At 41.9% G+C, this 144,179-nt stretch overlaps 2 protein-coding genes and 1 pseudogene across 2 annotated transcripts; 1 reads left to right on the top strand and 2 right to left on the bottom strand.

Annotated features, from left to right (window-relative positions):
- Window positions 1-12,796: 12,796 nt before the first annotated feature.
- On the bottom strand, window positions 12,797-62,892 carry PANX1 (pannexin 1). The gene is made up of 5 exons (XM_037065341.1): window positions 62,004-62,892; window positions 36,961-37,100; window positions 19,797-20,020; window positions 18,044-18,717; window positions 12,797-17,481 (listed from the first exon to the last, which is right to left on the bottom strand). The coding sequence occupies exons 1-5, from the start codon at window positions 62,182-62,184 to the stop codon at window positions 17,402-17,404; spliced, it is 1,299 nt and encodes a 432-aa protein (XP_036921236.1). The 5' UTR covers window positions 62,185-62,892; the 3' UTR covers window positions 12,797-17,401.
- On the top strand, window positions 47,126-47,863 carry LOC119000409 (40S ribosomal protein S2-like; annotated as a pseudogene).
- Window positions 62,893-69,010: 6,118 nt separating the features above from the next.
- Window positions 69,011-138,538, bottom strand: HEPHL1 (hephaestin like 1). The gene is made up of 20 exons (XM_037065340.1): window positions 138,369-138,538; window positions 126,979-127,223; window positions 116,324-116,536; window positions 115,488-115,667; window positions 114,279-114,533; window positions 107,977-108,145; window positions 105,507-105,646; window positions 105,229-105,360; window positions 103,249-103,460; window positions 99,885-100,035; window positions 97,642-97,854; window positions 92,708-92,921; window positions 88,261-88,400; window positions 85,648-85,788; window positions 81,740-81,846; window positions 76,661-76,883; window positions 75,301-75,440; window positions 69,993-70,155; window positions 69,434-69,505; window positions 69,011-69,338 (listed from the first exon to the last, which is right to left on the bottom strand). The coding sequence occupies exons 1-20, from the start codon at window positions 138,536-138,538 to the stop codon at window positions 69,136-69,138; spliced, it is 3,483 nt and encodes a 1,160-aa protein (XP_036921235.1). The 3' UTR covers window positions 69,011-69,135.
- Between the last annotated feature and the right edge of the window lie 5,641 nt (window positions 138,539-144,179).

Here is a 144,179-nt window from a genome sequence, read left to right as displayed (position 1 = left end):
GAAAACAGGGGCCCCTTCTTAGGATGATATACTAATAGGTATTCAGCTTGTCTGTCCACCACCAATTGGAAAGACATCTGTCAATGCCAGAGATTCTTGAAAAGGAAAGGGAAGGTTTATTTACAGCTATACACAGACTTAAATTAGTTACCCAATGTCCCCATTAATATATCAAAATCATTAAAGTAACCACATATCCCCACAGCGCTTCCTTCTCCCCCTGCCCTAATTTGGGGTACCGTATCTCAGGAAAAGCAGCGCACATGTGTGTTTCGGGTTGCTGCCATTGTCCGGTGTGTCGCAGTCTAGGCAGGATCTGTAATTAGTCCAAAGCTATGTGGCAACTTCTCACGGTCCACTGGCAGAGTTCTTTCACTCTTCTTTCAAGGAAAGTCTCTTCTGTTTCCCAGGTCACACAGCCAGGGTTCCACCCTGAATCTGCTTGAGCCTCTTCTACCAAAGCTGCCGGGGTCAGCACTGTGACAAAAAAATGCATAGTAGTCCTCTTCAGTAGAGGTGGGGAGAGAAGAGGGTCGCTACTCTGGCAGAGCCCAGTGTTACTCCTTCTCATATGGCTGTGGAAGTCCTCACTCTGCCAAAAATGCCTGGCTCTCTCTTTAATGGCTGCCACGTCTGCGTTTAAATCCCTGCGCCAACCCTTCTTTCCAGCCCTATTTCCCACAATTGGTTTCACCTGCCAGGACTCTTATATCCTTTCAACTTTACTGGGCTGCGATAGTGTGTCTGACCAGGTGTTGCCCCTTGGCAAGGAGCCAATCAACTCCAAGCTCTCACACAGGTGTTGTAACTTGTGGACTCAGCCGCTAGTTACATCCTGGGTAGAAGTCACTCCCTTGTTTTTGGCTCAAAGCATTACCACATCTATTTTAACATATCTTTGAAACCAGTTAAGGTTTATGGATATGTTAAATGACCATTCCAGAGGTTATCTGTGAAACTGTTGCTATGCAAAACAGCTCTCAATGGCTCTCTCCATTTGTCTCCTCCCCCGACTGACATTTGTGTGTGTTTGTGGGCGGGTGGGGGGTTGTAAGAGGTGGGGACATCTTAATGTTTCCTGGACACCCTGAGTTCTGGACCTCATTCCAAATCATTGTTTGGGCCCCCCCCTCTTGGCTGCACCTTGTTCTCCTTATGTCCGAACTGGGTGGTCTCCATCAGCACCCACAGAGGCTGCACAGGTCCTGGGGAATGGGGTTCTTGGGGTAGCTTCCCAGCCTCCACTGCAAATGCTTCCATGTTCCCTGCCACATGGCCCATCTGGTTTATCTGTGGGGATTCTCTGTGTCAGGGATATTCCTGAGTAGTTTTAAAAATGCCGGTAACTCTGACAACCTACCCATGTCTTTTTTTGCCACTTGCTTGGGGCCCAGAGACAAAACTGTCTACTCTGGGAAAAGTGGAGGATTTCCTGTCCTAGAAATGACCTTTCCACAATACTTATCTAGTGTGATACTCCACACTGTGTTCTATAAAGACAGTGTAAATGACTTCCCTTGCACTTAGCTGTAGTGAGTTTTTATTTGAGAATGAGATAATAACTATATTTGTTGAGTTCCTTGGTTCCTGACTCCAGGAGCATTATCCCACTGAATATTCACAACAGTCTGGAGAGCCAGACATGGTACAGAAAAATGTATTTTGAATGACTTCCCCACAGTCCACTTGAAATTATTAAAGCTAAGGCACCAAACCAGATTTTCTGATCAAAACCCAAACTGAAGTTTAATATATGAAACTGCCTTTTTAATTTTGCTCTAAAAGTTTGGTTGGAACTTTTTAGTTTTTAAATGTGGTATAGTTTGTGAACAAAGGTAATACTGTTAGACTTTTTACATTTTTAAAGCATTGAGAGTTCTCTATGTGCTGGCACTCTGTTTAGTGTCTTATTTAGACAATCTAATTTAATCTTCTCCCAAAGCCTGTGACTCCTATGTTACAGATGAGGAAACCAGGGCCCAGCATCTAACAGCGGTCAGCTGGGCAACCCTGGGGCAGAACTCTGGCAGTTTGTCTTGAGCACCCTTCCCCTTAACCAGTTGACTATGACCCTCACTCCAAAACTACAGGAACACTCTCACTGACTTGTGAAGATTTAGTGAGGTAATGTGTACTGAAGGCTGTTTAATCAGAGCCTTTTGCTGGGCAGACAGCTCAGAAAAGAAATAGTTGGAAACAAAGCCCAAGTCTTTCTCAGCCTTCCCCTCCCTTTCGGCCACCGCCCTTCCCAGGAAACTCCATGAAGCCAAGGGCCTATTGGTTTATTCAATTTTATGCTCCCATTTTTGGTCGCAGAAGAAGTTTGAAAAGCCTTTGTTGAATGAATGAATGCCACCTTATCTTGCTGCTGAGCAGAACTTGGTTATAAATACTCCTCACTGGAGCTTTGTATTGAATATCTAGGGAAAACCTGATCATCTTTGGTTCCCTGCCCCAACTCTATCAATGCTCAAATGGAACTCACCAGCTTAGTGAGAAGACCAGTTCCCCAGCTGATGTGCTGAACAATGACTGCCCTGGACCAAATGGGGATTAACCCCCTGGCACAGACTGCAAGCCTGAAAGCAGGTGCAGTAGAGTGGAAAGAGCTCTGGGCCAGGAATCCATGATCTGAGGTCTTATACTCTTGGCCTCCTCCCCTCTCTGAGACTACTAATCCTTGGCTTTAAAAGGAAAGAGTGGACAAATGAGCTTTGACCACAGGGCTTTACTTAGCGGAAAGATAGACTGAGCGAGAGTATGAATTCACGGCCAGGTTAAATCGCTGCTCCAAACTGGTGTCTGTCTTCAGCATGAACTCAGAAGCAGAGCCACCAGGTATTGGGAACTGCTCTGCCTGGTTTCAGGAATTGCAACTGTTTAAAGCTGAGTGTGAGACCTCTGGAATTGGAGCCACTGAGGAGACAAGGCTTGTCTCTGGCAGCAGATGATGCACCTGCTTCATCCCTCTGTCCCCAAAGCATGATCAGAAGTCAGTGTCAGGTAAGAACCCCTGGGGAGGGGGCAACCTAAGCCAGACTGGAACACTTGGGAGGCCATAATGGCAGGACTCGGGGAGAGGGGGCAGGCTGTGACAAGGAGAGAGTGATAGTCCCTCACCGCGCACCCCCTGTGCCACCGCCCTCTGGCCCTGCTATTCAAACATAGCAGTCCCCGAGCCCTCTTGGAGAAGCACTTCCTGGCTCTAATCCACTTAAGCCTGAAGACCTGTGATGAGGAAGACCGTGCAACTTTTCACCAGCTAGCGCAGGGCCTGGGTAATCTGGCAAGATAAAGAATTCTTTTTTTTTTTTAAGATTTATTTATTTATTTATTTATTTATTTATCTATTTATCTTTAGAGGGGAAAGGAAGGAGAGAAGGAGAGAAACATCAATGTATGGTTGCCTCTCCTGAGTCCCCTGCTGGGAATTGGCCTGCAACCCAGGCATGTGCCCTGACTGGGAATCGAACCGCGCTCATGTGGTTCACAGGCCCGCGCTCAATCCACTGAGCTACACCAGCCAGGGCAAGATAAAGAATTCTTAACAAACCAGTGAGATCTGCTCTGCTAAGAATGCTTTTAGTTAAATGTTTATATTTTCCCATAGTTTTATAGCCTTTTAGTCAATAGACCTCGATTTAAGGACAAGCCCTAATGGTTTTTTGTATACTATCCGCTGTTCACTGTCTACCCATGATTAATAAGCTTGTAAATGAACTCCTGCACAAAAGAACCAATAAAAGCCTGTCAAGGCAAAAGGTACACGGCACTCTCCCCTAGAGAGAGTGTCCCGCCCTTTTTTCTCCACAGGATTCGAAAGTCCGTGTGAATTTGTCTTGATCATCCATAACTATGCGGGCACTGCTGGTCAGTGCACTCATTAACCAGGAAAGAAGACCTAGCATTTATTGAGCACTGTGCAAGTGGCTTGCCTTTATGCTATTGTGTGGGATCCTCAAAACAAGCTTGTTGTAGAACACTCTTCAGCAATTGAAAGGAACAAATTATTGATACATGCAACAACTTGGGTTACTCTCTAGGGCATTATGCTGAGATAAAAAGTTGTATGCTGTATGATTCCAGTTGTAGAGCATTCTAGAAATGACAAAACTATAGAAATGGAGAAGAGATTTTGGTTGCAAGGGAGTGGGGATGAGTGGGTGAGGGCCTGACTATATCTCGGTAGAATTCTTTTTTGTTTATGGAATGGTTCTGTATTTTGATTGTGGTTGTGGTCACACAAACCTATGCATGTGATGAAGTTGCATAGAACTAGAGAGGAGGGGGAAGGGAGCTAACAGGGGAAAGGAGGGGAAGGGTCAAGTCAAGGAACATGTATAACGACCATGCACAAAGACAACGGGGGCAGGGGGGAGGATTGATAGTGAAAGGTGTGGGGTGGGTAGGGCAGGGGAGAGTAATGGAAAGAAAATGGGGACAACTGTAATTGAACAATAAAAAATTTTAAAAGAAAATTAAAATAAAGGACTATGCACAGACACACAATGAGTGCATGTAAAACTGGTGAAATCTGAATAAAGTGTATGGATTGCACCAGTGTCAATGTCCTGGTTTTGATACTGTCTGTGCTCTAATTATGTAAGATGTTAATGATTGAGGAAAGCTGAGTGAAGGGTAGAGGGGGCCTCTCTGTATTGCCGTTTCCTGTGTGTCTCTATTTTCATCTACAGATGAAAGACCTGAGGCTCATGGAGGTAACACACCTCTGAAAAGGAAAATGAAGATTCTATCCCATTTTCCTCCTTTGACCCTAGAGTTGCAAACTTCTCTCTCCACCACAGGCCTTGGGTATAGAAAGGGAACTGCCAAAAGTAAGTCCATACAACCCTGTTATTCTCCATTCCAAGTGAGTGTGGGGAGTATTCTTTTTTTTCTTTTCACCTGGGCAGTGAGACTGTATGTCTTAGTCAACCCATTGGTGGGAAACCCTTTTTGGAGAGTCTAAACCATGCACTCTTATTACAATTCTTTACCTAGCCTTCATCAAGGCTTTGATTGAAGGAGGAGTGACCCCGAACACCTGTAGTTTGATTGTTCTTGAAGGAGTGAAACACATTTCTTTACCTTTATCTTACTTTCTCTCAGCTCCTTTTCACCTCCCTTCATCTTTCTCTGTGTTTGGCACTTGCTAGATTGAGGTTGGGGTGGAGAGATCTACTACAAAGGCACCAAGATGAGAATTGGACAAGGACTTAACAGAGCCTATAGCCTGTTTGAGGAAAACAAATAAAAACAAACAAACAAACAATGCCAGCAATTAAGACAAGAGAGTATGTGGGTTGGAGAAGCAGCCACCAGCTCTCACTCCAGGTTAAAGCCACTTCAAAGGGAGGAGGTATTTAACATGTATCTTGTGAGCGGGAGGTATGTACCCACAGACTTGTTGAGTTTCAAGATAGCAGAGAATATACATCCATTGTTTCTGATGGGAGGGACAGGTAATCTTTCAGAAAGAAGTTAGTTAGACTTCAAGGGAAGAGAACCCCAGGCCAAAAGAAAGAGATCACCAAAGACACAAATACATTGAAGTGTGTGGGAGGAGCAGCCAAGGGTAACCCATTGATTTGACCTGTTCTGTCCTATATGGTAACCCCTGACAACATGTGACTACTGAGCACTTTATTTAATTTTTTAAAATTCCCATACTCACCCCTTCCTCCTTAGCAACCATCAGCTTATTCTCTATATCTATGGGTTGTTTCTGTTTTGTTTAGTTATTTATTTTATGGTTTTAGATTCCACCTATGAGATCTTACAGTATTTGTCTTTCTCTGTACGACTCTGTTAGCATCATACTATCTATGTCCATCTATGTTGCCACAAATGGCAAGATTTTACTCTTTTTTTTTTTTTGCAGGTATACTAATTTATTTATTTATTTATTTATTTTAATATATTTTATTGATTATACCATTACAGTTGTTCTATTCCCCCCCTTCATTCCCCTCCACCCGAACACTCCCTCCCCCACCCTTCTCCCCCCTTAGTTTATAACCACGTGTCTCAAGTTCTTTAGGTTCTATATTTCCCCCACTATTCTCGCCCTCCCCCCTATCTATTTTCTACCTACCATCTATGCTATTTTCTGTGCCTTCTCCCCCCTTCTCCTCCTCCCACCCCCCTGTTTCTAACCCTCCATGTGTTCTTCATTTCTATGGTTCCACTCCTGATCTAGCTGTCCTCTTGGTTTGCTTTTGTTTTAGGTGTGGTTGTTAATAACTGTATGTTTGATGTCCTTTCTCTGTTCATATTTTTCATCATCTCTTTCTTATATAAGTCCCTTTAGCATTTCATATAATAAGGGCTTGGTGATGATGAACTCCTTGAACTTGACCTTATTTGAGAAGCACTTTATCTGTCCTTCCATTCTAAATGAAAGTTTTGCTGGATAAAGCAATCTTGGCTGTAGGTCTTTGGATTTCATGACTTGGAATACTTCTTTCCAGCCCCTTCTTGCCTGTAAGGTCTCTTTTGAGAAATCCGCTGACAGTCTGATGGGTACTCCTTTGTAGGTGACTGTCCCCTTATCCCTTGCTGCTTCTAGGATTCTCTCCTTCATTGTAGTCTTGGCTAATGTAATTATGATGTGCCTTGGTGTGTTCCTTCTTGGGTCCACCTTCTTTGGCACTCTCTGAGCTTCCTGGATTTCCTGGAAGTCTATTTCCTTTGCCAGACTGGGGAAGTTCTCCTTTATTATTTGTTCAAATACATTTTCCACTCGTGGCTGTTTCCTTCCCCCTTCTGGTACCCCTATAATCCGGATGTTGGAACGTTTAAAGATGTCCTGGGGTTCCTAAGCCTCTCCTCATTTTTTTGAATTCTCATTTCTTCATTCCTTTCTGGTCGGATGTTTCGTTCTTCCTTCTGGTCCATTCCATTGATTTGAGTCCCAGTTTCCTTTCCATCGCTATTGGTTTCCTGGACATCTCCCTTCATTTCAATTAGTTTAGCCTTCATATGTTCCTCTAATTTGTGACTGTAACCTACCAATTCTGTGAGCATCCTGATAAATAGTGTTTTAAATTGGGCTTCTGAGAGCCTGGCAATCTGTTGGTCGCTGAGAGTTATTGGCTCTGGGACTTTGAGTTCTTGAGCCATCCTTTGGGCTGTTTGTGCGTGTTAAGTAGGAGGAACGGAGCCCTAGGTTTTCTCCATGGCAGGGCAACTCAGTCGCTGGGTTGTGACGTCGTATGTGGGGGCGGGGTCAAAGAGGGACAATGGCTTCCCTCCGGCGCCCGCCGCTGCTGCTGCTGCTGCTGCCGCCGCCGCCGCCGCCGCGCTGCCGCCGGGACCCCCACCAGCACCGCAGCCACCACCGTCACCAGGGCCACGCGCCCCGCTCCTCGGCATGCGAGTGTGCCACTGCTGTCAGCCCTCCACCACTGGGTTCGCCCCCTGGGGCCTGCGTGGTCCATCTCACTGCACGCGAATGTGCGACCTTGGTCAGTCTGTTCCGCACCCTGACTAGTTCCCAGGCTGCCTGTGCTCCTAGGTCTGCCCAGCCTGACCCAGCTCCACTGCTGGCTCCACCTCTTACCGTCCTCGTTGAACGGTTCATAGGTGTCGGACTTCCATATAATTCAGTTTTCTGGCTTCTGGGTGTGTGTTAGTTCTCCAAAACTTTTGTTGTATCCAAACTTGGTTGTGGGAGAAGGCACAGTGTTTCCACCTATGCCTCCATCTTGGCGGAAGTCCGATTTTACTCTTTTTTATGCTGAGTAATATTCCATTTTATATAAGTACCATATCTTTATTCATTTATCTGTCATTGAATATCTAGATGCTTCCATATCTTGTGTATTGCTACTAATGCTCCAGTGAAATGGGGATGCATATATCTTTTCAAATTAGTGTCTTTGTTTTATTTGGACAAATACCCAGATAGATAGTACTATTTTTAATTTTTGAGGAAACTATGTACCATTTTCCATAGTGGCTGCGCCAGTCTGCATTCCCATTAACAATGCACAAGGGTTCCCTTTTCTTCACATCCTTACCAACACTTGTTTGTTGATTTATTGATGATAGCCATTCTGCCAAGTGTGAGGTGATACCTCAACTCTGGTTTTGATTTGCATTTTCTGATGATTAATGAAGTTGAGCATCTTTTCATATGTCTATTGGCCATCTGTGTGTCCTCTTTGGAGAAACATGCATTTAGGTTCTCTGCCCACTTTTTAATTGGCTTGTCTGGGGGTGGAGGGGGCAGCCGATGTTAGGTTGTATGAGTTCCTTATGTATTTTGGATATTAACCTCTTATCAGATGTATCATTTTTAAATTTCTTCTCCCATTCAGTAGGTTGTCTTTTCATTTTGGTTTCTTTGGCTGAGCAAAAGCTTTTTAGTCTGATGTAGTCTCATTTATCTGTTCTCTTGTTTCCCTTGCTTAAAGAGAAAGATGTTAAGAATGATGTCAAAGAGTCTACTACCTATGTTTTCTTCTAAAAGTTTTATGGTTTCAGGCCTAACATTTAAATCTGTAATCCATTTTGAGTGTATTTTTGTATATGGTATAAGAAAGTGGTCTAATTTCATTTTTTGCATTATCTGTCTAGTTTTTCCAACAGCACTTATTGAAGAGACTGTCTTTACCCCATTGTATATCCTTGCCTCCTTTGTCATAGTTCTGAGCACTTTAAATTAGGCTAGTCTGAAATGAGATATGCTGTAAGTGTAAAATCCATGCTGGATCAAAGGCTTAGCATAAAAAAAATGTAAAACTCCCAATGCTTTTTATATTGGTTACATGTTCAAATAATGATATTTCTGATGTATTAGGTTAGTTAAAATAATTACATATATTAACAGTAATTTTACCTGTTTCATTTTTTTTATGGCTACCAGAAAATTTAAAATTACTTATGTGGCTCTCACCCTGCCCTGGCCAGGTGGCTCAGTTGGTTGGAGTATCATCCCGTACACCAGAAACGTTGCAGATTCGGTCCCCAGTCAGGGCACATACCTAGGTAGTGGGTTTGATCTCCAGTCTGGGCATGCACAGGAGGCAACTGGTCAATGTTTCTCTCTCTTCCTCTCTCTTCCTCTCTCTTCCTCTCTCTTCCTCTCTCTTCCTCTCTCTTTCTCTCTCTCTCTCTCTCTCTCTCTCTCTCTCTCTCTCCCTCTCGCTCTAAAAATCAACAAGTGGCCCTGGCTGGTGTAGCTCAGTGGATTGAGCCCGGGCCTGCAAACCAGAGGATCGCGGTTTGTTTCCCAGTCAGGGCACATGCCTGGGTTGCAAGCCAGTTCCCTGCAGGCCAACTCCCAGCAGAGGACACATGAAAGGCAACCATACACTGAGGTTTCTCTCCCTCTCCTTCCCCTCTAAAGATAAATAAATAAATAAAATCTTAAAAAAAATAAAAAATAAAAATCAACAAGTGTATTCTTGGGTGAGGACTAAACATAACTACTTATGTGGCTCTCATCATAGGCTATTGGTATGTAGCCTGCCTAGACCACCCTTTTTCTAATGCTTGCTTTTGTTTTCACTCATTTTTGAAGCAGTCATAGTTTGGAGCAATTTCTTTTCTTTTTGCTTAAATGAAGCCTACCTTCTCTCAAGGGATGATATTTACAAGCTACTTTAAAAGGTGGTAAAGAGCCTCAAGGGCCACTATACTGAACAATACTGCCTTTGTAACAGGCAGTTTTGATATTTAAATGAATAAATGCATTAAATATTAAAATCCTTGGGTCTCTTTACTTCTGAAATTACCACCAGAATATTTCGTTTTACATTCCATAGGTTTCCATGGAAGCTTGGGTTCTATTGGCCTCTTCATTTCTTGAGGTAATGCAAATTATTATTTCTGGGGACTTGGAAGTGATTTTTGATAGCACTTTAGTTCCTCTTGTTTTCCTTTTCTTTGTGTCTGAGAAAAGAAACATGGAAACAATGGAACAGCGCTCTTGAAAAATGAGTTTTGATTTTCCTTCATCCTCCACACCTGACTTGCTTCTCTGTTCCTTGAGCCATCTGCAGTCTCTAGTGTACCACAAAGAAACACATATTTGTTTGTTCCTTCTCTTTGTTCATCTCACATTCAAGAAGGAGAATATAGAACTGCAGGCCCAGGCCAGCAACCTGCAGCTGGGGTGTCCCTGCCTAACCTGTACTCCCCCTGGGTGGTGGTGGTGGTCCTGTGATGGGAAGCATTGTAGACTGAGCCTCTTTCCTGACCAGGCACAAGCTATGAACAAATCATTCTCCTTTTACTACAATGGTATCAGTATTTCAAATCAATACTAGGCCCAGCTCCTGGGTTCAGATAAGGTGGTGTATGTTAGTACCTTTAGGAAACAATGCGAGGCTGCTCAGATATCAGTTAGCATGAGTGCAGGTGGAGAGACCACCAGCCAGGAAAGCTCCTTAGAAGTGCTTCAGAAAGGCCCCTAGAGAAGCCTGCAATCACTACAATGAGAGGATGGAGGATGCCTTGTGCTTGGCCACCTTGAATTGGGCAAAATGAAGGGAGCAGTAGTGAAGACTGATGATCAGCCTGAGGACAGTTCCCTTCCAATCTGGTGCTCCTTTCCACTAGGCATCCTCAGGAGACATTCATGTGGGGCACAAAGGCATAAATAATTCCTTAGTGTCTGGGTGGGTATCAGGCCGTGGGCCAGGTGCTGGGGACACAGGGACAAGGAAGGCACCACCCTGGCCTTCAAGGGCATCCCAATCTGGTGGAGACAGCAGGAACACAGAGCAGTACTTCACAGCACCAAGCACAACGTGTGCCACCACCACTGGCACAGGAGCAACCTGAATCACGGCAAAGGGAGGGGAGAGGTCCCACAGAGCATCTTGCAGGAGATGGCAGTGTTGTTTTTCTATTGTGGTGAAATACACACAGCATAAAATTGACCATCTTAACTATTGTGAAGTGTACAGTTCAGTAGTGTTAAGTAAGTACTCAACAGCCATGCAACCCATCTCCAGGACTCTGGCAAAACTGAATGGTATGTCCATTAAACAACAACACTCTGTTCTGTCTCTCCCTAGCTCCTAGAAACTACCATTCTCCTTTCTGTGTACACTTCACTGTCCTAGGGACCTAAAATAAGTGGAATCATATGTATGGTTTTTTTTCTCCTTTTTGTGTGTATGTGTGTAAGACAGGCTTATTTCAGTGAGCATGTCCTCAAGGTCTGTCCATGTGTAGTATGTGTCAAATTTCCTTCCTTTTAAAGGATATTATGCATGTACCATATTTTCTCTAGCTAATCATCCACCAGTGGACATTTGGGTTGACTTTACCATTGAGCTATTGTGAATAATGCTTCTATGAACATGGGTATATAAATACCTCTTCAAGACGGTGCTTTCAGTTCTCTTGGGTATATATACCCTGCTGTGGACTGAACTGTGTCCCCCTGCAAAAATCACATATTGAAGCCCTAACCCCACAATGTGACTGTATTGTCAGACAGGGTCTTTAGCGGGTAATCAAGGTTAAATGAAGTCATAAGGGTAGGGTCCTAATCCTATAGGGGATAAACTCGAAGAAGTGGGCAGGTGGGCCTTCTGTGGCCTCAGTCACAAGTTTGTTCTTTATCCTGAAGTCCATGAAGAGTCCTGAGGTATTTAAAATGGTGGTGGAGGGGTGGTGGAGAGGGTTGATACAACCCTCAGATTTAATTCTAACAGATCCAGTGACAAGAATGTGGAAAATGGGTCAGAAATGATGAGATCTCTAGAGGAATTCAGGAAAGAAATGACCAGAGCCTGAAAGATATCTTGGGAATAGAGAGAGGCCTCAGAAAGATGCTGAGGACACACTACAGGCTCAGACAGAGAGGTTGGGATTTAGGAAAACTTTCATGGCAGGCAGAGCCTAAGGGGCCCTCACGATTCCTCTGATGTTCAGGCCCCATACAATCTCTACCCCATCCCCACACCCACGTGTAGGTGGATCCTGTGCCTTGCTTCTAGGCAACAGAATATGGCATAGCTGAAGGGATTTCATAGATCTTAAATTCACACAACTTAAGTTCCCAAAGCAGGTAATTTTGAATTAACCAAAAGGGAGAGTATTTTGAGTGGCCTGACTTAATCGGGTAAAAACTGTTAAAAGAGGCCCCAGACCCTACCTGAGGTGAGAGACAATACTAGGGGCTTGATGACATAAGCAGTCATGTTAGAGAAACCCCCATGGCAAGGAAATGTGGGCTGCCTCCAGTGAACACTCAGTAAAAGGAAGACAGTCAGAAGGAAGTGAATTGTGCCAACAACCTGAGGGAGCCTCTGAGGAGAGTAACCCATCCACACCTTGACTGCAGCCCTGTCAGACCCTAAGCAGAGGACTCAGCTCAGCCACGTCCAGACTCTGGACCCAGGGCACTGAGATAATGTTATTTGTTTAAGCTGCTAAGGTAGCAGTAATTGGTTACAGAATAATGGAAAATGAATACAACTTCCAAGGTTCCTGGAGCGCCATCCTAGGAAACAGCTGGGGAGCAGGAGGAAGCAATGAGCAAATGGGCATGCCAACAACGTCTTGAAGCATGTAGTCTGTACACTTTCCTCTCCAAGGCAAACAATCCCCAATTGGAAAATGCACGTGATTTCTGCTTTAGAAATGCCAGAATCTGTGGGCCCTTAATCAAAGCTTTCTTCCTTTAATTACTGCCAGCTGGACTTCAGAAAGCACCACGAAGCCTACTGAATCTGATGTAGTCAACAGACAGGAATGAGCCTCAGGACATTTCAGGATGCACCTTCTGTTATATCTTCTCTGAAGAGAAGGCAAGGAATATTAAGACACATTTTTCAGTACTCAGAGAAGTTTTATTTAGGTGGACACAATAATGTGGAACCAAAACAGTTTTGCCTTTATGTATGAACAACAGCACGGCCTTGTCTTTGGCCTTTCATACCTCCTTAAATGAAGTCAGCACGATCAGAATGCAGGCTTGGCCAACTGGCTCACATGGAATATAATAGTGAAATATAATAGTGATAACCACCAAAATGCAGAGCTTTCAAAGTGCTTGTGCTGCTTTTAAGGATCACTTTCTAAACCATGACATGTTCTCATCTTTTGATTTTTTTGTGTGTGGAATAGAAGCCACCCTTCTTATCAAATGACACAGTACCAAGAACGTACATGTTTTTCCTTAAAAGTTTTGAAGAAATTTAGTCATTAAAGACAGTTTTGATTATACCTAGAAGCACTATTAAACTGTAATTATGATGCTTTTAAAGCCAACTTGTCAAAGAGGAGCTGATGGCTTCATTTTTGTAGAGAACACGTGACCTCGTAGAACTCTACAAGACTTTTCCTCCTGTGGTGGGCAGGGGGCATGCACTCAAGGCATGAGAAGCTTTTATAACTTTCAGGAACTTGAATAGCAATTACTGATCAAACCGCATGCTTTAAGTGACAAAGTATTTTTACCACTAAGAAGAGAACCAAGAACAAAACACTTCATTTAAAGCAGGCAAGACAAACCAAGCACAGATTAACATTTATGCCATTCTACAAATAACACAACACCATCTTTGACAACCTGTTTTTTAAAGGTTTCACCTTATTTGTGAAAAATAGAGCCAAAAGCCAATGACTGCCCAGAAGGAGCTAGTTTATCGCAATGCCCTGAGAGATGAAACCTTGAGTACTGATAATTGCACATTTCAATGAGCAATCCTCTCCATGAGATTATTCTGAAAAATTACAGAGACCAAGACCTTTAAAACCTCAATTTCTCTAATCATTGCAAGGCAACATTGAACTTGTTTTGAATTTGGAAAGTGATCATGACTAACTCCACAATAAAAAGCTACGAACTGTCACTATTTATATGTGGAAACCTATTCATCTGCAGAAATAGTTTCCTCTCCACCAAGAAGCTAAATGAGCCTCCCTTCCTCTCTTCTTCAGAGAACCATCTGCCTTTTAAAATCAAAACACGGTTGTCAAAAAACTAGGACTTATCATAACAGTGTGTTCGTGCATACAACACATATTTGAGGATGCCCATTATACAACATTGTTTTAGGAGCTTGATGTATAGCACTGGATAAAAACTCCCACCCCCATGGATCTGCCATTTACCCTGAACTGACAATAGCAAAACAAACCAAACATGAGTGCATTTAAAAAGGTGTGTATCCATCTGCCTCTAAGAGCTGAACTAATTCTCCCAGGAACAAGCTTCCAGTGCCCCACTGCCCCACCTCTGCTCATTCTTGGATGGGAGAAGATACTTACTCAGTGAACATGTTTCCACAAGTGAAACAAGAACATCAACACCCACCATACAAATGGAAGTTTCTAGCTTTGTGACAGAACCACTATGTAGTAGGGCAAAGCACTTTACAAGTGTTAAGCCACCCTCCTCACACTCCAGTGAGGCTGTACAGGGACAGTGATTTGGATCTGCAATAAGATAACACCTGGTAGCCAGAGAACAGTGGTTATGGCCAACTGCCCCATCATTCCAGGCTACCTCTTCCAACTCACTCTCACAACTGTTTCAAGTCTGACTCTGGAAAATGAAGTCAGTTACTCAAAACGTGCACTTCATTAAAAAATAAGCATGTAGCTTAGACTTAGTGTTTCCACAAAGGCAGCAGGGGCTGCCATTCTCTCCTGTGCGGGCTGGCCTTCAGCCAGTAAAGCACAGCTTAACCTTGGGTGTGTGGACTATGACTCCTGAAGGTTTCTTTAATGTTTGTGTATATCTGAAGAGAAGGTCAATCGCTTTTAAAAAAATCTTCAAGGGAGTTCATAACTTTCCAAATGTTTAAGAACCTCTGCATTGGGGGTCTCTGCCTGACCCTTGGTAAAATTATACATGTGGCTGGTCACTGCATTCAGAATGATGGGTCCCAGTCCCAGCTGCAACACGAGTGTTGTTATGAGTCTGGTTTAGAAGCCCCCTGGTGGTTTACTAGGCAGACCTGGCCCAGGAACAAGCCCTGCTGGGGGTGACCATTTAGAATGTTTATCTCCTTTCACAGAGTAATGAATGACTCCTCACCCTCAGGAGTCTGGCTCCTGAAAAGCGAACCACTAGGCCAGCAACTCACCATGGATAGATGGGTTAATTTCCCTAATAGCACTTTTTGTCCAAAGCCAAAATACATGCCCAGACATCCACATCAGTCTCCTGGCACCATGACTGTTGTTCATGGGCAGCTAGCTCCATCGGCTTGTGCCCCCCACTCCCTGCCAGGTAAGGCATGAAAGGTGGGGTGACTGGAGCACTCACTGTTCAAAATCCCCATCTCTGATATGGTTTTGTCCAAGCTGCGGTCTGGGGAACATGTAACCAGAGCCTCTGGGAAAACTGTAAGTAGAGTCTCAAAAGCACCAGAAACAGAAACTATGAGAAAGAAAAAAACAGCATGGTATTTCCCAGGAACACAGAGCACTGGCTGAGTTTTCTGGAAGGGTCTTTATGGTGGTTACTCTTCTTGGTTCCTGCCTCTGTCTTCACTGCCTTTTACTGGACTCCAAACTCCTCAAAGATGAGGACCTGTCTCATTCATACCGGTGTAGTCAGTGACTAGTGTGATGTCTGGGACATCACAGACCCTATTGGAGCTCAGAATGTAGGAATAAGGAAATGAACAGAGGCAACTTATAACTCTAATGAAAGGAAGAGAGGTGACAGGACTTAGTTCCTGATCTCCTAAATAATGTGCCCACTTTTATGCCTTCGAAATACAAATTTGGGGCAGTCCATACAAAAGATGAAAATTTTTGAAAAAAACCATATCATAAAAATATATACGTCAGAAATCTTTTCAAATTATAAAAAGTTATGAATGTAGAGAATTGTGATTAAACAGCTCAGATACAGTGATATAAATATGTAACAAAATTGGTTATTTAGGTTACTGCCATTTCCATTACAATTTAATGGTAATAAATATCAAGAAATAAGAATAATTTAAAGCACTGATTGCATTCTTGGTTATTTATCATTAGCTACCCATTTCAGAAACCACCACAGAAGCACATACACACACAAATCTGCTTTGTGAGTTCCTGAAAGATAAAGAGCAGCTTATATAACTTTTGTTTTTCACTAAGCAGTCATGAGTTCAGGTCAATAACTGCCCCTAAAGCCATATGTAAGCTCTGAGGCACCTGAGGATTACTCACTTCAGCAATGTGTTAACTTGTTAAGAATGAAAATGAGCAGGTCCACAGATGTCATTTTAAAGAATTTTGTATAAAATATAAATATAATGATGACGCATTTACATGGTCAGAATTGGTTAAAGTTTTTATCTATTCTGAATCTGCCTTAACTGTTTATGAAATGACACCTGCATTTATATCATATACCCATTTGTCATTTATTCCATAACTGTCCACCAGTGATAGAACACGTTTCCCAAATGGCCTCAATTCTGACACCATATGATTCTAAGTCAAAATAAAATTAAACACATTTTAAAGGATGTGTTTAATTATAAATAAAGTAAACTGTTAAGTTGTTCTGGCTCCAGGCACACCATACGGCAGATGTCATTTATACGTTCTGATCAGAGGCAAAATGTCCCTCACTTGACGCATTCTGCATTCGGTGAATTTGTTTAAGTAACATCCTGTTTCAAATGCTTTTGCTAACAGAAGAACGCACTGAAGAACAGCCTTGAAAAGTGACTGAATTAACCTGTTCTGTATGTTCTGATTTTCCCACCGGCTCTTTTGGAAGCATTCTTTCCTATATAGAAGTCACAAGTAAATGTCCTTTAGATTCTATCTGATACAGTTTTCAGTCAGAGGAGTGCTTGGGCCTGGGCCCTTCATAATGGATAGCAACAAAAACTGGTAGAGAATTTCAGTTCGCCAAGGCTCACAGCAGCAGTGTAAAGACAGCCGGGGCCTGTAAGACCAAGGCACCGGCATTTCTCCCAGGTTAGGAAGAGGCCAAGAGCAGGTGTACCTCTGGGTCCACAGCCAGTGAGTGCTTTTCTTGCCCAACAGTCATTAGGGTTTGTAGGAGATCCATATTAAACTGGATCCTCCCATGCTTATTATTACTTCATAAAACAAAACAAAAATCTCCCTAAGTCCTTACTTTCCAGTAGCTCTGAGTCTCATCGTACTGTCTACACAGAAAAGTGTTTATCTGAGACACCAAAAGGGCTACTGCTCTTACTTTGATTAGACTTTCCACTTTTCATCTGATGAGAACTTGCTGTGGTTTACTTGTCTCTGCATTTCTTCTCAAAGGAAGTTCACGAACGGTTCTCCCACAACATTTTGCTCACCGTCGTTTTCATTAGGGACTCACTAAGTCGTGCTCTCCCACTACCAAGAACCATTGGCTGCCAACCAACTGAAACCTGACAGGCACTTTAGCCTAAATGAATCCCATGTCACAGAAGTCATGGATCTAAGGTTGACAAAAAATTCATCAGCAAGAAGAATCCAGAAGTCTCTGTCGAGCATTCCCCTCTCCATTAGTTGCTTTAGTTCCACCGTGTACATTCAAATCTGTCAAAACGGAAAACAAATATTCAGGACAGGAGGCACAGAGCAGGAACCATGAGTATGAAGTAACTTCCATTCTGCTATAATCTTTCATGTTCTTTGCCTTACCAGGTATTGCTTCTTAGCCACACTTCACTGCACAGTGAAGTTAGGTCAGGGCAACAATTAAACCAATAAACTTTCATCCCCTTTTAAAAGAGACAGAGAACAAAAGACAAGCAGATTAAAGATACAGGGAGAAAAGCCAGTAAAACAAGAGAAAAAATAAGCAAGAATGACAGCAAGGAGGAATGCTTGTGCAAGAGGCAGAGTATGAAACAGAAAGAATGAGGAGAAGAAAGAACAGTCTAGGGAAAGCACAGACGCTTTCCTTCTTTGGAAATCTGGGGATGCCCCAATTCTTTCCCTCTCTCTCCTAGTACAGGAGGGTTTTACCTAAGACCGTACTAGGAGAATGGTTTAATGCCCAATGGTGGGCATGGCAAAGACTGTCAATCACTCATAAAAGACAGCTGCAAAGGTTCTCTGTGGGTCCCCTCAGCCAATCCTTGAAAGCTAACCTTACCTTTGAGGTCCGCCATCTGGTTCCCTTGCTCCTCTCCCATCATCTCATCCTTCTTGTGATTTTTGTCATCAACAACTTTGCCATCGAAAACATCCACCTTGATCGTACCAAGGTTAATCAGGAGAACCAATGGGTCGATGCCCTGACAACTGCTTTTAATATTCTCCAGTACCTTAAGACATTTGTATGACTTGAGTTCACTTATATTCTCCTCCAAGAAAAGGTTGTAGAGGCTCAAGTCATTGTACCCTTGAGACTTGAAATGTAGAACATCAAAAGTTGGCAGGATTTCATACACTTTCAGAACTTCTGTCTTCTGCCTCAGTGGAACAAACAGCGTGTAGACAACTATGGGAACCAGTAGACCATAAACCACGAGGTTAATGAAACTGAGCAACTGGAAGATGCCGGCGGCAATGAGTTTACACTGAAACTGATCGGGGACAGTGCTATCATTTCTCAGGATCCCTGACTTGATGCTGCAGACAAACTCATCTGAGAGGGAGGAGAGGCTAACATAATAGCCCAGGTAGACACATGCTAATAGTATAATGCTGAGTGTTAGCACCCGGCCACTGATGTACTTGACAATTAAAGTATTTGAGTTTTTCTTTGTCTTCAAGTACTGTTCCACAATTGGGTACTTAAAGTGGTTTTCAGATATCTCCCACAAACTAAAAAGAAAAAGAAACAAATAAAAAAATTAAAGCCTTACCAAGACCATCCAATATTAAAGAAATGATCACATTCAATAACAGCACACTAAAAATCTCAAACACCTTCCCTCCTGTACTCCTCTGCTTGTAACTTCACTTAAGTACAGGAGGAAAAAAATCAGTATTTTTAAGAAAAGTGAAAAGCAATAATAAAACACCTTTCCCCTTAACATTTAAAAAAAGGTCTAGTTTGTTAAATGAGTTATTTGTAAATTCTTAGAACACCTGGTACCTAGTAAATGTACATGTTTGTTAAGTAAATTTGATAGTTCTTGTCCTGCTGCTTTTAACTATAATTTTCTGCTCAAGTGTGCAGAATAAAGCAAAAAAGAATCTTCCAGCCCAACCAGAACACAGGTGCTTCCTATTGGCAAAGGGTGAGAAGCAGGGTTGTGGGCTCAGGTTGCGGGCCCAACAGACCTGGCTCAGGTCCCACCGCACCCACTGGTTGCTATAGGGCAGTGTTTTTATCTGAAAATGGAGGGAGAGGGAAACAAATAAATGCACTGAGTTGAAAATGATGCTCTGAGGATTAAATGAAATAGTGTACTTAGAGAACTCAATATGGTGTCTGGGATATATTAAGTATTTTAAAAATAAGAGCCGTTATTATTATTACTGTTGCTAACCACAAGAATCAGAGGAAGATGTGAAAAAGGCAAGGCACTGCCTACTCATTCCCTACTTCTCTCACACCTGCTCAGTGGCCTCATAATCCTCTGGGCTTCCCCATTAAGGTGGAGGTGAAAGCAAGCAAGCCACACCTAGTACCATAACCTGTTATGTCTACTACAACTGCATTTTAGAATAGGAGATGCTGATGCTTCACTCAACAAGGGGAGGACCTAGTGCTGGGGCATGCAGGCGGGGTCAAAATTTAGGGAGGGCGAGCCTGCCTGGCTCCCACAAACTGTCACCAGGTGGATGATGGCCCCCATCTGCTAGCAGTGGGAATCTGAAGCCCAGACTGGTAGGAAAAGGGCAGCAAACATGAGTACTGTAAAACCCAACTGGGTGCCTGCTGGGGACTAAGTTACCTTTGCCCTACGTTCTCATTAGAGCCAGGAACTGGGGAGACACCATCTCTCAGGTCGAGGTCACGTGCGCTTTTTGCGGCTTTAATTGCGCGGTTGTAAACTTTGTCAAGTTCTTCCATGATGAACTTCAAATCTGAGCAAATGTGCGGAGCAGCAGCAAAACGCCAGAACAGGGAGGGCAGGTACAGGAGGATGGCAACCAGTAACAGGATGTAGGGGAAAAACTGAAACACAAGAGAGCAAAGCATGGGATCGAAGAACCTCTCACTAACGTCACCTAACCATGCTAAGTGCTGCTCTGGCTTCCTCATTTTGACACAAATGTGCGTACCCATATCGCTCATGGAAATAAGGCTCATCACCTAGTAACTACTTCATATGGCTCACTTGGCTTGATACCTGTTTCTCCTTCCCTTCAATAGACTTTAATTGGAAATAACTGGCCACTACCTGGTGGCACTAGGTGTCTCCTCTCTCTAATTACAAAAGGAAACAAAAAATGAAATTACTCCTATGTCCTTTTGAGTAATCCCTCAACAAATCCCAATCAAGGAAGAGGTAAAGTCACAGTGGCCTCTGCTAGGTTGTTTATTTTGTTGTTTTTAAGAAGGTCATTAAAGCTTAGAGTTCTGTTCCTCCCCTGCTGCCCCCGACTCCTCCTGCTGTGGAATCTGGGAGAATGACATAGAAATGCATAACTTTGCTCAAAACAAATGAGAAAAATTTTGGCTTCAGCAACTTACTAATCATCCCATCTAATAACTGAAATAAGCAGTTAGAAATCACAGAATGAGGAACAAACCTTCTATACTGGGACAGACATGAGCACAGCCCAGCACCCTCATTTACATACACAGCTGGTTAATCTCACGCCAGGAGAAGCCCACCCCATGAACAACAGTGTCCAGGGGAGGGCATCCGGACCTGGCTACACGTGCAAAACAAACGAGAGTGGGTTCAGAAGTCAGAGAGGCTGAAGAGCACCTGAAAGCACATTAATCAGGTCATCAGGAAAGGCTTAGCCTCAAGAAAAGACATAAGAAGTCCATGAACTAACTACAGTCATCACAGATCTAAATTTAAGCTCAGCTTACTGGCCTTGGGCCACTAAAGATCAGAGGTCACTATGCCTTTGACCCTCTGTTATCATATTTTTTATGAAAAGGTCATGTAATACAGGTATTATGAAGATTAAGTTAGATAGCTTATGAAAATGCTTAGTACGGTGCTTGGCATGTCATAAGCACTAAAATATAACAGCTAAGACCAATGAAGGGCTACCTAATGGGCACCTCACCTTTGGTCCTCATAATGACACTGGCAAGGCCTTTATTGTAGGCTGTATTTTGCAAGGGGGGAGGAGTCCACAGCAGCTTACCGGCTGCAGAGCACAAAGCTGGTGACAGAACCAGAATATGAAGCCTGGCCTTTGATCCCAAAGCCATGGCTTTTCCACCATGGAAAACTGCAAATAAGACACTGCAAATTATTTTATTTCTCTGGAAAACTCCTCCCTACTTTGGATTGCTCTCTCCCTGCAGTTCCTCGGAGTTATAACAGGAAGAGGCCCTGAACTGACACAAAACCTCCACTTCACACATCTCTGGTTTTGGGCAGTGGCAAAGAGGGTACAGAGAGTCCTCAAATACCCCTCACCCAGAGGTCCCCACTGTTAACATCTTACATTACTAGGGTTCACCTTTCAACACTAAGAACCCATCACTGGCATATTACTATGATCTAAATTCCAGACTTTTACTTGGATTTGTCCAGTGTTCCCGTAATTGTCTTCTTTCTGTTCCAAGACCCAGTCCAGAGAGTCCATCTCATTTAGTTGTCATGTCTCCCTAGGCTTCCTGGTTCTGTGACAGCTCCTGAATTTTGCCTTGTTTTTCACGGAGAACAATATTTTAAATGCATAAAACACTTCAAACAATTTTGCATGTGATTTTTTATTAACCCACTTGATAGAATCTAACTGATTCTATCACAGCAACATGAATTGTGAAGCAGTTAAGGGGAAACAGTATTTCAAGTTATCTGTGATTTCTGTGGATAACAAAGTCATAAGTACTACTGATACCATTATGGATTATAGCACACACACTTTTTTAATGTTAAATTTTAGTTAGAAGAGCATAAAAGATCAAGCTGATGTGTGTTTTCCTACCCCAGTTAGACACTCCTTGATACCTTCACAGACCCCATGTTAGGGATCCCTGCTGCAGAGGAGGAGAGAAATCCCAGATGGCTCTGAACTTTGCAAAGCCCTCTCACCAGTACAGCTGCTTCACACAGGTGTTTTGGCATGGGTTGGGGCTTATCAAAATTATTAATCAAATTTGCTGCACAATGTCACATAGAAGAAGCTATTAGCTGGCTTTGGGCTGCACAGTTCAGGGCTGGCTGCAGTGAGAAGCAGTGTTCCTTCAGTTCTTGCCCGCTCTGGAGGTGCCCATTAGTATACAAATGTAACTGCAACGTGAAGTTTGCGCTGCTCACCCAGCCCCAAGAACCAGGCACCCTCTTGGGGAATCACAGAGGGAACCATTTCTAACTTGGGGATGTGAAATATTTTTACAGAACACTTTTATTTCAAAGCTATTTGAATAACAACATTTAACCTCAAACTGTTCTTCAGTCTGTGGCCCACTTGAGGTAATAATTAGTACTAATGAGCAGTTCAGCACAGCTTACTGTAATTACAAAAATGAATGTTTAAAAGAATTGCATACTGGATGTCTGATTTCTCCAAAATACCCTTGTACCTTGATCACCCCTTAGAAATGTAGTTGAATGCCCCTATCTCTTGGTTTTCTACAGTTAAACCTCTGTTTTTCCCCATCAAAAATCAAAGGTGACTGTGAGTGAATCTGTTACATGATGGTACTAAAATCAATTCAACTAAAATAGCCATTAAAAAGCATTAAATTATAGTCTTTAGAATTCTTTTATCCAGCTGAGGAACAAGGACAAACTGCCGTGTTTTATGACCATAGCTGCTGGACAGACTGGAGTGGCTCTACTTGCAGCATGTCTCCTCCCCATCAGGTCTGAGGTGTGCAGCATCTCTTCAAGCTGTCGCCACATTATGCTGCACGATGCCCACGGTGGCACTGAGTCCTTCCACTGAGAATGAAGCTGCTGAAAGCAATGTGGAACCAAGCACTTGGCACAGTTTTCAGTCTATCTGCATTAGAAAAACTGTATTTTTCCTGAAAGGGGCTATAGTCAGAATAGAACCCCCAGACAGAGGGAACTGTGGAGGGGATCAGGCATAAACTCCCTCCCTGTTCAAATCCTCTCCACCTCATCTAAGGCAAAGAACTGTCCAAGCAGGACTAAACAACTCCTCTGTGAAATGTATGTAATCAGGTCCTATGGGATTAAATGCAGGTGGGTAAATTTACTAGAAACTATCTTCTGGGCACCTTGCAGGTGCTACACAGTGGGCTGAAAGCATGGCCCCACAGATGAGGTGTATGGAGTCAGCCCCAGGCCAGGTGAAAATGCAAGCTGATAATTGAGCAATCAAAACATAAAAGTGACAGCTACAAGATATGTAGGTATTGAGGGAATAGAAATGTCCTTGGGGGCCTGGTTGTTGTGGCTCAGGGGATTGGGCATCATCCTGCAAAGTGAAAAGTTGCCAGTTCGATTCCCAGTCAGCACATATGCCTGGGTTCTGAGTTTGGTCACTGGTTAGGGTTGTGTGCAAGAGGCAACCAATCAATGGATGTTTCTCTCCATCTCTTTCTCCCTCCCTTCCCCTCTTTCTAAAAATAAATAAATATTTAAAAAAGAAATATGTCCTTGAGGAGGTCAAGGGAAGCTCTGGGAAAAAGGTAACATCTGAGCTATGCTTTATTTTGTAATATATTTTATTGATTATGCTGTTACAGTTGTCCCATTTTTTCCTCCCCTTTATTACCCTCCATCCTGCACCCCTCTCCCATCAGCATTACCCTCCCCCCATCTTAGTTCATGTCCATGGGTCATACATATAAGTTCTTTGGCTTCTCCATTTCCTATACTATGCTCAATCTGCTCCTGTCTATTTTGTACCTACCATTTGTGCTTCTTATTCCATGTACCTTCTCCCCCATTCTGCCCCTCCTGCTCTCGGCTGATAACTCTCCATGTAATTTCCATTTCTGTGATTCTGTTCCTATTCTAGTTGTTTGCTTAGTTCATTTTTTTTTAGGTTCAGTTGTTTTTTTAAGTATATTTTATTGGTTATGCTATTACAGTTGTCCCAATTTTTCCCACTTTATCCCTCCTCCATTCCTCACCCCTCAACCCTCTAATATTCCTCCCCCACTTAGTTCATGCCCATGAGTTGTACACATAAGTTCTTTGATTTCTCTGTTTCCTATACCATTTTTGGCTTCTCCCCATCTATTTCATGCTTACCAATTGTGCTTCTTAGTCCCTGTACCTTACCCCCACTATTCCTCCCCTGCCCCTCCCCACTGAAAACCCTCCATGTGATCTCCATTTCTGAGATTCTGTTCCTGTTCTAGTCGTTTGCTTAGTTTTTGTTTTTGTTGTTTTTCTTAATTTGTTTAGGTTCATTTGTTGATAGTTGTGAGTTTGTTGTCATTTTACTGTTCACAGTTTTTGATTTTCTTCAATTTCTTAGATAAGACCCTTTAACATTTCATATAATAAGGGCTTGGTGATGATCAACTCCTTTAACTTGACCTTATCTGGGAAGCACTTTATCTGCCCTTCCATTCTAAATAATAGCTTTGCTATCAGTAATTTTGGATGTAGGTCCTTGCCTTTCATTACTTCAAATACTTCTTCTCAGCCCCTTCCTGCCTGCAAGGTTTCTTTTGAGAAATCAGCTGATGGTCTTATGGGCACTCCTTTGTAGGTAACTGTCTTCTTTTCCCTTGCTGCTTTTAAGATTCTCTCTTTGTCTTTAATCTTAGGTAATGTAATTATGATGCCTTGGTGTGTGCTTCCTTGGGTCTAACTTGTTTGGGGCTCTCTGAGCTTCCTGAACTTCCTAGAAGTTTATTTCCTTTGACAGATTAGGGAAGTTCTCCTTCATTATTTTCTGAAATAAGTTTTCAATTTCTTGCTTTCCTCTTCTCCTTCTGGCACCCCTATGATTTGGATGTTGGAATGTCTAAAGTTGTCCCAGAGATTCCTAAGCCTCTCCTTGCTTTTCTGAATTCTTGTTTCTCCATTCTGTTCTGGTCCAAACCATTGATTTGATTCCTGGTTTTCTTCCCTTCACTGTTGGTTCCCTGTACATTTTTCTTTATTTCACTTTCCATAGCCTTCACTTTTTACTCTGTTTTATGACCATACTCAACCATTTCTATGAACATCCTGATTACCACTGTTTTGAACTCTGTATCTAATAGATTGTCTGTCTCTTCATCACTTAGTTCTAGTTCTGGAACTTTGATCTGTTCTTTCATTTGAGCCACTTTTTTTTTTTTTTTTTTGTCTCAGCATGCCTGTTACATAGTAAGAGGCAGAGCCTTAGGTATTCACCAGGGCGGAGCCACCCAGTCACTGCATTGTGGTGCTGTCTGTGGGGAGGGGTGTGAGAGGGAACAATGCCGTTTGCTTGGTTCTCGGCTGGCTTTCAATCACGTCCCTCACTACCCACAAGCTAACCGGACTCTTCTAGTGCTAATTCCTGAGTGGGTGGGTTTGTGCACATTCTAGGACTCTGTGGGTCTTTCCAACAAACTCTCCTGTGAGGCTGGAAGTTTCTCTTACTGCCCTACTTTCCACAGGTTTTTAAAGCCAGAGGCTTTATTTCCTCACACTGGAACCCTGGGTTGCATGGCCTCGCTCCCCAGTTGTTCCTTCCTGTTTATCTACATGAGAATGTGGGACTGCCCAGTCTGCCAGCTGCTGCTTCACCTGCCCTAGTCCTCCGGCCACCTTGCCATGCATCCTCTCTGCCCAGCTGCTGGTCTCTGCCTTTCCTACCATTCTGAATGAATGTTTCTTCTTTAACTTTTTGGTTGTTGGACTTCCATACAGTCCAACAACCAAAGAACTGATCTTCTGTCAGTTCTGGTTGTTTTTTGCTTTTAAATTTGTTGTTGTCCTTTTGGTGTGCGAGGAGGCAAAGTGTATCTAGTTACACCTCCATCTTGGCCAGAAGTCTCTGAGCTATGTCTTACAATGAGGCAAAAAACAAACAAACAAACAAACAAAACACAAAAAACAAACCCAAACATAACACAAAGTATTATTATAGTAAGACAGCTCAAATTTCACCTTCTCTGTGTTCCTTGGGACATCACCTTTCCTCATCTTTCCTTTGTTGGAGTCTTTTCTCCTTGTCTGCTCAGTGAATTCTCAGGCACCTGGGGCACCAAATAAAATGAGCAAGCCCATAGTGAGTAGTCAGAGCTGAGGCTGGAAGCATGTGCTAGGTTGAATGGCATACTCCTAAAACTCATGTCTACCTGGAATCTTTGTATGTGACATTATTTGGAAATACAGTCTTTGAAGATGTAATTGGTTAAGATGAGGGCATACTTAACTAGGGCAGGCCCTAATCCAGTGACTGTTATCCCTCCAAGAAGGCCATATGGAGACACAGAGACACACAGGGGAGAAGCTACGTAAAGAAGAAGGCAGAGATGGGAGTGATGATACATCTACCAGCCACCAAGGGTTGCTGGCAACCACCAGAAGCTAGAAGAGAGACACTTAACAGATTTTCCTTTTGGATCCTCAGAAAGAAACCAACCCTGCTGACACCTTGATTTCTAACTTCTGGCCTTCAGAACTGCGAGAGAAAAAAATCGCCATTGTTTGAACCTGCCAAATTTGTGGTAGCTGATTATAGCAGTCTTCAGAAACACACACAAAGGGTTAGCAGGGACAGAATTATGAAGCTCTCGGACTCCCACTACACCCACCATGGGAAGCCACTGGTAGATGCCATGACCAAAATGATTTTAGAAAGACTATTACAGCAGTGGGGAAGGGAGAACACTGCAGAGGAGAGAGATCAGGCAGGAAAAGATAAGCACTGAACTAAGGCCCCAACAGTGGGAGAAGGGAGGGTGCATTTGAGTGCTACATGCAGGGGAAACATACACTTCACTGCACACTTGGAAGTGAGGGATGGAATAGGGGAGCAAATGAGGCTCATAATTCCAGCTTATCCAAGGGCATTGGCGGTGATTCCATTAGTGAAAATCAAGAAACAAGAAGGAGCAAACTCACAGTAGAAAAGAATGAGATGGAAGGACAGACCTAAGAGAATGAGAAGTTTTGAACACAAGATACCTGTAGTCAAGAACATCCTGGTAGACACATTCAGTAGATAACTGAAAATAAGGGAAGAAAATCTGACTGGCTCTCTGATTCAGGATTTTACAGCATATAGATGGTTGAAGCCAAAAGCATGGCCAAGAGCATCCAAGGAGAATGTGTAGAAGGAGATGAGAGGAACAGGGAGGGCCATGAAGCCCTGCCATTTAAGGGTTGGGCAAAAGAGAAGAGATAGGAAGGAATGGGCAGAAAGTAGGAAGTAGATGAAATCAAGAACAAACTGTACAAGGAAGTAAAATAAAAAGACACACAAAAGATGTTTATTCCTGGTTCCATGATGTTCAGACAGTAACCAGCTTAAAAACAATCCTAAATATAGATGGCAAGAGCGAGGAGCTACCTAAAAGGCTAGTGCATTCCATGAGTAGTTGCCAGATGACAGAGAAGAGGTGGTATGCCACTCCCCTCTGCACTCAAGGGAAGACACCCAAAGCTTTGTGTTGGGTGATATTCTGGAGAAACATAAGGAGAAGCCTGTGAGAGAGAAAGGATGGTGAACATAGTGTTTGTATGTGGAAGAAGAAAAAGACTCCTGTCAATGGAATTAGAACCCAGTTTCAAGGAAGCAAAATGAAACCTTCCTAAAGATCTGTATGAAAACGGAATAAAGAGTCCTGTGAGGCGGGGAGTGTCCTTTTAATGGATCAGCTGGGAGGGCTTTAGTACTCTAGATCGGGGTGGGCAAACTTCTTCCTGCAAAGGGCCAAACAATAAGCATTCGTAAGCTCTAAGGCCTTTGTGGCAACTACTGAACTCTGTCATAGTGTGCAAGCAGACACAGACAACGTGCAAATGAATGAACATGACTGTGTGCCATTAAAAATATTTGTAGAAACAGGTGATGTGCTGCATGTGGCTGGAGCATGTGTCATAAATTGCCAACTCCTGCTATGAGTACTTGCTTCTTTATTTTATTTTATTTTTATTTATTTAAATTTTTTTTTAATTTAATTCTTGCTCAAGTAGTTTTCTGTCTTGTATTCCCAGCCCTGCCCCCCCCCCCAGTGCTCCCTACCTCCCTCCCATTTCTGCCCCCAACCTTAGTTATTGTCCATGTTTCCTTTATACTTGTTCATGTGAGTCCTTCCCCTTTTCCCCTGTGATTCTCTCCCCTCTCCCCTCTGGACCCTGTCAGCATGTTCTGTGAGTACTTGCTTCTTAATTTCAGCATTGGCTGGTAACTTGTTAGAAATGCAGAATTTGGGTTCCATAAGACCAACTAAATCTGAGTCTATTATTTCAACAAAATGTCTGGGTGATATGCATGCACATGGAGTTTGGGAAACATAAGTCTAGATTAGTGGTATCTACACTGGAACCCAAGCTGGGCCAACAGTAACGGGAATCTCCTGAAAGTGGATAAAAACCATACTCCTGGTATTAACTTGACAGATTCCAATCCAGTGGTTTGAATGGCGCTCAGGATCCTATATTTGCACACAGATAATGCTAAGGTTTGACTACCTCTGGTCTGGCAGCCTCAGAGGATTCCTTCAAACTAAGTTCCTATAAAGCCACTTTTGAGAAATAAAGAAAAATATGACAACTCTGTTAATTTTATTTTCTTGTTCTTATTTTCTTGTTCTGTTTCTTGTTTGTTTGTTTGCTTCTGTTTTTCAGTACCCGCCCGCTTTTCTGTTTCAGAAAGAAATCTTGCCTACCAGTTACCTACATTATGAACTCGAACTTGACAAAGAACAGAATGCCTCCAAAAAGGCCAGTTATCAAAAGTCCTAAGGCGCCACCTGCTGGTGTCTTTCAATGAATCCATATTTGCACAAAAGACTTCCCTTAAGGGGTGCTAGACTACCAGAAAAAAATGGAATGGGGGAGGAAGAGGAAAGGAGAATGAAAGATGTAGGTGGGGAGAAGTTACAGCATTAATGATACCACTGCCATAAACTTTATGCTGATGATAAACACATTTAAATATTATATGGAGTAACTCTGGGGGGAACTGGGGTCTCCTGGGTTTTTTTTTCACTCTGGCATTGGAACTGAACTGGGAAGTGTCCACATAAATTCTGTGTCTCTCACCCAGACTCATAGAGAACTAGGTCTGGTTCTGAACAGGATATACGAGCTACCTATTCCTCTCCTCCCCTCCATGCATGTGTTTCGCACACCCACCATGCACTGTGCGCTGTCCCAGCTGTATGCTGGTGGAAAAGACCTGGGCATGGTATCTGCTTGTATGGATCTGAGTCCTAGAAATAAACAACCAGCGAAGTAGAATTAAGGCAAAGAATTAACATATCCCAGGGAGATTCCAGGAAAAGCACAGATGCTCTGGGAACATACAACCAAGCAACCCAGACCAGAAAGGGGTGTGACTGGTGCTTTGCTTATCCAGCACCCTATTTTTAGGACCTGTATGTCTTAGGCAGAGTGTGCAGTTTGCTGTCCACACAGTGGCCCCACAATCATTCCTAGAGGATTCACACTGACCCACCTGGCTCTGGAAGCAATTTTAACTGACAACAACCTTTGGTCTAGAAGCTCAGAGGAAGCTTCTAAGTGGAAATGACATTTAAACTGAGACCAGAATATGTAAGGAGTTAGCCAGATTTGGGGGAGGGAGGAGAGTTGTTAGGGGAAGAGTCTTCACAGCAGAGCGTGTCTGAAACAGCCAAGAAACATGAGACCTGAGGGAAGTCGAGGTCCCTGGAGCACATGGGTGGTGAGGATGGATCTAGAAGTGAGGCAGCACGGTTCACAGGGGCCAGAGGGAGAGTGAACCCGATTATACAAAATAGTTTGTTTTTTAAAAGAGATAGAGACATTTCATAGTGATTTGAAATTTTTTTGTTTTGTTTGTTTTGGGGAAATGATAGTCAGACAGGCAAAAACCAACAACAACAATTAAAAAACCCTGGAATTATGTGGAAATGGAGAGCAGAAAGGAACACAGGAAGTTGAGCGATGACCACCAGGTGCCCTAGAGTGGTGGATGCAGGGATGAAGGATTTCAGAGCTTTTTAAGAAAGCAGAACGGATGGGGCTTGGCAACTGACGAGAGGAAGCAGAAGGAGTCGAATGGCTCTCAGATTTCTGGCTGGTGTCACAGGTCCCAGCAGGGACAGGAAGGGAACGTGAGTTCAGTTTTGAACAAGTTGTGTTGGAAGCACATGCCAGACCTTCAAGTGTTCAAACTCAGGGCACAGCTGGGTGTGTGGATCTGGAGCTCAGGAGAGAAGGCTGGGCTGGAGATAAAGAGATCTGGGTGTTGGTGGCCAGTGGGAGATTAGATGATCTAGGGACAGGCTAAAGCATGAGAAAAGAAAGTAGCCTAGACAGAGCCCCAAGGGAACCCCAGCTTCTCAGGGATGGACAGAAAACAAAGAGCATTACTCTTCCAGGGAGACTCTGCCCCAAGAGTGGAGCAGGAGGGCATGGTCTACAGGACTGGGTATCAGAGAGAAGTCAAGTAGGATAAGCCCTGGTGAGTGAGAATTAAGTTCCCAACAGGGAGGTTATTGGTGACCTGGGAAAGATCAGATGAGTAGAAACAAGTGTGCCAAAATGTTAACAGAAAGAAGAGCATGTGGAAAGGGGTTGAAGACACAGAAGAGAAAATGGGAGATGAGGATTCCTTCAAACAGGGATTGGGGGGGTCTAGAACACAAGTGGGATACAAAGGGGCCCTCTGGTCAGGAGAAGGGAGTCCCTTCCATTTATCACACAGGAGGGATACAGCTGGTGCTGCCACTGGGACACCTGGTAGGGCTGCTGGCAGGAAGCTGAGCGTGTTTTCAGGTCAGCGATTCCATTTTCTCTGAAAGACATGGGAAAGGGCCTCAGAAGGCAGAAGGCAGTGGTAGGGACAGTGACACCCTAATTTCGTTCCAGGTAACAATGAACTCAGAGCGAGGAGGCCACAACAATGGATGACAAGTGGAAATGATCTGAAAGTTCTTGGAGATAAGACAGAGAATGGTGAGTCAGGTGTGATGTCTGGGAGGGCAGACCTTCTCTTAGGATGGAGATATCTTACCAATGACTAAGGGGGTGGAAATGATGTAGCTGGGTGTTGAGTACACCTTAGGAGCCTGGATTTTACATGAAAAGACAGGCAGCAAGGGTAAGCAATAAAGATATGGGAAAAGGGTACACATGTTCAGGCCAACCCTGAACTAAGGACCTTCTGAGTCAATAGTGGATTCTGCTGCTAGAAGCAATTGTATTGGAAAGACCCAATGAGGCTCAAGCTGAAGATCACTACCTGGTAAACTTTTACCCACAGGTTAGAGCACAGACTTCTGAAGCCATGCAAATTAAACCTGCACATTTTCACATGTGAAAAACTTCTGCAATCTGAAGGAGGCTCCTTGCTCCCCTACTATCTGGCCATGGGACCTTGGGCGAGGCATCAATTGCTGTGGTCCTCAGCGTTCCCCTCTGCATGACATGATCCCAGTCATCTTAATAGGTACAAGTCCACTGAATATGGAAAAGCAAACACAAACCAAAAAAAAAAACACACAAAAAAACCAACAGGAAAAGTTTTCTAAGCTTGAAGAAGAATACAGCAATCCCACATCTGGGTATCTGCTCTTTAAAAGAACTGAAAATAGAGACTCGAACAGATATCTGTAGGGCTATGTTCATGGTGGTACTATTCCCAACAACCAAGAGGTGGAAACAACCCAAGTGTTCATCAAGAGATGAATGTATGATAAAATGTGGCATGTAAATACAATGGAATATTATTCAGCCTTAAGAAGATAGGAAATTCTGACAAATTCTATAACATGGGTGAAACTTGAAAATATTATGCTAAGTGAAATAGGCCAGACACAAAGGACAAATATTATTTGATTCCACTTGCATGAGGTTCCCAGAGTAGGTAAAGTCAAAGAGACAGAAAGCGGAACAGTGATAGCTGCTGGGGGCGGGGGAAGGGGGAAAAAAGGGTTATTAGCATTTTGTGAGTACAGAGCTTCAGTTTGGGAAGATAAGAAAGTTCAGATGGATGGTGGTGAGGGTCACACAACAATGCGAATGTACTTAATGTCACTGAATTGCGCACAAAAAATGGTTAAAAGGTACATTTTATGTTGTGTATATTTTGTCACAATTTTAAAAAAGCCTGAAAAAGAGGTCACTGTGAAAATAAAGCAGATGTGATTATCAAATCTGGCCTGGCTCAGAAAGCCACAGAAACGCTCGAATCCTCCAGTTGGGCTGGACTCTGGGTTTCCCTCTGACCACTGCGCTGGCCTCTGCACTGCTCTCCTAGGGCTGCCAGAACCCCGTCTGACAAGCTAGGTGGCTTGGAACAACAGAAATTGCTTTCTCTCATCGTTCCAAAGGCTAAGAGTCCAGACTCAATGTGCTTGCAGGCCAATGCTCCCTTCAAAGCTTCTAGGGGAGGCGCTTTCCTTGTCTCTTCCAGTTTCTGGTAGCCCCACATTTTCTTGACTAACAACCACAGAACTCCAGTCTGCCTGTCACCACGTGGTCATCTCCTCTCCGTGGTTTTACATCATCTTCCTTCTGTGCATGTCTATGTCCAAATTTCCTTCTTTAAAAAAATATTTTTTAGAATTCACTTTAGAAAGAGAGTGGGAGGGAGAGCGAGAGAGAGAAAAAACATTGACCTGCTCTTACAATGCCTTCAATGGCTGACTCTTGTATGTGGCCTGACTTGGGATTGAACCTACAATCTTGGCATACTGGGACGATGCTCCAACCAACTGAGCCACCTGGCCAGGGCCTCAAAATTTCCTTTTTTAAGGATACTGGTCATACTGGTTCAGGGGCCCAGCCTACTCCAGCATAACCTCATCTTAACTAATTATATCTGCATTTAACTAACTCCGTCTATTACCAAATAAAGTCACGTTTTAGGGTATATGCAGTTAGAGCTTCAACATATCTTTTTAGGGCACACAACTGAACCCAAGATACCAGCCAAGTGCAGAACCAAATGCCTCTGGGTGGCATTGGACATGGGCTGTTACACTGACACAGGCCTTCTTCATAGGGTACCCAGTCTTTCACTTGTACAGCACATACCTCCCATTTTCCCCACCACCCCCAGCTCTGCCTCCTTTGCCAAGGCCTCCTACTCCACCACCTCAATGTCAGAGCACCTCCCAGCAGCCCTCGCCCCTGTCTATGTTCACTACCTGGAAGACCCCAGCCAGTCCCACAGCTCTAAACTCCATCTATCCTCCAACATCCACTACACAGGCTGGGGCAAAAGTAGGTTTACTGTTGTATGTGAAACATGGAGCTCATTCCTGTATCGTTTATTTATTATTTTTCCACACAAACAACTGTAAACACACTTTTCCCCCACCCTGTATTTATGCCTCTACCCACCTTCAGATCTCCAGGACCACAGCCTACTGCCTACCTGACACCCCGCTGGGCCATCAATTATCTCTGATTTCATGTGTTTAAGCAGAAATTTGGTTTTCCTCCTAAACCTTCTTCTCCAAACTTCTTCTAAGCAGCCAATGGCCTCATCTTCACCTAGCATCTGATCTTTCTCTCTTCCTCCCATGTCCAATCAGTATATCTTGTTGGCTCCACCTTCTGTGACACCCCGAATCTGTCTCCTTCCCACCAGCCCTACTGCTCTCAGTCACCTAAGCCCAGGGGATGGCACGCTGCTGCTCGTGAGCCAAGTTCAGCACAACCAAGTGTGCACATTTCCTCTCTCTTGGCAGAGCTGAGCAGCTGCAACAGTGCCCATGACTGGCCATGATGCAAAAATTTGCCCTCTGGCCCTTCACAGAAAGGTTTGCTGGCCCCTGGTCTAAGCATCTGATATTGCCTTGAATATTCCTTGGTGTAATCCTTTACTCAGCAATTATACACCAAGTGCTTTGATTGTTCTTTGCCTTCTCAGAAATGACAACGTCTCTTCCTTTCCATTTCCTGATCCTCACTCCATGCCGACCAAGTGGCTCTCCCCAACTCTGTTCCCTCCTGCACACCGTCCCTGAGGATTAACTCCGGGAAACACCATGTTCACCATGCTCAAACACCTGCGATGGCCCACAGTGTCCCTCCCATTTAGCCAGAACACCTCTTTAGTTTTCAAAGATCCTCTACAGCCTGGCCTGACCCTCCACAGTTGCTCAAGGCCCCACTGCTCCCCAACTGGACAAACCATTGCCTCCCCCTCTCTTGGAAGTGCACCCTCCCCAGAGAGTGCCTGTTAGCCTCTTCTCTACCTCCTTGTTTCCATCAGCATTTGAGTATGTTCAAAAGGCTCTCATAATAACAAATCTTCCTAGACCCAAAACCTTCCCTCTAGTTACCGCCGAGTTTGTTGCTCTGCTTTCTAGGTCAGAGATTTTCTAAAAAAGGAAAAAAACCTGAAGGAATTGTCCATGATCATCATCTTTATTTCCTCACACTGCCATCTGGTGCCCACTTCTCCACTAAAATCACTCCTGCCAGCGTGACCAGTGACTTCACCACAACCAATACATTTTGTTTCACACTTACTGCACTGTGTTCTCCACAGCAGCATTGAACAGAGTTCACTGCTCTGTCTGCAAACATTCTTCCCTCAGTTTCTATGATAACCTCTCCTTTTTTCACCTACCTTTCTGTTTATTCCTTCTCAGTATCTTCTTTACATGTGAGTTCTAGAGGAAGGGACCACGTCATGTGTGGTTCCCTGATAACAAACATACTAGAAGGTATATGGCAGGCCTTCAATCAATGTTAGCAAAACCCAACTCTCTGACACTTAGAGTTTTCAGTTTGAGTATTTCCATTTCCCTATGAAATTCTCCATATTATCTTATTTCTTTAACATAATATTAATGATTATTTTAAATGTGTGTCTGATCAATGTATTATCCGTGTCTCCCATGGGTCTGTTTCTAGTTCTGTTTTTTTTTTCTTGGCTTCCGTGAACCCTACTTATTTTTAATTAAGTGCTGAACATTACATGTGAAAAACTGGAGCAAAAATCTGAATGTCTGGAGGAAGTAACCTTCCTCCAGAGAGGTGGATTTAGTTTTGCTTCCGGTAGGCTGGAGACACTCTGACAATCCCATACCTTCTCATTCAACTGGTGTTAAATGATTCACACCAGATCTCTAGTGCCTGTGAGGGTGGTTTAATTTTGGATTGTTTCTTACTTCTCAGCAATGGCCTTTCACACATGGGTTGTTGACCAGAGTCCTTCCGACTTGGCAGGTCTTGACTTCAATTCTTGTCTCCAGCTCTACGAATCTGGCCAGAGCTCTGCTCAGACCCTGTCCCTAACTTCCACGCAAACAACCTAGACTACCACCTCCAGAAAGAGAGTTCCATGACCCCTCACTAGTACAAGGACCCTAAGGCTTGCCCCCCCACATGCCACTTTGTAAGAACGCCCCTCCCATCCTGTGGGAGAAATGGGAGCCCAGAGACCTGGTTCTAGTCTCACAGCCAGTAACTAGTCCCGTGACTCCTAGGGTTGACCTTTCAAGTCCCCTTATCCTTATATATAAAATGTACCCCAATCAAAATCTTTGAATCTCTTCCTGCTCTAAATGTTTTGCAATCTCTAACTACTTTTCTAATGTAAGGAAAATCCCAAGCTATACATTCTTCCTTTGTGAATCTACCAATGCCCACCCTGGAGACTGACTACAATTTTTCCATTCTCGTAAGACCATAATAACACAAAGACTTAAACTATAACAGTGTGGATTGAGATTTGCAAACAGAGTTGTTCAATTTCTGGAGCTGTGCCCTTTCCTACTTAAGATCCTTATTTCTTATTGCCCTGGCTACAAAGTCATGCAAAGTTGATGAGGATGCAACTACAGCTAAGGCTGAAAGTCAAAGAGAAAAGCCCAGCCTCGAGGAAGAGCGCCACTGTAGGGCATCACCATGCCTCAGGCACTCAATACATAAACATGAGGGAACAGGCCTGAGTCAAAGCCAAGGACTTAAATTGTTCACTTAAAAAAATAAGGATGTTGACTGTGTTGGCAAGAGGCCAATGCAGGGGAGAATCAAACAGACTTCAGACTTTGGCTTTCAGAAGCTAAAACACCATGCTTTTCCCAGTGCAGAATGCCAGAAGAGACACAAACATTCTGTTTTCATGATGGACAAGAGGACCAGTGGTTGAAAACAATGACAGGCTGAAATAAAGTCCTACTTTCACAAACTCAGAGAAGACCAAACGGAGCCTCTTCATTATGCACAGAACATTGTCTTGCACAAACCTGCCAACTTTGGCCCATAGAGGCATGGCCCAGCCTCTATGTATCCCGCAACCACCTCCCAACCCCCGACCACAGAACTCCTGGCCTGTATCTCTTCTCTATGGGACACAGTTGTATTCTTTGTAGTGTCTCCCCTTCCTTGTGGTACCTGCACCCATTAGAAAGGAAAAGAGTTATCATTAGGCTTCTCCATGCCTCAGTAACATACTGTCTACTAGCAAATGAACTCTATGTTGGCCCTTACTGTTTCCGAGAGGCCATGTGCATGGTGGAAAAGGATCAGCCAAAGCTATATTTGGGTCCTCCCTTGCACTATCTGACAGTGCTCATTCAGGCATTGAAACTGTACTGAGACCCCACTACAGGCCAGATGCTCTGCTGGGCATTAAGAATAGAAAGGTGACTAGGACCCATGAGGTGCCTGCCATTGTGGAGTTTAAATCCAAAAGCACCTCAGTTTCCCCATCTGCTAAATGAAGGCTCTGGACAAGTGTCTCTGAGGTTCCTTTAGATTTTAAAGTGCTACAGTTGTAGAACTGGAACTACAGCCCTTGTTGGTAATACGTGTCTGTGTGGCGTGGATTGGCACAGCTTCTCTGGGCCTCAGGTCCCACATCTACAGATAAACAGGTGAAATCTGCAAATGTCCCAGTTACCTTATGCAGCCACAGTGGAAGGTTCCCAGAATCACCCTGCAAGGATGGCTTCTGCTGAACAGCAGCCCAACAGTAAGAATCCACGAAGGCAGCCTGGCGCCAGGAGAAAGAACTTGGGGAGAAACAGCTTATCTGTGTACCTAAGAAATAAAAACAGATCGTTCCCCATGAATGCAAGCACAGTGTCTGGACCCTTCCCACCCCACCCTTCGCGGCCTCCCTGCCTCAGGCTTTGAAGTGTTAGCTAAGTCAGGGAGCACTACCACAGGAGTAAGGGTGGAACTGAACCAAAACAGCCACGTCTGTAGGAAAGCTGAGTATTTGAGTCTTTTGGCCAACACTGGTCATGATGGCAGATTGGGCTCAGGTTGGGGAAAAACTCTTGAAAGAAGTGAAACCACCATAAAAAGAAAAAGTGAGCAGGAAAAGAACCAGAGCCAAAATGTACACAGCAAACATGCACAGAGTTCCTTCCCTTTGAGATGAGGATGGAGAAAAGGGAGGGGGATTAGGGGAGCCAGGGCAGGCAATTAGACTAGAAAAAAAGGGCCTTGGAGAACAGAGAAACAAAGAACTTCTAGCCTGCGGAAGAGAAGGCTAATGGAAACTTGGTAATACTTGGCTGGGTGACAAATCAGTTTTCCATCTCCTCTAACAAAAAAGGCCAGACTGAAGCTGCAGCCCAAGCAGCTTACATTTGGAAGACAGAAGCTTCAGATGGTGAACCTCCAGACAGTGAACCCCCGGACTGGGAGATGGGCGCTGGATGGTGGACCAGGACAGCTGGGTCCTGCTGGAGGGTCTGCCATTAATTGGCTCTTCCGGCAGTTCAGAACTGTTTTCGGGGACTACATCAATCTGCCAACACTACTGTTACCAGCTACCTGGAAGACTCTTCATGCTCCTGAGTGCCTATGTGCTCCTGACTCACACAGGCCATGTGGGAAACTGCCTGGGACTCTTGGGGTACAGGGCTGAGGCCATGTGCCCCTCCTTCACAGCAGGCAGAGCCCCTAGCCCAGCCCTGCTTCCCTGTCCCATCAAGCATGCACAGGAGCCTGTGTGTGTTGTGGGCACAGGGACCAGCTGCTGAGGCCAGGAGCAGGCATCCTCTCTTTCATATCCTGTGCAGCGTGAGGGAGTGCTAAACACTTGGGCTCAGACATGCACTGTATTGAAACCTAACTGCCACTCATAGCTGGGTGAGCTCAGGCCACCTAAACTTCCAAAGCCAGGGATCTCCAAAAGGGTGATGACATTAATGTCTACACTCTTAGCACAGTGCCTGGTTCCCAGTAGTTGCTTAATAGGCAGTATATTCTTCTATATGAAGTAACTATTAACCATATATCCGGTTACAGCTTTACAGACTGCGGGCATGCCAACCATTCTCTCTTCCCTTCCTAGAGAAGGGGATTGGAATGGCAGAAAGACCCTGAACTGGATTTCCCTGGTCCCTGGGACATAAAATGTCTCAAAGGGTCACCTTCACTGAGGGAGGAGGTGGCGTTTATACTCGTGACAGGAGAGGGTCGTGGTGGGGATGCTGTCCGGAGAGCAGATTCTTGGTTGTGGTAGGGACAACAGGCAAGGCCCTGAGCACCCCCGTCTTCTTCATTGGGTGTCTATATTGTTCACAGACATTGAGAAAGGACTTCTCAGGAAAAGCTCCTGGAGCTCACTGTAGAAAGTCAGATGCCATCACATGCTATGACAGGCTAAGTTCTTAAGTTCTTACCTGCCAAGCATGGCTTAAATATGAGTTGGAGGGTAGGTAAGGTATTTCAAGGTCCCTTCCAACTCTCTCTTATCCTATTACACTTGAGTTCTTAAATTTCACAAAAATAGAGCCGTTAGGACAGCACAGGACCATGGGGCTAAAGTCACATTGCTCTCCCATAAGTAAGACTTTTGTCAAATGCTTTCTCTGCTGTTCCACCCACCAAGACTTGCTGAGCATGGTGGCAGAGACCCAAGAGGGACAGGGAAGAACCTTTCACGGCCTCCCTCCCATTGGGCTCAGGTTATAGATGGATGGTTTCTGAAAAGTTGCTTGCTTGTCAACATCTGTCCAGATACTTTTTTTATGAAAATGAACAATGCACTTTTAGGATTTCATGAGAACCCGTGCATGGAGCCAACATGCAGTGATATTCTTTCTAGAGCAAGATATACTTCAAGTTTTGTCTTGGGACTTCAGGGACCTCTCCCAAGGCAGCAGTGGAAACTACTGGAGCATAAATAACTAAACTATTTATACCAAAGCTTCTGCAAAACAGAAAGAAAGGAAATGCAGCTGAGTCTAGAGAGACAGAGACTGAGGATGTGCTGGGCTCACAAGTAAATGTTTTCTTTTTAAAATCTGGAATAAAAGGTCAGAAGAAAAGACAGCGGACAACCAATATTCATGGGACACCAAGCAGCTCTTAAATCATTATCTCATTGAAGCCTCACAACCAAGATGAGGGAAGGAGAGCAGGGAAAGGGAGGGAGGGTGGGGGTGTGGAGAGCTAGAGAGAGAGAGAGGGAGGGAGGAAGGAAGATGGGTAGGTAGAGGTAAAGAGCTCCATGTTATCTTTATTTTATCCTGGAAGAACCCCAAACTCAAAGTTCAGTAATCCCCCACTCAAGGTAGAAAATGGCAACAACAGAATTTGAATCTGTATCCAACTCTCATTCTCTTAAAACACTCCCCACTGGTCCAGTCACTCCAGCAAGGCCAGGCTGGAGGTGTCCCAGGAACCAGGGATCAGTCAGAGTTGGGTGGTTTGAACAAGTAGTTCCTCCAAGTGACCAGAATAAGCAGAGCTTCCAGGGAATATCAAAGACAAATCCGGGGAAACAGATTAAAGCCCAGATATTGGGTACTCCCTGGCCTGAAATGGGAAACAAAGGAAGTCAAGAGCCAGGCAGGGGCAGAAACCAAATTGGGAGTGAAGAACAGGAGCAAAGGAAGGGGCAGAGCAAGAGGGTACAGGGGGACCAGCATGTGCTGGGTGCTGCAGCCCTATACCTTCACCCAGGACAAGACAGCTTAGCATGGTTTAAAGGCACCCATGTTGGATGCTCGGCTGTTGCCACGGGGCTAAGATGCTTGGGTCCTGGACCATCCCGACCTATCTACAAAAGTACTCCCACCTTCTTTATCTCACTTACTCTTCAAAATAATATTAAAAGGTGAACAGGTGTTTTACGTACTTTCCTAGTACTTTTCCTGTAAGGAAAGCTTCCAGTTTTCCCCTAGATGACTCATCCTAAATCTCAGCTCTGATCTTGCCACTCGCTTGGCTCAACACTTTTCATGGGTCCTCCATTGCACAGCATAGAAATCCAAACTGATACTTCAATTCAATCCAATTATTGCTGTGGCTTCCACAGGCCTGATTCATTCCTAAATCTGTACCTTTCCTCACACTTTTCCTTCAGCCCAGGGGCCCTCTCTCCAATACTTGCTTATTGAGTCAGTCCCCCTTTATGCCCACCTCCACAGCCCATCTTTCAACCCACTTCAGATGGTCACCTCTTCCATGAAGCTTCTTCCCCAGTGAGCTCCCAGAGCCCTAGAAAACCACCAGAAACATGCAGAGGCACCTTCAACCATGTGGTATAAACACACAGGTATGTCTTATCTCCTCTACTAAGATCTCAACTCTTGGTTATTAAGGTAGACAAAGTCAGTCAGTCTCAGTCTCTCTCTCTCTCTCAACTTAATGCAGCTCCCTGTAGCAAATAAGTAACAGGTGTCTGGTGCTTTAAATATTTCAAAGTACTTGCCCCAGCTGGTGTGACTCAGTAGACTGAGTGCTGGTCTGAGAACCAAAAGCTCGCAGGTTCAATTCCCGGTCAGGGCACATGCCTGGGTTGTGGGCCATGCCCCCACTGCAGGCAACCTTGCGAGAGGCAAGCAATTGACACCTCTCACAGTGATGTTTCTCTCCCCCCTTTTCTCCCTTCCTTCCCCCCTCTCTAAAAATAAATGAAATCTTTAAAAAATATTTCAAAGTACTATCATAACATACTATCTCAATGTTCAAGTATCCCTGTAAGAAAACTCTGTCCTATGTTTGATAGCTGAGAAAACAGCTCCCTGACCCGCAGTGATCCTCAGGCCTGAGTCCCGTGCTCTGGCTGCTCCACTCTGCTGTGTGTTGGCTGAGTGAGCACTCTGATCTCTAGCAAGGAGGTTCAGTGAGATAGGCACTGCCCCTCACAGAGGTACAGAAGTCAAGAAACGAGTTTCAGGTTTATACTGGGAACAACAGACAACACTATTTTCACTGGCTGAGAGAGCAGAAGGAGCTGTGGCCTTTATATTTGCGCGTGTGTGGCCAGATATAACGAAAGACGCCTGTGTTCATGGGCACTGTGGAAACAGCTACATCAACTGCTGGTAAGTAACCTAACCACAGACATCCTCCCTGCCCCCTTTTCTGGCCCAAGGTGGGGGGGTCACACCTTCTCCCTGAGTGGCAGCCCAGGGTGCCCTTGGTGCAGCTTAGACCTATGGCTACTGCAGAAGCAGCTGGTGGAGAAGCAAAGGACAACATGGCCTGAGGGTGGACAGGACCAGAGAGGGCAAGCCTGTGCAGTGGTTTCTCAACGGCACCAGCACAGCTTCAACCAGGCCCCCTGTTCCTGATCCAGCCTCGCTGAGAGGGACTGTGGCCTAGTTTGCTATTGTCCTTATCCCTTTAACAAGTTTTCTTTTCATTCTTCTGCATTAGATACTGTGAGTTCTGAGTGAGATGCTGTGCCTTCTGATGAACATCTATCCTCTCTCTCAGGGTACCGGGTAAAAACATTTCCTGATTTGCTTCTGCACTTACATGCTACATGTAACCATGAGGTGACAGGAATCAGGCCTCCTAAGGAGTTAGGGAAACTCATCCAAACCACAAGTTTAACAAAAAATAAAAACAGGAATAGAGAGATCTAGTTAACTGGCTGAGAGAGCTTTAGAGGAACTTTTAAATGGAATAGATTTGAAGCTGAATGACACACTGGAGAGACTGTAGAAGGCAAACACAGGGAACAAGCCCTTGCTGGGGACTTTGGCCCCCATTTTAAAGATGAGATCCTATAGGTAGGAGGTTGTACAGCTGGTATTTCAACTGGGTCGTCATCTTCACCTTCCAAGTACAAGGAAGAAGATACATAAAGCACAGGTTATAGACGGAGGCTGGGTCATGGATGGTGGAACGAGAAAGAAGGAGACAGGAGAGTTTCTTCAAGGGGAACAGTAAGTCCTGGGCTTGCCGTTCTGAGGCACAAAGTGAAAATAGAGTATAATAATGATTATACCAATTATAATCATTACCATCTACATAGCATTTTTAAAGTCTATAAAATATTTTATTTTGCAAAACAAAAATTTAGTTTAAATTCCAATTAATATATATTATATATAAACACACAATTCACACACATATAGACACACATACAGGAACTAGATAGATCATATTGTGACCTACTGATATAAAGTGCTGAACTTGAAAGCTTTACCTTAAGGTTGCCAAAAAATAGAAAACTAGTATAAAAATCTCAAGTTCAATGAACATAACCATATAAAGAAGACCATGAATGTATAGAATACAGAGAAAGAGATGGGTAGTGGTCAGATCTTAGAAAATAAACACAAAATGGTAACAAGCACCCACATGGATTAAACAGGTCTGAATCTAAAGTAACTTTGAGCCCTGGCTGGTGTAGCTCAGTGGATTGGGCACAGGCCTGTGAAGCAAAGGGTTGCTGGTTCAATTCCCAGTCAGGGCACATGCCTGGGTTGCAGGCCAGGTCCCCAGTAGGGGACACATGAGAGGCAACCACACATTGAAAGAGTGGGAGTTTCTCTCCCACTCTTTCTCCTTCCCTTCCCCTCTCTGTAAAAAAAAATAAATAAAATATTTTTAAAAATAAAGTAACTTTGACCCTAACATAATAAAACCAAATGACCCAATAGGTCTACCACAGAGGACTCTACCTGTCAAATACCTAGAGCTCCCCACAATCATAAAATACATTAAAATTCTAGGAATCCCAGAATAACTTCTCTTTCTTAAAAAGAACCAAGGAATACCTATCTATTTACTAGATGGGATGCTGCCCAATCCATGAATTGTTCAATAAAGCCAATTAGATCTTTAAATTTTAAAAAAAGGGGCCAAATTCCTCCCCTTTCACCTCTTCATCAGTCTTCCATCCACATGTATCTCTAGCTTCAAACACAAGGAAATAAATACATTCCGGAAGTCCCAAACTGTCCAGTACTGCTTTTGTTTTTATAGGAACTGACCCCAAGGAACACATGAGCTTTAAACCAGTACAGAAATATAAGTACTCTCTGTAGCCCAAACAAAACAAAACTGAATTGAAATGACAGTTTTCTTTTCCTTTAGACCAAGATGACTCACCAGGTCTCTTTTCCACAGCTGAGCCTGGCTTTTGAAGACACCCAACCGGAGCTAACATCTGCTCCTTTGCTAAGAAGGACATAATCAAATGTAAACTTCTAAACAAGTTCCAAGAAGTACCCAGGCACTTCACTATCCACTCACATTGTACAGAGCAATACACAACTGCTCAGCATTTCAAAATGAATGTTTTCCCCTTCTGGGTCCAACTCATTGGATAAAGGCCCCCTCAGTGCACAATGCTCTCACTAATGGGGGGGGGAGGGGGATATAAGCCTATACTTACCGACCACTTGGTCCAGGATGTGTGACCACTGGACTACATGGCCATAGGGAACACAAACCAAGCTGGCGAGCCTCAGATGGAACCTACGAGGTCTCCCTTAGTTCAATCAAGAACGATGGCATAAACAATATGATATAATTTGGCCTGCTACATGCAAGAGGAGGGAAAAGGAAGCTGGACTGAGATGGTGGCTCCAAGGAACCCTGAAGCCAGACTCTGTGCAGAAGAAGAGACTAGAGAACTAAGTAGTGGTTTGAAGGGTTTCTCTCCTGTGGTGGGGACCCAGTCCCGTAGATACCCAGAAGTCTACACCACACAAAAGAAGAACTTGTATGAATCTAATGTAAAACCTAACAGTGGTCCAGTGAAGAAAATTTTCATAATCTGAGCACCAGGGGAAGAAAGACATACAAAACCTCAATGTTCTAGTAAACATGAAAAAAAAAAGATTACTTGATGTATCTAAATTTTATTTTATTTTAAAAAATTTGTTCTCTGAGATTAATTCAAACATACAGAAAAGTATAAAAAATAATATATACCTAGGAGTTTAAAGTAGCATTGACATTTTGCTGTAGGTACCTCATCTCTTGTTTAGACATGTTATTTTGAATTTTTTCCAGACCCACAAAAATGCTGCAAGAATATTACAGTGATATGCACCCATAAAAAAGAAGGAAATCCTGCCATTTGTGTCAACATGGATGCACCATGAGGGCCTTATGGTAAGTGACAAAAGGCAGAGAGAGAAAAACAAATATTATATGATCTCACTTACATGCTGCTTCAGCCGATAAAATGGAACTCAGAAACAGAGAACAGACTGGTGGTTGCCGGAAGTGGGAAGTAGAGGGTGGGGGAAATGAGTGAAGGCGGTCAAAGTCACAAACTTCTGGTTCTAAAAAAGTGTCACAGGGATATAATGTACAGCATGGTGACTATGTGTTAACAACACTGGATTGTATTTTTGAAAGTGGTTAAGAGAGTAGATCTTAAAAGTTCTCATCACACACACACACACACACACTGCAAGTATGTGAGGTGATGTGTTTCAACTAGAGTTATTGTGGTGACCGTTTCACAATACGTACATATGTCAAATCATGTTGTACACCTGAAACTTATACATTATATGTCAATTATTTCTCAGTAAAACTGAGAAAAATAAATAAATAAATAAGATTTTTAAACCTGCATTAAATACATTATTATTAAAAAAGACTACTTCAATGAAATCCCATATACTCTGGAACTGAGATTCAACCACTATCAACATTCTGCCACATGTCCTCTCTCTATACAGATGTATATGTAATATTGGGCTGGCCAAAAAGTCCATTTAGTTCTTTCCATAAAATAAAAGACATTTTTAATTTTCACCAATCACTTTATTGACTTGGATATTTTGAGTATGTCGGCTATCTCCCACATGGTATAACATTGCTTGTTCTCTATCGATGTCTCAATTTGACTGCTATCAACTTCGACTGGTCTAACTGACCTTGGAGCATCGTCCAGTGAGAAATCTCCAACCTGAAACTTCACACACCACTTCTGACATGGCTGATCAGTCACAACACCTTCTTCACACACTGCACAGATCTTTTTGTGTGTTTCCACTACCTTTTTATCTTTCTTGAAATAATAAAGCGTATATGCCAAAAATGCTGCACATTTTCTTCCATCTTCAACATTAAAATGGCTACAGAAAAATTCACCAGTTTTGATAATTTTTTAAAAAACTGCACACTGGCATGACAGCAGTCACAATACCATCTAACAAAATTGTTTCAAATGAAGTTAAAGACAACCGAGTGCTATTAGAACCATCTTATGGAAAACAAGCAAACTTTTTGACCAACCCAATATATATATATTTTTTTTCCTGAACTACTTGAGAGTAAGTTGCAGAGACCATGACCCTCTACTCTCAGAAGTGTGTATCTTCTAAGAACAAGACTTTCTTGTATATAACCCAATGCAACTACAAAATAAGGGGAAAAATCTGATACAATACTGTAATCGACATTGAGTTCCCAAACTATCTGTTGAAGCAACTTTTTCCTCCCTCCAATCAGGATTCAATCCTGTACCACCCTCTACATTTCGCTGTCTTGTCACCTCATCCTGGAAGGGTTCCACAGCTTTTCCTTGTCATTCTCCACAGGCCCCAAGTGTGATGTTTGTCAGATGGTTTCCCTATGCTCCATCCAGGTTTGGCACCCCTGCGGGAATCCCATGGAGGGGTGTGGGCCCTCTACAGGACACCTGGAGCTGCCATTACCATGCTGGTGATGTCACCTATGAATGATCACTTGGGTAAGGTGCTGTCTGCCAGGTCTCGGCTGTGAAAGGTGCCTTTTCCCTGTGACCTAAGTGGCCATGGGGAGGCCCTGAGACTGTGTAAATGTTCTATCCCTAACAAACTCACTTGGTAGGAAATGAAATACTTCAACTCTGACCGCAAAGTGAAGACTTTCCACTTTTCCTTCCCTCTACATTTATTAGTTGGCATTTTACTATAAAGAGGAACTTCCCTTTCCCTGCATTTATTTGTTCTTTTTTAGTTAATTATGGATTCTGCAGTCTCTTATTTTTGAACATTTCATAACATTGTTAGCCATCTTGATGTTCACACTGTTTCAGTCAAACTAGCTCCTGTGTCCTTTTGATACGCTCCTCTTGTCCACTCGTCCTGGCACAAGGTGTTCTGGGAGCCCTCAGTTGCTTTTAGCAAGTAATAAAATTTTATTTATTTTATTTATTTATTTTTAAATATTTTATTTATTTATCTTTAGAGGGGAAGGGAAGGTGAGAGGAAGGAAACATCAATGTATGGTTGCTTCTGGTGCATCCCCTGCAGGGAACTGACCCCTGCCGGAAACTGGCCTGCAACCCAAGCATGTGCCCTGACTGGGAATCGAACCGCAATTGTCTGGTTCGCAGGCCCGCGCTCAATCCACTGAGCTACACCAGCCAGGTAAGTAATAAAATTTTAAAAGCAAGATGCTAGATGTACTCAGTACTACCGGGGAGGGCACTGCTCCTAGGCCCTTTCAGCAAACATACCTCGGAGATGAGTGTGTGTGTGTGTGTTTATACTAAAACTTCTAATTCCAATCCAACACCACTGGTTTCTTCTTTGCTGAACCCCATTCCATATTTGTATTTTCCTTCTTTCACAGTGAGTCCAACTGTATTAACATATGATGTTTACTTGCTCGATGCTAAAATTCACATGAAATAATTCCAGAATTTTTAAAGCAAAGATATCTTTTGATTTTCACTTTACAAAGTTTACCCTGGCTTTTTCTCTGAGGAAACAACAAATGGCGGATGATTTCAGTGTGTTGGGACAGCGTATGACCCAGGGGCCCTGGGATGGGAGGCTGCAGGGGCTTCTGTGGATGATTCGGCAGGGGCATGGCAGTGGCATGGGGACAAAGAGAGGCTGGGGTTGGGGTGGAGCCATGGCCACAGCCAGGGTTGCAGGGTTAGTGGAGGCAATGTCGAGACAAGGAGTGGATCCCCTTAACCAAGCTGGGCCGCCTGGTCGAGGACATGAAGGGCAAGTCCCTGGAGGAGATCTATCTCTTCACCCTGGACATCTAGGAATCTGAGAGCATTGCCTTTTTCTTGGGGCCATCCCTTAAGGCCGAGGTTTCGGAGATTATGCCTGTGCAAAAGCAGACACATACTAGTTCAAGGCAGTTGTCACCACTGGGGACTACAATAGACATGTCAGTCTGAGTTTTAAGTGCTCCAAGGAAGGAGCTGCTGCCATCCATGGGGCTACCCTCTTGGCCAAGCTCTCTACTATCCCCATGCAGTGAGGTTACTAAGGGAACAAGATCGGCAAGCCTCACATTGTCCTTTGCAAGGTGACTGGCCACTGTGGCTCTGCGCCGGTGGCTTCATCTCTGCCCCCGGGGGCACTGGCAGGGTCTCAGCCCTGTGCCCAAGAAAGTACTGAAATGGCTGGTATTGATGACTGCCACAACTGGGCCAGGGGCTGCACTGCCACCCTGGGCAACTTTGCCAAGGCCACCTTTGACGTCTCCAAGACCCATAGCTACCTCACCCCTGACCGCTGGAAAGAGACTGTGTTCACCAAGTCTACCTACCAGGAGTTCACTGACCATCTTGTAAAGACCCACACCAGAGTATCTGTGAGAGGGCCCAAGCTCCACCTGTGGCCACCACATAATTTTACACAAGAAAAGTGAATAAAGTGAGCTAAGCCTGTTAAAAAATTTAAAAAATACCATATTTTGTTGTATATAATGTGTTCCTGTGTATACTACACATTCATGTTTTTGGCCGAAACTTTCAGGTTTAATTTTCAGGTTTAACTTTCACCTCTAAAACTTTCTGTTTTAATTTTTTAATTCAATTATTTATTTATTTATATTTGGAAACAAAACTGATTATTGTATTCCAGGGTATTATTTTGCATATGGATATTGTTATTGCTTTCTAGAGTTATACTTTTAATGCATAAGCATAAATAAAGGAATTAATATTTATACAGATATGGAATTAGTAGTACCCATGTAGAATGTGCATCCTTATTTTTTCCCCCAAAAAATTAAGCAAAAAGTGTGCATCATAAACAACAAAATATGGTAAAAGGTTTACACTGGATGCTATGTCAATAAATGGCCATTTGGGGTCAAGAACACAAGGCAGAGACCAGGTAGGAATCTATTGCCATTATCCAGGTACGAGAGAATGTGAAGAAATAGTCCCCGCACATATCTGCCTGAAGTCTCCTTCTGTCACCTCTAGGTCCTTGCCTGGTCCAGGTCAAAGACTTTGGTTCCATGAAATGAAGATTAACGCAAAGGTCACATGGAAGGTAGAAGAAAAATCAACACAAACATCTTTGTTACAATGCTGCTTATGTGTTAAAAAATAGTGTTGTGCAAAATCACTAAAAGTAACAGAATTTATGGAGCGTATAGGATTGGGGCAGATCACTCAAAATCTCTGCAGATTTTGTACCTAGAACACAAACCAAATAGGAACAATCCTGATGAAAACTACTAGTGGCTAAAGGAGTATGATAAGGAAGGGGCTGAAGCTGCTGTGTTATACACAAAAACCAAAATGCACAAAGACCAGAGAACAGTTCTGAAACAAGGCAAGTCGCTGAACAGAACCAAGAGGAGAGCTTGGGGTGATCGAGCATTGTATGCATGCTACATTCCTCTACAGCTTGCTTCATCAAGGTCTTCTAACTTGGTGGCACAAATCACTTACATGTTGGAAAAAAAGGCATGTGAGCCAATGTGACTCTCACATTGTAAATACATAGGTATTCCCCTATGTAGGTATCACATACGTTTCTCATATAAGCTACTTTCCATCACAGAACACCTACATGTCGTTTACTAAATTCTATGATTAGACAGGAATTAGATGCTCTCATTCAATCCAATAAAAACAAAACAAAACTGTGAACTAGTCATCATGTTTAGTCTCATTTGTCAGATGGGGAAATACAAGCTCAGGAACACTGAGTAACTTCCAAAGTCGGACAGATAAAACTTGGTACAGCTGCAATACAATCCCACGTGTATGGCTCTACTCTTCCCCCATGTGAGGATACCCTAGGAATGGGTGGCCAGGGCCTGGAGGCAGAGTGGAGTAGAGAAGGACAGGAACTGTAGAATGCAAGCCAGTCAACAACACGTGAGGCAACAGGAAAGAGCCAGCTAGACTCAATCTCCCCAGAAGCCTGGTCCTGAACTCTAGGCCCAAAGTTTACCTTATTTTTTTTAATTTTAAAGAGAGGGGAAGGGAAGGACAGGGGGAGAGAAACATTAATGTGTGGTTGCCTTTTACACGCCACCTACTGGGGACCTGGCCTGCAACCCACGCATGTGTTCTGACTAAGAATCAAACCTGTGACCCTTTGGTTTTCAGGCCAGCACACAATCTACTGAGCCACACCAGTTAGGGCCCAAAGTTCGCTTTCATAAAGTGTCATCAAAAACCACAGAGCCCATAAGAGAAGCCCCATGTGGTCACTGGCTGGTACGTGAGGACCTAATTCCGACCTGGTGTTACTTTGTGTGGAGGGAGACAGATTGTTGGCAGATAGACAGAATTGCAGACATGGAGTTAGTTCACCCAGGACGGGTGGAGGCTGGACCCATGGAGGGAAAGGGCCAAAGAGAATAAAGTACATCATGAAAAATGCCACAGCAGGAATATGACATGTGAGATCCAGGAAGTAAGTTCTCATGGCAACCCCAGATGGGTCACTCTTCCACTACAGGAAATGTGGTTCTGCTTTTTGCATTGCAAGAGGGCAACTGGAAAAATGGGCACCATCCCAAAATGGACATGAGAAATTGGATGCTGCCCTCCACCAAAGGTGAAAGTTTAAGATAAAAGTTAAAGGAATAAATCATTTAATGTCAGGGGGCATCTTAATAAACATGTTAATAAGTATGTTTAAGTATAAAATGCTTAGAAAAAATTACTGTTCAGCTAGTCTTCACTGACACAGAGGACTAATCTGTATGAAAAAATATAAAAGTTGAGTTAGATATGGGGAAGGAATTTCAGTCTAAAAGGAAAAAAAAAAGGCAAATCTATAAAAAGAGGTTTTGGAATTTTTATTCCTGAACAGTTTTTAAAAGATCCCATTATAATCAGTAGGCATTGGGTTTTCCCTTTCACTTACCAGCAAGCTACTTAACCTCTTTGAATCTAATTTTCTCATTTGCAAAACTTCACAGAATTCCCATGAGGATTAAAAGAAATGTAGGCCACAGGGTCAGCACCCAGTAAGAATAAAGTAAGTGGTAGATATTTTTTTTATTTCTATGTGTCAAGCACCATGAGGAGTGCTGGAGATAAAAAGATACAGGGTTCCTTTGTCACCTCCTGTATTACTTTCTTAGTGCACTTATAATTATTCCAATTTCACCTGCACTTACCAGTTTACTTGTTTCATTTTCTGCAACTCTTGAACATACCATGGGTCTTGGATAACTGGGATCTTAGATTTCACAGGGCCACAGCCTGAAACTGGACCAAACTTTGTTATGTCCCTGTAATGTCTCTCCATCAAAGATGCCTTTTGTGGACAAAAAAGGGGCCACGTACTAAACCTTACAAGTTCAGGGAGGCCTATATCATGGACCTTGCAAACTCAGAGGCTGAAAGTAGTCATGTCAGATGGTCTGAACATAGAAATTTCTAACAAAAAGCCAGTCATGGTGGGTAGTCATGACACAGGTTGGTATCCTCCTTGACAGAGGTCAATTTCATCTTAATTGAGCATGTCTTTAGTCTTTTTGCATCTAAGATAACCTGCCTTTGAAATGTCAGAATGATTTCCTTCTCCAGGTCCCAAAGGCAGTCTCCCACCAGAACAGCAGACCACAGAATCCTTTATTGCCATCTTATTCCCCAAATACCAATTCTGTAAATGTCAATCATAACTATCCTGTACCCGCTGATGTAAAAGAATTATGTGTCTCTTCATTTCACTTTTTATCCAGTCTCTGAGATTTCCTGCTTTGTTTTCTCCCACCTCCCTCATCGACCACCAATGGATTCCATGTAACTACCCTCCCTAATATGTCTCCTCCTTTGATTCTAAAGTACAAATAAAATAAGCTGTAAAACTGCCATTCTTGGGAGCATTTTCTCAATCTGTTGAGATTTTGCTTCCCAATCGTCTGTTTGACTCAAATAAACTCTTATAAGACTTTTTCTTAGGCTGGACATTTTTTTCTGTGACACTTTTAACAGCTAGCTTTTGTAGTTCCTGCAACAAAGAAACCCTCTTGTGTAGGAGGCCTTGAGCATCTAAATTCAGTACTGAATCAATGATTAGTGACTCCAATAAAACGAAAGGAACTTACAATGACTGTTACCATTATTTAGACTGCTCATGCAAATACAAAGACATTGTAAATAGACCATCAGGGTTTCACATGACAGATGCAAACCTCAGAAGAGAGGCACCCAAGTTCACCAGAGCTGGGTACTCAATGTCACAGGGCCTCTGGGCCAGCAGTACACCAGAGGGACCCAAGGACCCCTGCTCTCCCAAGGACTCTGCTTTTTTCATCTCCATTATGGTGCAACAAAGGGCAGATGTCCTCCCCAATGCACTCAGAACTCGATGGTGTTGAACTCAACCCTGAAAGCATGCACTGGGCACCTCCTCTGTGCATGGTGCCACGTGGGAAATAGGGATTCAGAGAGAAAGAAGGCAAGGTCCCTATCCTCTGAGAGCTTATAGTCCAGTGGGGGCCAAGAAATGAACCACTAATGTTAACGGACAAAAAAATTACCTGGGGGTAAAGCTGAGCCACGGTGGATGCTCATATTTGAAGGGAGGGAAGAACCCAGGATAGGGAAGCAGAACAAATAAAGGTTTGGAGTCTTTGGAGTCCACCTTTCAGCATAGAGAGCAGACCTTTGTGCCTGGAATGCAGAGTCCAGCCAGGATGGGGCGGGGCAGCTGTGTGTTAATGTCCTCAGGTCCGTAACCCTTGCACGCCTGCTTCTGATGACCCACTAAGACTGCAGTGGTTCAGGGACTGGGGACAGGGCTGGCCGTGACTCTAACAGACCGGGAGCCCTCTCCAGGGTGGGTGTTGAACAGGCAGAGCACAGAGGGTTTTCAGGGCTGTGAAAATACTCTGTATGATACCATAATGATATCATACGATGACATGCATGATACATGTCATAACGCATTTGTCCAAACCCATACACTGTGCGACTCTGGTGGGGGATGCTGATCACAGAAAAGGCTATGCATGGGTGGGGCCAGGGAGTATAAGGTAAATCTATGTACCTTCCCCTCAGTTTTGCTGTGAACCTAAAACTGCTCTAAAAAAGTAAAATTTTAATAATATACACACACACAGTGGCTGTTAACATTGGTCCTAAGGACAGCAGGGGAAGGAGGGCATTAGGAACAACTAACTGCCTAAGTGCAGAGGTGAGAGGCAACGTTTCCCTTAGGACATCCACCCCTTCGCTGTTCGCCTCCAGGACCAGGGTCAAGGCTCCCAGAGCTGTAACTTTTCACAGCCCCTCAACAGGGGCTTCCTGCTCTGCCAGGTGAGGAGGACCAACCGCCAAGCCCACCCAGGGCCATGCTTCCACACTGGCCCTGGCTCATGCCCACCAGGCATGGCCGTCTTCCTCACCATACCCTGTGCCAGAACAAGCTTCGAAGGTGACCATGAAGCCCAGGAGTAGAGCTAATGAATGTGACTAGCTCTGGTCCTTCTCAAATCAGTTCTAGCATCCTGGGACAAATGGGAGGCAGTAGGTAATCCCACAAAGCTCCCAGCAACAGCTCCTGATGAACTTTTATTGAATACTTGCCCATACAAAGTGCCATGGTAGAGTCCAAGACACACATGGCAGTCCCATCCTCAGCGTGCGCATAGTGAGCCTGAAATTAACTGCAGTAGCCCCTGCCTGATCACTTCACATTTCCATTCCATTCTCACAAAGAATCTGGGGTCAGGTAAAAATGCATATCTGATTGTGTCAATAATAGCTAAAAGCCCTTGGACCACTCTGGGTAAATTCTGAAATCCAAATCCCACAAGGCCCACCATGACCAAACCCCTGCTGCCCATCTATCTAATCTCCTCAGACCACTCACCCTCCCCGCTGCTCAACAGGTCCCAGGAAGTAACACTGATCCTTTTCTGTTTCTCTGCAAAACCATGGCCGAGGCTTCACAGATGCTGATGGATAACCTTGCCCAAGTGCTGCTTCTCCACAAAGCCATCCCCAGTGCCCCTGACTGGGCAAGTCTCCCCGCCATGGCACTTGTTCCAAAGCACTTATCGCAGCCAGAACTCTGGAATTGTGGGAAGCCATCTCCCCTGCCAGGCTGCAAGCTCCCAGGACCATGTCTGTCTTCTTCACTGCCACATGCCACATCCCCCATGGCCTAGTGCACAGCCCAGCACTCAATGAGGAAGTGTCAGATGAATGAGAACATGAATGAATGAAAACAAAAAGTGAACAAGAGTGATTGCTGTAAGGTGGGGCATGAACCATACTACCAGAACCAGCAGGGCACCGGAATGCATCTAATAACTATTGCAGTCCAATGTCCTCATGTTACTAGGNGAAGCCATCTCCCCTGCCAGGCTGCAAGCTCCCAGGACCATGTCTGTCTTCTTCACTGCCACATGCCACATCCCCCATGGCCTAGTGCACAGCCCAGCACTCAATGAGGAAGTGTCAGATGAATGAGAACATGAATGAATGAAAACAAAAAGTGAACAAGAGTGATTGCTATAAGGTGGGGCATGAACCATACTACCAGAACCAGCAGGGCACCGGAATGCATAATAACTATTGCAGTCCAATGTCCTCATGTTACTAGGGGTGAAAGTGATCCTAACGTCACACAGGCCCTACTTGAGATGCCTCTGGTCACACAGGCCCCACACACCTGTTCCACACTGTTATAAGTGTCATTATAGTGTTCCTACAATTCTTAAAAGTATACCATTTTTCTGGTATTCACTTCAATGTGTACAGGAAAAAATATATACTCATTACATAAAGGCTTAGAGTGTTTATAGTGACTTCAAAGGAATGAAGCCTTAAGAAGAAGAATATTGAAATCATCAACCCCTGTATGCTCCTCCCTCTAAGAGACACTGGACAAAGGAAGGAAGGCAAGTCTCAGTTACTATCACCCAGATGCAGCCTGGCTGAGCTTGCACACCCCCGTCGGAATGGCTCCTAAATGTGAGTGAGAACTGGAGAGAAGCCTGGGGCCTCTGTCATGGCTTTGCTGGCATCTCACAGTGTTGCAGAGTACCTTCAGATTGCAGAAGCTTAATGCGCCAGAGTTTCAGAGTTAACCGACATGTACTGGCTACAAGCCATGTGTTAGGTCTTTTCTCCTGTATTATCACATTTAATAGGTGTTTTCACATTTCCCAGGTATTATCACATTTATCATTACCTGTTTTGCAAAAGAAAACCTAGTGCTGTCAGAGAGGAGAGGTAAAAAGCAGCAAGCAGGGGTAAGAACCTCTCTCTTTCTCTGAAAAGTAACCTCTCCACACCAGAGCTTTTTGTAAACTCTGAGAACCCTTACATTCAATCATGAAATGTGAAGCCGATGTTAACATTAACTAAATGAAAATTGCTAGTTTCGTTAGTTGACTAAATTTGAACAGAAAACAGAGGGCTCAGAGTAAAATAACATTTTTTAAACTTTAGTTTGAAAAAAGAAGACAGAGATAGTTGAGATGCATTTGGAGAGGGGCAGATTTCATAAGCCGATAACCAGCTACCGCCTGCTGTCTCTCTAAGATCAAATGCCCCAGGCGGAAGGCCCGGTGAGTAGCCTGGAGAGAGCGGGCAGTCCCCAGAACACTGCCAGTGTTCCAGCAAGAGCCCAGAGCCATGTCATGTGAAGTCCCAGTGCAAAAGGGAGCTACAAAGGGCAACGGCGAGATGCCACTTCCATCGTAAGAATGGCAAACAGGAAACCTCGACGGCTGCCGGCAGTGCGAACTGGCAGCCTGGAGGGCACTGAGTGCCCCCAAATCCGAAATGCACACACCTTTGACCCTCTAACTGTAAACGCCACCCCCTGGGCGACCCCAGAGCCATGGTTCTCCAAGTGTGGTCTGGAACTGGAGACTCTTTCAGGAGGTTCACGACTTTAAACGTATTTTCACAACGATATGAGGTTGTCATTTGCATTCTTATTCTCATTCTCTCATAAGTGCATATAGTAGAATTTCCAGAGGCTACGGACATGGGTTATTGCCATGTAATGAATGAGAAGCAAGTAGGAGAATGCAGTGGTCTTCTATTAAACTAGACATTAAGGAAATCTGTAAAATTGGAAAACAGTGCCACTCTTCCTACTAAGCCTTATCTTTGAATTTTTTTCCATAAAAATATGTATGTTAACATGCGATGGGCTTATTTCAAATTAATGAAAAATAAATATTCTCAGTTTTAATTTCTGAGATGATAAAAACCTATAGAGATAGTCCACAAACAAAAGCTCTTTGGAATCCTCAATAAAATGTAAGAGTGTAAAGTGACCCAAAAGTCCGAGACACCAAAAGTCTGAGACACATGACATTTTCAATGAGGAGGCATGTCCAAAGATGTTTATTGAACCATTGTTTGTACAAAGAAAAAGTGGAGTGAAGCTACATGTCCCTTAATAGAATGGTTAAATTTTCTGTAGTCATACTATGAAAAATTATGCCACGTCTAAGCAAAATGAGGCAGAGTTACATACACTGACATGAAAATATCTCCAGGACATATTACAGATCAAACTGCACATTTTTAATACACAGCATAACACTGTTAACAATTTAATAATGGTAAAATGCTAATAAAATCATTTTTTCCCAGTAGGAACATAAAGCAATGTATCTAAAGGGAAAAAGACAAAAAGAGTAATAGTAGTTATCTCTGGGGAAGAGACCAAGGTTGGGGTGTGTCAAAGACAAAAAAGCAGGGCTCTCATTTCTTCTTACTGTCTGAACTTCACCACAAAGCCACAGCCATGCAAATAAAGTATCTGGAAAGTCCTCTTTGCTGCCTTGCTGCCCTCAGTAACCCCACGGCACACAGCTGCACCTGCCTCAGTCCATCAGGGCCTGGTGCTCCCGAACTGTCTCCCTTCTGCACTCTCTCCAGACTCTCATGGCCTCAGTTAGGGGGGTGAGCAGAAAGCAATCCCAGGATGCAATCTGCAGAGGAAGTGGTGTTCGCATGGTTTTTTTAAAATGATGTCACTAATCCAAACCTAGCTCCGGCAGAGGTTCTGAGAGATACAAGTATGTTCGCTTTTTGCTGGGGATGGAGATTTATCTATTTCTAAATAATAGATTATTTCCCACAGCCTCATTTTCTTTTTCTTCCTCTGTTTTTGAGGTGGTGTGGTGGGGTCACAAAAAAGGGAGCAGTAAATAATTAAATGTGGGTCTTGTGATTCACTGGGTCTTTCAAAGTCAGGGGACAATATGCACAGAGGCAGAACAAATGCTACTTGGCTAAGTTCTGGTGTATTTTTAAAATTGATCTCATCATTACTGAAGGTTTGCTTATTATCTGTCAAATCATATTCTTTGCTCTAATAAACACATCTTATAGCTAATATAATAACACTTGGGCATCCTACTGACACCCTTGGTAATTCTTTCCATTCCCACCCCCTACCGAATGGGTACCACCCATCAAGTTTTCTGCTGGCAGCTATGGTCAGAGCAGTCATCCCCACAGAGAACAGATAGTCCCTGTCCCCAATGAAAGTCCAGTCTGGTGGAGAGACAGTATTCAACAAATAATACAAATAATTACCTAACTGCTACGTGCAGTGTCAGGAAGGAAAGTTATAGTGTGCTCCAAGAACACGTCAGGAAACCCACTGAATGCTGCAATTTTACCCCTGAAAGGGGGGAGCACATCAAAATGCCTCCTCCAATCTTTTGATAGAGTTAGAAGATAGAAGGAGCTAGAGATGGAGTCTATACAAGGCAGCATTTTTTCCTGCTTACTTGAAAATAAGAACTCAGGAATGCAAACTATCCTGGAAGATTTCATCCTTCTGGGAAATAACACAGCTCTCTTCTCTCTTCCTTTCTACGTTGGAAGGAGGGAATATTGACAAAGATTTATGCACGCACAAGCTTTATGTGTAATAGTAGAAATTTTTGAAAGAACCTAAATGTACATCACTAGGTGAGTACTTAGATGAGTTATGATAAGAAGATACTAGGTTATGGAATATGCTTCTGCCTATTAAAACGTAGTGAGGTGACCTGGCCATGTGGCACAGTTGGTTGGAGCACTGCCCCATACACCAGAAGGTTGTAGGTTCAATCCCCCATTGGGGCACACATGGGAAGCAACCAATCAATGTTTTTCTCTCACGTGAATATTTCTCTCTCTCTCAAATCAATAAATATATCCTCAGATGAGGACTAAAAATATAGGGAGGTGACACATGTACTGACACAGAATGCTGTCCCAAACACATTACATGAGAAGCAGCAAACCACTGTGATATGACTCAGTTTGTTTGAAAGCATGTGTACATGTTAGATTAATGCAGCAAAGGGAACTTTAAGGCTGAACAGGTGTCTACATGGGTCACCTCCAGCACACGACAAAGGAGGATTATGACTCCTTTAGCATGAGAATATATTTCGTACAATATATTTAGGTACTATGTGTACAATAAAGACACAACAAAAACGGCAACAAAGAAAACCACATGCACAGTGGTGGCCTCTCTGGACACCAGGTGTTCTTCTGGAAGGGGCCAGGGCCTCTCGGGGCTCTTTGGTTTTCAGTATGAATTGAAGATGTGTTGTGACAGGGTCTATCCCGTGAGACCCTAAACACTCGCCCATTCTTATAGACACCCTAAAAACAATCAACCAGCTTCGCCATCTTGTGCATGCTGAAAGGAAGCCTAAACCTATTCCCAAAGATGTGCCTAAATTCAGCCAGGACAGAGCAGATGACTTAAGCCTCTCAGCTGCTGACTCACAGAAAAAACACAGGGCCACTGTGAGCAAATAGTATCAGCAGCAGCTGCTTCTGTCCTTTGGCTCTCTGGGGCTGGTCTAGTGCCTGCCTCTAATGAGGCAGCAGAGCACAGCTAATCCAAGGGGACCAGATCCCTCTGTCCAGAACTGTGGCTGGGAGAGTGGCAGGATGAGAAAGCTCCCTGGAGACCAGACTCCCTTTCCCAGGGGTGCACTGGCTGCCTCCACTGCTCATCTGGTCCAGCCAGCCAAGCTCAGGGCAAGAAGCATCCTGGCAGAAAAGAGGGGCTCTCCGTCCCTAGGGTCTCCTAACCCACCAGGTTAGGGCACCAGAGAACCAAAGCAGCTTAACCCCCAGCCTATTGCATTACAAACCTTGTCAAAAGTCCCCAAGAACATGAACCCCATTCAAAGTCTGGTCTACTGAAAGGTAGCAGCACACCTAAGGAGTATGTTTCTTCAGTAGTTTAGGTAAATTCTGCTATAATTTCAGAGCTGGAAGGTCACATAGTCCAATTTTGCTTTTATTCTCCAGAGCTGTCACCCAGCTATTTCCTAACTGTCTCCCTCCCTCCCAGGGTGAAATGCGCTGCACCTCTAGGGGCATCTGGGGACAGTTGGGAAGATGAGGGTTTTCCTGGGCCAAAGAACGGTCTCCCTGCAGTTTCCACACTGGGCCCCTGTGAGCTGCTGAGGGAGGCATGGGGCGGAACCTCTGCAGAGTGGACTCCACCGACAGCCACTGCGCTTGCACCCAGCGCAGCCCAGCTCTGCCCATGGGTCTCCGTGCCTGGGCAGGTTCTGTCCTTGTTTTCAGAAAGGAACCCAGTGTGTTGAACTAGTGAGAAAATGAGCCAGAGACTGAGGAGAAGCTTTTAATATGACACACAGATTTTTCTGTCCTGAGGACATTGTTTCTAACCTTCAAAAGCCCCCTTCCTGCATGGGCCAGCTTCAAGGGGCCAATAGAAGATACACAAAGCCCTGGCTGGTGTAGCTCAGTGGATTGAGTGCAGGCCTATGAACCAAAGGATCAAGGTTCGATTCCCAGTCAGGACACATGCTTGGGTTGCAGGCCAGTTCCCAGCAGGGGACGCAGGAGAGGCAACCATACATTGATATTTCTCTCCCTCTCTCCTTCCCTTCCCCTCTAAAGATAAATAAATAAAATCTAAAAAAAAAGAAGTATCATGCAGGTGGGGTAGCCACAGGGACAGGTTCTAACGCAATGTGCGAAATGGGACAATGAGAGACTATCAGACTATCCCTGGCACCAGAGAGGCAGGGAATACTTGTCATGAGAGGGAGGATGAGCCATGTTGGAAGTTTGCAGGCCTCTTTCACACTCCTGGGGTGAGGGCTCATTCACCAAAGGGGTGGGCAAAAGTGCCTGCTCCATTTGAATTACTCCTCTCTCTTGCTGTTGTTCTCCTTTATTGCTTTGTTTTCGTATAAAAGCTGAATTTGCATAAAACAAAATGTTTCATGACATGACCCCACTGTACTGATTCCAGGTAGTGACTTACACACCTTGCTTCTCCTCTCCAGAGCCTTTCTTCTGGCTTTATGTAATGCGTACTCAACCTGGTGGGTCTTCCCTGGTGCTGACAGCTTCACTCCACCCACCTGTCCTCCTCTTGGAGGTCCTGAAGATTTTGAGAAGACATGGGAATCTGCTCAACAGCTCTTCAGCCGAGTCCCAGCCAATCTTCACCTGCCTGGTGCTCAGAGCTCTACACTGTCTTGTCACCGAATCACACAACTAAATGAGGCTGCCTGTCAGCATGTCTGTTCTAGTGACCAGGTGGGTGGTAAATTCCCACAGGGTGGGGAGAGGACTGTGCTTCAAACTCCTTTCCTGTCTCCCTCAGTACCCAGTATGGCTATGCACACAGCATGAGGTCATGCCTTTGCTGTATAAACCTGTCCCCAAGACCAGCTAAATGTCTCTCAGGCTCCTTCAGTTTGGATGTGTCGAGCAGGTACTTCAGGTGTCCCTCTAATATGTGGCCATTTGATCATGGATGGTAACTAACTCCTCCCTCATGGCATCAAGTGCCCTAGACTATTGCTCCTCCATGACAAGGACACGCCTCATTTACGCCCCCGTCCTCGGTGCCCAGCACTGGGTCCAGCCCACAGCTGGCATATTCAAGAAATAGTTCCTGAAAAGACAATCTCCAGGACCCATGTTACTTGGTGGTTTTCCTTTCTACTGGAAGCCTCAACACCTGCCCATCTGGAAGGCTAGAAGGAAACCCCAGGGCCATGCCCAACTAGAGATAAGGCAAACTGAACACTTATTTTTCCACAATGATGGCAACTTCCTGAGAAGTTGAACAACTTAGTACCAGAGATCATAAAATCAAACTCATCGTAACCCTTTCCTAACCAGCTCTTCTCTCAATTTACCGTTTCTGTCAACAACAACACTGTTCTCTACTCACCCAGGCCTGCTGCCTTTCCAAAAGTCTGACCAGTCTCTGCCCTTCAAAATGAGTACCCAAGTGCTACTTCTTGCTCCTTCTCAGAAATCACCCTTTCCCATCCTTTCCCTCCCCTATTGGCCCCCACAGATGCACAAGACCTCAACTGATGCCCCATTGTACAGCATCCAGCCTCCTTAACTCCACTCTCCCTCCTTCACAGGCCCTACATGCCACTATCAGACTATTATTTATTAAGTGCTGTTTTCAACCAGTCCATCCTTTGCTCAAATAAGAATTTCATACTTTTAAACCACCAAGTCTGTACTCCTCTGTTCTAAGTGACCCAGACCCACATTCATTCTACTATCTCAGGAACACTGACTAATAATCCTCCTGCCTCAGCTAGAACCGTCACTGTGTCTCTGCTTCCAGGAACATGTAACACTTTCTGCCATCTCAAAATCTTGGCAAAGGTCTCACATCTGCTTATTCTAAATCCTACCCACACTCCAAGGCTCAGGGCCAGCCCAACCTATCAGAGGTTCAGTTCCACCAGCCTCTGCCTCTTCCTTCCCCCCACCCCCGCCAGAACTGTCTCTAGCTGTCTGTCATTCACTGCTTTCCTGTTGACTCATAAACACTCCCTCCTGTGCTGAAAGTCAGAAGAGCTGAGGAGTACCACTATACACTTTTTAGCCACGTGATCCTGCCCAAACCACCAGACTTTCGAATCTTACAGAACTGTTTTGACCAGGTAAGAGTTTACACAAAGGGGACTCATTCATTTCACATTCATAATAAGTAGGTGCAGGTAGAGGATGTTGCTATCTCCCTATTGCCTGCCAACTACAGCTATTTCCTATCTTTCAGAATCCTGCGCTAAGAGTTCAGTAAATATCAATTAACATAAGATAACAAAGGGAAAACACACCTACATTTCATGGAGCACCTGTCTCCATATCCAACGTTTTAGCCACTCAGAACTCTGGTACAAAATTTTAGGTGATGACTCGAGTGTGTATAGAGGAAGAGAAAGCAGACAGTTGTTCTGGGCAAAGCTGGTGGGGGTCATAAGTGTGGAACAACCGGGATCTAAGCCACACTAAGCCGCAGTCGGGATCAATGAGATGCAGGAAACAGAACTGAGGAGTAGGGATGCAGGCAAAGTCCACAGGAATACAAAAGAAGCACGTGGACATAGTAACACTGGGGCCACCTTTCTTCCCAGAGTTCCCGCCCATCTCGGCAATGAGCACTGCCAGGGGCACGGGGTAAAATCACTTCTCCTGAGACCCGGGCACCACCCAGGATGCCGACTCAGCACGGGTCGCTTTCCTTCTCCCGCCCGCCACTCCCCTCCCGTCCCCGGCCTTACCGATCGAGATTTCCTGCGCGTAGGCCAGCGAGATGAGCAGCAAGGGCATTCCTACCGCGATGTATGTGACCATCTTGTCCACGGCCAGCTCCAGCCGCAGCCCCTTGAACTTGGGCTCCGAGGGCTCCTTCAGCAAGAAGTCCGAGAACACGTACTCGGTGGCCAGGTGGGCGATGGCCATGGCTGCTGCGCGCCGGGCTCGGCCTGTCAGCCCCCAGAGGACAGCCCCAGGAACTGTCGGCGTTGGGAAGGCTGCTCGGCGCCTTCAGCCCGTCACTGGCCAAGCCCGGGACTTTCGCTTTCCCTTTGCCGGTTCTTCAGTAGCTCCAACATCATCAGCCTTGTGCCTCCGTGCACCCGGCTCCCAAAGACTTGGCCGCGCCGCCGCCGCCTCTGCTGGGCGTGGAGCTCGCGCGCTCCCTCGCGCTCCGCTTGCGCAGGTGCCCACTACGTGCGCGCCACCCCGGCCTCAAGCCTTTTCGTACAAGGGAGGCGGGAAAATCAACCAGGGGATTGGGTGCTTCCCTTTCGCCAGACCTCTTCGGTCCTTGCAGCCGCCGAAGTTCCCTCAAGGCCAACTCGCGCCTTCACCCCGCGCGATCGCACTTCCCCGGAACTAGGAGGGAGACCGAGGACTCAGGGGTGGGGGGTTTCCGGAAACCGCGGTGACGCGGAGCGGGTGGCACGGGAGCGCCTCCCGACCCCCGCCTCTACATCCCCAAAGGGATCTTCCCATGCGGAGAATCGCCTCAGTCCGATTATCTTCACGCTCCCTCCATCCTTATTCTCCAACTTCCGAGCAGCCGGGACTTTTAAAAACGTTTCTGAAAGCAACACCTTACCGGGTGGTCCTCTTTTATGCCCCACCCCCAACATTTCCACCAGGTAAATCAGGTTAAAAGGAGTTGCGAATGCTTCGAAGAGCTACAGGTACAGTAAAAACCAATCGCGCAGTGTAGGCTGAGCTTGTGTGGGAAGAAGGAGCTCTGGGTCCTTCCAGGAGCTTTGAGAGTGCAGCCGGGAAGGGGTGTTGGTAGGACTGGGCGCGACAGGGATGGCGGGGACAGTCAGAGGTGGTGAGCCCTGAGTGTGACCGGGTCTCCGGGCCTCAATTAGCGCTGCTCAGTCTGAGCTTCTCTTGCTTTGCCCAAAGGAGCCTTGGTGGGAGCCACCAGAAGGGAGATCAAGGATGAGTGGGTGTTGGGGGAGAGCAGCTTCTGAACCACTTAACAGAAAGTGGTTGCTGAAAAATAGATAGGAGATACTCTAATCAGCAACTTTGAAGCAGACAGGGCCTTTAAATATGAAGTCTCCTTGGAATGGGGCTGGTCTGCCTTTTCTGCTGCTTGTACATAGATGTGTGTGTGTGTGTGTGTGTGTGTGTGTGTGTGTGTGTTGGCGAGGGTGAGGGAGGGGTCCATGCACGCAAGCCTCTTCTGTATGCCCTCAACTCCCACATGTCCATCTCCACCCTAGCCTGTTCTCTGAGCACGCACCCAAAGGCCTACACAACTCTCCATTTGGATGATTTCAAACTCATAATGGCCAGAACTGCAATCCTCATCTTTCTCCTAACCTCAACTCCAGTCTTCTACATCTTGCTCAGTGCATCACCGTCCACCCATCTGCTCAGCACTTCCATCTCTCCCAGCTGCCATAACCAACTTCCAAATTCTCGTTTCTCCTATATAGAGAAAATCTGGCAGTACTCCTTTCCCTGCACTTCTAACACCCCAATTCAGGCCATCAGCCTCTCTCCTGACTACATACAGGAATGCATCCCCTAGGCCTGCAAGCCAGTTTCTCCCACAGCTGCCAAAGGGAGCTTTTAAAAACTCTATTCTGATCGTGTCACCTCCCCCTACTTAAGGGATACAGTACTTTCAGGATAAAATCCAAATTTCTTAGTATGGTCACTGCCTGTCTTACCAACTTCACTACTGTCCATACAGTTCTTCATGTTTATCGGGCCCTTGGTCTCCTCCAGGCCCAACCTGGCCCCAAACATTCCCATAGTAGCCTTTTTGCCTGGTCAGCTCTTATTCACCCTGCAGATACCAGATGGTTGTCGCTTCCCCAGGAAAGTCTTCTCTGAGCACACTATGCTAGATGAGGTCACTGTGTAATACATTCTTGCAGCACTGGCACTACTGGTTACTAGATGTGGGCCTTGGGAAAATTACGTGACCCTCCTGTGCCTCAATTTTCTCATCTGTGAAGTGCTTGTACCTCTTACGATTGTGATAAGGATCAAATGACTTAAACCTATATAAAGTGCCTGAGACAGCAGATGAGTGCTACAGAAGTGTTGTCTTTTATTGTTGCCCTCTATTTTTTCTTAATGATAATCACAACTATAATTCAACGAGTGTTTGCTTAACTGTTCATTTCTTTAATGTTTGTTTCATGGTAAGCTTCATGATAGCAGGTCCATGCCCCCATATACTGCTCTTATCTCTAACATTTAGCACAAAAGCCTCACACATAGTAAATCTTTTAATAAATATTTATTAAGTCCCTGAAGGAATCTGTAAACATTTCACCTTGGAAACTTTATTCAAAAACAGGTAGCTCAACTTGCGCATTTATCCATATACTCAAGGCATATATTAAAGACCAGAGATGGGCCAGCTCTGGCTTTGATGAATGGGGAAGCAAAGGTGACGTGGACACATTCCATTTCCTCAAAGACCTCACAGCTTAGTAAGAGAAATAAGGTATGTGCACAATTAACTATAATACAAGTTGGGAAAGGTGGGTTTGTGAAAGATGGGCTGTGCCAAGGGGCGTGCATAAAGGGGTGGGACTTAGACGGATCAGTCTGTTTGTGGCAGGCAAAGCTGGGACTGGAGCTTTCTAGCAGTGAATGATAGCAGGGGTGCTGTGATGCTTCTCTCCTTGTGAAATCAACACATCTGAGAGGCTCAAATGTCCCCTCTTCCATGTTGTGATGAATCACTCCCTCCCTAGAGCTTTCTTCTTCTGGTCCAGCATTTAGCTTATTTTGCCTTGTGTGTGATGGTTGATTGTATCTCTGCTTTCTCATTACCTATCTAGTTCCTCTCGGGATCTGGACAGAATCTGAAGTTTTGTAAATTGCCCTCAGCCCTGGCAGAGTTTTTTACACTTAGCAGAAAGTCAATCCACAGTTGTTGAATTTACATTAGAGGCAAGAAAGAGAATTTGGTAATAAATGGTTGAGCAATGTTTGTGCATTTTTTTTGTTTTGTTTACATTAGTATTCCTGTTCTCAGTAATACTAGGGGTGTTTTGAGATATTGTAGGGAAGAAAAAGGAAGTGAAATGGAAAAATATTAAAGGGTGTTCACCAGGAGGTGATGTGATCAGATTTGGAAGAACGGGGCTGCAGGTGTGTGGAGTGCATGCAAGGAGCAAGACTGTGACGGTAGAGAGGCTGCTGAGGGCACTGCTGCAGTGATCCTGCCTGAGCAGAGTTTATGGTCCACAGCCTAATGAGAAACATATTTTGACACTGTTAGCATAATATATTCAGATCCATAGAGAGGGCTGGAATAAATTATCACAATTTGCTGACACACATTTATTCTCTTTGAGTTCTGGAAGTCTGAAATGAGTTTCACTGAAATAAAATCAAGATGTCAGTGGGCCATACTCCCTCCATAAGCTTTGGTGAAGAATCTGTTCCCTTGCTTTTTCCACCTTTCAAAGCAGCATTCTTTGGCTTGTGGCCCCTTCCTCCATCTCCCAAAATAGCAGCATAGAATCTTGCCTTAGTTATCACATTGCCCTCCTCTGTAGTCAAATGTCCCTCTGCCTCTCTTTGAGAAGAACACTTGTGATTACATTTGTGGCTAATTTGGGTAATCCAGTATCAACTTCTCATATTAAGATGTTTAACTTAATCATACCTGCAGTCCTTTTTGCCATAAGTATCGGGTGGGCCAAAAGTCCATTTAGTTTTTTTTCTGTAAAATAAGATACATTTTCATTTTCATCAATAACTGTATTGATTTTTGATGTTTTGAGTATGTCTTCTATCTCCCATGTAGTATAACTTTGCTGTCAATTCATGTCTCACTATCACCTCCAACTGGTCTACCTAATCTTGGAGCAATGCCCATTGAGAAATCTCCAGCACAAAACTTCACAAACCACTTGTGACATGTTCAATCAGTCACAGCACCTTCTCCATTCACTGCACAAATCATTTTTTGCATTTCAGTTGCAATTGTACCTTTCTTGAAATAATAAAGCGTAATATGCCAAAAATGTTGCATATTTTCTTCCACCTTCAATATTAAAATGACTACAGAAAAATTCACTAATTTTGATACGTTTTGTTCAAAAGCACACTAATATGACAGCTGTCACAATACAATCTAACAAAATTGTTTTGAATGAAGTTAAAGAAAACTAAGTGCTACTAGAACCATCTAAAGGAAAAAACCGAATGAACTTTTTGGCCAATAACATTCACAGGTGTGAGGACTAGAACATAAAATCTTTAGAGACATCATTCAGACCATCCCAGAGAGTAAAAGAAAGAAAAGGTCCCAGTGTTGGACCATGAGGCATGCTAACATTCAAGCCAGAAAAAGGAGAAGTAACCAGCAAAAGAGACAGGTGAGATAGCAGTTGAGGACGTTGGAAGGCTGGCAGGTGGTCATGTTGCAGAACCAAGAAACTAGAGGATGTTTATAGGGAAGGAGCCCCCAACTGTTGTTGAAGGGATAAATAAGATAAAAATTGGGAAGGAGCCAGAGAGAATGGTGTGATGGCCATTGGTTTTAACCGCAGATTGGCATGAGGGGGAGAAGGGGACAGGGTACACTGGATTGGAAGCCACTGGAATGGGTTGAGGAATGCATGGGGTAAGGTGGTGCAGGGTGAAAGGTGGGCAGTGCTTCAAGTTTTGCTACTAGGAGAACAGAGAATCTGGGTTGGAGAGGGTTATGGAGTTTAGAACAAGGGCTTTTTTTATTGCTTTCTATGTTTTAATAGTGGATATTGATAATGACTCCATGCAAGAGGAAACCTGATAACTGAGGAAATTAAGTCCTTGTGAAAGCAAGAAAGGATGATGAGGTCCAGAGCCCAATGACAGGCTGGCCCTGCTAGCAGCAGAAACACTTCTTCTGTTGTAACAGGAGGAAGAGATGTGTGTAATGTGGTTGATTTTCTCAAATGTGTGAGGCTGAGAATGAAGAAGTGTGGTATGTTCAAGGAAACAATGTTTGGGGAGTCATATTATTTGTGGAGACATATTGTTATTTTGTTTTGTTTCCTTTAGCAAGTATAAATAAGATAGCTGCTAAATATCTAAAATATATTCTTCTTTAACCAACTTCCCACCCCAAATTTAATAACAAGTAATTTTAGTTAAATTTAAAAAAATGCAAATAGCCATCAATATGAAACTTTATTAAAAAGAGAAATGGTATAATCAAACTACTTTGTGGTTTTGTGTTCATTAAAAAATATACTAAGGGAAAAGGGAAAAACCTTACAGTGATATATAGTTTGTTGTGTGAGTTATAAATAAAGCATTTCTCATAACTATTATTGTGAAATTACACAGCCCACACAGGAATGAAGACTGTAGAGCACCTACTGCAAAATCACATTATCACAAAATCACAGGGTGGGATTCAGAATCCTTTGGGGACCCTGCTTGCTGGGACATTCAACCAAGCTATGGACAGAACTATTAGCATTCGGATCCTGTTTTCTGTAAAACTAGTTTCTATCAAATTACTCGTTTCCCTTCACCAAGATGAAGATGATAAAGTATAAAAGGTCCCTCCACCGGAGTATTTGTTAGGTCCTGCTCATTCATCTGGACAGCCAAGGGACCCATGGCCAAGGCAGACGTACTACGCTCACTCATCTGGCAGCTTGCCCTGAGCGAAGGGCAATGTCTCAGTCTAGTAATAAACAGTATTGCTTTTATCAATCTTATCTCTAACATTTAGGCATGCAAAGAGAGGGTATGGGTTGCTTGAAAACTATAGTACTTGTTTCAAAAGCTGGTTTGATGGTGTAAAAATTGCTATGGGGACTCTCTTTTTCTAGCTTTTCCTTTCCTTTCCTTTTCTCCTCCAACAAAGGCCTTGTCTTTAAGAGGCATGGAATCAGGGGTTTTGTGATTCTCTTCTCCTCCCAACCAGTCAGCTACACTGCTGAATTTTTCCTGATGTTTCTCGCATGGTGAGACTGTTTTTATTTCCTAGAAGATGGAGACTTGGAAAGACTGCTGAGGAGCAGAAAAAATCAGACTCAACACTCAAGCCCAGACTTGCCTCCTGCAGTTTCCCCGCCATCTTAGAAGCTCTCATGAAACTGTCAGGGAATCTCTGACTCACAGTGGGAGAACCTAACTGGCTGTTTCACAGATTCTGGCCTGCCACGTTCTGAAAAACAGAAACGAGTTATCTAGTTGATTCTTGAAAATACAGATGTTGCCACAGAAACATATTGTATGAACAAATAATGTGAAGTGAGTCATAAACGTTCCAGTATCTCTACAAGTTGGCATAAAAACAGCAGCAATATTTTTAAAATGCTTATAACTTTGACTCTTTGTAACAGATAGAGTGCAGGCTATTTATATTAAAGTGGAAAATGCCAGGTGTGCTGGCTAAAGCCTCTAACATATTCACTTGGTCAGACTATCAGCAGATACTGACGTAGACGTTTCCATGAACTCATGAGAAAGTTCTTTCCCCTGGAATAGCTAAGGGAAGCACCTTAAGTAACAGGGTGGAATAATCAGCACTGTCTCATTAGATGTCTGAGGCAGCGTAATTCTTTCCAAAGTTGTTCATCGAAAAAGTTTGATGGTTAGCTAAGGAAGCACTCGCTGTCTAATTTAAGAACTATGTAAAATGGAAAATAAAGATATATTTTAAAGGGTCTCTGCAGATGAGCAAATCCATTCCAAGAACAGACTGACACTGTTCCATTAGTCACAGTCATTCTCTTTTTGTATTTTATACCCAAGGATTCTTCACAGCCCATTTAAAAATAAGTAAGTAAAAGCAAATTTTTTTGACTGTGTCCTGAGGATCAGAGCCTGACCCAGGATATGGTGTCAGCCTTCCTTGGTAAACAATGTCTTGTCCAGTTTCCCTGGAGAGCAAGACCAACTAGTTCACAGAGCATCCGTGGGGAGCGCGCAGGACTGGACTGCCCGGTATGCCACCTGGTTCCTTGCAGAGCGCAGTCTGAGGGAGAGAATCACTGTGATGATCAGGAGGAGGAGTCCCATGATGAAAAGGATGACCAAGGCTGCTTTAGCTCCTCTAGGACCCAGGTTCTTGCCAAAGAAGTAGAGTTGCTCCTTGACACGTTCTTCTGTGAAAAAGAAAAGTGAGGTGTCATGCCTCTGCCTTTCCCCAGTGGTTGAACATTGTTGATTCACATGTAGGGTTCAGGGAGGGGGTCGTTACCATCGGGGGGCACGGTGGCTGGGTGGGATGATCCTCCAGAAGGAGACTTGGTGGAATAAGGACTCCTGTTGTCTGGACAAAGAAGACAAGTTAATTGTTCTATAAACAATAAAAATAGATTCTTTCTGTGGCATGAGTTGTTTCAAGAGTTGTTTCATGTTGCCAGCAAGGACTTTATGTTGTCAGTATCCGTAAGGTGTAACTCTTCGTTGGATTCTCCCTGTGCTGCCCTTCATTCCAGTATACATGCTGGAATGGTCAAACTTCAATCACTGTTCAAGCTTCTACGCAACCTTTAAGATCCACCTGAAGCATTATGGCCTCTCTGGAACCTTGGCTTATGTCCCCAAACTGTGAACCATTAGCTTCCTACTGCTGCCACTGAACCCTCTACCCTGCACTCTATTTTGTCTTGGTTCATGCCCTATTATGGTTACAGTTTACATGTCTGTCTCCCTTGCTTGACTCTGGGCTCCTTTGGAGTCCCATACCTGTTGTATGAAGGGTATATGGGAAGCCCAGTGCCATCGACTGGCATCATGGGCAGACAGCACTATACCTGTGTTCCGAAGGACCGTGTAGGTGGTTTCCATGCCAGCATGGATGTGATCAGATACGTGACAGTGTAATAGCCATGTCCCTGGGTGATCTGCAAATAGTTCAATAGTTTGGAAGGTCCCAGGAAAGAGATCATACACATCTTCTCGGTAAGATTTATCTATCTGCAGAAAGAAGAAAATAATAAAGAGCAGAAATCAATAAAATCAAGAACAGAAATATAAGATGAATCAAAGAAACCAAAAGCTGGTTTTCTGAACAGATCAATAACATTGATAAACTTGTGGTAGCCAGTCTCAACAATGGCCCTCACTAATTCCCACCTCCTAGTAGTCATAATTTTTGTAGTCCTCTCCTACACTACATGAGAGTTGGCCTATGAGACCAATAGCACATTGTAGGAGTGATGGCATTCTACCTCCAAGAGTAGGTTATAAAAGACAGGCTTCAAGTGCTGGAAACAGCCTAAGTGCCCATCAGCAACCGAGTGGATCAAAACACTGTGGCACATTTACGCAACGGAATACTGTGCATCAGAAAGAAAGAAGGAGCTCCTACTCTTCATGACTGCATAGATGGACCTGAACAGCATTGGGTTAAGTGAAATAAGCCATGAGATGAAAGACAAATACCATATGACCTCACTTGTAAGTGGAACCTAATCAACAAAACAAACAAGAGAGCAAAATAGAACTAGAGAATTGGAAATAAAGAACAAACTGATAGTAACCAAAGGGGAGGGGGTAGGGAGATAAAATGGGAGAGAAGGGGAAGGGGCAAGTCAAGGAACATGTATAAAGGACTCATGGGCATGAACACCAGGGTTGGGGATTAAGTGTGGGAGTAAGGGCGAGGGTTGTTGGGCAGGGCAGGGAAGAGCAGTGGAGGAAAAAGTGGAACAAGTATAATTGAACAACAATAAAAAAAATAGACAGGCTTCTGTCTTATACCCTCTCTCTTGCTTTCTCCTCTTAGATTGCTCATTCTGGGGGAAGCCAGATGCCATGCCATACCTACATGGTGAGGAACTGACGCCTCCAGTCAACAGCCCTGTGAGTGAGCTCAGAAGTGGATTGTTCAGCCCCAGTCAGACCTGGTGACTGCAGGGCTGGCTGACATCTTGCTGCAGGCTCATGAAAGATGCTCGGTTGGAACCAGCTAGCTACACTATTCCCCAGTTCCTGACCCAGAGAAATCGTGAGATAAGTGTTTATTGTTTTTAGGATATTAAGTTTTAGAATCATTTGCTAGCTAGCAATAGATAACAAATAGAAACCTCTAGACAAACTGATGAAGGGGGGGGGAAAGAAAGACTCAAATTGCAAATATCAGGAACTAAAGAGAGGACAACACTGAGGTTTTATAGATATCACAAAGGGTGATAAAGGGATATTATGAACAACTGTTTATAAATTCTATAACTTAGATGGTATGGATGAATTTCTTAAGGTGAAAATTGATAAGCATCACTATTCAGGGTATCTATTAAAAAATGAAAGTATATTAAGACCTTCTATTGAATAAGCTCCATGTGTATCGGTCTTTATTGGAAAATTTTATCAAATATTTAGAGAAGAAGTATACCACTGCTAAACAAACTTCCAGAAAATAGAAGAGGAGGGAACACTCTAAACTCATATTATGAGGCCAGCATTATCCTGATACAAAAACCAGACAAATAACTCACAAAAAAAGAAAGCTGCTACCAGTGTTCTTCATAAACATATATGTAAAAATTCTTAAAAAAACACTAGCAGACTGAGTCCAGAAATAAGGAAAAGGATACTGCATTATGACAAAGTAAAGTTTATCCTGGGAATAAAAATGGGTTCAACATTTGAAAATCAGTCAATATAATTTACCTATGTAGTAAAGAAAATAATCAATAGACTAAAAATGAAAAATGTGATCATCTCAATACATTCAGAGAAAGCACTTGACAGAATTTAACATCAGTTCATGATTTTTAAAAAAAACTTCTCAACAAGCTAAAATAGAAGGATCTACAGCTGTATTTATATTCAGTGGTGAGTGACTGAATGCTTTTCCCCTAACATTAAAAATAAGTCATCCCTGGCTGGTTTGGCTCAGTGGATTGAGCACTGGCCTGTGAACAAAAGGTTTGCAGGTTTGATTCCCAGTCAGGGTACATGTCTGGGGTGTGGGCCAGGTCCCCAATAGGGGATGTGGATGCATGAGATGAAACCACATGCTGATGTTTCTCTCCCTCCCTCCCTTCCTCTCTAAAAGTAAATAGATAGATAAATAAATAAATAAAATCTTTTAAAAAATTTTAAAAAGTAAAAGTTATCCACCTTTTCTATTCATACTCAGCATTATAGTAGAGCTTCTAGCCAGTGAAATAAGGCAAGAAAAGAAATAAAAGGTATATAGGTTGAAAATAAATAAGACTGTCTCAAGTCACAGATAACATAATTGTCTATGTAGGAAACCATCTCCCCAAAATCTACAAATAGCTACTAGAACTAGTTTAGGAAAGTTGCAGGATATGAGGTCCATTATACAAAAGTCAATTGCATTTCTACACATTGGCAATGAAAAATTAGAAATTAAAATAAAATAATACCACTTATACTATCACCAAAATCCAAGTATTAGTGATATTCTGAGAAAATATACACAAGATCTGTATGCTGAAAACTACAAAAGACTGTTGGGAGAAATCAAATAAGATCTAAACAAATAGATATACCACATTCATGGATTGAAAGACTCAATATTAATATAGCTATTCTTTCCCAACCAATGTATAGATTTAATGCAATACTAATAAAAATTCCGGCAGGATTTTTAAAATAGGAATAGACAAGATATTTCTTTTTCTTTTTTTTTACAGTTGACATTCAATACTACTTTATATTAATTTGAAGCTATTTTTAAAATTTGTATGGGAAGGCAAAAATCTGGAATAGCTAAAACAATCACCACCTGATTTTAAGACTTACTGTCATGCTAAAGTAGTCAACACAGTGGCATTCAAGAAAGGACAGACATATACAGTGTCCGGCAGCAGGAACGCCTGCTTGAGTGTGGTTTGCAGGGCAGAGGGCAATATAGGGGAGAAACAAAAGGGACAACTGTCATAGCATAATCAATAACATATAATAAAAAAAACAGTGAGATACCACTACACATTTAATGGAATAGCAAAGAAAAAATTAAATAAAAGTGGAAGATACAAAGTGCTGATGTGGATGTGTAATAAATGTCATTATTATACATTTCTGGTGGGAATGAAAAATGGTACTGCCTCTGCAGAAAATAGTTTGGCAATTCTTTATCAAGTTAAACATACACTTACCAAATGGCCTAGCAATCCAATTCCTTGGTATTTTCCCAAGGAAAATGAAAACTTACATTCACAAAAAATATACTTAAATATTTATAATGATTTTGTTTGTAATTATCCAAAATTGGAAATAACCCAAATGTTTGTCAACAAAGGAAAGAACAAACTGTAACATATTCATACAATGAAATACTACTCAGTAACCAAACAGAAAAAAAACTATCAACACACAAACAAAATGCATGCAATTCAAATGCCTATACTAAATGAAACAAGTCAGATTTAAAACTCTATGGACTGTATGATTCCATTTATATGACATTTAGAAAAGGCAAAGCTATAGATACAGAAAATAGTCCCATGTTTTTCAGGGATAAGCATGGGGAAATAGCTGACTCTGAAGGGTACAATAGGGACTTTTTAGGTGGTGGAGGAACTCTTCTGTACTTTGATTAGCATTGGTTATACCACTGTTTTTAAAAACAGAGCTATGTACTAAAGCAGGTGAATTTTATTCATGTAAATTATACCTCAACACAATTTGTATGTAAAATAATTTTATATATGTACATAAAATTTTAATATGATTTTTAAAACTTGGGTTTAAAAAGCCAAATTCTATAATGATCATTGCCACAGGGGAGGGGTATTGGGAAACTGGATGAAAAAGGTGAAGAGATTAAGAACAAATTGGTAGTTATAAAATAGTCATGAGAATGTAAAATATGGCATAGGAAATGCAGTCAATAATATTGTAATAACTTTTTACAGTGCTAGGTGGGTATTTGAAATATTGGGGGACCACTCTGTAAAAAATATGATTGTCTAACTACTATGCTATACACCTGAAACTAATACAAAATAATATTGAATTAAACTGTAAGTGAAAAATAAAATTGAAAAAAAGCCAAGTTCTGAAAATGAGCATAGCCATTTAATATGTAAAACTATAATCACTATAGGCTGATACTTGGTGCCATAAACTATGTTGAAGAAATATACAGAGAGGAGAAGATATTAAATGTTTGTTTAATAAGGATATTAAACAAAGAAATATAGAGAAGAAATATACAGAGAGGAGAGGATATTAAATGTTTGTTTAATAAGTGGGCTTCTGCCTCTCTAGCATCTGTACCATATGGTTGGTTCCAGCTATACAGATCACACGGGGAGCTGTTTAAAGAACAAGTCTCTAGGCCCTACCCCAAGCCACTGAATCGGAATCTCCTAGAATAAGCTCCAAATAGTCTGTCACCTCATGTGCTCCATGCAGTCTACAGGAAAGTAGAATAGAGAAGAATAATCACATCTCATCTGTGGAGAAAACCCACATTAATCATTTTCTAGTTACACAGGAATAAACAATAAGGAATAAACAATAATGTTTATTGACAGACTATTTGGAGCTTATTCCAGGAGAATCCGATTCAGTGGCCTGGGGTAGGGCCTAGAGACTTGTTCTTTAAACAGCTCCCCGTGTGATCTGTATAGCTGGAACCAACCATGTGATACAGATGCTAGAGAGGCAGAAGCCCACTTATGACCCAGGAAGAGTTCAAGACAAAGTTTTTGGGCTTAAGTCAAAGCTCAAAATAGCTTTTACTAGATAGGGCTATTCTTTTTGGCTAATCATATAGAAAAGAAATGGGGAAATAAAAGAGAAAGATAAAAGGAAGGATAAGGAAAAAATACAAAATACTATGGGTGCTTTCACATACGATATGGACAGCATAATGCAGAGTGGGCAGAAGAGAAGTGATGAGAAAACTCTCACCTAAAGCTTGGGGAGTTTTTTTTTCTTTTTCCAGTACAATGAGATATATGTACATATTAAGACATTTCCTCCAGGGGAAGGATATAATCACATTATTCTGTTCCATTCTCTAATATAGATCACCCTCACACAAGTCTTATTGCCAAATAACCTTACTGCACAGAGGAAATGCATTGAATTTCTTCATTCAAAATGTCTCCCCCAAAGCATTTTCCTTATACTTACTTTGAAAAGAAAGCTCTCAGCATGGTAATGGATGGTATGTATGTCCACTTCACTTCCTATTCCTAACAAATACCAGTTTGTCATTGTATCTTCGTTCATGATGAGGCCATGGAGATTCCCAAAAATCTTTCCATTAATAGCTAAGATGGTGAAAAGAAAATAGTTTTTGATTAGTGGCATGACACTCAGTATTAATCTGGTTCAAGAAGATCTTTAAGTCATCAATATTCTCATCTGCTTGATGAAAATGGAACAGTTTCATTTGTACCTACCAATGTCCTCATACTCTAGACCTAAAATTCAGATCACTAGGAAATCCTTAAACAAAGAGAGCTAGAAAGAGAAATAGTAATTTATTTTTGAAAGCTATATCTTGGGTAGCAATGTGTGCTGTTTATTTATTTGCTTATTCAGTATATTCTTTTTATGGAGTAGATTGCAGTCTCATTCATGAGGTAGCCAGATTTACACCATTCTACAACTGAGTGGGCTAAAGCGTAAAGAAGCAAGTTCATCTATATCATAACTGAACCAATTAGAAGCTATGTCCTTCATATATCACTTTCTGAGGACTATCTTGGGGCAAGTTTCTAAGCCTGGCTGACTCTCCAAAAAGCTTCACACCAGCAGAGCCCATGACCTCACAGTGAGCAATGCAAGCTCAAGTGGTGTTGACGTGACAGTACAGTCCCTGCCTTTGCTTTCTATTACATTTTTATTCTGTGCATCCTGACACAACCAAAGGAGTTACATTCACTAAAGACAGCATTCTAAGAAACTTTTAGGAGAGGGAAGCAAAGTTGATAGGGGAAAGAGTAGCTGAATCGGAGATCAGGCTAATTCTGATTTATGTTAGCAATTGATCAGCTTTATTACCTTGGGCTAAGCCTATCTTTCATTACATTTTCTGGTCAAAAGTAGATCTTGATGAGAGAGTGCATATGTGTCCAATTAAATGCATTACCCCCACTTAAAAAAACTACCTTAAATTGCATAGAATTAAATAACATAGACACATTAAAACAGAAATTCGGTGATGGTATTTTATGTCCCAGAAATAGTTAAACCAGGCACTTAAATTCGATCAATTAGAAGTTATGATATATTTCTGTAGAAATATACCAGCAAGTGATGACTTGTCTTTAAAAGATTGCTTCATAGCCTTATAGTTTAGGAATCTCAGCATTCGGAGGCAGAACTCCCTAAAATGGCTGGTCCACAGCATGGCTGGACCTTGCCGGCAGCTACAGAGGACTTGCTACAGTCCCGGTGCCTCTGAGCTGGAGACCTCCTACGGTTAAAGGAACTTCTATGAGCATATCTCATAAGGTTTTCTTTTTAAATCATGTGCATGATATACCATGCATCCTGTTGCTCTCCTCAAAATCATCAGTGTGCTTAAAATCTTGTGGATCTTTATTGAGATACTTCTTAATATTGTCATCCAGATACCAAGATTCATTCTCATTAAATACCAAAAACAAGAGAGCAAATTCATAATCAACATCACTTCTTCTTCCTTTTTCATTCAACACTCCTTCTCTGCATATAATCAGAGGACCCATCAAACCACTGTATGTATCCTGAAAGAAAATAAAACTGAATTAGAAGAGACGTTAAATAATTTAATAACACAGATTAACTGCTTGTAAGAAAGTCATAGTAAAAAGACTGAATACAAACTAAGTACTAAGAAGCCCTGAAAAAACAGGGTGCTCTTTGTGAAAATTTAGGAGTATTCCTAAAAATTTCATACAGTGTAAGCTCATTGAGAGCAAGGCTGTGTCCCTCACTTATCACTGCATCTCCAGAGATAGTTTTGTGTTTAGTACATAAAAGGTGGTCCATAAATATTCAGTGAATAAATGAATGCTTATTTCTACTTTTCTGTTGGCTTTTCAAGTGAGTCTGTTTTTGTAGCTATATACAGATGCTTATATTCCACTTCTTACGGACAAAAGTGAACCAGGTGAGTAGCAAATGATACAGGACCATCAATAACCTCCATGCTAAGTTGTCCAGCCCAAACTTTCTCTTGAGGGAAAATTCCCACATTTCCAATGTCCTACTTAGATATTCCTCCTGCAACAATTAAATTTGCAAAGCATTTCTAAAGTGGACTTTTATTATTTCTCTCAAACCATTCCTTCTCCTGGATTCTCTATTTCTATAAACATTGCTATGATATTACCTGTCATTTAGATCAGAAAACTTGATTTCAGTGTTTAATTCCTCTTTCTTCCTCACTTTGTCCCATCACATTTGCCATCAAATCTTACTTTTCTTTCCCCCTCACCATGCCTCTCCATTCTGCAACTTCCTTTCCATTCTGCCTGCCACCCTTGTAGACGCTTACTCCTTCACCCTTGACTAGAAGTTGGCTCCTCTCTGGTCTCTGGTCACCTCACCTCACTTCCAGCCCTCGGTTGACTGCCATAAGATTAATCACATCACTCTCATATCTCATATCCAGTGAATCTCCATGGCCTACTGAATAGAATGTAAATCCTGGGCAGGTGCCTAAACCCATCATGTGCCCCCTCAATGGGTTTCTCCAGCTTAAGCTCCCCTACCACTTTCCATACTACCCATTTGGCTAAATGGGATTCTTAACATTTCCCAAACATACCCACTTTCCTCATTTTGGCCTTGTTCACAATACTTTCTCTTCCTAGACTTTCATTTCCCTGTACTCCTATAGAACTCACCAGATTCAGAATTTTGCTATAGTTATGAATGTGTACTATACTGTTTCCCCCAAAGATTATAAGTTCCTTCAAGACAAGAATATTTGCATTGCTCATAGTACTTGGTAGAGTCATTTTCAATCACAAGTGTTCAATAAATATTTGTAGGAATGTACAAAGAATTAAAGAAATAAGTGTGCATTTCTCATAATTCCAAAATATAAGATTGTTTTTTGAAGTGTCTTGTATGTCACTCTGTAACTCCTGAACTATCCAGTACAAACCAAGGGCATTAATGCAGCCATGTAATATTTAATAGGAAAGTTTTAATTTTTTATTGATTATTCTATTACAGTTTCTCCAAGTTTCCTGTCTCTCCAATCCTCCAGCACCCCTCCTCCTTAGTTTATGTCCATGGGTTGTACATATAAGTTCTTTGGCTTCTCCATTTCCTATACTATTCTTAACCTCCCCCTGTCTATTTTCTACCTACCATTTATGCTTCTTATTCTCTGTACTTTTTCCCCGTTCCCTGCCCTCCCTCCCTGCTGATAACCCTCCATGTGATCTCCATTTCTGTGATCCTGTTCCTATAGTAGTTGTTTGCTTAGTTTTTATTTTCATTGATTTTCTTTTCTTTTAGGTTGATTTGTTGATAGTTGTGAGTTTGTTGTCATTTATTGTTTATATTTTTATCTTCTTTTTCTTAGATAAGTACTTTAATGTTTCATATAATAATGTCTTGGTGATGATGAATTCCTTTACTTGACCTTATCTGGGACACTTTTGTCTGCCCCTCCATTTTAAATGAAAACCTTGCTAGATAGAGTAATCGTGGATGTAGGTCCTTGCCTTTCATGACTTCAAATACTTTTTTCCAACTCCTTCTTGCCTGCAAGGTTTCTTTTGAGAAATTAGCTGATAGTCTAATGGGAACTCCTTTATAGGTAACTGTCTTCTTTTCTCTGGCTTCTTTTAGGATTCTCTCCTTATCGTTAATCTTGGGTAACTTAATGATGATGTGCCTTGGTGTGTTCCTCCTTGGGTCCAACTTCTTTGGGACTCTCTGGGCTTCCTGGACTTCCTGAAAGTCTATTTCCTTCGCCAGACTGGGGAAGTTTTCCTTCATCATTTATTCAAATAAGTTTTCAATTTCTTGCTGTAATTCTTCTTCTTCTGGAGCCCCTATAATTCAGATATTGGAATGTTTAAAGTTGTCCCAGAGGTTCCTAAGCCTCTCCATAGCCTCTTCATTTTTTTGAATTCTTGTTTCTTCCTTTTCTTCTGGATGGATGATTATTTCTTTCTTTTGTTCCAAATTGTTGCTTTAGGTCTTGATTTCCTTCCTGTCACTGTTGGTTCCCTGAATATTTTGCTTTATTTCACTTTGGGTATTTTTTATTTTTCAACCATGCTCAATCAGATCTGTGAGTACTTTGATTACCAGGGCTTTAAATTCTCCATCAGATAGGTTGGCGATCTCCTCCTTGCTTAGTTCTCTTTTTGAGGCTTTGCTGTGTTCTTTCATTCAGGCCCTATTTCTTTGTCTTGGCATAGCTGATAGGTTGTAAGAGGGTGGGGCCTTAGGTATTTTCCTGGCAGGGCAATCCTCCTTACTGTGTGCAGCACTGCCTGTTGGGGAGGGGCGAAAGAGGGAACAGTGCAGCCTGCCTACTCATCTCTACTGCACTTTTCAACATGTGAGACTGGTAGTTTCTCCCATCACAGCAACACCATCCATAGTTCACAGCCAGCTCTGAGTCTCAGTTTCCCCCCTTTTTTTATGAAAAGGAAACAAAATGTTTATTTAATGCTATTCAGGCCTAGCGCCTCCATTAAAATATCAAAGTCCTTTAGGGTATACACCTACACACACACACACACACACACACACACACACCCCGCTGCTGTCGCTCCCTCTATCCTAACTCTGGGTACCATAAATCAGGAAAAGAGCACACATCCATTTTTCCAGGCTGCTGGTATCATCAGCTGTGTTGACAGTCCAGGCAGGATCTCCAATTAATCCAAAGTCATGTGGCACCTTCCACTGGCAAGAGTTCTTTGTACCAAGTTCCAGTCAAAGTCTCTCCTGCTTTCCAGGCCACACGGCCAAAGGGAGCACTCCAAAGCCGCATGGGCCTCTTCTACCAAAGCTGCAGGGGTCCACATTCCACCAAAAGCATGTCTTTCTTCTTCACTTGGCCACAGGATCTCCATTCTGACAAAGCTGTGTAGCTCTCTCTTTCACCTCGCAAAGAGGAGACCCTTACTCTGCTGAAACCGCGTGGCTCTCTTCAGTTTCTCCTTAAGTCAGCTCCTCCCTCACAGCCCACTGAGCTTGCAGCCAGCCCCACCCCCAAACTGTGGTAGCCACAGTTTTTCTGAGTTGGCCTGCAAGGTCTGCTGCTTTACCGGTCTGGTTGTTCTGGTTAATTTTTTCTTTAATTCCTTGGTTGTTAGATTTCCGTGAAGTTTGATTTTCTGGTGCTTTTAGATGTTTATTGATTTCAGATTGGTTGGTATCCTCCTTTTGGTTGTGCAAGGAAGCAAAGGGTTTCTACCTATGCCTCCATCTTGGCTGAAACTTAATTTTTACTTTTTTAAAAAAAATTTATTTCTCTATTCCAGATAGAGGGGAAGGGAAGGAGAAAGAGAGAAACATCGATGTGTGGTCGCCTCTCATGGCACCCCCCCACTAGGGACCTGGCTTGGCCAGCCACCTCAGCATGTGCCCTGACTGGGAATCGAACCAGCGACCCTTTGGTTCACAGGCTGGTGCTCAATCCACTGAGCCACACCAGCCAGGGCTAATTTTTACTTTTTAAGTAATGGGAAATACTTATATTTTCCATCACACATGACTTTAGTTTGGACTTTGATTTATGACATATAATTAAAGAGTATTTGTTTCACCACATACATCTCTGACTCAAACAATAGTGAATCTTTGCCTTTAATTTCTTTCTTTTTTTTTAATAGTTTGACCATGTCTTTTTTTTTAAGATTTTATTTATTTATTTATCTTTAGAGGGGAAGGAGAGAGGGAGAGAAACATCAGTGTATGGTTGCCTTTTGTGCATCCTCTGCTGGTAGTTAGCCTGCAAAGAACCGGCCTGCAACCCAGGCATGTGCCCTGACTGGGAATCGAACCACGATTGTCTGGTTCGCAGGCCCACGCTCAATCCACTGAGCTATGCCAGCCAGGGCAGCCTTTAATTTCTATATAAAGTTAGCCTATTTATTATTCCAAATGGTCTGTAGTTTCAGTTACTATTTTGGCCTGTGCTTTCTTTTCCTGAGCCCTGTGAGCAGTGGTAATGCCTTTAAAAAGGATGGATTGCATGCATCAAAAACCACGGTGTAAATTATATTAAAATATCTTTTTATTTTATGGTTATTTATTTATATAACCTCTTTGCTTCAAACTACTTTGTAACTTTTAAATTTGGTGATTAAAACATTGGGGTTTTACTTGTTCTCCCCCTCACACACTCTTTAGAGTAAGAGCCAAAAATTTTTCTTTTCTGCAAAGTGCCAGATAGTAAGTATTTTTTTACATTGTTGGCTATACTGATTCTTTCACAGCTTCTCAACTCAACCATAAAAAAAGAAATGGGCCTGGCCATACTTTGAGACCCCTGCTCTAAACCCTGATATCTCTTCACATATACCCACCAGAGTTGTGATGACTTAGTAGCTAACTCAAAGCCATATCACTATGAGCATTTTGCTTGCTCTCTCCACCTTACCTTCACAAAGTTTACTGTTGAATAGTAAACCCATGGAATACAATTTGGGTCTGATGGCCCTGGACCGGACCTTTCAGGGACATTCCACATGTAAGTTTTTATTTCTCCTGAAATAAATGAGAAGAAATATAGAAAGGATTTACTGGTGTTACCTCTATTCCAGGCGACTTAGCAGACAATATACAAACAGATCTTTATAAATTTTGGTTAACATTTATGGCTGGGGAGAAGTACCCATTCGTTAGAAAATGTTCCCATGAAACTCCTATCTTGATTTTCTGCAGTTTCAAAGTGGTAGATCTTTTATTTCAGCCTATAGCCTTCCCTCTAGGTTGCTCTCTTTATTATTAACTCATGTTTATTCAGGAAATGAAGACTTAATTTATACCTCACTGCTTTCCCCCCCTCAAATTTCATGTCTCTCTCCCAAGAGCAATGCTCCAGATTGCTTGAGTCACCGTGACTTTCGGTCTTGGCTTCTTATGGAATCACCAGGAAGCTTTGTTAACTCTCACTGCTCAGGCCTTATCCCAAACCGATAGACTTAGTGTCTGAGGCCTGGGAGTATGGCATCGGAATCTTTTTTTTTTTTTTTTAAGATTCGCAAGTGGTTTTAATGTGCAGGCAGGTGAGATCTAGTTAGAGCCTAAAAGAATCAGAGAGACCTAGTTCCAAATCTTAACCCAATGACTCTCTACTTCCCAACCTTTGATGCGCTACTTAACCTCACTGACCTTTAGTTTCCTTACTTTTAAAGTGAGTTAGACTGTTGCGAGGATTAAGTGAAACAAAACACCTAGATTCTGGCCAGATGGCTAAATTGGTTGGAGCATTGTCCAACCAAAATGTTGCAGGTTTGATTCCAAGTCAGGGTGTGTAAGGGAGGCAACTGATCAATGTTTCTCTCTCTCTCTATCCTGCTCTTTCTCTCCCTTCCTGTCTCTCCAAAATCAATAAACATATTCTTGGGTGAGGATTAAAAACCAAAACCTAGGATAGAGCCTCACACTGAGTCAATAATGTTAATTTCTATATATAGTAGTAAAAAAGGCCTGCACTCCCTATTGCCAGGCATCCTATCTATGCATCACTGGTGGCCAAATCAGAGCCTTGCAGAGGAGTCACAAACATACTCATGAATTAACAAGATAATCACATGGTAAAAGTGCCAGATGAAAGCCACATCTTGTTTTGAACTGTGTCCTATCCCCACCCATCAGAACAAAGAACCTATAGCTGAATGTGAGCCACAAAAAACAAAAGTGTTTCTTACATTTTGCTCCATATGTGCTCATACACCAGTGGGTTAGCAATATAACTTTATAATTTTCATGAAGTTTCGTTATAGCCTTTATGCCTTGTTAATTGTAAGATAAACCACTGATATTTAGCTTTCTAAATACAAATGGCTACAAGGGTGGTATTATTAAAGTTGGAACAATCCAGCAGGAAGCACAGGTCTAACTAAAAAGAAGAGGCTCAGTAAATGTTTTCTGAGTCATTTAATTGTGAAAGAAAAACAAAAATTCCCAAATTTTTGTTTAGTTTGCTTCTGGTGCTAGTGTACTCGCCTCATCTCACGCATGCCCACGATCCCTCTTGTCCAGTTTGCCTGGACTTACTGCACAAAGTTAGTTTCTACCCCTGTCTCTGGGCTCTCCCAAACCTATCAGCCTGTCAGACCCTCATGGGGATTCTCTCCTTCTGACTTTCCGTAAGAAAAATGCCCCTTTGTCACTTCTAATCATTCTCCTCACTCTGATAACCCTCATATCAAGGACTCTTTGAAGGCCAGCTGGCACAGAGGAGGTGTGTCCCTCTCATGTCCTCAACATTAGGGCACAACAGCCTCACAGGTCACCCCAGCTTATCCACAGCTCTACCAGAGCCTCAATGATGCTCAATTGGCACTTTTCTTTCTCCCCTCAGACATGCTTTCAACCATCAAAAGTGAATAACTTTATTAAAATAGCTTTTTTGACCCGCTTTAAAACATTTCCCTCTTCATCTAAGCAAGACACATACATTATAAAAATCTAAAAAGTACAATAAAATGTGAAGAAGTAGGAAAAAGTATCACTCTGCTACTCAAAATACCACCATGAAGATATAACCATTCCTAACATCCTGGCTTATTTCCCTTGAGTCTCTCTTCTGTACTTGTATTTTGCTTAACATGACATCACAAGCATTTCCCATGCCATTCAAACCTTTGACTGATTGATTTAAAAGAGAGAGAGAGAAACATAGATTTGTTGTTCCACTTATTTATGCATCCATTGGTTGATTCTTCTATGTGCCCTGACTAGCAGCAACCTTGGTGTATCAGGATCTCTCTACCAACTGATCTACCTGGTCAGGGCCCAAACCTTCTTAAATATCATTTAATGGTGGCACAATAGTCTACTGTAAGGATATGCTAGAGTTTACTTTAATATTTTCCTGTAGATATTTTCCTGTTTATGAAGTTTCTTGAAGCAGCAGAACACAGGCTTCTGTTACTAGGGTTGAGGTGGAGTGGGTGTGGGAGAGGTTGGAATAGTGGTAGATGAAGATTTTCCTTCTCCTAACCCCATTCTTGTAGAGGTACCTTGCTCACTTTGTCCAGTGATGCATGAAATTGTTTTCTTTTCTTCTTTTTATACATCTTTAACTTTTTAAAGTTCATATCACTCTTACTATAATTACTATAGTGTTAAGTATTAAAATGTTACTGTGCATAAGAAGTAAAATGGAATATAACTCCCTTGTAATTATACCTATGGTTGCTGTCAATTTCATAACTCAAGGTCACAGTGGTTCTTCACAGTTATTAGAACCACATTACAACTGTATAAATGTTATGGGAAGCTGCTAAATTATGAGATCTTCTCTCCCTTTGGTGCATCTTTCAAAACTCAACTGGATCTCCACCCCCTTTATAAAGCTTTACCTGAGGACTCCTAACTAATCAATCAGTCTTCATGTATTTTCCTTCTCTGAAACTTTTATAAACACATCCAGACATATTCTTGAAATTCACCAGTTAGAATTTCATTATGTAAAACCCACACTACTACTGAAATGATTCATCTTGTTTTTGTTTTTTTTTCTTACAACCACATTTAAAGTATCTTGAGAGAAATGTGTGGTTAAGATGTGAGGTTCTGAAGTCAAATGAACGGGGGCTTCCTGGCTATGAATGTATGACCTTGTCAAGTTCTTTACTCCTCTGTGCTTTTGCTGTCTGTTAAATGGACATAATACCATATTTATCAATTATAAGATGAACATTTTTCACAATTTAATATTACTGAAGTCAGGATGTATTTTTCAATCAGTGGCATGCTACAGTTTAATTGGCAGCCTATTTTTTTCTTTTTTAGAAACATAATATAATGATGGACATTATAATCAATGGTGTTAGATTTAATAAAATATTGTTAGTTATTGGGTTACTATGAAGATAAATGGGGTTCTGGTTTTTTAAAGATTTTTAAATTATTATTATTTATTTACCTTTAGAGGGGAAGGGAAGGAGAGAGGGAGAGAAATATCAATGTATGGTTGCCTCTCATGTGTCCCCTGCTGGGAACTGGCCTGCAACCCAGAAATGTGCCCTGACTGGGAATCAAACTGCGATCTTTTTTTTTTTTTAAATATGAAGCACAGCACCTGGCATAGGGTTAACACTCAATGTATGTTAGCTATTATTACATAATTTAGTAAGTTTTTAGGTCCCTAATGGGCTCTAGGACCCCCATCAACATTTGGTCATTGGATGAATGATGATCTCACATTGGGAGGGATTAGGTGATAGCAGGAACACATTAATATTTAATATGAGATCTTTAAGGCTCTTCAGAGATCAGAAAAGAGTTGAGTCTGGTGTCCTCATCAGGGCAAAGCAGAACTCTGGGGTAACTTACCTGGCTTTGTCATGGGCACTTGGAGTCGCTTCCCCCTGTCTGTGTCCTCCACACCATGGGCTGAGATGGAATAGGGCCTATTGGCTTTGTTCTTAAATATGATCAGGATAGAGTCACCCACCTCAGCATGCATCATTGGGCCTAAAGGCAGAACACAGGTCTGTGTGCATTATCATTGCTCTTTTCAACACTGATGTAACTTAAATGTAGGTAGTATTTGGCAAAATAAAACAAAGGTTGGTGTCTTCACTCATGTATTTCCTTTAGAGGGCCACATATGTAGTATTAAATAGCGTGTCATTTTGGAAATTGGATCAGTTTGGGCCCAAATCCTGCCTTCTTCACTTATCAGAGAAGCCTTGCAGTCAAGGCTTGCCTGAGTCTCAAATCTCTCTTCTGTTACATGGGTTTGATTGCACCTTTCTCATAGGATTAAATAAGATAATGTATGTACAGTGCTAATTTCAGTGCTTTAAAATATAGTAATAAATGTGTAAATTTCTACTGCTGCTTAGACATAATCCCCAGGAAAATCCGTATCCGTGATATGAAGACTTTCAGTTGTAATCTCCTTGCATGTAATCTTTGTTAAGTCTGAAATTGCTTACTATCTGGTAAATAGATTTATGATGATGATGATAGTCCAATAAAATAATGTGTATAAAAGGGATTCAAAAGATAAGAACAAAATCAAAACATTTATATACTGATTTATGATCTATACAGTTATTTCACTAAAGCATGTCCAATGCTGTTTCTCAGTATTCAGTTACTTGGTGAGATGTCTCTTTTCAGTTCCTCATATGTGCACACTTCTATTATAAGCAACCAGCTTGTGTGTCAGTGGAAATAGTTCTGCACCCCACTGGAGAAGCCTGTGTCAGCATGACTGTGGGATGTGCATCGTCCATGCCAGGTGCCTTTCACCTCTTGGTGCCCAGAAAGTGGCACAAGCAGCTTGCCCAGCCAATGCACCACACTGACAGAGCATTTCACACACAGTGGTCCACTTCAGGTGCTGCCTTGAGGGGTTGGAAACAGACTCCCATTTGGGAAGCACCTCAGACCTGTCCCCTATTCATTCACATTCTTGAGCATTTATTGCATTCTACATTCATAGTGAGTTTTGCTCATGGCAGGGACCTCACCACACCCACCCATTCATTACTGATTCAGACCATGGTTTTAATTGCTTTTTTGAAAAAGATCACTAAAGCCCTAAGAAATCAAATTTTTTTACTATTATTATCTTTGGAAGAAAATAGTATGAATCAGAAAGTGTTCGATAATGCTCTTTTTAAAAACAATGATAAAGCTGGAAATTTCTAGGCATGTTTTTAAACAGCAGGTATGGGTATAATTATAAATAGCAGCATCTGTGTGAATAAATGAAAACCACTACTTATACATTCATATCGCGTAAATTGTACAGGCCTTGCTGCACTGGTGAGTTATAGCAAATGCTTCCTGACTTATATGACCTGCTAGGTCACAGGGAGCAGTAATGAGCAGTAATGTGCCTGCCCTGTGCCCTTTGTAACTGCAGGAGCACAGGCCCTTCCCTGAGCTGCAGAAATGAGTTGACAGGCCTCCTGCTCTCCTGGCTGAAGGGCTTCTGAGCTTGCCTCTGATGGAACCACTGGTTTGTTTCTTGTTACAGAGCAGACCTAAGGGGGTTCTTCGAGGGGCAACCCAGCCCCCTTGGGAGGACCAGTACATTTTCTTCAGAGCTCAGTTGACACACACACATCTCAGAAGAACTTTTCCCACTGGGGATGACTTTATTTAGTGTTACAAGCTTGTGTGTCAGTTATTAATAGATAGTGAGGATATAATGTAGGTGGGCATTTAGTAATTTAAGAAGCTAGCAGTCATGTAAAGTCATACTCTTCACATAAGCACTGTGTAAAGCCATACTGTACGTAAGTTACCCTGTGTATTTAAAAAGGGGAACAGATTTTGAGAAAGTCATCTAGATTAGCCCTCAGCTTTAACATCTCATTCTCATAGTGAAATCAGGGTTGGTGAGCTTCAGATGGAGAAAAGTGGGAAGGAAGTCAGGAAGAGTTTATTTGATTGCCAAGTCAGGTAGTCCAGGGCCTCAGACAGGCAGAGTGGGTCTGAGAAGCCCATGAGTTAGTGCCTCCCAAACTGAAACCAAGCCTTTCATCCTTAGCACCCCGCTCACATAAGGGGTTCCTCTTTTGTCACCACTATTTTTATGTGTGTTGTTATGGTCCTGTGCATGAGTACTCAAGGACCTTAAGTTATGCAAACACTCAGCTGGCTGTTCTGAGGCATCAAATTAAAATTTCCTGGCTCAGCAGAGGAGTAGAAAAAGAACTTCAGGGCAACAGACAGGTTAGACTGCCCTGATAATATGGATTCCTGCTGCATGTTATCTGGAAGTCTTACTATGACTATTCTTGGGATGGGCTGAGCGCACAGCATGTTCCCTGAAAATGGGAGAATGGGAAGAGGTTGAGCTTGGCTGAATGCAGTCAGGCTACTCGGTTCCTTTCCTCCATTCTCAGGTATAAGTCTAATGGACTTGTGTGTGTGTTCGTGTGTGTATGTGCATCGCACATGCGTGAGCTGCTGTCTGTGCCATACCCAGCAGTTCCAAGTGCTGCTCTTGCGGTGGCCGGGCTTTGATCTCCACAAATTCTCCACTGGTGTACTCCCTGTAAACCACCTTCTTGTACTGAGAGCCAATCCAGTTTTCAGTGTGGTTCATAAATATATCGCCATGTCTGCAAATCAGAAGCAGCAGAGATTAAAGTTGTCAGATGGTAGAAAGACCTTGAGTGCTTCTGAGTGATTCAGGGTTACCATGGGGCAGTGCTTCCTAAGCCCACCTGTGATCAGCATCTCCCTGGGGAACTGGCCTATTGCACCAGGCTGTCCAGGTGTGGGGCACCAAATATGCATTTGAAAGCATTCAGGGGGTTCTGCTGTGGGCAGCCCCGCACTAGTTCACGTCCCACTCTTGGGAACCATGGGACCACTGCTCTCAGCCCTGCTGGGCCATGAATAGGGCCAGTCTTAGTTAGAAACTCCTAAGGGCCCCTTAAGGTTGTACTTCTTGGGACTAACTGATGTCACACACATGCCCATATGTGCAAACACCCACACTCTACTACCCTGTATTCCTCCAGTTTCTATGTGTTATCATTCCTTGTTAGGCTTTCCCACTTGGAAAGATCTCAAGAATGTCTCTGGTTTGTGTTTGTGCATCTTCCCATGTACAAATATAGATACAGTTGGTTCTTGTTAACCCAGTAATGATGTTTTAGAGAATCACTGCAAACACTGAATTAGCAAATATTAAACCACTCTTCCTAGTGAAAATACAGGGCTTGATTCTGTCTAACTTCTAGCCACAATATTTTCATCAACAGATCAATACATAACTTCATTTTATGTGTGTTTCTGCTTAAAGACATCTTATTTAATATATACTTCTGATTCATTAACATGGAATTTATAGCTAACAGCCGTATAACTCGTGCCTGAAGGAAGATTGTCTAATACATGCATGTCCTCTATGAGGCCTCTTGAGCATTCAAATACTAGATAGCACTACATTGGGGGGCATTTTAAACAGGTAAATCACCAACAAAAAACATAAAAATGCAAAAAAAAGAATGGCATTAAATAAGCCACAAAAAGAACATTTGTTTACAGTATGAGATCAGACACAAGAAGGCAGAGCAATGCTTTGTTTGACCTCAGCTGGGAACATGCATATCAGGTGACAGAAAATTGCTGCTGCTTTATGAGTACTGTAAATGGTCACAAAAGCACCACAAGAATCGATTTAGGGGGGAACAAATAAATTTTAGTGAGCAGACACAAACATGGAACCCACCAATAATGAAGACTGACTGTACATTTAATCTATCAACAAGATAGACCATCACAAAAAAGGAAAAAAATCTATCAGTTTTATCTCTAAAATACAGTATGTCTCACATACTTCCATCTCTCATGTGAAACCGTCTACACTCCAGTCTAAGACACCAACACTTGCCTTCAATGACTGGAATTATTTCTAATCATTCTCCCTGCCACCTACACTCCTCCCCTTCCTCTATTCTCTACCCTGCAGGCAGCAATCTTAAACAATAAATTTGACCAAGCTGGATCCTGTGGAAAGCCTTCTTACGGCTTCCCATTGCTAAACTCCTCAAATTGGCTCTCTCTCCGCCAGTTCACTAGCTGCCTCTACCAGCCTCCATGCCTTGTTTCCCATCGATGGCCCCTGCCTATTCTATGCTTGGGTCATTCTAAACACCACATCTCTTGAATACCATGTGCCCCGCCCTGTCTCTAGGCCTTCTGTGTGCTGTTCCGTCTGCCAAGGTCACGATTCCTACCGCTTCAATTTGTTTACCCCTCATGTTCCAGGTCAAAGACTCCTTCCTCCTAGAAGCGATTCCCAATCACTTACCCTATCCCACCTTCCCCCCAGATGGAGCTATGCACTTCTGCCTTGCTTTCCTGCTGCACGCTGCTCTCCCCTCTTACAGTGACTGCCTCACTCAATATGCTTGTCCTAACGTCTTCCCCGTGGACCATGACGTCTGTATGGAAAAGTACCTTGCCTGCCCTTCTCAGCACTGTTTCACCAGCACTTTGCACAATGCATAGCACACAGCAGGCATTTAACAGGTGCATATATACCTTCTACCCTACACTGTATGTTTTCCAAGGGAAGGGAATTTTTCTCCTACTTTTATTTTCCAGGAGTTCTAGTAACACTTTGGTGACAAGCACAGACTCTGGAACCACACTCTGCTCCTTTCCAGCTTTCTTTTCCTGCAGATGCAGTGATATTAATGCATCTAGCTCTCAGGATTGGTATGAGGATTATACCAGATAACATCTGTAAAGCACTGTGTCAGGCAGGTATTTAGCACCTGCTTAATGTAAGTGCCTGCTCTATCATTATCTCTCTAGGATGTCATGTGTGATACTGGGCCAAGGCTGATCAAATGGGTCAAGTATGTTGTGAGGGTCATACCAGAGTTCATCAAAGCCCTAGCAAAATGCCTGGATTGTGGTGGGTGCTCAATAAATGGTGGTTATTATCTTGAATCCCAGGTTGATTAACTAACTACCTGCATATCAGTCCATAAGCTCAGGAATACTAGGAATACAATTTTATTTCTCTATAGCAATTAAACCCCTGTTTTCAAATTCCCTCCCATTGCACAAACCCTGACATGGTCTCATTTGTTGCCTTTTGGGATCCTTAGGCTTTCCTAGTGTGTTCTTGGGAAGCCCCAGGGAAAGGCTTTCAGGTCCCATGTGTGCTGGCCAGGACAATAAATGTCTCAGGGATAACCTGTGCCCAGAGGTGGTTTGAAAACCAGATGTGACCCATGCTATGGCCACTAGGGGAACTTGTTTCAGTTCTGTACTGTGTTTTTATTGACAGATTGGTTGTACTTTGAACATGCTCTCATTTTACTTTGTTTTCATTCATTCATTTATGGACAATATCTGTAGTAGCAGGGACAGGGTGCAAGTACCTTCTATCTCTCTGTATAACTTGGGAGAAAATCCCAGAAGACTAAAGCTAGAACTTCTTGCCAGATAGTTTGGTGGGGGTGGGGAGGACTTAATACTGAAATTACACTAAGTTTCAAGAAAATAAGGAAGGCCATGTATCTTACACACTCATGGGCTAGGATTGTACATGCAACAAAATTATTATACTTCTTCAGTATGGTAGCCTTTTAAAGGAATAATTATGTTAGAAAAGGCCGAATTAGTATTTACTTCCTGTTCCACGGAACCAACTTGGTCTTTAGCTTGGACTGGCAGCACTGGTTTTGCACGAGAGGGGTATCTGGTTTAACAAATGGGTAGGTGAATAATCAAATTAATTTTAGGTGGTCCTGTCCTTGAGGCAAAGCTTTTTAAAATGAAGATTCATTTTGTTTGTTCATTTATCCACAAGGTGGCGCTATTATACTCTCTATTCCAGAAGTCTAAACTCAAAAACAGGGTACAAGGTAGAAGGGAAACAAATGTGATCAGGAATAGTTGTGTGTAGTGGAGTTTGTGTGCGGCATAGCCATAGAGGATAAGTATGAATGGTGTTGAGGGAGAGGGATGGGAGGGTGATAATAAAGAATCAGGAGGACAGGGGCACCAAAGTCCACATGTGGTGGTGGAGAGAACACAGGTCTGTGTTCAATTCCAACTCTGCCTATGAACAGTTGGACCATTTTAACTCTCTGCACCAAAGTCTCCAAAGTCTGTATAATGGAGACAGTGATGCCCAAACAGAAGGTAGTTGTTAAGCAGAGGCGGGTATGAAAATTGGGAAAGTCTGCACGTCTGATACCACTGTATATTGTCTGACTACCCAGTGCATCCTGGGGGTACAGGGTGAGTAGAGGACCAGTGCTGACCAGCCTGAAGGGGGATTGAGCCTTACTGATTCTTTGCTGCTAAGCATGGCTGACAGTGCTTTCATGGGAGGGCCAGTCTTTGCAGGCTTTCTGGGTACAGGGCCTATTAGAGGAGACCTGCTCCTCCTATCCCTGCTCGGGATATCTCCCCACTGCTGGGTTCTCCCCCACCTGACCAGCGCTTACAAAATCAATGGCCCGTCCTCAGTCCCCCTTGCCTGCAGTCCTCTATCTACAGCAGTCCATCATCTCACCCGGATCTGCACACCATCTCTGCTGCGTGCTGCACGAGCTTTTGTATTCCTTTTCCCACGATCACGGTGGATCTGCCTCTTTCCCTAAACCCATTCACTCCAGACACTCACTCAAAGGCACATTCATTCGTCCAGGGCCCTATGCGGAATCAGCCACTGCTGATGGAGGTATACTGAGCCCGCCACGTGAGTATCTTCAAAATGACTTCCAATCCCCTTTGGGATGGAGATGGGCAGCTCTCCTAATCTTTTGTACTCATAGTGAAAGTCTCTGTCACAACTGTGCAGACAAAACGGCATTCTTGGGTTTCCACATTTGATAAACATATGCAGAGCATGCGCAATCCCACCCAAGAGATGTGGCGGCTTTGCGCGTGGTACCTTTCCCCTCTTGCGTCCAAGTGCTGCTTTTCGAACTCCCAGTTTTTGTTAGGGGCATAATCCCATTCTACCTCTTCAGCAGCGATGTAAAAGGTTCTTATCATCCCATATGGCTGCTCTGAAGTGTCCCTGTTGCCACAGCTGTTGACCTCATACATCTGATTCATGCCTCTGGTGAAGTGGTGCATGGTGGAACAAAACACCCTGAAAATACCTGAAAGAGAAATGGCTTGGCTTTGGATGTGGTGGCTGATTGCCCTTTTATTGTTGTTCTTGCTTTTGATGTGCTAGCAAACTTACATATTTCTTCCAAAATAAATAACTTAGGAAGGAAGATTTTAAAACATCAATTTTATATAGTATTTTAAAATCAGACCCTAGGGGGAATAAATTACTTTGAATATATTTACTTATGGGAAAAAATACAATCTGAAGCTCATTTGTAATGGAAAAATAAAGCTTGTGAAGCTGCTGCCAAGAAGTGATTTCTTTGGGTTTTCCCTGTGGTGCGCACCTGTTAGAAGATAGTCATTCCTGGAAAATCAGATAGGTATGATTATCTTAGTCCAAACCAGATCAGTTTAAACAGAACTAATTAACTGTAAGATTCGTATCTTAGACAAAGTTCAAATGAGGACACATGCCTGAAGTCATGTATTTGCCCTGAAGGATTTCATAAACTATAAAGTATAATATACAGGTAAGGTATTATTATTATTAAAGCCAACTGTATACTTCATTAAGTCTTTGAGCAAAGGAGATTCTCATACCAACAACAGGTCTACACTATGCCAGATGGAAAGTAAAAAAAAAAAGTCAATAGTCAATAAGATTTCCCCACGTAATGCCAACAATCATGTATGACTGAGAATTATGTAATTTTTACACTGAACTTTGTAAATGCTTTGCCATCAGATATATATTTCTTAATTGAACTCACTATAAAATCATTTAAAACAAAATTGTTAGAAAACATTAACTCTCAGTGAAATTATTGTATCAATAAATCTTCTTCTAGTAGATTCTGTTCTTAGAGGTAATTACTGCAGCTCTTATTGACTATCTACAATGCACTGAGATACCTTTCTTCATGCTCCACAGGTGTACTTATTGCCAAATTATCCCTTCAGGATGAGCAAAAATCATTGGTTCAGTGGGTACCCTCACACTCCCGGACACTGGTGAGGACCCTCATGAGGAAGGGACTCTGTGAAACCCCAGGGGAAACACCTCTGAGAACAGACTTGGAAAGAGCTGCTTCTGCACATGTTGTGTTCATCATATTCTTCAAGAGTGAAGGAATTATATTCTCTCAGAACAAAAAGGAGTTTAAGGCCTTGTTCATGGTGATGGGTTCAGAGATGTATACTTATCTCCAACTAGTTCATTTGTTTATATTATATATGTACACTTTTTTGTATATCACTCATTGCTTGATGGAATGGTTTTATGAAAAAGAAAATGTTTGAGTTGCAGGCCGTAGTCTTCTCAGCCCATGTTTGGGGCACTCTCTTTTGCTGGTAGATAATGGGTAGGAATGGTGAAATGACCGAGTATTAAACAGTTACAGATTTATACTTAGCACCAAACATAAATGGGAAACCATTGTCATAAAACTTTTTAGAAGCCTGTAGGGCACATGAATAATTCTTAAGGCACCTGAATGAGTAGCCTCTAAAGGCCAGCTCAAGTTTTGAATGCCTATTTCAATGGATTAAAACTATCCCTTGCCTCCTCTTTTTGGTTTTGAAGAGTGAAATAAAAAAAAATGTGCCCAAAGCATCCCTTGGTTTGGGTGATTCATAATTGAACAATTATATTAATATTGAAAGGAGATTACAGGTAAGGATTATGGAGCTCCTACTCTCAGGCAATTATGGAGCAAAAGTTTTGAAGCCCAAACTTCCAGTTCTTAACCAATGGCACAGGGAGGCATCCACACTGCAGCTTCAGTGTTAATTTAAGAAGTAAACACCCATTTGTGAAGGAGGCAGAGTTAGCAAGTACTCATCTTGGGTAGCATATTGGTTTCTCTTTTTTAAAACATGAAAATGTTGGGTATAGAAACATATTGAAAGCCAATAGCACTCGCTATCCTTGTCTTTCATGTGACAGTGAGTGTATTCTGCCATGTCTCTCATATCTCTTTGTATGTCTCATAAAAGCACCTCAAGTATCCCACTGGCTCAGGAGTCTCCAAAAGAAGAGAAAGGTGCTGGCACTTCCCTGAGACTTCCACGGACATCAGCCCCAATACAGCTTATCCTCTGGGGAAACCAAGGGTGCCCAACAGAATGAAAATAAAAGCCCTTGATAACTCTTCAAAAGGGCACTAGCAATCTCTAGAAAATGCAGACCAGACTTCCAGCCAAGATGGAGGCGTAGGTGAAAACACTGTGCCCCCTCCCACAACTAAATTTAAAGATAGCGAAGTTTTAGTGACAAAACGCAGCCATAACAGTGAAAATTGAACTGTACAGAAGTCCGACAGCCACGAACCATTCAGCCAGACTGGTAAGGAGGGCGAAGTCAGTGGTGGAGCGGGGTCGGGCTGGAAGGATCATTTGGTCTCACTGACCCAGGAGCCAAGGCAGAGACAGTTAGTGGATCCCAGGCATATATGGTGGCGACAGGCCAACCCAGTGAGGGCACAGGGCAGCTGGCTGACTGCGGTCATGCATTTGTGTGCCGATAAACCAAGCAAAGGAGTGAACAGTGAGACAGACCGCTCAGGCTAGGGCCCCAGCGACGGTAATTAGAGCCTGAAAGCACCAACTGGAAAGATTTTCTCAGGGTTGAGGGGCCAAGAGAGGCTCTCAGGCTCACTGAGAGTTAGTTGGAGAGACCCACAGGGTCCTGGAGAGTACACGGGCCCACACACCCAGGAACCAGCAACAGAGGGGCCCAATTTGCTTGTGGGAAGCCTCCGAGGGGACAGAAATCTGAGAGAGAGCGGAGCGGAGCAAAGCACCATTGTTTTCCCCTGTCTGACCCCACCCCCACATACAGTATCATAACCCAGTGACTGAGTTGCCCCACCCTGGTGAATACCTAAGGCTCTGCCCCTCATACAAAACAGGTGCAAACAGACGAAACATTATGACTCAAGAACAGCTCAAAGCCCCAGAGCCTATAATTCTAAGTGACCAAGAAATAGCCAACCTTTCAGATGCATAGTTCAAAATACTGGTCATCAGGATGCTCACGAAATTGGTTGATTTTAGCCACAATTTAGAGGAACATATGAAGGCTAAACTGATTGAAATGAAGGGAAATGCACAGGAAACCAATAGTGATAGAAAGGAAATGGGGACTCAAATCAAGGGAGTGGACCAGAAGGGAGAAAGGAACAACTAGAGGAGAAGAACCAACAGAAAAGAACAACCAGAACAACCAACAGAAAAGAATGAAGAAACAAGAATTCAAAAAAATGAGGAGAGGCTTAGGAACCTCCAGGACATCTTTAAATACTCCAACATCCAAATTATAGGGGTACCAGAAGGGGAAGAGGAACAGCCACGAGTGGAAAACCTATTTGAACAAATAATAAAGAAGAATTTCCCCAGTCTGGCAAAGGAAATAGACTTCCAGGAAGTCCAGGAAGCTCAGAGAGTCCCAAAGAAGTCGGACTCAAGAAGGAACACACCAAAGCACATCATAATTACATTAGCCAAGATTAAAATGAAGGAGAGAATTCTAGAAGCAGCAAGAGATAAGGGGACAGTCACCTACAAAGGAGTTCCCATCAGACTGTCAGCTGATTTCTCAAAAGAGACCTTACAGGCAAGAAGGGGCTGGAAAGAAGTATTCCAAGTCATGAAATCCAAAGACCTACAGCCAAGATTGCTCTATACAGCAAAGTTTTCATTTAGGATGGAAGGGCAGATAAAGTGCTCCTTGGATAAGGTCAAATTCAAGGAGTTCATCATCACCAAGCCCTTATTATATGAAATGTTAAAAGGACTTATCTAAGAAACAGAAGATAAAAAATATGACCAGTGAAAGGACAGCAAACTCAGTTATTAACAACCACACCTAAAACAAAAGCAAACTAAGAGGACAGCTAGATTGAGAGCGGAAACATAGAAATGGAGATCACATGGAGGGTTGGCAACAGGGGAGTGGGGGGAGAAGGTACAGAGAATAAGTAGCATAGAGGGTAGGTAGAAAATAGACAGGGGGAGGGCAAGAATAGTATGGGAAATACAGAATCTAAAGTACTTGTGACACATGGACATGAACAAAAGGGGGGGAATAGTGGGGGAGGGGTGTGCAGGGTGGAGGGGAGTGAAGAGGGGAATGGGACAACTGCAATGGCATAATCAAAATATATTTAAAAAACAAATCAATAAAAATAAAAAAAATGCTGACCAGGCCATGGGCATAGCCTAAAAGCATTCATTGGGCCATCTGTGCTTGGTAAGATGCTTCAGAGCAGCAACTAAAATGATGTTTGTGATTAAAGAAAACCACAAATTGTTCATGGATATGAATCAAGAACATTCTTCTAGGTGTGATAAGGTCATTTAGAGCAACGGTCCCCAACATTTTTGGCACCAGGGACAGGTTTCACGGAAGACAATTCCACAGACCCCGCTGGCGGGGCATGGTTCATGATGCTTCAAGGGCATTACATTCCAGCTCACCTCCTGCTGTGAGGGCCTGCACTTAACAGGACCAGACCAGTCTGCAGCCCAGAGGTTGGGGACTCCTGATTTAGAGGGCTCTCACTTCTGCTTTGTGGATGTTATTTTAGGTGCTTCTCCTTTGTCCTTTACCCTGTGTGTTTGGAATAAAATAGGATTCTCTGATTCTAATCTAGACGGTACCTCTTTCTACACACCCTGAAGTGCCCAAATTTGACCAATTTCTTCTGGGGAAAACCTTAAGAGTATATGCCTGAAGATAGAAATTCGGTCACTTGCCAAGTTTACCTGCATAGTCTGGTTGCATGAACACTGTGGTAGAGAGGTGGGGAAACAAGGCCAGGGTGTCACGGTGAGTCCCTCGTAGGTGGATGGTGTTGCCTTGAAAATGAACTCCGTGCATGTCGGTGTCAGTGCCCATTCCAATCATATGCCAGGATACTCTATCCTTTTTGCACATGTTTAGGCCTGGCTGGTTGCCATACATATAACCATTAACAGCTAAATGGAAGCAAAGGTGTAGTCAGAGTCCATATAATTTTGTAGATGTACTGAAAACACATCAGTTTAGTGAAAGATTACCAGTACGTATGGAGATACGGTGTTCAGGTGTTCAAACTCTCCACAGAAAATTCTTATTATCAGAGAAAAATAGTACTGGGAAAAAGTCACGTGGTGAATCAATTTAAAATGGAAAGTGAAATTAACAATAAATAATGAAATATAAAATTGTGAAAATGTTATATTTAACAGTGTACACATAAGGGCATGTGTGAATTCTAAGGATGAATAAGAAATAAATCAGGTTGTTTTCTGGCATCATTTCTTTTTGATAAAGTTGTTTCCTGGTGTAATATTCTTTGTTTTAGAATATGGATTTGTAGGTTGTAAACAGGATAATCCTTGTAAAACAATTTATAGACTTTACCACTTTCCCCTAAATCTTCTCTAAAATTCTTGATATGCAAATAATTCTTTTGAGATTCTTATCCTGTTATCTCCCTTGTTAAATGTCTCTTTCTAGTTACTAATTCATTTAATTTTGTCAGATCCTTATTTGTCAATGCTTTGCACAATTCTAGAAGTTATCAAACATCCCTTTACTGACTTCTTGGGTCCTGCATCATGTGAAAGATTTGCAATCAATTGGCATTATAGTGGCTATTTGGTCAGTGGAGTGGAATTTGGGGGGAGGGTCAGTGGAGTGGTGAGGGAGAGAAACATTAAGTTGATAAGAAGGTAGTCTTTGTGTAAATCGTTTTGCCTTATGATAATTTTCCCACCTCAGTAAAATAACTGAAAGAACTTGGAATACTGCTTACTTAGATAGGAAGACCCTCTGTGTCTCCAGAGATGCAAAATGTTTTTATCTTTTACATCAACCTCAATCCATTGACAGTGGCTACCTGTAGCAGTGCATGGAGAAAAATTTACAAACCACGCTCTTGTTCTGTGGGGGGATGGAGGCCATGATTGAACAGCACTGTCTGAGGGGTAACTGCACATAATTATGTTTCACGTTTAATGTCCATTCCATCCTGGCCCCCACTCCTTACTAGTGCCCATAGTAGAAAAAAACAACTATTACACCCTGCACGATCTTCTGTTATGTAATCCCATCATCAAACAAAACTACTTATTTCTGTGTCTGCAGAACCAGTGGTGTCTGGTAATTTTACTCATACATCTGAGATTATTAGTAGAAATTCCAAGAAGCCCTGGGCCTTCTGAGAAGAATATCTCATTTTCTGAAAAAAAAAAATTTTGATAATAGTTTTGCAAATAAATGATTGAAATCATGTCCATTGAATACCAAAGAGATATAGTTGCAATAACTTAGTCCCTGATTGGCTGATGGAGAATTTTCCCTTGCTCTGGAGCTCAACTTTAAAGCCTCTCTTTCTGGAACATTCAATCATCATTCAGGCAACACCTTTGAATACAGTGGGTGCCATGCAAAGCACTGTACACCATATGAGGCACTTTCTCTCTGGTGTTGTTGCCATCCTTCTTCCTCTCACTCCATGCAAGCAAGACTGGAGAAAGAATTTAATTTGTAGTTAGTGTAAAATTTAAATGAAGATACATTATTTTCCTTGAATTTTGGTTTTAAAATGATGTGTTCTGCATGTCCAAAATATGAAAACTTATTTCACACTGCCAAACCAGGATGAAGCTGTATTCGACATGGTCCTCTTCAGACTTAATGACATCATCATGAACCCAAGGGAGGGCAGTTTGTCAGTAATTTTATACAATTGGGATGTACTGTGATCTTTGCCAGTTCATATTCTGTGTTGCTTCATCTAAGGCTAATAGAGTGTTTTAGAAGTATTCATTGGGTTCACAACATCTGTGGGAGACAGTGAGATTTCACCATATACCTGGTGACACTGAAGCTGTGAAATAATTTACTCATGCAAGAACGATACCCAAGAAACCAAAAACTAAGATAGTTAAAACATTCCAAACATTTTTCACTTCAAGTGCAATTACGCCTTTTCTTACAGGAGGAAAGTCCTTTTTCATACCATGCATCTGGTTGGACTTCACAAACTCTTTGTCTTCTTTGTCAACACTGAAGGGATGCAGGGTAAACTTCTGAATGTTTTCATCAAGATACTGACTCAGGTTCTCATCAAAGACTGTGAATAGTAGGTAAAATTCCTTGTCTATTCCTTTCTACAGAGGAGAGAGAAATGAATATATAAAAAGTACAGCTTGGAGGAATTCTTAGCTCTGTATTACTTTCAAAGTTAACAAAAAGTAGGTAAAGATCAGCCTCAGCCACAGATTAACTGGATAATTTTGTAAACAAGATTCTGAGAATGATTCTGATAAATTTACTATACAGCCCCCAAATTCATCTGTCTCATCAGATCCTTCCCCTTCCCAATGTGGGAAACAAGTCCCTGCTCAGAAGATCTACTTTGTGGTACTGCTGCTGTCAGGCTGGGGGTCAGGGTCCTATTCTCCTGACTGTGGCCTCCAAGTCCTGGCCCTGGTGGCCTGTCTCTCACCCTGGTTTCATGCCCTCACACTAACTCCCTACTCACTCTAGCCATGCTGGCCTTTTGCTCTTCCATGAAAACAACAACCTCACTCATTCCTGCCCCAGGGCCTTTTCATGTGTGGTTTCCACTGCCAGGAAGGTTCTCCCAAGAAGGTTTTGCTTGCATCACCCCCTTACTCCATCCAGTTCTCTGCACAAATGTTACCTGCTGAAGGTGCCCTTCCCTGATCACCCTGCTTGAAATAGTCACTCACTTGCCACTCTGCCTGCAAACTCACCCACTCTACCTTACTGCGGTCTTCATAGCACACAGCTGTACCTGAAATGATGTCTTGTTTATAAACATATTTTTATTGTTTTCTCACTGCAGTGTAGGCTTTGTGAGGATAGGAACATTTTTGGTTTTTCTCTCCATCTCCAGGTCAAAAAAACATGCCCAGAAAAGCAGACACCCAATACATATTTACAAGTGAAATAATGTATTCAGATAACCCATGAGCCTTGGCTATATTTTGCTAACTTGAGCTGATATTGAGGAGACTATGGATTACTTCCCATCTTGTATATTTCTAATCCATTTATTTGAGCATATCTGACCACAGAGCATATTTTTAATTCTCATTTGGAGGACATTTTTTCCCCACTGCTTTTAGGAAGAGAGAGGAAGAGGTGGAGAGAAATATTGATTGGTTGCCTCCCATGTGCACCCACACCAGGGATCACACTCACCTAGACCAAGGATCAAACTTGCAACCTAAGTATATGCCCTGACAAGGAATCGAACCCGCAACCTTTCATCTACAGGATGATACTCCAACCAACGGAGCTACACTGTCCAGGGACACAGAGCACCTTGAATTGCTGAAATAGGTTTTTCTTTAAAGCTGAAACAGACAAGGGACTATATTTTCTGTCCCTCAATGTCTTTCTTCCCTTACATGGTCCTGTCTAATTCACCCTTCATCCTGCTGCCTGTTCCAGAGAGACCCTCGGCAATGCCATCTGATCACATCTCTCTTCTTCTTAAACTGGACAATACAGTCTAAACTCACAGTGATTTGGTCCTTGCCTGCCTGTAAAGCCTCATTTCTCAGCCCTCCCCTCTTGGCACTTTGACCAAAGAGAGGCCTAGCTCCTTGCAGCAATTTAAACTTGGTGTGTCCTGGAGGCCTCTGTCCTTCATGCATGTATCACTCAACTTCGATGGTCTGCCACCCTAAGGCAGCCCCAAGGGCCAGCCTAACTGTTCCACCTCTCTGAGGCTTTCCTAATGCCTCATCGAAGACATGGATACTCCTTGCTCGTATTGCGCCTTTACACTTACTGCTTTTGTCTCACAGTGTTTTAGAAAACAGTAGTTTAAAGTAATTGGCTATAGAAAGGAAGAGTGTAGGCTTGAAAATTTTCAAAATGAAATATTAAAAAATTGAAGGGAAATAGGGGTCAGAACTATATTTTTAAAGATTACAGGCTATGGGAACAGGCAGACTTAGGTTCTAATGTCATTATTTTTTCATGGTTTTATGTAAGTGGACTGACCACTAATGGTATTTGGCTCAAGTAACAACTCCCAGAGACTAAGATGCTTCCAGCAAATCTGAAATTTGCAATTGAATGGATGCAACAGGGATAAAATCAGAAGTACCTAATGAAATGTTTCTGGCACTCAATTTTTTTTGTTCAGGTATTTAGCTAGTAGGAAGCAGGGCAGTGTATTGAAAAAATATCAGTTGGACGCTCAAAGTTCTATGTTCTACTGCTGACTATCACTACTTACTTAGATGTGCTTCCTGGAATATCACTCAATATTTCTGAGCCTCAGTTTCTTCAGCTTTAAAATAGGGATAACCATTCTGCTTTGCCTTATGTAATTGTTGTGGTATAGTGTAAGTATTCAGTCATATTGCAGAGCATTATTGAGGACCATTCAGAGGGCCAGGGACAACTGAACCTCCCAATAGACATTTCCAGGATTGGTCTTTTGCACAGGGAAATGAAAATGTGAGGTGGACCAAAAGAGTTTGGGTTTTCTTTTTTTGTTGTTGTTATTTTTTAAAGCATTTTTAATTAATTAGTGTTCAAGTACAGTTTTCTGTCTTTTACTCCCATCCAAGCCCACCCCCACAAGTGCTCCTAGAAGTTCCTTTGATCCTAGAAGTGGGTCCCTGTGATGCCAAACATTATAAAATACACCACTTAAATAAATAATTTTGCCATTTTGGATTGGTGAGGTAATTTCAAATAATTAAATGACTGGATTTTTCTCTTTTCATCAATGTGTTTAATATGTAGATGTAGCTTGGAATGCTATATTTTGCCACACTAATCAGTGCAACCATCCTAACCTGTAAGATGGGACTTGCCAGAAGTTGTCTACATGTGTCTTATTCCTCCAGCCATCATGATTAACTTCCAGTTTGCAGTGATGAGTAAGCGGTGGTTTTCAACCCTGGCTGCACATTGGAATCACCTAGAGATTCTGATGCACTTGGTCTTGAACACATGAATAAAAGATGTTTAAAAGGTCTCAGGTGATTCTATTGGGTGCCCAAGTTTGAGAAACCTCCAAGAAGAAGGGATCCCAATTTGCCTTCTATGTAGATCTTATAAGATTCTAGAATCAAAGCAACTCACAGGAAGAGACCCATCAAATCCCAGCCAACAAGCAGAAAACCTGAGCTTCTGGGTCAGCATTTGTAACTCAGGAAAATCAGAATGTAAATTTATAAAAAACCCCAAATTCCTGTTATATAGAAGTCAATTTTAATAGGAAGGAGAGACTGCTTTCTGTAACTGACTTTGTTTTGATCTAATCTCTAGCCATAATACTGATTTTTCTACATACACCACCAAGAAGAACTTGGTAACATTTAGTGACTTACCTGTGTCCCATCAGCACTGAGAACACCTTTCTTACAGACAAGCAAAGGCCCTACAAGGCCAGAGCTGGTGTCCTTGATTGGCTCAACTGCTGAGAAGTAAAGATAGGTCAGACAGGGAGGATCACCAGCTGTTGGGCTTACGCTTTCAGGCACTGTCCATCTGTATGTGAAGGTTTCACCTGGCTTAACATGTGCCCCGGGTTTCACAAATCCTGAGGAGATACATGAAACAATTACTCAAAGCAACAGCCAAGACCTTATGAAACTTGTCAGAGTGGATTTCTCTCTTTGATATATTTTGCAGAAAGAAAGTTTATTTTATTTTTGTATCTACCAAGTGAAGCCACTGACATAGTCTGACATTCTATGAGATAGAAGCATCTATCAAAGAATCGTCTTCTTCGTAGATTGGACTTAGTATCTTCATAGATACTATTTCTTACTCAACTACCAGGTTTAGCAAGTAATGAAAGAGTGATAACTGCCCATTTAGCAATTCAATGTAAAGACATAAAATATTATTGAGGAACATATTCCTACATGGAATATATTATGCTTGGCCCTGCAGAGAATAACTTGAGTTAAGCAAAAGATTTATCTTTAAAGAGTTTAAAGTCTTAAAGGTTGAACTACGAAATAATCCAAATAACTACAACCTAGAGGAGGTAAGAGAAAGCTCAAGGTTACAGGCCTATAAATGCCAGAGCTGGGATTCGAACGCATGCTATTTAATTCTAAGGACTGTGCACTTAATCCTCACATTATGTGGCAAATGAACAACACAATGAATCTCTCCTACTAGACTGAGGCTCTCTGCATCTCGTCCAGAGCTTTGCAAAAAAGATGCAAATAAATGTGTTGAGTTAAATGACAAAAAATATAGACATTTGAATTGTCACTGTGTTCTCTCTGCATACATACAAAAAAGTCATTGGGAGCATTTTAACCAAGGAAGACAGGAGATGTCAGTGGGGGAGGGTGAGAATTGGTCTGAGGGAGAGGAATTCTTTCTTCATTCCTTAGTCCTCTGTCCCCTCACCATCACCACAGAGCCTGTGCTCTGAGTGGGCCTGCCTTCACACTGGGATGTGAAGTTGTCCAGGCAGCCATGACTTCAGCTGTAGTGTTAGAGAAGGCTTCCAGGGAGACCCGGAGTTTCCCAGGAGACGTATCATGGGTGGAAAGGCAGTTCCTGTAGCCACTGAGCAGAAGTTAGCTGCCTTTCTCATGTACAGACAATCTGTACTACCTTCTCTGTGGTGGTGAGAAGCTATAGAAAGTGGTGTCTGACCTTGTGACATCTTGGGGCCTTCCTGGAAAAAGAAGAGTTGTCTGGGGCCACACATTAAACATATCATGACATGTAATTCCAAAAATTCTCATAATGCTTTAAGTAAATTTATGATTTTGTGTTGGGTCTCAATCATAGGCATCCTGGGATGTATGTGGCCTGCAGGCCACAGGTTGGACACCCTTGCGAGTGTAGAAGATGATAAGCACATAATACTGATTTTAAATACATATTTGTTGGTAGATATGGGGCAGAGACCATGTATAGTATTTTGATGTCAATAAAACTTTGGAAATTAGGTTTTCCCCTCAGCCTTCACCCACAATATTCCATGTAACCTGAAACAGAAAAGTTCTTTCACTTTAAAGAAGTGGGGTTAACTGTGAAAGTAGATTGTTTTAAGATTTATTACATTACTGAGGGAAAAGAAAAAGAATTGACATTTCCCAAGAACCTACTGTGGGCCAGATCCCATTCTGAATTCTCTCCACTGTTTGCCAAAGCCCTGTGAGCTGAGTGTCATTATCTGCATTTGATAAGTAAGACAAATAAGGTTCAGAAAGTTGCAATAATTGCCCAAGCTCACTGAGCTGGTAAGGGTAGGGACCAGGATTTGAAGCTCATCTATCCAGTTCTAAGTCCTTTGCACACTCATCCTGTTTCCTCCCTAAACTTAGGCTGAGACTTACCATCTATGTTTGGGGCTGCATCAGAGGCCTTGTCATAGACCACACCATGGGGCAAAATACTGTAGACCTTATCAGCCTTGTTGGCAAAGGTCACTAACAGAGTATCACCCACCTCTGCCCTGATGACTGGGCCTGAAAAACATCAAGAAGAGAGAGAAGAGGATGAAAATAGAGAGACATAAATATGGGCAAGAGAAGAAGTCATTCTAAGTAGATGTAGATGCCTGGTTAAACATCTCCCCTCCCACATTCAAAACATGCCGATGGTTTTACCCTACCAAGAATTCCAAGGTGGGCTTCTGCCTCAGAGAGTTTCTTTTTTTGAGTAAAAGTTTCATCGACATACTCTATATACTGAGCTTTCCAGTATTTTCCTCCTATTCTGTTGTTCCCTTGTGTGAAGTAGAGCTCAGAGTCACTGTGGAAAGAATAGAAACCTGACTGAGAAAGCATCTCTGCACATCCACCAACTGCCTTAATTATGAAGCTTGGTTTTATAACCTTTAGCCCACTCTCCCACTCATCTCCCAAGAAAAGACAATACAGGCTCCCACAAAATTCCCAGGAAGAGTCAACCAGCCTTAAAAGTCATCAGAAGCTTGGTAATGTGCAAGCTCATTTCTCTCTTAGTTATTGCACTTTCTTCCCCAGCAGGCACAGGTCAACTCCTTACTTACCAGGACTGGAGTCCCAGAATGTAGTCCTACCATGTAACAAAGAGCTAACTGATTTCTCTGAAGAATACACATCCCTCTATCTCTTGCTGATGTCATTATGAATGGTCTCTGCATTTACTAAGCTCTTCGATACTGGCATGATTAAGGAATGAACTGTCTAGTTAACCAGATAGTTTAGTTAATAAGGAATTATCATATTGACTGTATGCATGAAAACTGAATTTCAAAGTTGTGAACTATGATACTATAAATTCTGACTAGTACGAACTCTATATTATCTTATTTCTGTCAGTGGTTTCTTTACGCAGGCTGTCTATTATCCTCTTACCTTGTTCGTTCTTTCTGTGTAACCTTTGAATGCACCCTTCCTTTTCTGCACCTTTTTTTGCATTTTTTTCTTTCCTTTCTTCCCATTGCCACGACCCCAGTTCATGCCCTCATCACTTTGTGTTCAGACCATTATATGAACCTCTGCCTGCCTACTCTCTATCCTGTATTCTGTGTTGGCTCACTTAGTTTTTTTCTCGGTATATGCACTACTACAACATTAATTTCCAAAATGGCATTTTTTGTTGTCAATTACTATCTGCAAAATCTTCATTTGCTTCCAGTTGCCAACCAAATGAGACCCAAAGGACCTATGCAATGGATACCCAGTTTACTTTGCCCCACTTTTCTTTCTATTGCTCTATGCAAATGTGCATTCTTGTATGCAAATCCCCCACTTCAGTCACTCTGATCAAATCTTTCTCTCCTACATGGTCAAAGCTTTCCATTAACCCCTGAGTCTAAAATTTCCTCTCTTCACTACTGTATAAATTCTATCAAACTTCATGGCCCTGCTTAGATCCTGCTTCATCTTAAAGTGTCCCTAGCTATCTTAGTTCTTTCAGAATGCCCAGAGAACTGACTGAACAACTCACTCTTATTTGTAACTTGCAAAGTTACTTCTCTTCTGTGTATACATGTCCTTTCTCCACCTTAGGGTAGAAACTTTGTCTTCTTGCATCCCCCATGTTACTTAGTATGTTTTCCTTTCAAATACTATATTGCATATCTATTGAATATAGCTTAATATTTCAGATTTTGAAAGGTGCTTATATTCTAGAAGGCTTCTAAAACATAATTTCAATGCTAATTCCCATTCTGCTTGTGGAGAAATACTGGTGGATAAAGAATGCTGATATCACAGTTTTTTCCATACACACAAGTTCTTTAAATAAGAATGAAGTGCACCAATTTGGTTGGAAGAACAAATGAATGAGATTTACAATGAAAGAAACAAAGGGTATCTTATTCATCACAAACAGAATTTTAGAAACATTTCCTCAAACATAAAAAGGATTAGAAGGTAATAACGATACTTTTTGGTATCACATTGTACCTTTTTAAATGCTTTCACAGACATTATTGCACATGATTCTACAATAAGAATTCATGGGAGTCCAAAACCACTTACTGAATTGTTAGATTCCATTTTTTAAATACTATGTGTGAGGAGAGAAAACAATTAACTATGAGTCAAGAGTCAGGGGAGGCTTCATTTAAGAGGTGACATTAGTGTTAGATTTTGAAGAAGGATGGCATTTTACTGTATAGGGAAGAAAAGAAATTGTGGGCAAGGGGCCATAACTTACATGAGGCTGACCTTGAACCAAAAAGGGTAATCTTCCTTGGCCAGTTCATCTCCATTGAAAGAGAGTACTGTCTCATTCCTTTTTCAAAACTGTCTGTTCCATATGTACAAAGGCCTTGTTTTGTTCTCTGTCAGCTTAGTATTGCTCATGGCACTTGGCACTGTAGTTTGCATATATTAGGTGCTCAAAAATGTTTGATGGATGAATGAATGAATATAGTGTTTCAATTTAGCCAGCAAACCACGAAGCAATAAATAGTCTGCCAATTCTCAGCAGTGTATCCAGGGCTCAGAATGCCTTAAGTGGGGTCATTATGTCAACTATGCAGTGTGTGCTCATAAGAGAAGTGCCCGGAATATGAATGAGATCACAGGGAAAAGCCTAACAGACACCGCTTTTAGGAGAGGCTTAGAGCATCATCAAAAGGAACTTACCTGCCAGAGGCATTTAGGGGAAGACCATTGAATTTGTTGTAGCCTTGAGGAGCATAATCCCAAAGAATTTTTTCAGCTGCTATAAAGTAGTGCCTCTGTTGACCCTTCATCTTGGGATGAGAAATGCTGTTTTTGCAGTTACCAACATTGTACTGCCCCAGCATACCAGCTGCAGACCAGAGGAAAGCCAAAGTGCAAATATAAATGCACACAAAAGCCAAGGTACAAATGCATACAAAAAATCATACAGGAAAAGGCTGACAGATTTGACTTCATAAATGTTTAAAACTTTTGAGAACATTATGGTAAGTGAAATAAGCCACTCAAAATTAAAAAAAAAAAAACAATTGCCATAGGATTTCATTCATATGTGGAATCTAATGAACAAACTGAACTAACAAGCAAAATAGAGACAGATTAATAGATAGAGAGAAGACTGACAGCTCCAGGGGGGTAGAATGGGGATGGGGGTAGGGGGTGGAGGGACCCAGCAAAAATTTTAGAAAGAGAAGAACTAATGGACACAGAGAACAGTGTGGTGATTGTGGGGGCAGGAGGGTAGGCGGTGGTAGAAGAGGGCATAGGGGAGACAAATGGTAATGGGAAAAATACAATAAAAATTAAATAAATAAATAGAAAAAACTTCTGTACAAAAAAACAAGACCATAAACAAAGTTAAAAGGATAAATTGTAAGATTTTGTTCTTCTTTATTGCTGCATTATATATCTATATCTATATCTATATCTATATCTATATCTATATCTATATCTATATCTATCTATATATATATAATCACATAGATAGACCTAGAGGATATTATGCTAAGTGAAATAAGTCAGAGAAAGATGAATAGCATGTGATTGCACTTATTTGTGGACTCTGAAAAAGCAAAACAAATAAAACAAAACAAAAATAGGCTTAGAGAAACAGTCACTAAAGGGATGGTTACCAGGAGAAGGGGGTTGGGGAATGGGTGAAAATGTTAAGGGGAATAATGTAGTCAACAATATTGTGATAAATTTTCATGGTGACAGATAATTACTAGAATTAATGGAGTGACCACATTATATGGCATTAAAGTGTTATGGGCATCTAGGTTGCTTCCAGCTCGTGGCTATTGTAAATTGTGCTGCTATGAACATTGGGGTGCATAGGTTCTTTTGGATTGATGTTTCAGGGTTCTTAGGATATACTCCTAATAGTGGAATTGTTGGGTCAAAAGGCACGTTCATTTTTAGTTTTCTTAGAAAATTCCATGGTGTTTTCCATAATGGTTTTACCAGTCTGCAATCCCACCAACAGTGAACTAGGGTCCCCTTTTCCTCACAACCTCTCCAGCACTTGCTTGTTTCTTTGTTTATGATAGCCATTCTCACCGGTGTGAAGTGGTATCTCATTGTGGTTTTAATTTGCATCTGTCTGATAGCTAGTGATACTGAGCATCTTTTCATATGTCTCTGGATCCTCTATATGTCCTCCTTGGAGAAGTGTCTGTTCAAGTCCTTTGCCCATTTTTTAATTGGGTTGTTTGTCTTCTTAGAGTGGAGTCATGTGAGCTCTTGATATATTTTGGAGATCAAACCTTTGTCTGAGGTATCATTGGCAAATATGTTTTCCCATATGGTTGGCTCTCTTTATTTTAATACTGTTTTCTTTAGCCATTCAGAAGCTTTTAATTTTGATGAGATCCCATTTGTTTATTCTTTCCTTTATAGTCCTTGCTCTAGGGGACGTATCAGTAAAAATTTTGCTGCGTGGAATATCTGAGATTTTCCTGCCAATATTCTCCTCCAGGGCTTTAATGGTTTCACAGCTTATATTTAAGTCTTTCATCCACCTTGAATTAATTCTGATATACTAATAAGTGGAAAAAGGAAGCAAGAGGGCAGTATTTTATAAATAACATATGCTTTTAGTATAAAGGTCTGGAAAATAGTGATGAAGGACATTCATCAAATTGTAACACCATTATCTTTAGATGGGATTACTGATTTTTAAAATTGAATTATATGTATTTTCTAATTTTTCACATTAATTTTTTCTGGACGTATGGACAATTTAGATAATCTTGTACTTTACTAGTGTACAAACACCAGTTCGTGTCCACAATTAGTAGCCAAGCTTAGCAATCTTAGTAGTGTCAGTTTGCTGCTAATGCTAGCTTAACATCATGAGACCTTTAAGAGTAATGATCTTGTGTTGAGAACCCCTAAGATCTGTCTTCATAGGAAGTTTCAAGTACACACTATGGTACTGTTGAAGGCAGTCACCAAGCTGTGTATAAGAACTCCAGAACTCATTCATCTTACATCACTGAAACTTTGTACTCCTTCAGATCTCAAGGGTTCTCAACACACACACAAAAGGTAACTATGGGAGGTGATGATTATATTAATTAGCTTGAGTGTGGTGATCAGTTCACATTGTATGCATTCAAAACATCCATTTGCATACCTTAAATAGCTAAAATTCCTATATGTTGATTATATATCCATAAAGCTGGGGGTGCAGGAAGGAGGGCACTGAAAACTTACCTTGTTCATCTTTGTCTTCCCTCAACAGTATCTGGTACATACTAACTGATCAATCCAGCATCTGCTGAGTTTAATTGGAATAACCCAGCTGACAAGTGCAGAGACTGACTGCTTAAAGTTGAAGGGAACAAGAATGTGTTATGAAAGCAGCTCTGAAGGGTTGTATCCCTGTACTGTTACTGACCAGCTAGCATCCAAATTTATTTACTTTTTTCAAATATATTTTATTGATTATGCTATTACAGTTGTTCCATTTTTCCCTCTCTTTATTCCCCTCTGCTCTGTACCCCCTTCCCACCAGCATTCCCCCTCCTTAGTTCATGTCCATGGGTCATATATATAAGTTCATTGGCCTCTCCATTCCCATACTATTGTAATCTCCCTCTATCTATTTTATGCCTCCCATTTATGCTTCTTATTCCATGTACCTTTTCTCCCATTTTCCCCTCTGCCCTCTCCCACTGATAAACCTCCATGTGATCTCCATTTTTGTGAATCTCTTCCTGTTCTAGTTGTTTGCTTAGTTTGTTTTTGTTTTTGTTTTTGTTTAGGTTCAGTTGTTGATAGTTGTGGATTTGATGTCATTCTACTGTTTGTATTTTTTATCTTCTTTGCCTTAGATAAGTCCCATAAACATTTCATATAATAAGGGCTTGGTGATGATGAACTCTTTTAATTTGACCTTCTCTGGGAAGCACTTTATCTGCCCTTCCATTCTAAATGATAGCTTTGCTAGGTAGAGTAATTGTATGTAGGTCCTTGTCCTTCATGACTTTGAATAGTTTCCAACCCCTTCTTGCCTGTAACACTTCTTTTGAGAAATCAGCTGATAGTCTTATGGGAACCTCTTTTGTAGGTAACTGTCTCCTTTTCTCTTGCTGCTTTTAAGATTCTCTCCTTATCTTTAACCTTGGGTAATGTAATTATGATGTTCCTTGGTGTGAGCTTCCTTGGGTCCAACTTCTGTCGGACTCTCTGAGCTTCCTGGACTGCCTGGAAATCTATTTCCTTTGCCAGATTGGGGAAGTTCTCTTTTATTATTTGTTCAGATAAGTTTTCAATTTCTTGTTGTTCCCCTTTTCCTTCTGGCACCCCTATGATTTGGATGTTGGAACATTTAAAGTTGTCCCAGAGGTTCCTAAGCCTTTCTTCATTTTTTTTTTTTGAATTCTTGTTTCTTCATTCTGTTCTGGTTGAATGTTTATTTCTTCCTTCTGCTCCAAAGCGTTGATTTGAGTCCTAGTTTCCTTCTCTTCACTGTTGGTTCCCTGTACATTTCTCTTCATTTCACTTTTCATAGCCTTCGCTTTTTTCTCTATTTTGAGACCATACTCAACCATTTCTGTGAACATTCTGATTATCAGTGTTTTGAACTCTGCATCTGATAGGTTGGCTAACTCTTCATTGTTCAGTTGTATTTTTTGCTGGAGCTTTGATCGGCTCTTTCATTTGGGCCACATTTTTTTTTTGTCTCAGCATGCCTATTATATAGTAAGGCACTTGTGTTATGTGCCTTAGGTACTGTTCAGGGTGGGGCAACCTCCTGCCTGCACTGTGGCACTGTATATGGGGGAGGGGCCCAAGGAGGAACAATATTGCTTGTTCAGCTCTCTGCCAGCTTTCAGTCACTTCCCCTCCTACCCACAAACAAGTTGGGCTCTTCTGGTGTTGATTCCCAGGTGGGTGGGCTTGTGTACATTCTAGGACCCTGTGGTCTCTCCTATGAACTCTCCTGTGAGGCTGGGAGTTTTTCCTCCCATGGCCACAACCCCAACAGATTTTTTTTAGTCAGAGGTTTTGAGGCTTTATTTCCCTGCGCTATAACCCTGGATTGCATGGTCTTTTTTCCTCCCCAGATGTTCCTCTCGGTTTATCTGCATGCAAATGTAAGACTGCCTGCTCCCCCAGCTGCCACCTCACCTGCCTCAGTCCTCCAGCCACCACCTTGCTCTGAGTCCTCTCTGCCCAGCTGTCCAACTCTGCCCCTCCTACCAGTCAGGTTGAATGTTTCTTCTTTAAGTATTTGGTTGTTGGACTTTCATATAGTTCGATTTTCTGTCAGTTCTGGTTGTTTTTGTTTAAATTTGTTGTTGTCCTTCTTTTGGTTGTGTGAGGAGGCAAAGTGTATCTACCTACGCCTCTGTCTTGGCTGGAAGTTGTTAGTATACAAATTTAATCATACATTATTTCTTCTATGCCTATCCCATTGACACATTTTCATCTTCTGATCTTGCTTTTACCATCTAAGTCCAGACCTTTTTTATATGCCATAACTCTAATTTGGTTAATGCTTTTTAACTAGTATCTAGTAGTCAAAATTTCTCCATTGAAACCTTTTTGCACACAAATATTTTTCTTCCTAAATCAATGCTCTAATTATGTCATTAGTGCACCTAAGGATTCAGAAGGATTCATTATTGCCTTCTGGACACAGTTCCACCTTACCCTTGCCATTCAAAGCTGCTCCCACTGGGACCAAACTGCCTTTCTAGATTTCTGTCTCATCACTCCTCTGGCATGAGCATAGGGCCCATTCTTTATGGTCCCAAGGGACCAGAACCAAGTCAGTCAACATGGATTTAAGTCGAAAAAAGTTTATTGTATAACTTTAATAGACTTTTGCACCTATCACTGGATCTTGCTTCAATATATGGAAGAATATTCTAACAGAATAGCCCAGAAATGAAATGGGCTGCTGTAATTACTTAAAAAAAAAAGATGTTCCAAAGGAAATTAAAGAATTGGATAGGAGATTGGTCTGGATTATCTACAAATTCCTTTCCAACGCTAAAAATTTATTATTCTCCTTACAGTTGCTCATAGAGAATATGCTTTTGCCAGCTCATATTGCTGCCTTTACCTGGAATGCCTTTCTTCCCTTCTTCATATTTAATTTCTACCCATCCTTCAATGCTCAGAGTACAGGGCCAACTTTTCTGGAAGCTTCTCAGATTGCTCTAGAGAAATGACTATGGAAAAGGTCAGGCCAGTTTCCCAGCCTGCCAGGTGGCTCATGACCCAGTCAGGCAAGTTTTCCAACCAGCTGGACTGCCCATGACTCAGTTAACCCAACTCAATTGATAGCCCACGGCGTAATCGAAACTCTCTCCCACCTCCCACAGTAGACATCTGGTGCTAGCCACAATGGCAGGTGGTCAGACTGACCCTACTGTACCTGGGAACAACCCACCCTTTACCCAACTTATTGTTCCAGCTCACATCCTGAAACCCTGAGGCGCCTGCCTGGAAGACTGGAAGAAAAAGAGACTAACCCATTCCCTATCTCTCCACAAACCCCGTGATTTTTCTTTAAAAAAAAAATCCCATTCCTGCCTCCCCTCTAGGCTGCAGTCCACCCATAAGCGCAGCATCAAATAAAGGCACTTGGATCAGATCATCTGGTTCCTTTCACCTCTATTTCTCACACATTTCTACCAATTATGGGACCAAAAGAACGTTTATCATTCTGCCTCAAATGTTAGTCACTTTTGTAAGCATCTCACTATGTCTAACTTCTAGACAGTAGGTTCTTTGAAGGCCTTATCATTTCTTTCGGTCACTTCTCACCTGGTTCATAGGGAGGGGATCAATAAATATCTGTTGATAGGATGCCAAATAATCATTGTATATTTTCTTATATAGTGAACATTTGATTAAATATAGCACAAACAATAGCCTATCTGACAGCGGGCACTGAATGAGCACCATTGACCATGTGATTTAATTGTTCCATTCTGAGATTCTTACACTGGTCTTTGTCTTTTTACCTTGTAGGTGATCACTGACTTGGCAGGTTATCATCCACTTCCCAGGATTCTCAGCTATCATTTCTGTTGTCAGGAAGGTGGCTGGGAACAGGTTGACGACATCAGTCCGATGCCCTCGGCTGATAAAGGTGTTACCATAAAAATAGATGGAATGGATGTCTATCTCATTTCCCATCCCAAATAGGTGCCAGGACACGGATTCGCCAACACACATATCAGGCTCAGGGAAATTTCCAAAGAGGTATCCATTGAGGGCTGAAAAACAGAAGCACACTAGAGGAACAGACTCCCCTGTAGAGGTGAGCAGAACCAGGAGCCTTGGTGAAAATCAGGGCAGGTCATTCATTGTAATGACTTTGTGCAGGAAACCTCCTTTTATAAAATACAGTCCCAGAGAGAAAAATACTCTATTAAAGAGACACTCTGCACACATAAAGACAGCCTTGGGATTGTTATGTGGGCACAATGAGATCAGGAGTCAACAGTGCTGCTCATACTTCTGGGAGTGGCCAGCCACCTCTGTTCCCAATACTTCATTTGCACATCTGCCTTCCCCACTGACTGTTCCTTGCAATCAGAAACCTGGTCTTACTTAACAGCTATTAGGACCTAGCAAAAAATCTGATACACAGTACTACTTAATTTACATGACAAAAGAACGCAACACCAAGATGAAAAGAAAAGGCACTGATTACAAGGGACTTACGGCACATAGTGAATACTCAATAAATGTTGATTTAAAAGAATGTTTGGGAAACATAAATTCACAAGTGTGTATTAAACTCCATGCTTAGTATAGTTCTTGAAATTTAGCAGCCACTTAGAAAATGTTTCCCAGATAAAGCAAGAGGCTGCAAATCACAGGATTGCTAAAGGATGATGATTCATTCTCCTTTCTTCAGTCAGTCTAAAGCCCCTCCACCCACTAGGGTCACCTCCTGATTCTTTCTCAATTATAACACTAATGCTTCCACTTTCTGTACCATAGCTTTTTCATACCCAACTTAACTTACATCTATTGCCATGTCCCGTCTCAGATTGTTTCAGGTTCTGACATGTAGTGTGTTTCATATTACTTCCTAATCATTGTCATCACTCAGTGGAAAATCTTGGAAAAGTAGGCCGGGCATTCCTGTGTTTTTGCACCTCTCATTGTACCACATATGCAGTGGCAGTTGGTATGTATCTGCTGACACGGGAGACACTCACCATGCATTTTGTTACTCCTCTGAAAAGCAGCATCTTCTTTGTCAACTGAATTGGGGTCAGTGCAGAAATGTTTGATATTTTCATCGAGGTACCAGCTTTGATTCTCATCCACCAGAGTAAACATTATAATGAACTCTTGGTCCACATCAGCCCTTGTCCCTGAATATTTATTCAGGACACCTGTCAAACACATTCAAGAGAAAAGAGAAAAAGTTCAAAGTGAATTAAATCAAGATGAATTTTTCTTCCTGTCAAAGGTGTTGCAGAAGTGTAGTCTGCCAAAGGCCTAAACATACAAGAGTAGCCCACACCTTAAAAGCAGCAAAGGGCTTTAACAGAAATGACAGAACTGTAGAAGAGAAAAGTCATAAGACAAAAATCTTCACACCTGAAGACCTAGAAATCTGCCTGTTCCGGAAGGACGTCAACTTTATTGATATGGCACAGACACACCAAATCACTTAATAGAGAATAAAATAGCAATGTGATTATGTGAGCAAAATAATGAAGCAAAAGCATTCCTGGTCATTCCTTTTTCACTTTCCTATGTGTACTGTCAGTGTGATGTTGACAGCTAGTAATATGGAATGTCCCCATTTATTTTAAAAGTATATCCATTTCAGAAGCCTATGATGGTCCTTAGACGTCTGAATTATGGTTCCTGATATGGTGTCAGATTGATCTTCTCTGTTAGAAGAATTTCTCTGTCTTACAGAAAACTTAGAAGAAGAGGCACATTCTATATGAAGCAAAGGAGGTAAACAAGACTGAAAATTTATGTATACTTTTTAACACACCTGGGAAAAGCTTCCTTGTTGGGGGGATTACCTCCTTACCATTCTTGCACACCAACAGGGGGCCAATTAGCCCAGAGCAGATGTCCTTAGGGGCATCAATGTGTGAGTGGTACACCCAGGTCAGGCAGTTGGCATCAGCTGAAGTGGGGGCATATTCTTCTCTCACTGGCCAGACATAGGTGTATTTTTTGCCAGGAGGAACCATGTCATCATCCTTGTTCTTCCCAGATGTTCCATCTGGGTACAGGGCTCCTTCCAAGAAAAGAGAAAACAGAGTTAAACACAGAGATCACATGCTGTAGTGGTTAGAGCCAGAGCTTTGAGATCAAACACATATGAATTAAAATTTATTTCCTGTGAAACTGAAGTAAATTACTTACATTCTCAGTTTTTTATCAATAAACCTGGAATGTTAATATGTACCTCACAAGGGTTGTAAGAACTAGATGTATATGAATGTCCAGCACTGAACCAGATGCTTAAAAAATGTTCCTAAGGCCCCCTTCTTTTTTAATATATTTTATTGATTATGCCATTACAGTTCTCCCATTTCCCCCCCTTCAATTCCCTCCACCCTGCAACCCCCTCCCCCACCATTCCTCCCCCTTTAGTTTATGTCCACGTGTCACAAGTTCTTTAGATTCTATATTTCCCGTACTATTCTTGCCCTCCCCCTATTTTCTACCTACTGTCTATGCTACTTATTCTCTGTACCTTCTCCCTCCTCCTCCTCCTCCCACTCCCCTGTGGCTAACCCTCCATGTAATCTTCATTTCTGTGGTTCTGCTCCTGATCTAGCTGTCCTCTTAGTTAGCTTTTGTTTTAAGTGTGGTTGTTAATAACTGTGAGGTTGCTGTCCTTTCACTGTTCCTATTTTTTATCTTCTTTTTCTTAGATAAGCTCCTTTAACATTTCATATAATAAGGGCTTGGTGATGATGAACTTCTCGAATATGACCTTATCTGAGAAGCACTTTATCTGCCCTTCCATTCTAAATGAAAGCTTTGCTGGATAGAGCAATCTTGGTTGTAGGTCTTTGGATTTCATGAGTTGGAATACTTCTTTCCAGCCCCTTCTTGCCTGTAAGGTCTCTTTTAAGAAATCAGCTGACAGTCTGATGGGAAGTCCTTTGTAGGTGACTGCCCCTTTATCTCTTGCTGCTTCTAGGATTCTCTCCTTCATTTTAGTCTTGGCTAATGTAATTATGATGTACCTTGGTGTGTTCCTTCTTGAGTCCAATTTCTTTGAGACTCTCTGAGCTTCCTGGACTTCCTGGAAGTCTATTTCCTTTGCCAGACTGGGGAAATTCTTCTTTATTATTTGTTCAAATAAAGTTTCTACTTGTTTCTCTTCCTCTTCCCCTTCTGGTACCCCTATAATTTGGATGTTGGAGTGTTTAAAGATGTCCTGGAGGTTCCTAAGCCTCTCCTCATTTTTGTGAATTGTTGTTTCTTCATATTTTTCTGTTTGGTCATTTTTTCCTTCCTTCTGGTCCACTCCCTTGATTTGAGTCCCAGTTTCCTTTACATCACTATTGGTTTCCTGTGCATTTCCCTTTATTTCAATTAGTTTAGCCTTCATTTGTTCCTCTAATTTGTGACTAAAACCAACCAGTTCTGTGAGCATCCTGATTACCGTTGTTTTGAACTGTGCATCTGATAGGTTGACTACTTCTTGGTCGCTTAGAGTTATTGGCTCTGGGGCTTTGAGTTCTTCTTGAGCCATGTTTTGGTCTGTTCGAACCTGTTACGTATGAGGAGCAGAGCCCTAGGTGTTCACCAGGGTGGGGCAACTCAGTCACTGGGTTGTGATGCTGTATGTGGGGGCAGGGTCAGAGAGGGACAATGGCGGTGCCTTCTGTGGCTTCTCACTGCTGGGGCCTGCTCAATCCGTCTCACTGCTTGTTCCTTCGCTGGTTTATCTGCACGCAAATGTGTGACAACAGTCAGCCTGCCACCTTGCACCCTCACTGGGTCCGCCTGTTGTTACCCCACACTTGGGATCTGCCCACAGCTGCGTGAAGGCTTGGGTTGGGGAATCTGTCCTGCCTGACCCTTCTCTGCTGCTGACTCCGCCCCTCTTACCATTCTGGCTGAATGGTTGGTTGTTGTCGGACTTCTGTATAGTTTGACTTGCTGTGTTTTGGCTGTGTTTTGGCTGTGTTTTTATTACTGAAACTTTGTTGACTTTTGCTCTGGCTGGTGTAGCTCAATGGATTGAGCGTGGGCCTGGGAACCACACGATCGTGGTTCGATTCCCAGTCAGGGTACTTTGTTGACTTTAAACTTGGTTATGAGAGGAGGCACAGTTTTCCACCTATGCCTCCATCTTGGCAGAAGTCCTAAGGCCCCCTTCTGATGGGTCTCCCATACCAGTTAGAAAGATTTCAATCCCTTCAACTTAACATCAACTCAGGAAGAAAAGGAGGAGCAGCAAAAGAAATAATGAATAGCTCTTGGACTCTTTGAGCAGATTCAGCATCTGTATAAGGTCTCATGAGAGACAGGAAGAAAGTTAAGACATTCTTCCTGCTTCCAAGGATCTTCCAGCTCTGCTGGGGAGACAAGAATATGAATGATGAAGGCACAGGTTCCCTGGAGAATAAAGCAGGGTGATGCATTAAATGTAACTTGGGGTCTACGCAAGTTAAGATTCTGCCATGGAGAAGGGTGGGGCAAATGGGCATGGTATTCCCTTTCTCTGTTTTATAATCTAAGATTGCATAAGGTTTTTCAATTAAGGAAGGTCCATGGCTAAAAAGAGTTTGAAAACCACCTGGGTAGAAGGCAGGAGACCAAAGCTGTGCAAGTTTTAATTATCAGGAGTTGCATAACAGAGGTAGGATTTGAGGGGCCTCAAAGGACTGGGGAGGAGTTGGATGGTCCTAAGAAGGCTGAAGGGTGAGGGCTGAGAGGGAGGTGGATGTGAAAACACTTCAACTTCATTCTCCATTTCTTCATTAATTCACTCAACAAACTCTGTATTGGATATCAACTACATACCAGCAAATGTGCTGGTGTAGAAGTACAAATGAGAAAAATACAATAAAAATTAATGAAATAATAACATAAAAATAAACATAAAAAAGAGAGCATATATCCAAGGCAATCTTAAAAAAATTATGGCTACAAAAAAATCTGACATTAACTTTTAAAGAAATTCTACCATGAAACATAATTTGATTTTTGGAGAAGGATACCAGGAGAAAACAACAACAGCTGAGACCCTATCGTGTGCCAAGCACAGTGTGTACTTTGTATATGTTACCTCAGTTTTGAAAGTAACCCCATATGGTATATATCACTATCCTCTTTTAGGTTACATCAAGGGAACATGGCTAGCATGTGGCTGGGCCACATTTTATCCAAATTGTGTCTGACTACCCACTACACTATGATACCTCCCCACAAATCATTGGGAATATAGTATATGGACTGTTTTTGCATATTTATTCATTTTGTTTTTACATACTTTTAAAATATGTATGTTTATATAAAACTTTCTTTTACATACTGATTTTTAACCTGAATAAAATGTGAATTATTAAAAAAATTGAACCTATATACTGTATTGTACTGAAAGGGTAAAGTCAGAGAACAAAACCTATATAAAGGAATCAGGAGATTAATTTAATTAGTAGATCCCTTCAGTATTAAGTGTAGCTCTGAATTTTCTGATTATATCTAGAACATATTATTATATCTAGGTTTAATATATATTAGGTTGATATAATTAGGTCATATTCTTTCTTTGACCAATAAAAGAGGAACTTAAGGGAGAGGAACTTTTTTGCTGGTACTAAATTCTAAGAGAATATTTTCAATCACATCATTATACACAAATTACTGAGTGATATAGTATATTATGTCTTCAAAAGTTGCAAAAATGTTTTTTTTTAAGGAAGATTTCTTTNTATTAAGTGTAGCTCTGAATTTTCTGATTATATCTAGAACATATTATTATATCTAGGTTTAATATATATTAGGTTGATATAATTAGGTCATATTCTTTCTTTGACCAATAAAAGAGGAACTTAAGGGAGAGGAACTTTTTTGCTGGTACTAAATTCTAAGAGAATATTTTTAATCACATCATTATACACAAATTACTGAGTGATATAGTATATTATGTCTTCAAAAGTTGCAAAAATGTTTTTTTTAAGGAAGATTTCTTTTTTTTTTAAGATTTTATTTATTTATATATCTTTAGAGGGGAAGGAGAGAGGGAAAGAAACATCAATGTATGGTTGCCTTTTGTGCATCCCCTGCTGGTAATTAGCCTGCAAGGAACTGGCCTGCAACCCAGGCATGTGCCCTGACTGGGAATCAAACCGCGATCGTCTGGTTCGCGGGCCCGTGCTCAATCCACTGAGCTACGCCAGCCAGGGCCCGCAAAAATGTTATTTTTAAAACAATTTCTTACTTTGTCTTTTTTTCTTATTATAATTATTTTATTTTATAATATTTATAGATTCACAGGAAGTTTAAAAAGTAGTACAAAGAAGTCCTGGGTACTGTTCACCAGTTTCCCCCAGTGGTAACATCCTAACTATAGCCAAACATGAAATTGACCTTGTTACAATCCAGTCTTATTGAGATCTTGCCAATTTATATGCATTTGTGTGTACCTAAAGTTCTATGCTACTTTATTGTGTGAAGATATGTATAACCAACCCCCTAATCAAGACAGAGCTGTTCCCTTACCACAAACTGCCTGCTGCTCTGTTGTGGACACGCCCCTCCCCTTATGTTTCCACACCTCCCACCCGGCAACCACTAACCTGTCTTCATCTCTGCAACTTTGTCATTTTGAGAATGTTATGTAAGTGGAATCATACAGAATGGAACTTCTTGAGTTTGGATTTTTTCACTCAGTATAATTTCAGATGTTTCTATTTTGGGGGGTGTAAATTAATGATTATGATTTTATATTTTATGGGGTAAAATGATATCAAAATGTCTATCTCCAGGATTTACCTAATAACTGGTGTTATTTCTGACCTATCTTGGCATTTTTGTATTACTTTCATATCTTAAGAAGTGTTAACTGTAAATGTGAATAGAATAACATTGGTTAAATATTATTAATATATTTAAATTTAATATATTTATAATTATAATATTAAATTATAGCTTATAATTTAATATTAACATATTTATATTTAAATATTTGGCGTTGGTTAAATATTAACTACTGCAGCATACTGGCATGCTTTAAGGCAAATATTTCAAGGTTGTATTTTGTCCAAACATAGTAATAGTAAGGGGTGTTTTTCATGAGCTGAAAGTGTTTCAGAGAAATTTCTTAGACAAATTAGAATAAAAACACAAGGAAGGCAAAATGTTAATTTTGCAATTATAAACTAAATTATTTATAAAATAAATCATACTAATTTTAAACTAGTATAAACTAAATTTATATTAAATTTATATTATAAACTAAATTATTATAACTGTTTCACATCTCAAAAATATAGAGCAGTTAGCAAATTCAGAATGTGTTACCTTATTCACCATCAAGAAACAAATAGTATAGAGAACATAAAAAAGCTCTCATGCCAAGCCAGGACATATGAGTGATATCTGATCATTCAGAAACTCAGAAACTCTTGCTGAGATTCTGGAAGGTCATGGTTTTCCATCTCATATGGATTCAAGGAATAGCTAGGATTCTAAAAGTGGTCCTAGAAGACTTAAAGTCCATTCTACCTACTGCTTTTGAATCAGAGACTCACAAACCTTTGGAGCTCAGTCCATGAGAGTTCTTGAATTTATGACCAATGAGCAGGGAAGAGGGAAAGATGTCACTTTTTGTTTTCTGTGGTGAGCTGTTTTCTTATATCTAGGCTTCTGTTGTTAAAACTGGATGGTAAGTGGTTAGGAAATGTACAGTTTTGTTCATTTTAGTCAGGTACACTGTTGTTACATTGGAGATTTTTCAGAGTCATTGTTAATAATATGGACAATGAATTTCAGGTAGAATTCATATTTATTTTTAATATTTGTTAGCCATCTTAAGGAGGAGGGCTAAGATAAAGACAATCTTTAGTTTTTTAAATGAAGTGTAAATTGGTACAGATGCTGGGATTGTTTCAGCAATATTTAGCACATTCGAAAATTCTTATAATCCCTGTTCTGAAACTCTACTTCTTGGAATCTATTCCTTGGATATAATCATATGTGTGCAACGGTGTTCATATAGACATGATATTCTTTGCAATATTGTTATTTTAACTAATTAGAAACAAGAAAAATGTTTACTATTTTGTAAATTTGTAAATAAGTATGGTACATGAAATTATGAAATACTATTCAACATCAAAAACAATTAAGTAGCTAAGAAGTACTGACATGGAAAAATTTTCCAAAATTATTAAGTGAAAGAAGCAAATAAAAAGTGGTGAGAGTTTAGAGGGATGCAAGGGAATTGTTACACTGGATATCATGGGCAGGGGATGGTTTATGAAGAAAATAATTATAATGTCTTGATATTTAATAGTTTGAGTTTTTAAATGAGAATGTATGGATATATTATTTGTGTAACTAAAATATTAAGGAAGCTTAATCAACAGAATATATAACACCAAACAATCATATATATATATATATATATATATATATATATATATATATCCTAATCTGATTATTTTTATTTATTTTAGAGCAAGACAAAGGGGGAGAGAAAGAAACACCAATGTAAGAGAGAAGCATTGATCACTTGCTTCCCAAATGTGTCCCAACTGGGGTATGTGCCATGACCAAGAATCAAACCCACAACTTTTTGGTATATTGGACAATGCTCCAACCATCTTACTGATATTTTTACTATTTGTCTGGCAATGTAGGATGTATAAAACAAAATACATTTGACTTTTCAGAAAGAGGAGTTGGGATCAGATAAAGTACTTTAAAATGGCCTCCCTGAATAAGGTACCTGAGCTGTTTGAAAATTTTGGACAATAAATAAATAAACAATAAACTGAACATAGAATCCTTTAACAATGAGGGCTGTAACCTGATTCTCTTGTGTACTCCTGCAGTGCTTGGCACATAGTCAACACTCAATAAATATTGACTGAATGGTAGATGAATAAGCAGTTTAAATATTTTTAGTAGGACCCACTTATTTAAAGGCAGCATGTTAACAAGGATAGATGATATCCTTACTTCAGCTTTTTGGGGGGGCCAGTGCATATGTACACACAGATGTAGAGCAGGAGGTGAGGTCTTAGGAAGACCACAGGAGACATGGTCTCTTAATATAAAATGAAAATATAATACTGAAAAATATTTGACAAAACCATTTTTACTCAAAGTTAAAATACAGTACTTTACTGCTTTCTAACTTGATAACTGATCTAACCTGATAGAGGAATAGGAAAAATCCAGAGCACTAGCTACCATCCATTAAATCCAAAGGACATTTAAAAAAATCCCTATTATCTAACCTCTCAGTAGCACTTGATATTACTGTCATTTTCCTCCTTCTTAAAATATTCTATTTTGGGTATATGACATTGCACCATCCTCTTTGGCAACTCTTTTTCAATCTGTTTTTTCAGTACATTCTCCTCTATCTGTCATTCAGTGTCAGAAACCTTCACATTATAATGCTGGCTCCAAGCCCAGAGCTCTCACCCCAGTTGACAGCACCCATCCTAAAAGTGCTCCAACAAGCTCAGTGACTCCCACTTTTATCTCTACCTTGGACCTGGTCTCTGAACTTTACAGTGATATCCTATCTCAATAAGCAACCTTTCCCAAAGAACAGAGCTTGTAGCTCTCCCAGAGCTTGTCCTCAGCCACTGCTCCCTTTCTCTATGAAAGACACCACCAGCGTTCAATGCCATAAGCTAAAAACAAAGGAAGCATTCTTATTGCCTTCCTCTTCCATCCCTGCCATTCCCAAAGTGCCACAGGTCCTATCCTTGCTTCTTCAAAAATGCATCCATTTATGTCCATCTCCACTATCATAAGCCTAGTCCAAACAACATTAACAGTGTGAGACTATGTATTTGAAAACAGATTCATTTGGTTGTATGTATTCTAGGATGTGTGGGCTTTTACAAATCATACAAATTTTTACCCATCAGACTTGAGAATATTGAGGATTGGTGGGGTTGTGGGAGAAATAGGCTAGCTCACACACAAAGGGTAGAAGAGTAAAATGCACAGTTTTGGGGGGGACAAACATTACCTTCCTACCAAAGCCAGGTGAAGATATCACAAGGAAAGAAAACATGGACCAATACTCCCCATGAATAAAAAACAAAAATCCTTAGCAAAATATTATCAAACTAACTCCAGCAACATATAAAAAAACTATATACCATGGCCAAATTTATCTTATGATTTTAAGGTTGGTTTGACATTCAAAAATAAAGTAATGTAGTAAACCATATTAATAGACTAAGTAACAAGAACCATGTAATCCTCTGAATAAGTGCCAAAAAGCAATTAACAAAATCCTTATCAAATTAAATTTAACAAATTAAAAACTCTCAGCAAAGTAGGAATAGACAGGAACCTCCTCAACCTGGTCAAGTACAGGGTCTTGCGGAAGTAACGCTTGCTTGGCTGTGGTTGGTAGGGTAATAATATGGGTGTGACGATTTATAGTTTTAATGTGACCATTTCACCTAAAATGTCATATGATGTGCTTGAGTGTGATATTGTTTTGTTATAGGACTACATTCTTATGATTTTGTTATAAAAAGGGGGCGTTATTTGTGCCAAACACTATGTAATCTAAGAAAAGCTCATAGCAAACATTGTGCTTAATGAGGAGACTGAATGCTTTCTTCCTAAGATTGGGAACAAAACAAGAGTGTCTGCTCTCATCACTATTATTAAATATTGTCCTGAAAGTTTTAGTCGCCGCAATGAGGCAAAAGGAAAAAAGTAAAATACACTGATTTGTAAGGAAGAAATAAACTGTCTTTACTCACAGTGACATGATTCTATATATAGAAAATTCCAAGGAACCCTCTAAACATCAACTAATAAACCGGTTCAACAAGATAGTAGAATCCAAGATAAATAAACAAAAATTAATTGTATTCCATATACTAGCAACAATCATAAAATGAAATTAGGAACGCTGTTCCATTTATAACAACATTAGAGAGAATAAAATATTTTGGAATAAATTTAACAAAGGAAACGCAAATGTTGTACACTAAAAACTAAAACATTGTTGAGAGAAATTAAAGTTCTAAATTTCATGTTGATAGATTGGAAGGCTCAATATTGTCTAGATGGTAATTCATCTTTAAAATGCATATGACAATCTCCTCCTCAATTGATCAATAAAGTGAATGCAATTTTTGTGTAAATCCCAGATGGCTTTTTAAAAAATTAACAAGCTGATCCAAAATTTATATAGAAATATAATGCTAAAAACTCTTGAAAAAAAGAACAAAGTTCGAGGATTTATACTACTCAATTTAAAAATTTACTATAAATCTGTAGTAATCCAGATAGTGTGGCATCGGTACAAGGATAAGTATATATAATATATCAGTGGAAGGGAATTGATATCCTTGAAATCAAACCCTTACATTTATAGGCACTGATTTTCAATTACAGCCTATGACTCATTCATCTTTTTTCCTGGCAGGACTGAGAGTCAGTTTCTGGCACCTAGTGGATATTCAATTCAATGGGAGGTTTATGAGTGAAGGCAGACTTTTAAAAATATTGATGGTAAGAAAATACATACTGGTGGTAAGAAGTAAATCATATATTGGTGGTGAGGTAGGCTTCCCAGAAATACATGAAGGGATAGGCAAAATTAGAGATTCATAGATACCCTTATTTTTTCTATATTTAAAAAGCCACAGCTATCATGGAACATCTTTACATTCTATTTGCAGCATGAATAATACTTTTACACAACTATATTAAAGAAAATGCATCAATAGTTATTCCTTATATTTACAAAAGTCTCTGCAAAGTTTATCTGGCACAGTTTTATGTGCTCATTTTCAACTACTCAAAAGAACCATATCTGGGACCAAGAGCTTTGCTGCACACCTCAAGAGGAGGAAAAGGGTGAAAAACTCCTGAAGTCCGAGAAACACTTTTATACTAAAATCTAAGAATATTGCTTAAAATGAAAAAACATATTAGGGACGACTCAAGAAACTGCACCACTGAAGCTCTGGCAGTGCGCATAAAAAGACATTGCAGGAAGGAAGCACAAAGGTGGCAGCTTTAGGCAAGGGAGTTGAGATCAACTCACCCTGAGGCACCCTGCCCACGGCCAAGGCCATTAGTGGTGGCAGGACCTGGAACCTGTTGGCGCATGCCCTCTTTACCCATTGTACCACCCAGTCACGATAGTTATTGACAAGTGATAGTTATTGATAGTTATTGTCAATCATGAGTGATTGACAAGGATGAAAGTTAATGTGCTGCTGGGGGCACGGTGGTGCTGGTGCCAAAGGAGTTCAGCCCCCAGTTCTGTCTCAACATAAGCAGGAGTGAGAAAAAAGGGAGGGTGGAAATAAGGGACAGGAAAGGAAGAAGAGAAAGAGAACGGGGAATAATTGGAGGTGGGGAGAAAAGGAGACTGGGAAAAGACAAATGAAAGTGTGTAATTATTGTGTTCTACGAATCCCTTTCACTGTAACTGGCAGTTGCTTTACTTATGAGATAGAGACAGGCCACCGATAACACAGGATAGATATTCACCTTCAGAATCTTTGTTGTAGAAGACACCATGTGGATGCAAAGAGTAAGGTCGGGAAGCAAAGTTCTTCAAATGGATGACAATCACATCACCCACTTCAGCCCTCAAGATGGGGCCCAGGAATCCAAGCCAGGGCGGTTTGGGGATCTCTGTGGCATAGGTCTCATCTGTGTAGTGTCTGTAAACAGCCTTTTTGTAAAGACCACCTATCCTGTTTGGCCCTCTTTCGAGAAATAAGGTTGCAAGTCTAAAAGTAAGAAGAAAATTATTTTAAAATTAAAATTAAAAGAAAAATCTTAATGACATACCTTAACAGGTCACATATGATTTCTTATTTGTTGTTCACCATAACCCTATGATCACTGTAGAGATGGTAAGATTATCCTTAATTTACTGGTGAGGAAACTGAGGCTAAGAGAGTTAAGTGACAAGCCAAAAGGCACAAATAGTATTCACAACCAAATTAAAACAAAACCTAAGACTAAATTCATGGTGTCTTTGCTGGCTTTCATTCAACACCTCCCCTTTGCTCTTCTGTTGGCCAATGATTAATATGCCCTCACTGAATTCCCAGCACTTTGTTAGGTGCTGTGGAGGGATACAAAAGAGTTCTTGATCCAATAGTGGAAACATTAAGGAAGTGTGTGGGGCAGTATTTGATTAAGTGCCAAATGAGTGGTTGATGCAACAGATACAGGCTCATGTTTTCTAGGAATATATTAGTTCAGAGAAGAGAAAGATTGCTGTGGGTTGAAGAGATCAGAAAACACCTCATGAAAAATGCAGGAATTAAGGAGAAATAGGATTAGATAAAAACTGGAAAGTGTGGACACTAAGCAGGCACAGAGCATAAGCAATGAGAGAGAAGCAGTACACATAGTGTCAAGGCAGGCAGGTTGCAGGCTGGAACTGGGTGTGGAAGGGGGGCTGTGAGAAGTATGGATACACGTAACATCTGGGAAAAGACTGACTATGAACTTCAATTCCAGGTTGAAGAATAGAGGATTTATCATGGAAGTACTGAGGACCCATGGAAGTTTTTCACAAAGTGGTGGTGATATGATAATCAGTATTTAAGCACCATCCTCATGACAGTGGTGTGCAAGTTTTAGGGGAGTCAAGAGAAGGGGAGAGCAAAGGCGAGGGACCAGGAGGCTGTCAGGAGAGCAGTGGAGATGGGGGGTTGGTGTTATTTTGCAATAGAAAAAAAGGGCAGATGTGAAAAAACAGGATTCTAAGATTTGATGTGACCGGATGCCCTCTTGGGACCCCAGGGTGAAGGGGACACTCAGTCCGGGGTTTGGGTGCTTAAGATGATAACAGCACTGGTGACTTCACTTCAGAGGGGGCCACAAAATCTTCTCCTGGCAAAGCAGAACTCCCTTTTCCACTCTCAGTCTGTGTGCTTAGCACAGGGCTCTAACCCTGGAAGTACTGGATCCTGCTTGAATAAAAGCTCCATGACTCCTGGGTGCAGAAGCCACCCTAATTAGCTGTGTCCCTCTGTGGGTGAGAGGCAAGTCCTACTCTCTTACACATTCCTGCACATACTCATGCATGCTTTCCCTCTTGGTCACTCCGCAAACTTTATATCAAGACTTGTACTCAGTGCTGGGATACAGAGAGAAAAAGCAAAGCCTTGAAGGGGCTCTCTTTCTAGAAGAGTGAGTCATGAGAACACATATTATGTTGTGGGGCACCTAATCTGAGGTGGAGGACAGATTAGGGGAGGGTTCCCAGAGGAAGTAATGCCTAAATATGGTGTCAAAGAGCAAAAAGGAGTTGCCCAAGCAGTGCTATAGAAAGGGTTGATACAGTAGACACTTTGGAGTTTTGCCAAGTCAGTGCCCACACTCTTCTTTGATCTGAGAGCACACCTTCCCCATTTTCATGTTAAGTGCTTTGGAGGGGCCTCCACCTGCAGTTCCAGTGATGAGTAAGTGACTCAGCCTATGCATGAGACATCAAGTCCTCTCAGATATTGGTAGAGGGAGGCCTTGTGATCTAGGCCTGGCCAACTGATGGAATGGGGCAAGCCTGACTCATGTGGGTGCCTGGGCAGACTGGTAATCTGGTGCTCTGGGCAGATAATTATTATGTGCCCCCAAGTGATATTTGTCAAAAACAAAAACAAAAACAAAAACCCAAAGACTTGTTCAGCTCTAATTTGGAGGACGGACTTAGTGCTGTGGAGAGGAGAAAGTGGTCTGGTGGTGGCAGTTCTCACCTTCCTTTGGTCACAAGAAGGATCCACCCTACAGTTCACAGGACCAATCCTCTTTGAAAGGGATTTTTGTGACCACCTGTTATTACTTGAACACATATCTGGGGTCTCCTCCTTCCACTTCCCAAACCCCATCTCAAACAGGTGATGCTTTCCAACTACATATAATACTCACCTTAGTGAAGTTCTGGAAGTTGTCATTTTCTTCACCTTCAATGTCATTTCCAGTGAATTTTGTCCCCCCAGTAATACCTCCAGCATCCCTGTGATGTTCTAGTGCCCTTTAGAGCTGAGGCCCAACTGCCCACCTCCTAATCTGGCTCAGCTGAGGACCCCTGCAAGCTCTCCTGCCTCTGAGGCCAAGGCCATGCTCATCAAGAGGGGCGTTGTTGCTGACAGCTTTGACCATGTCCTAGGATCATATTAGGTAGTCTGGGGCAGGCTGAATGCCTCAGCTGATTAGAGTGAGAAGTAATAAAGCTGTGAAGGAATTACTTTAAAACTTTAAAACCATGCTATGGTGCATTTAAACTTTTTAAAAATATTTTTGTGCTGTAAGCTTTAGTTTATAAATTACAAAAAGGCAAGTTGGCTGTAAACCTTACCTGTCAGCAGTTCTCTGTGAGAAAGAAAACAGTCTTTGGAAGGCAGCCCCAGCAAACCAAAGCTGATAAATATACTGGATGGATTTCTGAAACAATGTTCATTGGATATTTTCTTGTAGCCACAAACTCTACCCTGGACCCAGGCATCATCAGATAATGCAGCTGACCCTTGAACAACACAGGTTTGAACTGTGTGGATCCAGTTACACACAGACTGTTTTCAATAAATAAAGCTGGCCCTTTGTGTTCTTAGGTTTCACATCTGCAGATTCAACTAACCATGAATATAAAACAGTATCTTTGCATTCCCAACCACATATTCCCAATTGCAGATCGAAAGTACTGTTGAACATCTGAGCCTCTCACTTCTCTGCTCCAGGCTCCCAACACACACATATGCATGCACACGCACACACTCACACACACACACATGAGTAAACACGCATGCAAGTGCATGCTGAGCAAAAGTTCCTTATCATAAATCATCTGAGCGTTCCAAACAAGAGGCAAGCAGAGGAGGGAGGGGAACTGTTTGCTGATGTCTTACAGCTCTTATTGCCTACGCTGTTTATTTTAGCACTGAGTTATATATTGAATTATTTTGCATGTGTATCACTCTTATCACTTAAACAGCCAATAGTCACCCAAAGAAGGGAGGAGATTTACTCATGCAGTGGCTCTGAAATGTCCACATATGTATACTTTGGTTTCTCTTCAGATCATGTACATCTTTTGCTTTTTATCAAATGTCCACATATGTACTAATTCTCTCAAAATTATCTGGAATATTTGCCCCTAATTTAGGTCCCCAGGCCCCATTTCAGGGCTTTTGGAATCCGACTTTCTGTTATTGGAGCTGTGGCCTCTACATATTTCCTAAGATCACTAAACAATTCTTTCCGCAGAGCTTTCCAGTGCTTGCCTATTCATATTTGTCTTTCCTCCCAGCAGAAGGGGAGGGCAAAGAACTTTTGCAGTTAGCTGGGGCCATGAGATTTTGGCAACTGGCCCATGAGCGCAAATGACATGTACCACTCCTGAGCTAGTACATTTAATCTCAGGGCCCCCTGACTTCCTCCACTGGAAGGGGGGAAGGACCACTTTCTCCACTCCAGTGAAGACAGCGAATCCTTAAGATCTCAGCAACGTGTCTTGCTGGTTTTCTCAGGTGTCTGCAGTTATATGGCCCTGAAAGAAACCCAGTAAGTGAGAAGAAACCCACCTGTGTGGTGTGACATCCATGAGGTTGGGGGGTTATTTGTAACTGTAGCACAACCTGACTTATTCTCACTAATACAGTTCTGATGTGGGTGCAAGTTTGGAAATCACATTTCTGTAGCACTTGAGCACAAAAACCGTAAGAACTATCTGAAATCATATTAACTATTTGAAACCACAGGAACTACTGGGAGTAGAAAAGGCCAGGGAAGAAATGGAAGAAACAGAAAGCAGACTTTTTGGTGTCTATGCAACCAACCACCGCCAAGAAAACTTTATACATTTGTAAAAGTAGGACAGAAACTCCAGTTTCTATGAGTTCTAAAAGATGCGAATCTCGCCCCCAAACAAAGCAAGGGGTGACTTCCAGGAAGCCATTCACAGGAAACAGCCTGAGGTGTAATTAGAGTGTACACATTAGAACGCTTGTGCTGATAGGCTGTATGCTGTTTATACTGCAGGCACAGGAAGTCCCCACTGTGAGGGACTGAGCAATCACTACCTCTCAGGTTCATCCACATCACACATTCTAACATTCGGACTCAAACTGAGTGGGTACCTCTTCCCTGCTGTGAAGGCTGAGCAGGAAGTTTCACATTAGCAACTGCTTTAAGAACAAAATGTGTTCACATTGTCAAGGCCAGGGGCAGTGCTGCGAAAAGAGACACCTTCCAAAAGCAGGTGAGATGAACCATTGTGGGAACAAACCCGCCCAAGGGGATCATCTAACCAGTGGAGAGGTGGACTCCAGATTATATCCCAAGGATTTCTTAGCTCACAGGGGGCGTGCACCTTGACATATCCATTGTTCTCAACAACCTGGCTTTTGTAGTGGAGTCCCTCCTCTCCCCCACCTCATCCTTTCAACCATTGAGCAATTGTGGAACCTCTGCTGTATATGAGAAATTAATATAAAACCTGGGGCCAAAGGTAAAAAATAAAAAAGAAAAACCTGGGCCAAGATGTGTGCATCTCAGTCCTGCTCTCAAAAGACTTACCATCTGGTTGGGAAAACAAAATATATGCACTGAAGAATAAGCAGCAATATTCAGTTTTCTGTATTAAGTGGCAAGTATATCATATAGAGCTGAATGAGTGTGTGTTGTGTATGTGTGTGTTGGGTGGATAACAGGGTGAGACTGAACTTCAAAGTAACATCAGCAGAGGTATGGTCAGGGCAAACCTGTGAGATCATTATAGTCACAATATAGGCAAGCAACTGTTGTCTGAGCTTGAGAAAGTACATTTTTCACAGAGGCGAAAATAGGACCAGATTGAGACAAGTGAGTGCTCGGCAAAGAGAAGGGTGGAGATGGTAATTATACATTGCAACTCAGGTGCACCCACACCCTCCCTAATTAGATTATTATTTCAAAGCCGTCCCATCTAAGTGATGTGCTTCTATTCACGTTCTCTCACTCTGGTTCCCTGGCATGACCTAAGTCTCAAGTTCTTCCTTCTCCCACTTCTTTTCTGGAGGTCCTCAGAACACACACAAGAGATGTTAAAAGCAAATTCACACAGTAAAGGGAAAAGAGAATGAGCTTGAATCCCAATTGCCCTACTCGATTTTGTGAGATGTTGGGGAAATATCTTAGCTTCTCTGAACCACGGTTTCCTTGGCTGTCAGCTGGTGACCATGACAGAGCCATCATGGGGTGTAAATGAGACAAGATGTGGAGCACAGTATCTGGACAGTGAGTGCTAAATCAACAGGAGTCAATGGTTATTTCCGGCAAAGCTCTAATTAGAATAGAGGCAAAAGTGACTATTTGAAGTATCTTTCCCACAGAGCTCCTGAGCTCTGAGAAACCCTTGAGATAGGAGAGATACCACAATGACTAACATTTCTTGTGTGCTAACCCAGGGCTAGGCATCACCCCTGATACCTGTCTGATGGGCTGATACTGACTTTCAAAGACAAATCCACATACCCCATTTGGAAAAAAAGGCCTTTGTAGATGTGATTATGTTATGGATTTTGGGATGAGATAATCCTGGATTATCCAGATAGGTTCTAAATGCCATCAAAAGTATTCTTATAACAGGGATTAGACACACAGAGGAGAAGGTGATGCAAAATGGAGGCAGAGATTGGAGCGTTGCCCCCTCCTCAAGCCAAGGATTGCCAGCAGTTACCAGAAGCTGGATCCATAGGCAAAGGATGGATCCTCCCTTAGAGCCTCCAGAGGGAGTGTGGCCCCATGACACCTTCGCCCCTAGAACTGGGAAAGGATACATTCTATTGTTTTAAGCCACCCAGTTTGTGATAATTTGTTACTGCAGCCACAGGAAACTCATACACTGCCCCCCACCTCCCATCACCAAGCAAGGACTATCATTATCCCTACTTTACTGATGAGCACATTGAGTCAAAAGGAGATTCAATTACTTGCTTAGTAAGAGGAACAAGAGTTCTAAGCTTGTCCATTGATACAGAGCCCCACATCCACCAGCAAGCCAGGCTGCCTTGGCATCTGTTAGATTACTGCAGGGCTACACCTGGCTGAGGAAACCCACTCTGGGTCTCTTGGTTCCCCTGACTGGGGCAGATGATATCTCACTCCTCTGCATGGCATGGAAAGCTTTTAAGGCAATGACTGGAACATAGTGAGGACTCAGTGATGGTTAGCAATCAATGCTGTCTGTGAGTTCTCTAGAACCTCACTAACCAGGCCTCAGAGCCCCACTGTCTGGGAGGAAGGGGGACCAAGAGGGTGTTCGTGAAGGATGGGCAACAGAAAGAACTGAGGTAGGGGGAGGTGTCAGGGGCTGCTGGCTGCCTTGAAACATTCATGCCCCCCTTCTTTCTTAGTAACAGAATTAAATCCTACTGTTATTCAGGCCAAAAAACACACCACTGAAAACTATATTTTCAAATTCCTTTTGTGGCTTGGAGTATCCAACGAGATAGAGATAGAATTGGTCGAGTGGAGTTTCCATGAGAGCCCTTTAAAGGGCTGATGCAGCAGGAACTGTGCTCCTTCTAACTTTCTCTTCGTCTATTCCCTCCTGGGACATATACATGAGGGCTGGATTTCCAGCAGACATCCTATGATCATGAACTTCTGAGAGGAGTGAAATCACATGCTAAGAATGGTGAATCCAAAATTTTTAAGGTCCCTGAAGTCCTATTATACCAGCTGTCCTATCAGCCTTGGATTGCCAACATCTGGATTACTTTTAAAAGAGCATACAAAACCCTAATTTGTCTAAGTCATCTATTCTAGCTGCTACTGGCAGCCAAAAGCAATCACTAACCGATATGGGAATAACAGCAACCTCAGGAGATTCACATGACATCAGGCCCAACATGAGATTTTTTTTCTGCTGATAAGATAAATGTTGAGATTTGAAAGTCACTATCTGTCTAAGACTGAGCTCTAATAAGATGAAATCCTTCCCTTTACAAAGCTTACAAAAGTCTCTCTCTCTTTCCCACCTGCTTCCCTTCAGTTTGCTCTTTCAGATAGACATATGAGTCTCTCCTTCACACCCACTCTAAAGTCTGCTCCTATGGGGGCGCTCAAAACCCTTTGCCATCAGCTAGGCTGACATAGAGACATGGTTGGGTCAGCTCCCTTATCTGACCCTACAGACTTGGGGTTCGAATAGTTGTCAGTTGTGCTCACGTCCAAGTGTGGTTTTGCCTGTGAGTTAGTGCCCACAAAAACCTCTGTGTTTCACTGGGAAGAAAGAGCCTGCACGTGTTGGTTGTCTAATGAGGGCTTTGGTGAGAGTTGTGGCTTTAAACTGGGTGATACCACTCTAGTTCCATTAAAGACCAGGCCTACCACAGAAGCACAACCACACCTTAATTAAGTGCTTTATGAGCTCTAGCAGGACGGGCATGAATGGATCAAATGCTGACACCATCCCCAGGCAAATCAAAGCAACCCTGTGTCCCCATTAAGCACAACAGGAAAGGAGGGGGAATATATTCATCAGGAAAAATATTTCTAAATAGAACATAACTCCTATATCTTAGAAAATATCAGGCATATAATCTCTTCCTAGAAAATATCAGGCATATAATCTCAATTATATTTTTGAACCCTGTGATCAGGCAAAGGTACCAAATTAGAAAGTTAAATAGCACCAAGTGACTGCTGTAGTGCCTCAGTAAAATGATTTCAACTCATTTCCTATATCATGCTTGTGAATTAGAAGTTATTAGGCTCTTACTGCTGCCTAATTTGGTTTGCAAGTCTTTTTACATCACGGAAACTGACACTCACCTTCCTATTCCCCTAATTTTCACCAAGTGGCTTTAGGGATTATATTTCAAGTTCCTTGTTATACAAATTAAAGAAATTGATGTTCAGAGAGACTATGTAACATGCTCAAGGTTATACAGCAAGTTGAGGCCAGAGCAAAGACTAAAAGTCAGGTCTCCTGATTCCTATTTCTGGCTCTTTCTGCTTGTGGTGGCGTACTGGGAACCTGGCTCTCTTGGACTTCTAAATATCAGGTGTTTGTATGATTCTGAACATCCAAAATGGCAGACTGTCCTCAGAAATGCTACCTACTCATTCTGTGGGAGGCTGAGTGACAAGCATGGTCACAAAATCCAAGATGAGTCCTTGCTCCTAGTAAAATGGCACCTTGTAGAGCACACATACTAACTCCATATGTGTCCCACAATGTGATAACTGTGATACCTCTGGATGGTAGCACATGTGTCCTGTGGTCTTCAAACAAGGATTGGCAGACAACCACAACTGTGCTTTCTTAGGAACTTGTCCTGGGCCACTGGACACACCAGCAACACTTCTTGATATAATTGTTGATACAAACCAACATACATTGCACACCCAACCAGGCTCCCCTTTCAAGAGTAAGGAATCACCCTGCATTAATAGCATTACTTTACATACCAGAAGGAAACATGTGAAGACTTTGGCATCCAAGTCTGATGTCTCATATGCTAGCTTTCCCTGAAAGGCAGGAGTCCTCTTGCAAGGAGGACAGCAACCTCACCAACAACACTTGTTGAGCCACCTCACTCTAAGCTGATACCAGATTCTGTTTTAGTCATGTTTTTTTCTTTTTCTTTTTCACCATAACTATTTTCACACATTTTTTGGTATTTACTTCAAAGCACTGTCTTACAGCTGAAAAGTGAGCCCATAACTTCTACCTACACTCAGCTTTGTGGAAATAATATTCTAGTGTTTGAGTTTTTCCAGTACTGAATATTGTGGATTTCTAAATGAATAGGTAACCAGTTTGGTAGCTAACACCAGTGATCATTTTCAATGTCTCTCTGAGAAGAGTGGCAAGTGGACTAAACCTGCCTTTGGTAAGACTGGATCTTTCTAGAAACTTCTTACTACTGGAACCTCTGGTCTCCTCAAAGCTGAGTTTAATTCAGCAGGAAAGTATCACCTTTTCCATGAAACAGGTTTCATGAACGTATGGCAAGTATTTAGTGGAACCTCGGTTCCTGGCTTGTAAAATGGGAATAATAACATCTGTAAGAAACAATGAATTAAAAATCTTGCCCTGGCTGGTGTAGCTCAGTGGATTGAGCATGGACCTATGAAGCAAAGGGTTGCTGGTTTGATTTCCAGTCGGAGCACATGCCTGAGTTGCAGGTCAGGTCCCCAGTAGGAAACACATGAGAGGCAACCACACATTGATGTTTCTCTCCCACTCTTTCTCCTTCCCACCCCCTCTCTCTAAAAATAAATAAAGTATTTTAAAAAATAAAAATAAATAAAAATCTCTAATGGAATTCCTGTGTAAAAATAAAAACCAAAGAATACTGACATAAATATTTTAGGAAAGAGATGGAATTCATTTTTAACTCAAGCATGTAGAATGATAGTCCAATACCACTTTCAGCTTAAAGACATAGAAAGCTCAAGCATGTAGAAAGGGAGTCCAATCTGAGCTTAAGGAACATACTACACTCAATACACATGTCTTGGATAGTCTGGCATCCAATAGCTGCTCACAATGACTATTTTCTATTGATTATTTTTTTAGAATGGCAGGGCTCTATTTTTATGGGAGGACACTAGCAGTTAGGGTAGCATTTCAATATCATATCCACTTTTCACAGCAAAGACCACCAATGGTCAGCACATGCAGGATTCAAAGAAGTCAAGAACTTTCTTTGGAAATAGCCTTTGGGCATTGAATTTCCTGGTAAAAACTTAAGGAAAAGTCTTTTTTGGCAGCTGGGCTGGAACAAGCATTGTCCTTCTTCAAATAAAAACAAACAAACAAACAAAAAAATCCCAAAACAAACTATGACTATATTACCTTTGTGGCATAACCTGGAAGTTATGTGTCCAAGCCAACTGAATCTTTGGTTTTTCCTCAGGGCAGGGGGACCTGACTCTGCTACCTTTGTTGGAAGAGCCCGTGTCATCCGGAATCTTATCAACTAACCTCATCTTTAGAAAGTGGAACTTGGATGTTGAATGCAATGGGCTGTGTCTACTGGGAATAACAAAAGCATATGAATATCCAACAGTGGTTACCAGAACATCTCAAAAGGTGGTCTAAGAAGCACAAGTTGAACATATGCATGAGAAATATTGGAGCCAGGGGTGTGACTTCAGTGAGAGCCCCAGGGAACAAATAAGAGGTATAAGACACTGGACTCTTCAAGGAGGATGGTAAACAAGGGCTATTTGCTGCAAAAATAAAAAAAACCAAGAATATAGAAGATTCTATAACCATATCATTCAGCTGTGCCATGGGCTCTGCAAATAGGATACTGCCCTCAGATTAAATGAGTTGGGGCTGAAATAAGACTCTCACCAGTAAAAAGGCATTTGTAATAGATTAAAGAAAATAGCAACTGGACCTATTGTAATTATCCCTTTTTTAAACATTACAAAGCAAAAAGAAGATGTAACTACCTATAGCATACTTACTGATATTTCCAATGATGATCTTTCGTTCCAAAAACAAAAACTAAAAAAACACTCTTTTAACAGCGAAGAATTCTTGAAAATTCTCAAATTTTCATCCCAAGGATTGCCATTCTTTTAAAAAATAAACTGAATCTAGAACCCCCTTGAAGTTACTAATGGTGTCTCGTGAAAACTGTCCATTTATAGAATGAGCCATTATTAAAACACTTGGTTGTATTCATTGGCTTTCCCCACACAAGGCTGAGAATAGAAGGCCCAACAAATAGGTGGAGTTAAGAATATCTCTTCCAAACTACACACTCACCCAGACTAGGGTTTTCCAAGCAAGTACAATGTTCCCCTGTTGATTTAGATCAACTTGCCCCCATTATAACCACCCAAGGAATTTAATCTTCCCCAAGTCTAGTGAAAAGGAAGCCAAACCTGGGAATCTATGGGGCCCCATGTTCACTCACTTGTCTTCTGTGAAACTTTTTCCAGTAATAACATTCTTCCCTTGGGGTACATAGTCCCAGTATTCTTCCACAATCCCAATGTGGTATGTTCTGGTAACTGCACCAGCCAGCCCAGACACACCCAGGAATGTGATGAGAAGGATGCAGTCAGCCTGTTGTTTCCAAGGCATTTGTGGATGTAAGTCAGGCAAGCAGCCTGTGCAGGAGGCAACCCTGCCTGTCCCTCCCCTTCACTCGGAGTTAGTTATAAGTGAGCAGTGGGCACAGCCCAGCTCCTCCTCCTTAGGTAGCTTGGGGCTGGAACAGAATCTGACAACTCGTATAAGCAGAGCAAGCTGGATGGGGGAGTTCCTATGATGACAAAACCTTTGCCAGCCATCCAAGAAATGTGTAACTGGCTTATTTATTTAATGTCTAAGCCAAACAGGCTTTTTTTCTGTAGGTTTTGGTGCTCTTCTCTGACATTAATCATTCATCATTACCAGGAATGGTAGTACAACCAGTTGGGCTAATAAGTTTCCCTGCCTTCTTCCTCTTTTTTTCCTCTACACCTATTATAAGAACAAAATAAAATCTTAACAGTGGGCTGGCCTGAGGGAAGCACCAGGAAGTATTTAAAGCACTAAGGAAGGCTTCATCTTTATGGGTAGCACGGGGGGCATGGTGATTTTGTCGTCATGCCCCATCATCCTCCACTACCCCCAACTTGTTTTATAAGGATACATGAAACAATCAACTCTCATCATAAAGTTCATAACAATACTGTAAAACTTCACTAATTTTTCATTTACTTACAAACCATCTGTACCAAATTCAAATTCTACCAGCAAGAATTAGGAGTTTAAACACCTGCTTCAGCCAAAAGTCTAGAGGTTATCACCCCCAACGTTGAGCTGCCTTTCTGAGGATGTGTGAAAGTGACACTTTAGGCACATGAAGGCAAAATTTGGTTGCAGGTCTTTGGGTCAAAAAGGTGAAGAGAGTGCTCATTCTTTTATGTGCTCTACTTTGTGACTTAGAATCTCAGTATTTGAAGAGAGCTCATCCAAACCTGGAAGAGAGCCCTGGACCAGATTGACTCTTGAGGCTGTAGTTGTGGAATGAAGATCGTTTCTTGGCTAGGATGCAAGGCCTGACAGACCTGTGTTTGAAATTCAGCCCCACCACCTACTGACTTAGTAGCATGAAAAAAAAAATCTCTACTTGACCTCTCTAAGCCTTAGTAGCATGAAAAAAAAAATCTCTACTTGACCTCTCTAAGCCTGGATCTGTAAAACAAAGATGGGAAGATTGTTAAGTAGATTTAAAGAATGACATAGGAGCAAATCTGCCATAGATGACCTTGGGTTTGATGATATCTTTTTAGATATAATACCAAAGACATAGTACATGAAAGAAATAACTGATAAGTTGGACTTCAAAAAAATTTTTGTTCAGTGAAAGATACTGTGAAGAGAGTGAGAAGGAAAGTCACAGACTGGGAGAAAATATTTGAAAAATACAACATCTGGTAAAAAACTATTACCTAAAACTCAACAATAATGAAACAACCTGATTTACAAAACTCATCACCAAAATACAAACAACCCATTTAAAAATGGGCGAAAGAACTGAATAGACACTTCTCCAAAGAGGGCATATAGGTGGCCAATAGATATAAAAAGATGCTCAATGTCACTAATCATCAGAGAAATGCAAATTAAAACCACAGTGAGATATCACCTCACAACTGTTAGAATGGTTTTCATGAACAAATAAAAAAACAAGTGTTGGTGAAGATGTGGAGAAAGGGGAACCCTTTGCATGGTTGTCGGTACTGCAGACTGATGCAGCCACTGTGGAAAGCAGTACAGAGATATCTCAAAAAATTAAAAATGGATCTGCCTTTTGACTCAGGGATTCCACTTCTGGGAATATATTCAAAGGAATGTAAAACATTAATTTGAAAAAACATAAGCACCCCTATGTTCATCACAGCATTATTTGCAATCATCAAGATATGGAAGCAGCCTAAGTGTCCATCAGTAGAAGAGTGGATAAAACTATGGGACATTTACACAATGGAATTCTACTTGGCTGTATAAAATAAGAAACTTTTAGACTTCCAACCAAGATGGAAGCATAGATAGACACACTGTGCCTCCTCCCACAACCAAAATAAAGACAACAACTATTTAGAAATAAAATAACCAGAATTGACAGAAAATTGAACCGTATGGAAGTCTGACAATGAAGGAGTTAAAATAGATACATTCATCCAGAATGGTAGGAAGGGCAGAGTTGGGTGGCTGGGTAGAGAGGGGTCACAGCAAAAAAAGTGGTGGCACTGAGTGGGCAAGGCAGCAGCTGACAAATCCAGGGTGTGCAGGTGGCGGCAGGCAGAGCCTGGGCACAGGGTGGCAACAGGAAGACCCAGTGAGGCGGATATTGTGAAGCGGGACGTGGAGCACAAGGCAGCTGGCTGACTGGGCAGCAGTCCCACGTTCACACACAGATAAACCAGGTGAAACTGGGGCGCGAGACCATCCGTGCAAATCCAGGGTCTCAGCGTGGGGAAATAAAACCTCTGATTGAAACCATCTGTGGGGGTTGAGGTGCTGGGAGAAACTCTCAGCCTCACAGGAGATTTCCCTGGAGAGACTCACGGGGTCCTAGAATGTACACAAGCCCACCCACCTGGGAATCAGCAGCAGAAGGGCTCAATTTGCTTGTGGGAAGTGGGGGAAGTGACTAAAATCCAGCAAAGAGCAGAGCAACTGCCATTGTTCCTCTCAGGCCCCTCCTCCACATATAGCGTCACAACACAGCAACGTGGGTTACCCGGCCCCAGTGAACACCTAAGTCTCTAACCTTTACTATGTAATAGGTGTGTAGAGGCAAAAAAAAAAAAATGGCCCAAATGAAAGAACAGATAAAAGCTCCAGAAAAAAATACAACTAAGTGACTAAGAGGTAGCCAACCTATCAGATTTATAGTTCAAAGCACTGGTAATCAGGATGCTCACAGAATTGGTTGAATTTGGTAAATTAGATGAAGAAATGAAGCCAAGCTAAGAGAAATGAAGGAAAATGCACAGGGAACCAATAGTGATGGGAAGAAAACTGGGACTCAAATCAGTGGTGTGGACCAGAAGAAAGAAACAACCAGAGAAGAATAAAGAAACAAGAATTCAAAAAAAATGAGGAGAGGCTTAGGAAACCCCAGGACATCTTTAAATATTCCAACATCCGAATTATAGGGGTACCAGAAGAGGAAGAGGAAGAGCAACAAGTGGAAAATGCACTTGAACAAATAATAAAGAAGAACTTCCCCATTCTGGCAAAGGAAATAGACTTCCAGGAAGTCTAGGAAGCTCAGAGACTCCCAAAAAATGTGGACCCAAGTAGGAACACACCAAGGCAAATCATCATTATATAACCCAAGATGAAAAATAAGGAGAGAATCCTAGAAGCAGCCAAGAGATAAGGAGACAGTAACCTACACAGGAATTCCCGTTAAACTGTCAGCTGATTTCTCAAAAGAGACCTTGCAGGGAAGAAGGGGCTGGAAAGAAGTATTCCAAGTCCTGAAATGCAAGGGCCTACATCCAAGATTGCTCTATCTAGCAAAGCTTTCATTTAGAATGGAAGGACAGATAAAGTGCTTCTCAGCTAAGGTCAAGTTAAAGGAGTTCATCATCGCCAAGCCCTTATTATATGAAATGTTAAAGGGACTTATCTAAGAAAAAGAAAATAAAAAAACATGTATAGTAAAATGACAGCAAACTCACAGTGATTAACAACCACACCTAAAACAAAAACAAAAACAAACTAAGCAAACAATAGAACCACACATAGATCACACGGAGTAGTAACAGGGGAATGGGAGGGAGAGAAGGGGAAAAGGTAAAGAGAATAAGTAGCATAAATGGTAGGTAGAAAATAGATAGGGGGAGGGTAAGAATAGTATGTGAAATGTAGAAGCTAAAGAACTTATGACACATAGGCATGACCTAAAGGTGGATAATGTGTGTGGGAGAGTGTGTGCAGGGTGGAGGTGAATGAAGGTGGGGGAAATGGGACAACTGTAATAGCATAATAAAAATATACTTAAAAAAAGAAAATTTTACCCTCTGCAACAGCATGAATGAACCTAGAGAACTTTATGCTAAGTGAAATAAGCCAGTAAGAAAAAGAAAAATATTATATGATTTCACTCATATGTGGAATCTAATGAACAAACTGAACTAACAAGGAAAATAGAGACAGACTTATATGTAGAAACCAGGTTGACAGCTAAGGGGGGGTCATTAAAGGGGGAGGTATTGAGAAAAAAGGGAAAAGGAATCATGGACATGGACAACAATGTAGTGATTGCAGTGGGAAGGCAATATAAGGGGACTAAATGGTAAAGAAAAAATACAATAAACTAATTGAAATCTATTTTTTAAATGAACAAAAGACCTCAACAGACACCTCGTCAAATAAGATAGATGAAAATAAACATATGAAGAGATGCTCCACATATAAGTCATCATGGACATGCGATTAAAACAACAATGTGATACCACTACACACTTATTAGAATGGTCAAAATCTGACAACACTAAATGTTGGTGAACATGTGGAGCAACAGGAATCTCACTGATAGTAGGAATGCAATGTGGTAGAGCCACATTGTAAGACAGTTTGGCAGTTTCTTACAAAACTAAACATATAGCACACATGAGATATTTTTACAATTTAATTTTTAGTTGTACCTCAATAAAACTTAAATTAAAAAACTAAATACACTCTTATCATATGCTACATGAATCACTCTCTTTGGCATTTGTCCAAAGAACTTGAAAACTTATGTCTACATAAAATCCTGTTCTCAGATATGTACATCAAGCAGCTTTATTCATAATTACCAAAACTTGCAAGCAACTAAGACATCCTCCGGTAGATTAATGAGTAAATAAAGTGGTACAACCAGACAGTGGAACATTATTTTGCACTAAAAGTAAATGAGCTATCAAGCAATGAAAAGACATACAGAAGCCCTAAATGCATATTACCAAGTAAAAGAGGCCAATCTGAAAATCTACATGCTGTACGATTCCAATGAAATGACATGATGAAAAACATAAAACCATGGAGATAGGGAAAAGATCATTGGTTGTGAGAGGGGTTTTAAGACAGTGAGACTACTCAGTATGGTACTACAATGGTAGGTACATGTCATTATACATTTGTCCAAACCCATAAAATGTGCAACACCACAGTGAATCCTAATATAAACTATAGATTCTGGGTGACAACAATCCCAGGTCAATGTAGGTTCATCAAACATAACAACTGCACCACTCTGATCAGAGATTTTAGTAACAGAGAGGTCAAGCATATGTGGGAGCAAGAGGTATATGGGAAAACTTTGTACTTTCTGTTCAACATTGCTGGCAAGTGAAAACTGCTCTTAAATAATAAAAATCTATTTTAATAAAAGAAAAAATGTTAAAAGGTGACATCTATCTGTCTACCATAGTCCCCAGCACATAGTAGGTATGCAATAAATGTTAAAGTCCATCCCCATCTTCACCCACTGAGAGAGACTATGCCCCAGCCCATGTGACGACAGACCTGCATTTCCATCAACATTCTTCGGCTTTCTTGCCCAGAATCTCATCCACCATGCACTCCACCAATCTCAAGTAAAAGAATTTTTTAAAAAATCTTTAATTACTTTATTGGGGTTTTGTTGGTTAATAAATTACATAGGTGTCAAGGGTACAATTCTACAATACATCATCTGTATATTGCACTGAGTGTCCACCATCCAAAGACTAGTTGG

This window comes from Sturnira hondurensis, unplaced genomic scaffold (genome assembly GCF_014824575.4).
Source record: "Sturnira hondurensis isolate 20B ecotype Veracruz unplaced genomic scaffold, ASM1482457v3 Scaffold0015659, whole genome shotgun sequence".
Taxonomy (NCBI): Eukaryota; Metazoa; Chordata; class Mammalia; order Chiroptera; family Phyllostomidae; genus Sturnira; species Sturnira hondurensis.
Note: the sequence above shows the minus strand (reverse complement) of the source record. Positions and strands in the feature narration are given on the sequence as shown.

What these genes read in the sequence shown, in the direction of transcription:
- PANX1 (XM_037065341.1), bottom strand. Translation starts at nt 62,184, where the DNA reads ATGGCCATCGCCCACCTGGCCACCGAGTACGTGTTCTCGGACTTCTTG. An exon ending in CGCGCAGGAAATCTCGATCG is followed by an intron (nt 37,101 to 62,003) that starts GTAAGGCCGGGG and finishes TTTATTTCTTAG; the next exon opens with GTACACAGATAAGCTGTTTC. An exon ending in AATGAGAACGTAGGGCAAAG is followed by an intron (nt 18,718 to 19,796) that starts GTAACTTAGTCC and finishes TTTTCTTTTTAG; the next exon opens with TTTGTGGGAGATATCTGAAA.
- HEPHL1 (XM_037065340.1), bottom strand. Translation starts at nt 138,538, where the DNA reads ATGCCTTGGAAACAACAGGCTGACTGCATCCTTCTCATCACATTCCTG. An exon ending in AAAAGTTTCACAGAAGACAA is followed by an intron (nt 127,224 to 138,368) that starts GTGAGTGAACAT and finishes TCTTACTTTTAG; the next exon opens with ACTTGCAACCTTATTTCTCG. An exon ending in CCTGTTGGTGTGCAAGAATG is followed by an intron (nt 115,668 to 116,323) that starts GTAAGGAGGTAA and finishes TGTGTTTGACAG; the next exon opens with GTGTCCTGAATAAATATTCA.